At 40.6% G+C, this 144,179-nt stretch overlaps 1 protein-coding gene across 5 annotated transcripts; it reads right to left on the bottom strand.

The window, feature by feature from the left end:
• Nucleotides 1-5,057: 5,057 nt before the first annotated feature.
• BICD2 (BICD cargo adaptor 2) lies at nt 5,058-110,607 on the bottom strand. 5 transcript variants are annotated; one of them, XR_014174091.1, is made up of 8 exons: nt 110,103-110,607; nt 33,907-34,119; nt 20,173-20,325; nt 17,480-17,932; nt 13,786-14,808; nt 12,445-12,596; nt 7,511-10,902; nt 5,058-7,272 (listed from the first exon to the last, which is right to left on the bottom strand). XR_014174091.1 is itself a non-coding variant. In XM_081938378.1 (8 exons), the coding sequence occupies exons 1-8, from the start codon at nt 110,340-110,342 to the stop codon at nt 7,267-7,269; spliced, it is 2,451 nt and encodes an 816-aa protein (XP_081794504.1). In that variant the 5' UTR covers nt 110,343-110,606; the 3' UTR covers nt 5,058-7,266. The 5 variants fall into 5 exon arrangements, 4 of the variants coding, with proteins under 4 accessions (XP_081794504.1, XP_081794506.1, XP_081794505.1 ...); XM_081938378.1 differs by having other exon boundaries at nt 10,692-10,902; nt 110,103-110,606; XM_081938380.1 differs by lacking the exon at nt 110,103-110,607 and adding an exon at nt 58,289-58,423 and having other exon boundaries at nt 10,692-10,902.
• Between the last annotated feature and the right edge of the window lie 33,572 nt (nt 110,608-144,179).

Raw genomic sequence — 144,179 nt, forward strand, 5'->3', positions numbered from 1 at the left:
ATGTTGATAATCTACCCATGAAATACCGATATGTGTAGGTAACTTCATGGCTGCCTCTTCTATGAAAAGTTAAAATGGCAAAATACTTTGCCCTATAAGTAGAATATCCATGCACATAGGCACTGCCCTTGTTCTCCTACAGAAGGACTCTCCTGTCATGCTTTCTTCTACTTCTGATCCTATGCAACATTTCCTCATTATACGAGAAGCTGTTAGTGCTTTTGTGCTGTTTGAAATACAATGCATATATTCAGAGGCAGCCAGGTATCCCAGATATAATTATTTCCCAGGTAAGCTTGCAGTTCTTACAGAAGTACTGTAATCCCAAAACAAGCATTTGCTATGTGGGATGAAAGTGGGTGAGTCAATATATAAATAGCTTAAAATGATAAAAAAGCATTTGCGGTATGTGGGTGCACATGTCTCTGAATTACTTAATTCAGATGGATGGTAATTTATTTTCTTCTGACATAGGAAGAGAGTAAGCCACTATGTGTAGTACAAGCAGTGATCGCAAGTGGGACTGGTTGTCAGGTGAAGCAGTCACTAAATGAAACATCATGATTTTACAATTTTAATTCAGCTTTCTTTTGCTTTCCAGACCTGTGAAGGTCAAAAATACAAGGATTGGTCACAAAGTTAGTTTTTCATCACTGTCATAATTGTAAATGAGGCAGTCACTAAAAGGAGGGTACTGTTTTCTGAAATACATTTTGCAATTTTCACTGAAATGTATTGCTCAATGTTGGTAGTTGGTAAACTGGATTTCTCATTCATGGGAAATAATGTTTTATTTCCTATAGACCTTCTGAATTTGTATGTAATAACAACTCTGCCTAGAATAATACTTTGGCAAAGTAAATTTTCAATGGGGGGGGAGGAAATTGAATTCTTCAAGTGGAAGTTTAGAAAATTTATGTAGGAGTCCTTGACTTAAAATCACAATTTGCGCCAGGATTTCCATTGTACATTAGTGAAGTTGCAACGTGACATGTAACATGAGCGCAATGACTTACAGGGGTAATTCTGGCATTCCCTATTGAAATTAACTAAAGATAGTGAGGGGAGTAACCACTCCAATCCAAGCCATTTTGTGCTTGTCCCTCCCAGCCCCAAGGCACCCTCAGTAAGGTAAGGGACTGCCTCCATTTCCCCCCATCTGCCTATATTTGCAGCCCACCTGCATTTATGAAAAAGGAGCAATTTGTAAGACCTACAGCTCTAATCCTAGAGCCACAAAGCTGATGTAATATTTGTTGCTATTAAACATTCTCTTAAATTTCATGAATAAGATTTCTCATCTTGAGAAAAGTTATTACCAGGTTACTAAAGAAGTGCTCAATTAAATGCCCTATTAAAGAAAAAGAATGAGCTAATTGTTTGAAGAAAACTTTTTTAAAATTGAAAAACACATTTTAAAAATCTATAGGTGAAGAGCCAAATCCTCTTTATAGCATCTAAAAGCTTCTATGTACTGCTATATGATTGTGCTTTGGATAGTGTTATTACAACATTACTGTACATGCTGCACTACCATCTAGTGGTCACTTTAAAGTATTTCAAAATCATATGATGAACAGCTAAGGGAACTAGCTATGTTGACCCTAATGAAGAGAAGGCTCAGGGGAGACACGATACCACTCTTCCAATACTTGAATGGTTGTCTCAGGGAAGAGGGTGTCCATTTATTTTCCATAGCAGCTAAAGGCAGGACAAGAGGGATATTCAATCTGGAAATCTCATTCCTGACAGTGAGAATGATTAATCAATGGGACAGATTGCTTCCAAGAGTTGTGGGTGTTCCATTGCTAGAAGTTTTCAAGCAAATATTGGACAACCATTTGTCCTTCCAGACCTATGATGCTATGAAGCAAATCTGTTCTCCATTCAGATCTTAAATGTGGATTATCATTTTCTTGCAGCAGTACTAGAATTCTGCTTCCTGCATAGTTGCTTTCTATCTTATTTCCTTGGGCTTTCAAGCAATAGCTCAAATTTTAGAGATAATTGCAGATTCTCCTACAAAAACCAAACTAGGCTATCCCAAAGTTTCATCATAAAATATAGCAGTAGGTTGCTCTCTATGATCAACTCTGTTTTCATGTGTGTGGTGTTTCTGAAGTATCCATATATAATTACTATTTTGTATCCTACAGTTAGGATATAGCTATATCAACCAAGAAAACAACAAATGGATCATTGACTAAACCAGCCCAAAATTCTCACCCGAGGCACAAAAAAAAACCAAGCTAAACTATCTTACTTTGGACACATTATACAAACACCTAGCTCTCTTGAGAAGTCTCTAATGCTGGGAAAAACAGAAGGAAAGAGAAGAGGATGATCAGCACCAAAATGGATGAACCCAGTTACAGTATGATGGGTGCAATGTTGGAAGACCTGAAAGAGAAAGTTAAGAGACAGATTCATGTCTGAGTCATGAAGAAAATCTTATCTATGGAACCAATAGAATAGAGTAGAGTAGAGTAGAGTAGAGTAGGAATAGAATAACAGAGTTGGAAGGGACCTTGGAGGTCTTCAAGTCCAATCCCCTGCTCAGACAGGGGATCCTTGTACCATTTCAGACATATAATGGTCCAATCTCTTCCTAAAAACTTCCAGTGTTGGAGCATTTACAATGTCTGGAGGCAATTTGTTCTACTGATTAATTGTTCTATCAGGAAATTTCTCCTTAGTTCTAAGTTGCTTCTCTCCTTGATTAGTTTCCATCCTTTGCTTCTTGTCCTGCCTTCAGGTCTCCCAGAGAATAGATTGACACCCTAATTCGAGTCCTTTTTTTCATTAAACTAGATATACCCACTTCCAGCAACCATTCTTTATATGTTTTAGCTTCCACACTGTAAGGCCACACTTGGAATACTGCATCCAGTTTTGGTCGCCATGATGTAAAAAAGATGTTGAGACTCTGGAGAGAGTGCAGAGAAGAGCAACGAAGATGATTAGGGGACTGGAGGCTAAAACATATAAAGAATGGTTGCTGGAATTGGGTATCTCTAATTTAATGAAAAGAAGGACTCAGGTTAGGGGATCAATCTATTGTCCGGGGCACCTGAAGGCAAGAAGCAATGGATGGAAACTAATCAAAGGACAGACGTAGCCTAGTGTCAGGCCTGCAGTCATATTCCTTTTAGGATCTTTGGCCTGCCACACTATTGTTTTACTATGCTGTTTCATTAGTGGGGTAATTGGGAGGGGGAATAGTAAGGAGTAGAATGTGTTGTTGTCAAAAGAAAACATTCCTTTCTAGAAGCCCAAGGTCATTCTTTGTCTCTGCACCTCTGCACCTGACCGGAAGTGGATGGGTGGAGATGCCAGCGTGGCAATGGAAGATTGGACCATGTGATGGACTTGTGGGTGTGGGGACAAGATCATGAACTTTCAACTGGGTGGAAACCCTAGGAAGTTTTCAGATTCGGGTTTCCACAGATGTGCCAACATGTCTCTCTTAATAAATTGGACGTCTGAGGAAAGTTCTGCCTTGGACTCTGATTTAATTTTGGATGATATTTGGAACGCTGACACCTAGACCATTAAAAACTGACAGTAACTTGATGGCACATAAACTGTCAATGTCTATATACAATATCCAATATATACAGAGAAAATGTTGTTTTCAGGTCATGTTTATGAAGATCCCATGAACCTGTGGCTAATCTTTATAGAAAAAATGTGTTCCTCACTATGTATTTCTATACACATCCACTATAGTGTAGTTCTGGTTTTGGTATAAAGAACCCAACAACTGTGACTTGAAAACCATACTTCAAAGCTTAGGGTTATGCAGGAAAAGGAATCATAGCTTAGTGTGACATGCGGGCCTGACAGAAACAAGATTTAGTCAGACTTTCAGTAGACTCATTTACATTTCATTGATTTACATTTAATTTACACTAAACACAATTAAATATGGATCCACACCAAGTTTCTTATTAAGATAAACTCTCGTTAGCATTTCAGCCATGTTTAGAAACAGGAGGGTCAGAATCTGTTTTTAGAACTTACCTGTTTTGTAAGAACCAAACGTAATATACTTTAAAAATGGAGACACCAAGAAAACAAGTTCTGCTGTATTATCCATCCATCAATCTTTACAGAAGATATTTGAGAAGGTGGAGCCTCTGTGATGCAGCCTGTTTTCTGTTTGTGTTGAATGTATGAAGTTTTTAGATCTTTTCCCTTTGGCTGTCATACCTTATATGATACTCAATTTGTGATTTTATTAGTTTAAGTTTTGTTAATTTCCCTGAATTATGAATTTGATATGTCCATATAAAATATTGTCATAGTTGTTCAGAGAGCAAACAAACATACATAGAAATGTTATAATTGCTTTATATGTTAGTCTTATTTCTCTTATTTAAAAACATAGTAAACACACCTTGTTTCCCTGAAAATAAGACCTCCCAAGATAATAAGGCCAATCGGGCTTTTGAGCGCATGCACTAAAATAAGCCCTCCTCCGAAAATAAGCCCTCCCCCCCAAAAAATATTACAACACAGCAGCACCATGAGGTGACCACGCTCGCTGCCTTCTGCACCTCAAAAATAATAAGACCTCCCTGAAAAGGACAAGTGCTTATTTGGGGGGTCAAAAGTAAATAAGACCCTGTCTTATTTTTGGGGAAACACGGTAGTAGTATTTGTTACTGAATTTTGCAGCTCCCAAAATTCACTTCAAATTTCTATTTAAGCCAATAAACTGTAGTGGTTAAAATATCAGACAGCACTGGGACACTGTTTCAAGAGCCCTTATGACTAAAGAAGACTTTGCACCAGTTATTATTAGATTATAACATCTTCCCTATTTTTCTCTTCTTTAGGCTCTATTTAAAAACACAGAATACAAATTCATTCAAAGATAAACAAACTTCTAATTTTTTCTTGATTTCAGTAAAATATTTCTTTTCAGATCTGTCCATCTGCATCTTTCTTGTAACACATGAAGATTCTTGTAATATATAAAGAATGGAACATACTTTATAAATTAGCATGTTCTTCAACAAAGTGATATAATTAAAAAAAGACACTAGCCAGAATTTCTTCCTTCTCCTTTATTGATATTGCCAATGTGAGTACCTTTACGCAGATAGATTGCTTTCCTATCCAACATGCACTCTTTTTGGGAATTAACATTGCCCTCTAGACCTCCTAAAATTATCAAAATGACACCAGAGTTGTTCCTTAATTTCCACATTTTTCTTTTAAGAATTTCCATTAAGTTCTTTGCTGCAGGTCTGTGTAAAGGTTACTTGGCAAGAGTTCATGCATATGACAATAAAATGGAGACCAATCCACCACTAAGGAAATGCACATAAAAACATAATACAGTACTTTGACATTCAAATAAATACCCACACAGAGATGTAATTTTAAATGTAATCATACCACTTATAAGTCAATACTGTAACCAAAAGGATGAAAACTTAAGTCCCCACCTTCTAGAACATTTTTTCAGCAAACAGAAAGCTTTTTCCCATATGATTATAATTTCAATTCTTTTAAAAATCATTTTATATAAAAAGAAAAATGGATTTCTGCTCCTTGCAAGCTTACCCAATTTAATTATTAAAGTTAGCCTCAACAAATAGCACTGCAGGGACAACTTGTTGATGCACATCTCAGTTTCTGTTTCCTGAAATCACAAATGAATTAGATAAAACATGCAAGAGAAAAATATTAAATGTCTTGCTTTTCTTCTTCACATTTGCAAACAATACTATGGTTAACTGGATCCATCACCACACAAAGCTACCAGAACTCCCAAAACATCCTCCATACTGCAACCACAAATGGATTAATATACCTTGCTTCTTTTTGTCCAATAATATTACTTTTGGTTTGCAAAGTATATTTGTTTTTTGTTTACTTTTTTCTTTTATACCCCTGAATTTGCATGATGAAGTATCATTGACTAACAGAATTTTTTACAATTTGAGCATATGTAGTAGATCTACTCTACAGTAGGTCTACTCATTAATAAATGTGCGAAGGGGAGGTTATATTGCCCTTATTGCTCCACTTGATAACTAGCTTTCAAAACCATGGTTCTTTATTTCTTGGACGGACTAAGCTAGCTTAGGGGTCTCCCTTGAAAATTATGAAAGGCACTACTGGCAATAATAAAATGGGAAAAAAGGCGCTGAAGTTGAAAACCCTAGCAGTCACAACTTCAGACATTATCTTTCTAAAATGTAACACAATTTGGCACAATAAAACAAAGTAGTAACAAAAACAATTCCAATTTGGAATTTAAGTGATATCGTTGTATAAAATTCTGTTAACCAATCATACACCATAAGGTTTTCCTAAAACCCAGACATTCTGGACTTTATAGGTAACACTAATATTTATTTTCAAGTGCCTATAACTGTTTTCACCAGAGCAAAGTCAAGTTTTCTTCTTGTTACATTGAACTATTCCTAAGAATAATAATACAATATGAAAAAACCCCAGAATTTGAATACCCTGGATTTCTCAATTAACATGGCAGTTAAAAAATCAGTAATTGAAAACATATAAAGCTTAATATTTTATATTAAAAAAGAAAAAAAGATGCTGATATACAGCAAGTAGATCGTTTAGCAGAAGTCCTAGTTTGTATTGAAGCTCCTTTCTAAATACAGGGTAGAACAATACAATATAGTATAAAACTCTGCCACAAATGGATGAGGAAAGATCAAGCAGAAGCTCCAAATAGACAGACTATTAACGTAAGTCACTAGATTTTTTTCCCATTAATATAAACTCTTCTACAAAAAAAACAATAAAAAGATATTAAAGTAAATATCAAAAGAGTAAAAGTGCACGTTTAAACAATCAACTGCTTTTTTTTTTAAAAAAAAAGAAAGTTCTATGATGAAATTAAAAAGAAACAACACCATTTGAATATTTCTTATGAGCATAATAAGCTACCATGGCAATTATTACATTATGAAGTATGTTTCTTCAGCATTTGTAAGTTTTCTTCCTGCAGCAGCACTTCAAAGATAAAGCTTTCTTTTTGTTTGTTTCCAGACATAACATGCCAAAATAAAATTAAATTAATAAGGCTAAATGAGAACACAGGTTGCATATTGAAAAGAACATATTTTGCATGGGAGATGGGGGTGGGTGGGAGGGTGGGTAGAGAATTCATTAAGAGTAGTTTCCATTCTTTGTGCAACAGGCAACCATCACTTCTAAGCATAACGACACAGGCTAAGATATGAAGTTGTATTGTTGAAATGGCCTTTTCCAGGAACTACTCTACAGCTGGATGGTGGAAAGTAAAAAAAAGAAAAGAAAGAAAAAAGCAAAAACATTAGAATTTTTTTTAAAAAAATTTCACAGTCTAGTTTAAAAAAGGAAACATATAAAGATATAGACAAGAATGTGCTGCAGGACATCTATAACACATTAATTAGTTGAGATGCATGTGTTAGTCTTTTAAAAGCCAATGTAGCTCATGGGTGCTTTTTCAAACACCGAAGTTAATATTTTAATGTGTCACCTGTTAGCCAAAGCTGTGCAGGAAGAAAAGTTTCTTACAACTCCTGAAGCCAAGTTGCTCAAGCGTAAATAAACAATGGCAAATTCACAAGAGAATTGATCAGTGAAGCTGCTGCCTCTTCACAAGCATGCAGATGAGTCAGTATATCATGCCAGCCAATACAGTGAGCAGTAAAATCACTCAGAAGAGAAGTCCCACTTCCAGAGGTAGGTGATGGCTTAGTAAGTTTTCCACGTTGTGTTCCAACCCAATAAAAGCAAAAGGAAACATTGGATGCATCAAGTTAATTTTGAAAAATTTAAACCAAGTAAGTACAAGTCCCTCTCAAAGCTTAGACATAAGAGCAAATCATAGTGATTTTTCCCCAAAGTCTGTTTTTTAAAATTGAATATAAAAGTAAACAAATATAAGGATGCAGCTGGGCTGCCATTCTCTAAACAGTGCTTCCCAAACTTGGATAAATTACCCAAAGTTGGCTAAGAATATTTTTTCTTTGGGTAGTGACACAAACCCATTACCCAATCACAACAGGGATATTCAAATTAAACTGTATTACCTACACTAGGTCCAAAGGACTTTCTGATAAGCCCTTTTGAGTAATGAAGCTTGGGAAGCACTGCTCTAAGCAGTTACTGTGAGTTATGAAGACGTAGAATGGTTGAAGGGCTCAGAAGATTGAAGATTAACAAAAATAGCAGTGACAACAATGTAAACAATTAGCAAGCCTATTGAAAATTATAAATATGATACACTAAACAATGCAACCAGATGCACAGTTGCAATTCCAGAACCCTTAAATCTTCCAATTTAATGTCAATTTACCTGAATTTTTACCAATGCAATCAATTTCTTAAAATTCCCTCATCCTAAACCCAAGAAAAGGAGATGCTTAAAAACTGTATTTCATAGATCCCTCTTAACCTGGAAGCAAAAAGTTGCTGCTTCTAATGGAGCAAAACAGCTTAGTACTTATTATCAATGCAGGGGTTTTGCAAGAAGGGGGACAGAACTTTAAAAGGCCTTCTGGATTATTGAGCATTAAAGGAGAAAAGCAGGGTGGTCCACTGTTAAAGGCATTCTAAAAATATCAAAACCTGGCAATAGCTACATTAAAGCTCAAATTCAGGAGGATAGAGTGTTTCCTGCAAAAGCAATAATAAAGTGAGGCATGTAAGGACTACCATTCTAACGCTGTATATTTGCCAATTGGTGAATAATTCACAATTAGTTTGAATTCAGCAGAACTAATTTCACCTTCTAATTTATATATTCTTCATTAAAGAATTTTTCTTTACAACCCATGTTGCAAATATGTTCAGTTTTCTTCCCAATTTCAAGAAAGATGTAAGCAATTTTTGTCTTCCTTTTACTAGGAAAGCCCTCTCTTTATTATTTTACAGTAACATTGCTATATCTCCTAACTACTTCATAGGCAGAGCAGTGCTACACAGAAAGGAAGCTGCAGATCATCTAAAAAGAGATAGTAATGTAAGATGAGGCAATACAACACCAAGATTATTATTAGCATGGCTCGAAGGGGGAAGAGGAAGGAAGGAAAGAAATATTTCTACATTAGCAGACACAGCTGCACAGCCCTGCATTACTTCTTTGTAATATTCTAAGCATACAAAGTTATCCGAAAAGAGTATAGTATGAACAGGGCTTTACATTAAAATAATGTTTGAGGCTAGGCACTTCTGAATTATTTTGTTTTTGTTTTAAGTGCGCCTTTTTGTGCTCCTTGAATTTACCATTTTTTAAAAAACCATAATTTTCCCCACTTGTATCATTCCCCCTTCTTTAGGCACCAATTATGAAGTACACTTTTTAAAAAAATCTAGTGTATTGAAATTCAGCGGCTGAAAAGGCCCCTTAAAAGTTTGACAAAGTATTTTTATTCAATGAATACATCTATGCTAATCTACCTCACAATTAGGCATAACCAAGAATAAACTAATCGTTTAGTTTCCAGTGCCTAGAATGTAGAGCCCTGTGAAGTGTGTGGTTGCATAAGAAATACAATTTTGTTTTATTTAAACAAAACTTAGAGCTCATTAATACTATTCTATAAAGCTCTAATACTGACAGTTAAGGAGAAACTGCATTGCAATTTGACAATACTAGAACATACTCCTATTCATTCTATACACATAGATAGTAATAATAATGGACATCCTCTAAGCATTATGTAATCTCTTTGATTGCAGCAGAAAACAATTATGCAATTGTCCCACTAGAATCAAGGAAAATTAAATAAGCTTAATACTAGATAATGTCCAATGTGTAATTCACCATTCCTTCTGGCATATTAATTGCCAGAAACCATATTTTATCGCTGTAGTACAGTATACTCTTCGTACATCACATCTGCTGTGATGTAGCATTCTAGTTTTGCTTTCCTTAACCATTAAATTCTCCTTCCAAACAGGCAATATTACATTGCATATTTTTTTTAATGTGCAATTTTTTAATAGCTTAAGCCCAAGAAGCCAAGCAGGGCTAGAAAATAAAGGGTTGAGAAGTTTGCCTTCTTTCCCATAGTTTGCATTCATATTTTAAATTTAGAGAAAAGATTTTGAATTTTTAGATAATGATAATGACAGCAATTAAGCGCTGCAGCAGATTTAATCATCTTCCCATCATACTTCTGATTTTAGATGCTGGATATCATCACTTCTCAAAACTACTAACCAAGGAGACAGTTTTGCTGTCTCCATCCCTGGAAACAAACTTACAATTCTGGGGAAAGCATCCCATTTGTGCTAGACAAGCTACAGTTAGTAACAGTGTGTAGACTGTACCTGATATGCTCCTTTAGCACTTACCCATAATCCACAAAACCAAAGCCATTCACTGTGGAAACAGTAAATACTCTTCCACCATAAACTTCCTCACAGTCTTTCCCCCACCCATGCTTGTGACTCAGTTACAAGTTAAGACCATTATAATACACCTTGTATTACATGGTTTAACAACATAGTAATATAAATCCACTCATCACTGCAATATTAATTTAGTGGAGATTAATGCTGACATTCAAAAGCACAAACATCAGACGTGTGTTTATGGCATCCTAATTTCTTCTTTAATCACAATAGATCTTATACTTATCACTGCAAAAAACTTGGTTATTAAGCACAGAGCCTTCCGACTTGTCTCCACATGATCGGATGTGACTTACACTGGGGTTACTACTCTTGGCTTTGGATGCAGATTTTGTGCGCACCCTTTTGGACTGCTCATGATCCAACTCAAGATGTTCAAGGCGCTGGGTCAGGGCCAGCTTTTGCTGAATCGCCATGCGAAGCAGGGAGTTGAGGGTCTTCTTTTCATCTTCAGCTGCAGCAAGCTGGCGTTGCATTTCATCCAGCTGAGTGACATATTCATCACACCTGCAACGAAAGTGCACTTTTAAGAATAAAGCCTTCAAATGCTAGCCTACAAGAAATGATTCAGGTATGCCTTTTAAATGCATTTATAACTCCTAAGAATAGTCTATTCACATCTGTAGAGTGTTATAGAGAGGTGCAATGTTGGTGCTCTCAAGCTCCAGAAAACCTCTTGAAAACCAGATTCAATGGCTCTGCTGCTTGAAGGAGAATGAACACGCAAAGGGTTATTAACTAAATGGTGTTACTGTATTGTACTGTATTGTATTAGTGTGGCAAAGACTTGCCATCTAGACAAGGAATCCTGATTTTCCATATAAAAATCAAACTATACCTTTTAATTATTAAATAAGAAATAGATCTTATTTATTACCACACGAAGCCCTTTTAAACAGAAGAACACTGACACTGATATCCCCTAAACTCCACTGAAGATCTAACCTAGCCTGATAATGAAATGTTCGGAAACCAACCCACAAGCTCTGAGAACGAACTTCACCCTCAAATAGGTCTTAGCTAAATTACAACTGTTTTATTTATATATGTATTTTTTTTAAAGCTAGAAGCCAGAAAGAGCCCTTAGAAACGTTGTGAGATGGGCACCAGCCCTTGCAATATTCCAAGGCTGGTTCCACCTTTGGAAACATCACATTATCTAGCTTTCTATAGTAACTGTCTCTCACATAGGCTGGGTGTACTTGTCAGCAGCTGCACAGAAAGTAAGTAGACCTCTGTGTTTGGGCAGGCAGAATGCCCAAACTTACTAGGAGTGGTGGGGCAGAGGGAAGGTTTATGCTAATGGGTGCTGGGCTACCCAGGCCTCTCCCAACCCAAGATACTCCAGTATGGTCACTTAACAATTGCAGTGGAAGAACGGAGCTGGGATTGCAAACATTGAGTGAAGCAAAAACATATGTAAGCTCAATTGTGGTCATAAGTCAAGGACAACCTGTATTTGCTTTAGTATGATGTACAAACACAGGTACTATGCCCGCATGAACTAGGTAAATTTGCTTAGCATGGGCATGAATAACGATTCATATTTAAAAGTTTCTTGACAGTCTCCCTTTCATTCAAGGCTATGATTTTTAGTATTCTATTCTTGTCCTTTCTTGAATAACTACTCAGCCTTTTATTCAAATGCCACCACATTAATATCTTGATCCAGATCACAAGCTGTGAACTATCTCAAGAGAATGCCACTGTTTTATTGAAAACGTTCCAGTAATGGTGAGGAAAACCTAATTCACTCAGCAACTTTTCTCCCATGTGATTTTTTAAAAAATACGTGATTTAGACATATATGACATCAAATGTTATCTAATAACATTCAATATTATTCCAATCATCAGTGTTTGCCCAATCCTTCTTGGCAATAAGCTCCTTCATTATGTCTTCCATCCCAGTAACCATTCATTTCTCACAGCAGTTAGCAAATATTTTTCATAATGATGCTTGTCCTCAGCAATTGTCTACTTTTAAGATGACTGCTATAAATGTACAAAACAATTTTATTTTCTGTAACCGTCTTTTGCTAAATTGTACCTGGTAGCAAACATGGCCCTCAGAGAAGAGAAAGTAGCAGCGTCTTCTTTTAAAGCTTTCAGTTCATTGCGCAGCTTCATCATTGTTTCTCTAACCATTGCCTTTTCATTTTCATATTTGCTTTTCAAGTTTGCAAGGGCAACTTCTGCTGTCTGATTGTTTCCCGAAATGAGCAAAAGAAAAGATTCACAATTATTGTTAAGCTTCTATAAGCCAGTCAGATAAAGAGGTTGTTAATGTATTCATACACCCAGACGAAGACTTGATAATGCAGGCAATTAATCCAATGAACAATTAAAATACAATTCGTTATTTCTGAAGATACTTTTGATATGCAAATCTAAGAAAGAAACAAAAATGTTTCTGATAGGAGTTCATTGGGGAATAGCCTTTTAATAGTAACATTTTACCCAAGCCCTTCTTCCCAATGATGTCTGCAATGGAAGTGTCAAAAAAACACAGCACAAACAAAAAGAGTTCTGTTCTTATGCTTCTCCCACCATCTTACCGCTTTGACTTTCACCAGCCTACTCCTTCCAACATTGCTGCTTCTACCACCTACACTGATGGGATTAAGGAACAAGGAAAGAGAAATGAATCCTGATACTGTGAAGCTTTCTTAATTTCCTACTTTATAAACAATAATAACAAAATGTCTTCAAGAAGCACGCAAACCAATATTCTTTATTTCCTTTCTGACAACTTCTATTCAGTGACATACTTTTCTTATTGTTACTGATAAATCTATCCTTTATGATATGTCTAATTTTGCCTTAAAGCCATCTAAGCAATGATTAAGCTATAGGTTGCCAAAAAAAATGGGGGGATGTTTATTTATAATCACTTTAGCCTCATTATATATAGATTTATATATTTTGGTGTTGCCTTATCCTTAGTAACTTTTTCTTTAATTACTATTTGTCAAAAGAGATTTGCCCTCCTCTGCATCTTTTCTAGTTTGCTACTTTCAATTTAGATGGGTCAATTTAGACATACATAATAATCCAAAAGTAGCTTTGTGATAGATTTATTACAATAAAAAATATGGCTATGCAGAGAGACTGACCCAGAAGTCGTAAGAATTAAGAAGAGTGGATTATAGAAGAACCTTTCTTCCAACAGGGAGAATGATGGACCTTCTGGGAATAGATTTCTATGATACCATATTGAGCCACATTCTGTGTAATGTAATGTCAATTATATTAAGAGATGACAATTATCTGGGGGATAAAATAGCAATTGATTCTTACAAAAAGAGCAATGAGTCAGCTACTGTAATTACATTTCTGTGTATGTGTGTGTTTGTCTTTGAATCTTTTCTCTGTGTAGTTTAAATCTCACCTGTTTGTTGGCCTTTAGTACAGTCCTCAATGTTGCAATCTGTTCTCTCTTGGTGCTTAGCAAAGACTTCAGCTTCAGAATTTCTTCCATAAGTGCCTCTTTATCTTTGTCCACTACTGGCCCAAGTTCCTGGGTAGTCACCCGCTGTCGTGACAGTTCAGTTGTTCTATCTACTGCTGCTTGCAAATGCTTGATCTGATCACGGATTATGGCAATCAGGTTGTAAACATTCATAGGTTCCTTCCGGGATACTTCAGATACTGGTGAAGGGAGGGATGAAACTGGTGATGGACTGCTTTCACCACTCCCGGTTTCTGGTTTTCCTAAGTCTATCGACAATAAACCTTTAGAGAGCAGGATTGGTGATCTGTGGCCTTTGACCTCTGGACTGGTATGTCCTCCTTTGCCCTGTTTGTAGTAATCTAGCATCACTCTGTTGGGGGTTTCATTGTTGCACATACATACATGGTGATACAAGTTGGCTAATTCTTCACTGAAGGTGACCAGTTCATCTTGGGCTACACTAAGGCTGCCCTGGGTTTCCCCAGCAACATCAGTGACTTTCCTGAGTTCCTTCTCCAGTCTGATAACCTGCTCCCTATCTTGTCTACTAGATTTGTCCAAAGAACTGATCTTTTCCGTCAGGGCTTGATTTTCTGTCTCGTACCTGCTTTTATCCTCTTCGTATTTGGATTCACATTCCTCATATTTAGCCTTTAGAGCTTTAAGTTCCTCTTTCAAGTCACTGATTTCTGCCATAGCTACTTTATACTTGCATTCCAGAATCTCTGGGCCATTGATATCGACCTCATAATAATCTCCTTCTTCATGGCTATCTCGTTCTTTCTCATTGTCAAGAGCAGACTGACGTTCCTTGCTGACCTGGAGTTTTTTCATGGCATTGAGGTTTTCGGTGAGCCTGCCAACTTTCTCATGCTGCTCAGAAAGTGCACCCCGGGTGTTCTCTAGTTGTTTTTGTGATTCTTGGAGCGTAGATAACAGATTCATTTTTTCCCTCTCCACCTATAATGAAAAATAACTATTATTTTCTGAACTCATATCTGTTCCTATAAAGGAGCCTCACATAAGTGAAAAATCTAAATTTGGCACCTGGACTTTGCAGCTAAATGTCACAAGGAATATTATTAAAAGATTATTGAATCTAAATTGTTTAAGCTATTATTTCCAGAATTTGGAATCGTTAACTTATAGTCTTACTCTGTACAATTCATTCTCTGCTCTTTGTGTTTTACAATGAAATATGTACCAAATTATAGGCATCTATAGTACCGGGACTGAAAATGCATTCAGATGTTAAGGATAAATATATTACACAACATAGTTTAATTCTCACAGGTAGACATATTTGTTATTCATGATGGATTGCTATAACTCTGCCTCAATAAAGAATACAGCTCAGTGTAAGAATTTAGACTGCATTGACCCTTGATCATTGATCACACAAATAAATTGCAACCTCAAGTTCTTTTGGAGGCTCTAATGATATAACAGTGAAGTTTAGATAACTATGCTAAATGGAAATAATATGTTGTAATACTGAAAATTATGATAATTTATAGAACACCCAATGCTCCTCTATGAAGAGATGGGCAGTTTAGAAATATGAAATATAAACAAATACATAAATATCAATATTTAACAACTTCTTAAATTTTTCTTTATTATACAGAAAATGTAACAGGTAATCTTCGCTTAATGATTTCCCTCTTTAGCAACTGTCTGAAGTTATGACAACATTGAAAATATAACTTTGTAACTGGTAATTGTAAATTGCATTTATGACACTATAATATCCCTGTAGTCACGTGATCACCATTTGTGAGCTGTATAGCCAGTTTCCAAAAAGCAGAGTTAATGAAAACAATAAAGTTGTAGTCATGTGATGTCTCTCTTAATGACCACAGGTGATTTGCTTAATAACAGCATCAAAAGTGAGGATGTAAGTCCATCATGGTTACATGATGTCTTGCTTACGACTGCAACAGTTATCAAAGGAGTTGCTAGTCACAATTATGGCCATTAAGTTATAGTTATAGTTATAGTTTATTTAATTTATAGACCGCCCCCTCTCCCCGTAGGGACTCGGGGCGGTGTACAGACCATTCATAATCAAAACAACAGAAAATAACATAAGACATAGAGCAGAAACAACACACACACACTGTCTGTATATAAAATCCCAAAACCAATTTAAATAATTAAAAAACAATTTTAAAACCCGTTTAAAACCCCAATATAAAATTTAAAAAGCCATCCAGGAAAGTTAGTAATAGATGTTAAATACAGTTACGATTATAATTATAATTAGGCCAGACCAGCTACTCGAAACAGGTGGGTCTTGAGTTTCTTGCGGAAGGAGCGGAGATCAGAGGTGGTTCTAATATCGGGGGGGAGGTCGTTCCAGAGGGTTGGGCCCATCACAGAGAAGGCCCTACTCCTAGGCACCGCCCGCCCGCACTGTTTAGCGGATGGTACCCGGAGGAGGCCCTCTCTGTGAGAGCGGATTGGTCGCAGGGATGTATGGGGTAGAATGCGATCCCGCAAATAACTAGGTCCCGAGCCATGGAGCGCTTTGAAGATGACGATCAACACCTTGAAACGCACCCGAAAGGCCACAGGTAGCCAGTGCAGCTCGCGCAGGAAAGGTGTTACATGGGAGTACCTAGTACTCCCCATAATAACCCGCGCGGCTGCATTCTGGACCAGCTGGAGCCTTCGGGTGCATCTCAAGGGGAGCCCCATGTAGAGAGCGTTACAGTAATCAAGGCGAGAAGTCACTAGGGCATGGGTGGACTGTGTAGTCCAAGTGAGGACTACTTGAATATTATATACTCATTATATAAGTAAAGCTAATCTACATCAGTTTAATTGATGATCAAAGAAAATTCTACTATCCATTATGATAAAGATATATTTTTGTAATGTTCATTCGTATTTTTTCCTGGGACAAATATATATAAAATGAAATAGCTTTCTCTTCCAACAAAATAATCACTTGGAATTTACATGAAATATTTTACTCTTTAAAATGATACTTTAACTAAACTAGAAAAGCTAACTATTGTGAATGGTCATATTTTAATAAACTATTTAACATTGTACAGTTTACAGCAATTTCATGGGCATCCATGTTTTGGATTTTTAATTAATATATTTCTACCTTTAACTCTTTAAAAAATTCCCTCTTTGTTACAAAACTAAAATAAAACTTTAAAACTTGGGTAATTTCTATGAAAAAAAAATGGAATATTTACCCATCTCATGAGATTACAGCTAATACATATAAATTGTTTAAATTAATCTTGATATCACTGTCAAAAATTACAAGTGTGATGCAAGAATTTTACAAAATTAAAAATCAGGGCAGTCCAAGTAAAATCTGTAACCAATGGGACAGATTTCTACTTTATGGTAACTGAAAGCATTGTTTTCCTAAACAGTGTATAAAGGAGTAAGATCTACCATGTTCCAAACTTTTTTGAAATCAGGCTATTCTATTTGCCATTTCAAATAGAGCCTATATCAAAGATATATCAAATTTAAATACCACAGTTCACTTCAGGAACCTCATGTAATGAAACAGAATCTCTCATCAGTACACATTTTTGGAAAAGCTTAATTTTAGGAATTAATATGCACATATTTAAGGAATATATATATAACACAGACTTACTTGCATTAGTTGTTGTTTCAATTTTTGGATTTCAGATATATTTAGCTCACTCAGAAGATCATTCACCAAACTAGGGGCTGGAGGGAAGCTGTCGGATTTTTTGGGTGTTGATGCTTTATTATTGCCATTGTTGATTTTACTCAGGCAATTTGGTTCAAAGCCATTCACAATCTCATCATTATTGGGCTCAGTGGTTTCATCGCTAAACTTCAGTCCGTCCAAAGAGATGTTCAAATGGCTGGTATACATGGAGTCATTGATATTCATATAATGAGATAATTCTTTCCGAAGATTATTCTTCTGTTCACGTTCTGTCTTCAGGGTCTCTAAGGCTTCTTCAAGCTGGCGTTCAGATATCTCTTTTAATCTTATGGCATCTTCTAACTGACTGTTCAGGAATTCTGTAACCTCTTCTAGTCTTTTGATTTCATGCTTCAGCCCTTCAAATTCCACCTGTTACAGAAAAGGTGTCACTAAAATACCTGATAGCAAGCACGAAAGAAGGAATGTTAAAATGTTCCCCTTGAAGTAGTAAAAGCTCTACAAAAAATCAAGGAAGAAATAGAAGGATGGTGTAGAGCTTCAAACTCTTTTTGTAATGCTTCCTCACTTTTACCTTCTTAATACCAACACCAGCAAGTTGTTGTAAATTTGTGCACTTAATTAGAATTTGTTCTCCCTATGTTCTTACCTATGGGTTTTTCTATGAATTATTTTATATAATATAGTTTTATAATATGGTATAAAACATGTCACTTTTGAAAATCAGATAATATGAAATCTCAGGTCAGTTTCTATTCATTTCAATAAATCCTGCAAATTACATAAAGAACAAAACTTATATGAACCTAACACACAATACACATTCTAGAGACTCTTGTAATACATCATTGTGTTTAGTGAATTTAATACTGGGTCACAAAAATATGCCGCAACAAAGTTGTACGTTTTTAGGACACAAATCTGAGAACCCAGTATGTCTAGTTTGATGAAAGCTCATTGTTAGTTTTACTGAAACAGATTGAAACAATGTCTTTTCCACCCAATATGTTACTGTTGCTTGTGCGTTCCTTTTTGTCTCCCTGCCTAATTATTTCTCTCCTCAAGTTTGTGTGTATGCATAGGCGTGTGTGTGTGTGTGTGTGTCTCCTGTTGGCTCTCTTCTGTATACAAGTGGGGAAATAGTCTCTTTCCTAACAATATCTTTAAGATTTGGATTTTCCAATCCAAATCTGCAAGCTATCCACCCCACCCCACCCCACTGCCACCTCTAGAAGGTGCTGATCCTAACCAATTGTGTCCTAAGCCTTTGGGAGCAAGGCATTCCTTTTAATGTGTACTTTCTATTGTGGAAAACTATTTGTCTGAAATGATATAGGGCCGTGATGGCAAACCTATGGCACGCATGCCAGAAGTGGCACGCAGAGCCATCCCTTCTGGGCATGCCAGCCGTAGCCCGTTGCTCTTCCTGGTTCTGGCACACTAGCCATCTGGTCTTTGTGCGCACCAGAAACTGGAAGAGCAGCTCCCTGGCATGAATGTGCACACCGGGAAGCTGAGCTTCCAGTTTCTGGCATGTGCATGTGCACCAGCCAGCTGGTCTTCGCACACGCATGTGCATCAGAAACCGGAAGATTAAGTGACTGGCACACATGTGCATGCTGGAAACCGGAAGTTCAGCTTCCCGGCGTGCACAAACACACCAGGGAACAGCTCTTCTGGCTTCCAGCATTCTGTCATGCACCCGCTCCCATTTTGGCACTTGGTACCGAAAAGGTTCACCAGCACTGATATAGGGTCACTTCCTGCTCAAGCAGGGGGTTGGATTTGAACGCCTTCAATGTCCTTTCCAATTCTTTTATTCTATGTTCTATGTGTTGCAAAAAAGCAATCAAAAGGCAGGTGAAAACATATAAAGCTTTATAGTGTGGGGCAACTTTATTTTAAAGCTGTGACACTTTTGACATTTTGAAAGCTTGTGGTGGCATCACTGATACATGGTTGCCTATTTCCTAAAGAATTACAACTGCAGAAAAATACGGTGAGATAGCCCCCTAGGATGCCTTCTACTACCTAGCCAGCTGCTGCTTTTCCAACTTCTTCTTCACTAAAAGGGCCTGGTGGATACCAAGGGAAATATCTGGCAATGCAATAATATCTCTGCACTGCTATTATTTACCATTTTCCTCACAGCATCAAAGCTAGGAAATTTTGAGGATTAAAATCTGAGGTGCTGGATAAAAGCTACATACTTCCCTCATACACAACCATGCTGTCAACCCTGAAGCGAACCTGGCTGAGGCCATCTTTGTGGCATCAGGGTTGCCACAATCCTGAAGAGGAGACAGGGAGGAGAGAATATAGCTGAGGTTTTGCCGTCAAAGCAAAAAGTTTTCCTGTGGGAACCAAGGTGATTCCAATAGGTGGCTGGAGAGGAGGAGTGGAGTAACCAAGCAATCGGCCAGCACCTCTATTGGACAATGTGACTAATGACTTGGGGGAAGGGGGAGACTTTAACTTTTAATTAGGTGAAAACCACTGGAACTTTCAGAGTTGGTTTTCACCACTTGTGCCAATATGATGTATCCAATAAAACTGTTCTTTGAGGAATCTACCTTCTTTGGAGTTCTGTCTAAATAGGTACATTACTTGGAACTCTGACACAGCCCAGATAATAATTTGACAATACTCACTTGATTCTGTTTCAGAATAGACACTTGTTTCTGAAGGCAGATGTTTTCTTCCTCAAGTTCAGTGTAATCTTGCAGCAAGCGAGATTCCCGGAATTTATATTCTTTGATGTCATCTCGTAAGCGGCCTCTCTGGTTCTCAACATTTTGATTTATCTGAAAAATATGCACCAGCATTAAAGACTTTTTGCCTTCTCTATGAGAGCACATAAAATAAAATAAAGTGGGGAATGGGAAATAAACATTCAATAACGGTTATGTTTTAGGAACCGTATGGTATGATAGGAAAATCCAATTGGCTTTTGGTAACTGTTTCATTCCTCCCTTATTGTTCAGAGATATTTTCTGTACCTAAATAATTATATACCTTCTGGGCAATATTATTTGCAATGTTAATTTTTTTCACATACATATTTACACAAAAATTTGGAAGTGCCTATATGTCAGTCTCCCCAGGTAAATTACACAGGAAATGTTCCCCAGTCAAGCACTCTGCAGCCCAAGTCGAGGGGACTCTGCGGGCACTCAGGAGCAATAGCGATTTAAAGTCTTTCACAACAAGCACACTTACTGACTCGAGAGGCGAATTTTCCTTTCGCAGCAGAGACTTTCGCTCCCTTTAAAAGCCTGCTTGCCCTGAGAGGGCTTAGAGGCACAATCAAAAGCCTGGCCGCTAGGACCTTTGGGCTGATCGGCTGTTGGTAGAGCCAAACTCTCCTTAAACAAATCCACTCAGCAAGCTGTCAACAAACAATTTTACGATACCAATAGTGATCAAAACACTGGAGAAACACGATAACGCGTCCGTCCTCAGCTTTTGGACTGAGTCGAAGCTGGGATCTACCTAGCAACAGGGGCGGAGCTTAAACAACATTACAAGACCCAGTCCTCAATATAATTGGATGAAGGTTAACCCAATCTGGATGCTGCCTCCACCACTAGGGAGAAGAGCTAGTTCTACTTTATTGTAAGGCTACATTAATAGAAACTTGCAAGTCTGAAAGTACAAATCTCTATAGTCTCTTTTACAGCCTGAGAAGCTAGGGAGGGTCTCTTTTGAGCTATTTGCTCTGGCCACTCTCCAGCCGCAGGCTAGGCTCTAACCATGTCCTAGGCAGCATCTCTTCATGCATCTCTCAAGGTCTTTCCCATCACACTGTATACTATTTCATATTTCAGAGAGTTAATATAAAACTATACGTGTGTCACTATTGTACAAGCCTCCCTTCTACAAAGCAGCTTCCCTACCCAATCAATGCTGCAGCTGCATTGACAGGGGATATTCCCAGACTGATCTATATACAGATAGATTTTAATTGCTTCCACTGGGCAGAATGTGACTCAGATTCATGGCTTCTCTGGCAATCCTGGGCCTGACCCAGTTATTTAACACACCAAAAAGGAGACCTTATTTCTGAGGACAACGATGATGTGAACTGGATACTATTAATCCGTTATTGCGGTCAGATAAGTTTTGCTAGCTTGGAGTTCTCTGTAGATTCTCAGCACCTCAGGGAGACAGGACCTACATAATTGATCTAGTTGATTGATTTCAAAGGGAACCTCTGACACTTTGGTGCACAGTTAGATCAAGGCTATATTTGTGATGTGGAATTCAGAAGCAATAATAACCCTGGAACAGTTTATGCTACTTATTTTGCAATTTGTTAGTAAAATAGTCACATAAATTGTATGAATAAGGTAGACAGAGAAGAAAGGAAGAGAGATAGCCTTGAAACCCTTGATTCCCAACTTGAGTCTTGGGAATGTTGGCAAGGACCCTGAGCAATAGATTATTCAACAAGTTTCTCAACCTTAAGCAACTTCAAACTGTGTGCATACTAGGCATGCTGGCTGGGAATTCTGAACAGAATTAAAGAATTAAACAGCTTAAAGTTGCTGAGGATGAGAAACAATGAAGTAGATAATTTAGATCCATCACTCTGATGAGTCTTCACTATACAAGTAAGGGAGGAGTAATAAAAAAGATTGACTACAATAACAATAATTTCCCTGCCTTTTCAAGGTTGCTTAATCACTTGCATTGTCTCTTTTATTTCAAATAAGAAGCAGAAGCAGCTTCATAACTGTAGTTAGTTTTGTTTATTCTAAATTAAGCAACCAAATCCTTCCACAGGTGATAAACACACCCATTTTCCCAAGCTGAAAAGATTTGTAGACATACATAAAATAAAAAAATAATTTTCAGTACAAAGGTATTACTCTCACAATTTCATTGTAGAAAAAATACGAGCCCCATTTATAATGCCAATAAAAACACATTTCTATTTATGTCCATTTAAATATTCATTACAATGAAACCTCCCAAATTTCTCACACATGAGATACAAATAATTCAAGCTGATGTATAATTTAGAATTACAAATGTGGAGACAGGATAACCTTGGCGGTTGTCAGTCCCTTGATATATTTTCTTCAAGAGATTTCCTTTCTTTCTCAATTAATTTGCATATATGTTCTAATAAAATTTGCCTCTGAAGAAATAAAGATCATGCGGTGTAATCTTGTGGTATAAAATTAGATTCATGAATGCACAGGAAAGCCTCCTTCCGCCCTCTTCAAATTACAAATATAAAATCATAATTATGGTGATATCTCTCAGCTACTTCACTCATTCTTTTTTTAATAGAGCATGCATAGGCTATTTCGCCTTGATTCAGATCAAAATGCAAAATGGTAACAGCCATGACTCGAAGATGTATTATGGATGACTTGTGCAATTGGTCCTTTTTACTGTATATAAGCATACCAGAGTAAAAGATAGAGTAATTTCAGAATAAGAGTTAAGTTCTTGCTTTAAAGTTAGTACCTCCTATCTAACTTACAATGTACATATTGTAAGATAGATAGGATGCATTAATTTTAAAATAAGAACTTAACTCTTATTCTGAAATTACTCTTTTCCATCCATATATGACAAAGTATGGAGACTTCTACTGATGAACTGTTAATCAGAGTAAGATCCCTCGACCTGGCCTCAGGAGCCACTTGACATACCCTACACAATGTATTGCACTGAATGGATAAATTCTTTCATTGCATTTGTGCTTGTATGGACAGTATTTAGGGATTCTTGAAAACAGAAACGCCTCGCCCCATCTTTTTTTAATTACTTGATTTTTTTTTTTCCTACTGAAAGCAGAATTCTCGGAGTTTTTACATTTCAATGGCCAGAAACTAGAGAAATGTATTATAATCCTAACATAAACGGAGAGTCACTCTGGTATGTGTTGTTTTCCAATTTTCTAATAACAAGAAAAATCTGTTGTAGTAAGAAGCCTGTTTTCAATTAGTAGCTCCCTCATTTAAAAATAGCCGCCCACTCAAGCTTTTGAAAAAATCAAAGTGCTTTGTAGACAATATGTCAAAAGCTAATGGCTAATGATTTATTCATCGCTCCAGAGCATTTCTAAGTGCAAAACACTAATTAAAAATTAATCATATAATAATAAAAACATTAATTAGGACAAATATTAATGCAACAAACATTAATATAATAATTTCATATAAAAAACAACTACATTCATTGTACACTCCAGGCTCCAATGACCTTCTGAAACAGCCATTCAAATGGGGGGGGGGTCTGCTCTTGTTTCAGGGGCCAAGAAATAAGCAGTTCCAATGGATAACACTTGCTTCCATGACTCTTCCTCTTGATACAGTAGATGTTCCATCAAAATGTTCTTGATAGATAAGAACATTTAGTAGACATTTTCTATAGTTAATGAATAGGGACCATTTTCTTTGACTTTTTTTGTAGATTCTTGCAGTAGTTTTAATATGCACAGCAATTAGGCTAAGTATTTTGACTGTTTCCTTTTCACTTGGACAGAAGAGCAAGATACTACATTTCTTTTTAAATTTCTTTCTCTTTCTCTCTCTCTCTTTTCTTTTTCTTTCTTTTTTCCTCTTTCTCTTTCTTTCTTCCTCTGTCTTTTTCTCTTTCTTTCTCTTTCTCATTTTCTTTCCTTCCTTCTTTCCCCCCTCCCTCCTTTATGAACAAAGGCTGATAATTATGCCAGTGATTTTTTTTAATTCCCTTTTGAGAATGCCAAATTGGGTGGATATTGTTTTTACTTCAGGTTAATCTCCCTGCCCCAAAGAGAGCCTTTGACCTTCTGTCTTGACATTTGTCTGCAGCCATTATTTTGATATATCTCTTCTTTTCCAGGCAGTGCAGTAGGACGTATCCATGGTTACAGTTACTGGGAAGCACACCCAGTTGCAATAATGCTGGCATGCAATCTTTGCTAGCAAGGGGATATTGTATTTATTTCTATCTCATTATTATTTACGAGCTCAAGGTATATGGACGGATTTCCCCCCAATTTGATCTCCATCACAACCATCTTATATGGATGTTGCACCAAAGTGCAATACAGGAATAATACACCTATACTGCTTCCAGGACCTGCAGTAACTAGGGGTGAGCCACTGCTTAGAGTCACTTGTTTCCATTCTCCTTTTAATCAGCTAGAGAGAGAGAGTTCCTGGGATTCCCTAATTGTTCATTTCAGTTCAAGATGAGTTTAAGCAAATATGATCATAGGCATCCACCAAATTGGAGTGTGACAAATTGGGAGGTGAAAAGGCCCTTTTGGGAGGTGAAAAACAAAACAAAACAAATGGATCTGATAAAGGAGAATGGATAGAGGTTGGATCTTATAGACCAAGCAGTCCCTCCCAATGTTATGCATTGAAAAGGAGTTTAAAATTAGGAATAATAGAATACAACTCCTTAAACCAGCAGCCCCCAATATTTTGCATACCAAGGTCTGGTTTCATGGAAAGAGAATTTTCTGTGGACCGAGGAAGCATGGTTTAGCATGACACCTGCATCCCACGGATGGGGCTTTGCTTCTTTGCACGGCCTGGTTTCTGGCATGCCATGGCTCTGTGCCAGCCCATGGACCAGGGGCTGGGGAATCCTCCCTTAAACTCTGGATTTAGTGGGCATGGTTAGAGGGATTTTCCCAGCTCCCCCCCCCCCTCCCAACAGGAGACAGAATGTCTGCAGCTAGCATTATTGCTGGAAGTAGCTCCGCAGCCACATTATTTGACATTCAAGAGCTGGGATGAGGCTGGATTCACCTACACAGTATAATTTAAAATCCAATGCAAAAGCTCTACTGATTCTTATCACCACCGATGGATAAGACATCAGAAGCATTACAATTTGGAGGGCTGGAAGTGAGGAATCACTTGATGAAGGCAATGAAAAGGAGTAGAAATGTCAGTCTGATGCATCTAGGTTAAAGAAGAGCTTTTAGGTTGTGCTAACAGGCAATGGCAACCTTATGCCAACAGGTGGAGAAGAAATATAGCAATTTGTTACTAGGCAGAAAGACTACAAGTTTACACAAAATGTTAAGAGTGCAGAAGTACCAAAGGCACATATTCTGAAGGCCATTGTTTTTCAATTTTATCATATAGCTGCAAAATCTAGATCATCAAAAAGGCTGAAAATAAAGATAAAAACAGATGTCATTGGATTGGTACTGGAATAAATTATTGAGAATGCCTTGAACTGAAAGTACAAACACTTATTTGACACTAAAGAAAACACATGCTACTCATTGCAAACACTAATACTGAGGCTAAGCCAAAGTATTTTGAATGCTTACAAGAAGGCAAGAATCACTGAAAATAAATTGAATTGTAAAAAGCTCTCAAATAACAATTAAATACACTTTTAAAAAATATAGAAAATCCTGGGGAAATAATGGTCACTGAGTTACAAAAATTTGGAAGAAACTAAATAACAAAAGAAATACAGAAATTTGTGGTACTTGTGTTGTTAGGAGCAACTGATCTTCCACAAACTAATATCCCTAATTGGATCACATCATATGGTGACTCACTTAATAACTGCAATAACTTATGACTGTAATTTCAGGCTCAATTACAAAAGTTGAGAGCTACCTACAGTATATAAAATAAATTCTTGATGCCTAGATAATTATCCTGTTCAGATTTAGCTACCATCTTATTCTTTTCCTTCCAAGACTATTTTTTTGGTAGATTCTTTAAAAAAATGGTTTTTTAATTTACTGAAGTCTAGCTGCGTGTGTTAAGAGTTACTTGTATCTGGCACAGCCTTTTCCTTATCATGAAGAAGTAGATCTATGATTTCTAAGTATGTTCCCTAGGTATATGATTCATGGGCATCATATACTTCAATTATATATCATATACTTCATGTGTTGCAATTAAGGCAAGACTTAATTCTGGACTTTTATTCTGAATTGTCAAAGGAAATGAGTAATTCATATCCTTTTGGTCACATTTTCCAAATGGGCAATGTTCTATTAATATTGGAGACAAAATCCTGTCTATAAAAAAACCTTAGAAAATGTTACAAATTACTAGAGTTATTAATAAATCCTCCATTCCACAATATATAAGGTGACCAACCGTCCTCCTTTAGGGAGGACAGTCCTTCTTTTGTAAGTTCTGTCCTCCCTCGAAAAGTGTCCTCCTACATGTCCTCCTTTTTGATATTTGAAGGCTAATCTGTTGCGCGTTATGTGACGTATTTTATGAAACAGTTTTTAATGGTGTTTTTTTACTTCATCGCAAGTATATTGAACAGATATTGAATCTTGTGTTGAATTTTTATCTAAAGAAATGCTAGACATTAAAATAGATGACAATTGTCTCTTTGAAGAAATTAGAAGACTGAATGTATATTTAAATTCTGAAAAATTAATACAATGGGAAAATCAACATGTTGAAATTGATAATTGATAAAAGATGGGTGGATATTTTCAGCCATTTCAAAAATGAACATATTCCATGTGAACATTTATTTATACTTGTTCAATTTACGTTGTGCTGCCCTGGAACTAATGCAGCAGTTGAAAGAGTTTTTTTTCAATTGCCAATGATTTTTCGACAAGTGAGAAATCGAGATTGAATGTTGATACTCTAGCTGCAGCATTTGCCGTAAAATTCAATATGAAGGATATTTCTTGTTCAGATATTTCCAATATATTGTTAGAAGATGATACATTGACAAAAAATATTAATTCAATGGAAAAGTACTCATTCAAATAATAATTAACAGGCATGTAAGCATAATTACAATATAAAATGTTGCAAATGTTTTTATTATGCATATATCATATTTTAGTGTATTATTGTTGCAATGAATAAAATATTTCTTTTATTTACGATATATTTTTTCCAATTTATTTGTCCTCCTTTTCATTGTAAAAAAGTTGGTCACCTTAGCATTTTGGACAATAGAACGTGTTTTGTCCTCCTTTTCATCGTAAAAAAGTTGGTCACCTTACAATATAGTTTCTTTTTCATTCAGAGCACAAAAATTAATTCATCTAAATTATTGCCTGCCACATTCTCAGTATTAGCGACATTGAAAGAAGCTTGTTGCTTCGTCTCATCTTTTACAATATCAATTATTTAATTATCCTTAAATAACTGTAACGGTATACTCTCAGAACATGCTGCTTTTAGCGTAGGTTTTCCAATTGCAAATTAAGATTCACATTTTCTCCCTCTCTCTCCCTCCCTCCCTCTCTCTCTGTAGTGTATGTATATTTGGTTTTTTGTTCTCTGTTGGCTGAACACTTTCTGAGAGAGAGAGCACAAACAAGAAATTAATGAAACATTAAAGGACTCAAGCATTTTAGTTATACATCCTATTGGAACCCTAAGTGAGACTGCAACTTTAGGAATTTTATCTCCTTAGTAATGAAGCTCAGGCAGGTGCTTATGAGAACTTGGAGACCTGGAACAATCAGGCTACTGTGTATATAGAGAAAAGCCCCAGACAGCCAATGTAGGCAGATGGGGGTCTAACAAGAAGCTTAGCTGGCTACTATGGTGACAGCACTGGAACCTAAAAATAAACAATTGCTGGAAATAATATTGGTTGAATTGGGAGGGCGGGGAATAGAAGCTGTATACAGTCCATCACCATCTTCCTAAACAGAATCTACATTTCTCCCACAACCTTTCTTCCTTTCGTAGCTGTAGATTTTTGGGGGAATTATTTTTATGTATAAACCAAATAAATGCAGAGAGATTAATTGAGAAGAAATCACAGCCTAGAGCCGTGATGGTGAATCTATGGCACACAGAACCTCTTCACATGAAGACCAGCTGGCCTGCGTACCGGCGTGTGCCAGAACCCAGAAAAGAGCAGCAGTCCGGTGCGCATGGACGCCAGGCCAGTTTTCCGGCACAATGCGTGCGAAGGAACCCGGAATAGCAGGTGGCTGCTGCATGCATGCTTTCTTCCGGGTTCCGGAGTGCACATGCATGCTCCAGTTTTGGCACTCGGTGCCGAAAAGGTTAACCATCACTGGCCTAAAACATTGGTATCCAATCTTTTGGCTTACCTGAGTGAAGAAGAATTGTCTTGGACTACATATAAACTATATATAGTTTTTATAATATAGAACCACATAATAATGTGATGTAATAATAGAACCCATAATCTTATGGGACCACATTACTAGCTGTACAGGGCCATATGAGGCTCATGGGCTGAGGGCTGGACACTCTTGGACTATAGTCTTACAGGACTTTGTGGGACAGAGGCAAAAATCTTTAATTCATTTTATACAGAAGCAGAATTTCCTTTTATCTATTTAGAGATTCTGATTATAAACTGAGTGAAGAATGGGCAGGGAACAAAGCCTGAAAATTTAGTGCATGCCCATCTTAATACCCTCACTCACTTACAAAGGATGAAGAAAATCCAGATGTGCTTCTGGAAATGGTGATGGCGAACTTACTGCATTTGTGTTATAATCTCTTGTTTCTGACATAATAAACACGTGAGAGGGAAGAACACAAATTTATGAAAGGAGGAACCAATGAAAGAATTTACAAGCACTAGCTCAACTATGCCAATCTAGATTGCTGAAAACAAGAGTAATGCCCAAAACTTCCTATGTCTTCAGCTGGCCATACCCTCCTCTAAAAGTCTGACAGCAAAAACCTTTACAATAATTTTGTGTTCCTAAATGGTATAGAACTATCATATTTTTCAGGGTAATCTAAAATGAAAAAGCTATTCTTTCTGGAAACAATCCACATATCTGTTTTATGGAGCAGCAACCATATTAGCCTAAGTTTCTGCAATTCACTCTTACTTAAATGAAACAGAAATATATATATATAAAACTTTTGTCTTAAATCAAATCAGATTATTGGTCCATTCTACCTCAGTCAACAGTGACCAGCAGCAATGCTTCGGGCTTTTACACACTTTTTACACAACTGGACCCAGAGATACTGGGAACTGCACCTGGAACTACTTACATGCAAATTATGTACTTTCCTCACTGAATTACAGCCTGCTCTGAGTAATGAAACATAAAATGACATGCATTTTTTAGAATGATCACAGGAGATAGAATTTGTTGAGCCAGCAAATATGAAGAGCTACATTCATATTTAGAAACCACCCTATCAGCATGTCTGAACAGGAACAAATGAAAATGAAACAGCTGTGATTTAAAAGTAATCTTTTGTATCATACCTATTTAAAAAATATATTATTCTAGAAAATAGGCCAATTTTTTTAATGCACTCATACCTATACACAATACAAGAAAAAACATCTTCAAAGGGGAGTTGCAGTTCTATATGTTAAGAAAACATAGGTGTAGCAGAAAAGTAGATGCTCAATTAATTTAACCAGTTGCAGTTCACAATCTTCTTCATAGATGACAACAAATAAGGAGAAAGTTGCAGGTAGAGAGGTGATCCCAAACCCCCAGCTTTCTTTCTTTTTTTAAAAAAAAGAGTTTATTTCTAAAATAAAATAGAATTTTGGATTTTCCCAGTAAGGTGGTCAGGGGAATCCTGAGGCGGCCGCCAATAAACGGGAGGCCCTGGCCACAAAAATGTGGCTGGCAGCTCTAATAGCGGCAGGAAGAACAAGAACCAGCGCTCCAAATGAGCTCTGAGCTGGCAGGGTGACGAGCGGTAGATGTGCACAGGTATAAACTCTGAGTCCTTTGCAGATACCAGCTCAGTCTAAAAGATTTGGTTGATGGAGAGTCCAAGAATGTTGCAAGTCCTACAGCCAAAAATATATATGTCTCTCTCAGGCAAGACTGAGTCGAAACTGGAGCCAGACAGAGAAACCTGGAGGCATGGCTACAATTTGAAGACTCTGGGCAGAAAGGAAAAGTTAACACATTCTTGGACTCTCCCACAACCACACTGGAGAACATCTTATGCTGTAAAATCTATTTTTAAAAATCCTAAAACACGATGCTATTAAAAATATTGAAACCCTAAACACTCAAACAAAAAAATCCCAAACACGCCCATCTTAAATTTAAAAAAACCCACATAAACACACACATATGCACACATAAACACAACAAATGGTTCAGGTTTAAGGATTTTTAAAAGGCAAAATATTATTATTAACTTTTATTTTTAGCCCTCTTCCTGATGAAGGCATCCAATAATGTGTATAAGGGAGTAAAACAGTTTTAAGCAAATGAAATAATCAACCATGATTGCCCATCAGACAAGACAATATATTTATAAAAGACCATCTAAAATGTAGGTTGGTTCTAAAACAGAAATGTCTTTAATTAAAATTTAAAAGAAGGAAGCAGCTACATTTCCCTCAGAGATTAGCTCATAATCGAGATGCTACTTCTGGTCATTGAATTGTGAGTCCAAGAGACCTGGAAGTCATCTATAGCTGATCTTAGTGCCTTGCCATCAAGTGGAATGGAAGTTTTAACACCCATTTTGCTCCTAACGTTCACCCAAAATGGGAAAATTACAGCATCTATAATCTGAGGCTTTACTGAAGGCTTTATTCAATAAGAGGCAGCTTTTATTATTTTCAGCACTTCTGCAATACTTTTTTCTCCAATGGAGAGCTTCAAATAAATCAGCTGGGCCTATTCAGTAATGCTCCTTTCCAACTTCCGTTAACTAAAAGTGTTGAAATTTAATTACTAAAAATGAGGTTGAAGTACAAACTCTTCTAGCAACAGCAATAGCACTTAGACTTACCGTGTTTCCTCGAAAATAAGACAGGGTCTTATTTTCTTTTTACCCACAAAATATGGCTTGGGCCTTATTATGAGAGGAGGTTTTATTGTTTTGGGGTTGCTGGGCAGCTGCTCTCTTCCGAGCGGGCTCCCCAAAAGCCGGACACAGCCTCATGGGCAAATGGCTGTGTTGTGCTGTCGCAGCAGCACAACACAGCAACCACGAAGCGACCACGCTCACGAGCAGCCATCCGACAAACCCCTTTCCAGCCGGGCACAGCGCCATTCATTGACCTAGGAGCATCGCCAAGCTGTGTGAGCCACATTTTATGACCTTTCCTGGCCTTTCTATGGCCTGTTCGCTGCCGCCCGGCTCCCACGGCTTGGCGCCTTCGAAATGCCAGTGAATGGCGCTCTGCATGGCTGGAGGGGGGGTTACACGAGCGGCTGTTCGGCTCTCGTTCACGCGCCTCCCAGCCTCGCGACGCCCTGGCCCAGCTCTCCCCGCAGAGCCCAATACCCCTAGGTCAGTGAATGGCGCTGTGCCCGGCTGGAAAGGGGGTTTTCCGGGTGGCTGCTCGTGAGCGTGGTTGCTTCATGGTTGCGGTGTTGTGCTGCTGCGACAGCACAACACAGCCATTCGCCCATGAGGCTGTGCCCGGCTCTTTGGGAGTCCATTCGCAAGAGAGCAGCAACCCGGCAACCCCCCTCTTCAGCTGGGCACAGAGCCGCTCACCAACTTAGCATTATCCCAAAGGCGGCAAGCAACGTGATCACCTTTGCCTCCCCCCCGGTTCCTGCGGCTTGGCACCTTCGGGATACCGCTAGGCCGGTGAGCGGTGCTCTGCCAGGCCAGAGGGGGGTGTCCAGGGGGCTTATTTTGGAGGGGTGCTTATATTTTTGCCCACCCAAAAAATGTGGCAAGGCTTTAGTTTTAGGACATGTTGTATTTTCGGGGAAACACGGTATATACCGCCTTACGGTGCTTTACAGTCCTCTCTAAGTGGTTTACAGAGTCAACATATTGCCCCCAACAAGCTGGGTCTTCATTTTACCGACCTTGGAAAGATTGAAGGCTGAGTCAACCTCGAGCCAGTCAGGTTCAAACTCCTGGCAGTGAGCAGTGAGCTAGCCTGCAATACTGCATTCTTATCACTGTGCCACCATGGCTCAGTTCTAAAATACTGTATCTAACTTTCAGACTGATGAAAGGGGTTTTTTTATACAAAGTTTTATTTCAGTCTGTTAAACTATTTCATGTACCATGTTCCAAAGAACACTGAGATGCAAAAAGAAACAGCCAAATTCATAACCACTATTTTGGAGTTGTTTTAATGTTAACGCTTCAACGTGTTATATGCCAACAGAAAAACCAACAATAATTGCAGGAAAGCCAAAAGGCCAAGCTATGTTTACAGGACACATTTGTTTGGAAATAAAATAAAAGCAAACACCAAATGAGAAGGTACAGCGGTTAACAAATTCCTACAATTTCTACCAAATACAATTAAGTGTTAAATTGCCACTTCCTTATAAAGGAAGGTGGCCAAAAAGCGAAGGGAGTATTTTGGGGGATGGAGGATAAGGAATAAAATAAAAGATAATTGAGCCCAGGACAGAGGGAAAAGGAAAAGAAATGAGGATAGCTAGAAAACATAAAAGAGAGAAAGTGACAACTATGAGGCGATTAAGCACTCAGCATTCTTGTGACAACTATGAGGCGATTAAGCACTCAGCAGGAGCTTAACTAATGGAGCTATAAACAGAAACAATATCAAAATTAATAATAATTTATTAAACTTACATGCCTCTTGGCTATCATTGACTGGGCGGCTCACAAACAAGCAAAGAAATTGTAATCAAATCAATAAAACATTAAAATAAAAGTAAAAGATGGCAAGTGCAATGATGCAAGGACCTTATTCTCCCTCACTGAATTTTGGGGCATCTGCCTTGGGGGGAGGGTGGCATTGTGGCACGAAAACAACTAAACTCACAAAGTTTCAAGTCTTCAAGTTGAACACTGACCTACAAACATTCTCATCTATCGGATAAAATCTGTTCATACACCCTATACTTCTGAGTGTAGGTAATCCTTGTTTAGTGATCGTTCACAATTATGATGGTGATGCAACCAATCCTGATATTAATGACCTTTGCCAAGTCTGTCAAGCAAAAGAAAGCTGAAATAAGATTGTAAGCACGGGTGCAGTTTCATTTAGCAACTACCTGGCTTAATTGCTATTGTGGTTGCTAAATGAGAACTATCTGTATAATTAAATAAGACTTAACATTTAACACATCCATAACATTTAGGATATACACAAGTGTAAAATCTCAGTCCTGTATGTATACAGAATGAGGCAAGTGCACATTTGTCCTTCAATCCATTCACTTGACCCACCATCCCTTTCAATCTTATGTCTCAGACTCTTTTCTTTTCGTTTTTTTTTCTTTGCACAGAAAAGCAATGAAAAAGTATGTTGTATTGGTCAGCCTTAAGCCCAGAAAGGATACCTATTAACAGTCTTAGGCTTATATTTGTATAACAACTATTTTCAGTGCTGCTACAGGACAGAACGGCAAATCATAAAACTGAGAAATGGTTCCAAATACTTCTAATTTCGGAATACCCTGCCACATAACTACTTCTTCCAAGGGAATGCAACTGTTCAGGTTCAAAGGCTTTTCCACTCAACCATTCCTGCTTACAAATGCTCACCTCTCTTAGCTCCTGGGCAACTGAATTTAGGCGTTCGTTTTCAGACTGGGTATTGGCAAGGACATTCCTCAACTGCTTGAGTTCCGTCTGCAGTTCCATAACCTTTTTCATGTAGTATTCTTCTTTTGTGGCAGATTCCTGTATCAGAGTCTCCTCCCTGCTCTCTCCATCTGCTGCTACTTTCTTATGGTTGGTATGAGCCTGACCAAAAGCCTGGAACAGAAATCAAAGCAGGTTGTTGTTGTTGTCGTCATTGTCATAATCAAAAATTAAATAACATTTTGCAGAATGCATGTTTATTGTACCTTAGGAAAAGATTTAAGCAGGCCAATGTCTTTATCCGTGAAACTGCAACAATATATTTTAGGAAGACAGATATACAGATAAAAATGTCCTTTTCAAGAGAGATTAGCTAAGAGAAAATGGCATATATAAAAGCAATATCTGAGCTGATTAAAAAAAAGCTTGCATTCTCAGATTTGTGGCATCTTAAAAAGAAGCAAATCTTATACATTTTTATAACTACTTTCAATAGTTCTATTATAAATTCACAATAGGCTGTTCATTTAAATCAGTTTGATTTTCATTTATGGATATAGTACTGAGATAAGAGTCAAACATTAACAGCAATAAATAGAATCCACAAGGTCCCATTTGAAGCATATATTCACCATATAAGCATACAAGTCACGCCAGAGGCAGTCAAGCCAAAATTTCTCTTTAGATGTACCAAACAGATCGATTTTGTTGATTTTTGATGACTAACTCAAATTTTTTGTCTTTTAAATAGCAATTATGGCTATATTGGCAAATTAATGTAACTCTTTTGATAAATATACCTGCCAATATGTACAATTAAGGCAAGGAGAGTTATATGTATAAAACAAATGAATGAAATCTTTCTCCATATAACTTAGAGCAGGAGTTTTAAAAACTGGGGAAGACAGGCACAATTGAAGGAGGTTGCAAATTTTGGCCAAACACATTCCTACTTTCCCTGAACAAACAGCAAATAAATGTACACCTTTGGTCAGAATATTAACAGTTGCTTCAGCCAGGTAGGTGACAAATCATCTTTAAGAAGGTCTGAGAGGTCCTTGTGCTCTCTGATTTTGGTTATTTTCTTGTAGACATTTAATTACGCAAACTAGGTAACATCAACAGTGCTATCCCAAAGATGCTTTTTTTTTCAGGTAACTGGGCTTTCTGGGTTTTTTTTTAAAGACGTTTCACTTCTCATCCAAGAAAATTCTTCAGCTTGACCTTCCATGACCTGGATGACTGAGAACCTCCATAGACATCATCAGTTCTAGCACTAATTATTTTTACCCAGTTTGCATAATCAAATGTCTGCAAAAAAAAACCCAACCAAGCTCAGAGAGCACCAAGGACCCCTCATTTCAACTCTGAACTACAAATATTTTATTTCATTGAAGAAGGTTTATTTCTGTGGTCACTAAGTCAACACCACTAGAATATAATTAAATATTCCATCAATCAAAATCCTGTTTTCCCAGTCTTACACATATTATCACTTTGTTTTTGCTGACAAAGTATTCTCTTCCATACTATTTTAGTACTTCTACAACAGTCTCCCATTTCCTATATTTATCTATTATTTTTATAGATGGCCTCCTTCATGGATCATTTCCTTCAACTGGCAGCTTGGGCAGCCAAATTATGCTATGAACTATATCACTGAGAGTTCACTCTCCCACGATGAGCTTCTCATAGATGAGAAGAAATATTAAATATGTTTCATGGGAGGAGAAAAAAGGCAATAATAAAAATGTATGTTGCTCAAGGATGTACTACTGAATTCCTGATGTCTCTGAGTTTGCTTTTCTTTTTGCAGACATTGCATTACCATGGCACATAATATTATCAATTCATCAGAACCCAATAAAGAAATGGCAACTAATTTTTATATTCTGTCCCAAAAATTAAATTCACCTTTACAAGCAGGACAAGGTCAACTGATACTGGAAGATGAGCTACTCTCATTCTCATCAGAACAATTCAACAATTAATTAATTAATCAATTAATTTAATTAATTTATTTTATGACTTTTATCTTGTTATTATTAAAAAACAAATCGTAAGGGGAAATCCAATCCTTTTTGGATCCACTGGTGCTGTCAGTTCCATGCTATACAAGCATTTTCCATGTATACTTTGTTGTTTATTTTGTGAGACACAATTGTGAATTGCAATTGAAAAACTACTCTCAACCCATTATTTTATATAGAGTCATATATGCATATAGACATCTCTCATGCATATGTAATGATTCTTAGTAATTGTGGTAACAAGGAATGGGTGTTCCACCTTTCACAATAACTGGAGTAAAACATTAATTAACTGAATATTTTTTTTTGTTATTATAAGGAACAATGAGCAAATTCAATTATATTTTTCATTCTGGGAGATTTTAATAGCAAATGAATTTAAATTTCAAATCAGTTTATGATTTCTTAATAAGCAGGTATGAATATAAAATATATACAAATTGTATGGAATTTTTTCTTTTTTTAAGGAATGTATGTCTTATGTATTACTAAGGGCAAGTTATAGCTGCCTCTAATATGTTCCTCACCAGATGCTTTTTATTACAATTCTGGCAAAATATTTTTGAGAAAAAATCTCAATAACATGGTAATAAACTCTGCAATCATATAATTTTTATTTTAGCCATCTAAATAGATATAGCATTATAAATTTATTCAACTACCAATGTTAAACATAAGGTTTGCCATCGCAAAATAGTTTTGAAGCCTAAAGTATCTTTATCTGGAACAATTGTATTTAATATTTTGGGGAATGTATTTAGCTAAAAATTAACAGAACAAAATATTTTGAAGAGCCCTGTAATTTATTCAGATCAGCTTACCATTTTCCTTTTTTTAAATTGTGTTCATATACCATGCGAAACATGGATTCCTGATATGTCTGCATATATACTACAGTAATATGTTATTAATCTTCTTCTAATTCTTGTGATGTTTTGTTCATTCAGTCAAAAATGTAATGCAGTTTTAAAATATTTTAAATGCTACAGGAAGTTTTCAGCAAGTTAATTGATATAAAAGAAAATACAACTCTAAGGTTACTTCTCAACCTCTTATTATTAACCAAAGAATCAATCAGTTACATACTTATAATAAGCTTAACAGATCAATGAAACATCATTTTAAATCTTTCAATAGGTTTTGTTGAATGACTGAGCTATTAAAAACTGGTTGTTAGCTTATAAGAACTTGTAAGAACTGGTTGTTCTTACTAGCTTATTTTAATGAGATTGCAAGCGAATCTATTAACTACTGATTAGAATTACTTTAGGCATTCTGCTATGAACTTGTAGAACTCAGGTGCAACTCTCAATATGTAAATATCTTTCTCCTTTATGTTATGTGTCATGGAAACAACTCATTTGAGTTTACATTCAGTCTTAGCACACTAAGTTGCTGATAAATATTAATATTAAATAATTTAAATATTAAATATACTTCTTTCCATTCTCAATACTTCGATCTTTTCCCACCCTTCATTTAAAACCTAGTGGTATCCAAGCATTAAGCATGAATAGAAACTGCATTTATACATTAAAAGAAGAGAAATATGCATTATATCACAAGATACTAAGATAGCAATTATACAAGCATTGTATAAGACCCACATAAAGAACAAACACATAAACAAAAAGTGGAAACAGATAAGCAAATAGAAACAAATGTGGTTAGGTTCGGAACAGTACTCAGTTTTGATGTATCTGTATCATCTCTAGTTTGCTTGTCCCCATTATTTAATAGTTTATTTTGTGTTGATATTGCCAAGTTGTGGTTAATTAGGATAGAAATATTTGCAGCCTGCTTCTTGCCCAAGGAGGATATATACAAACATAGGGAGAGTCAAAGATTATTCTCACAGAGCTTAATTGTGATATACAATCTGAATTCAGCCATGGGCTTTAATGTAATTTTTTAAGGACACTACAAAAGAGGCAGCATAATATGAGAAATATAATTCCCATTGTAGCAGAAACTTTATTACATTGCTCTCATCTCCTGAGGTTCAGATATTAAATTATTCAGTTAGCTTAGCATTGTAATGTCAGTGAAACTCAGCTTTCCATTAACCCAACTCTCTCCAAATGGTTGGGACTGACAATCAAGTAGTTGGCTGGGAATTTTGAAAGCTACAGAACAACAAATCTAAAGCACACTACTGAGGAAGTGAAATACCTGTACTGTACTTACAGAAAGACATGGTATAAATGGGATGGGAAGTAACAACAATAACTGTGATGTGATGTCAGCTCAGCATTCTTTAGAGAAAAAACATTCTAAGATAAAATCTAGCCTCTCATTTAGAGAGTAGCCTTTTGGTTCAGATATACTAGGCGCTGTAGTTCAAACTGTAGACTGTAATTCTTCTGTAGTTTAGAGTTTGTAATCCTTGGGTTGTTCATTATTCTGTTAATTGTAGTGCTGCTCAGAGTTAATCTTTCTGAGATGAGGTCTATACAAATTTGATAAATACATAAAAAGCTTAATACAAATAAAAGGCTTAATGGGATTAAGTTAACTAAAACCGGAATAACCTAGAACAGGATTTTTTCTGTTGCTGTTCATATTTCAGCATAGCTATAGAACATAGTTACAGCTGTTTGCACACAATAACATCTAGGATGGGTCCAAATTACCTGAGGAGCTGTCTCACCCCAATGGGACTGACCTGCCCCACCCATGCCAGCAGAGGAGGCATACTGCGGACCCCATCAATCAAGGAATTTTGGCTGGCAGAGTCCAGGAGAAGAGCCATCTCTGCCATGGTTCCTGCCCTTTGGGACATCTTGCCTTGGGGTAAGACATGCTCCCACCCTCCTGGTCTTCCGCAAGAGCCTGAAGACCTGGCTCTGCCAGTTGGTTTGGGGCAGGAGTATCACGCTGGAGGTGGCTGATGAACCAACAGGAGATCCCACCTCCCTCCCTTCACATCCTGGTCCCTCGCTCCCAATCTTTAATTTTAATTTTTAATATTATTAGAAATATCTATTTTATGGTTTTATTGCTTTTAATGCTGCCAGCCACCCAGAGTCACCTGTAATGAGATGGCTGGCAAATAAATTTAATAAATAAAATAAATTTTGCATGTGGATGCAGGTTCAAATCAGTACTGCTGTATTTCTTTTTTAAGTACCTTTTTAAACATTTCAAAAGGAAAAGCCCTGGCTCTAAACAACAAAGCCACAGTAAGAGGGAAATGGAATTACACTATTAATTTGTCTTAAAGTCCATCATCTTAGCTAGTGTATCGCTTAATATGTGTAGGGTGAGAATTAAATGGAGACATCAAAGTTTGAACCTGGATTCTTCTGCATGAAGAATATGTGCTCCAAATACATCATTTAGAGGGGGAAATCAGAGATGAATATAATTTTAAAGCATAATTATAATCACTTTCTCATAGCAAACATGGGATAAGGTTGGGAGAGAGCTGATCTGAAGTGATGAAAGCCAAACTTGATTTTGACATGCTTCTAAGGGATTGAAGATTTAAAGAAAAAAATCCAGATCATCTAATTGTACAACTTGGTTCAATATCATTCAGTCACTTGGGCTTCCTGTATTTTTTTGGCTGTGATCCCCAGACCCCAGATGGTCAAAGTGCTGTTAAATTTAATCCCTTGAGTTGTGTCTGGACATCTGTCCATAAGTAACTTCCCTCAAGCCATTTATTTCACTCGTATAAGCCACAAGCCATCCATCAACTTGTAATTGCTTTGGGTCTCTGCTGGCCAAAATCAAACTGATCTGGAAAGAATTTACCAATCCATCTTCCGACTGTGTCCTGTCCTGCTTACTAGTGCAATAATTAAATACTTTTTTTATTGCACAAAGATCACAAGCTTAGGTGTTTCTGTTTTTAAAAATAGATGTATGTACTTGTCATGCTTAGCTATGTTTATTGATTAAACCTTAATGACTGAACTTACGTATCAGGCTAAGCTGCAAACAGTCTACAACAATCTGTGTGAGACCCAGCTTTGCAGAGTAATATCGTTGTATTTTATTATAAGTAGCAAAAAGTACTTCAACATCTCAATGAAGACAGTGAGCCAATTAATATAGGATACACATATTCAACTAACTGAAGCAAGAGCTATAGCAATTCTTTCTTATTCTGTAATTCTGATATATGGGCAGCCAGGGAGAAACAGACTTATTGCCTGTATTACTCCCCATCTCCATGTAAGTAAAATTACATGGAGTTTTAACATGATTTTGTACGGGTTTTTTTTTTTTAGTATTTGATAGTGAGCCACCCAGAGTTGGTCAGAAGATAGGTGGGCTACATAAATATTTTAAGTAAATAAATAATATGCTGGACTATAGCATGAGACTTTGCATTTGTGAGTGTTATCTTACAGAATATAACAAGAGTCTACTTTAATATACAAGACACTTTTCTTCGCATTGACCTGCATGGTCTGGAGAACTAAGATACTAGTCTTTCCTAAAATGTGTAAAACAGAAATATAAAATCAATATAAGCCTATTATAACACCCCCCACACACACACACACACACACCTCTGCCTCTCACATCCATGCCAGAGTTAGGGAATCATTTGGCTTCGGCTTCAAATGGAACATGAAATTTAAGAACTCACTTTTTTATTTAAAAATTACCACAGTGCATTTCTCCTCAATATTGTTTTTAGATCACTATTTTTATATTTAAAGGGCATTTCGGTCTATTGTGGGCCTAGAAACCAGGAGACTGAGAGTTCTAGTCCAGCCGCAGATATGAAATCAAGCTGGGTGACTTGGCAGGTTGAGCATTCTCTCTCAGCCCAATACTTATCACATGGTTCTTGTTGTGGAGAAAGGAATATTAGCTATGTTCACTGCCTTGAATTACTTATAATAGATAATATCAGCAGAATATAAATTAAACCTCAGCATTTGGCAGTAGCCTGGATTTTATTATGTCTCTGAAAAATGATAAGTAGCTATTAACTAAGAAGTTTCCTTTGTTTGGTAGTAAAGCTGAAAAAAGAGGAAATGTTTGGTTGTTATTATGTCAGCTGATCATAATACAATATGAAAGCTTTCTAAATTTCTTGCTATAAATACTTCTAATATTTTCTTGTTTCCCTTTGCCCTATGGCAACAATGATTTCTTAATGACTAAACAATAGCCATGAACCAAAGTCAAGCAGTGCTCTGAGCACCTCCGAAGCTAGAGGCTTGATTTGTCATCACAGACCAAGAGAGAGCATGTGATGTGCCCTGCCCTCCAAACAAATCTGCCAACACAGGGCTGGGCTATCATGCATAATGCATTACGGCAACCACCACATGATTTGTGAAGGTGAAACCAGACATTGCGGTGCTTCACAGCAGAAACTTCCAAATGGTTCAAATTTAGTAGCTGCAGTAATTAAAACAAAGCTTTATCTATATAGGTGACGGGGAACCTTTTTCTTACAGCGTGCCAAAATTTCACGTATGTGTGCTGTCGCGCGCGCATGTCCACTCAATCTCCCCACCCACATGCGCATGCGTGCACATCCCCCACACATCTCTGCACCACCGCTCCCCAGGCTCTTTCCTGAAGCCTGGGGAGGGCAAAACAGCCTCCCCCGGAGGCTCTCCAGATGTCAGAAGCTGGAAACGGGTCCCTTGGATGGATTTTTCGCCCTCAGGCTTCAGGAAAGCTTCCAGACCCTGGGGAGGGCAAAAAACGGCCCCAATGACCCAACCATAAGTTCGGAAATGATCCTGAACTTCCAGTTGGGCCATTGGGGCCGTTTTTCGCCCTTCCCCTCCTCCAGAGGCTATCCTGAAGCCTGGGGAGGGCGAGAATGGCCTCCCCTGGCCCTCCGGAAGGGTTAGGGTTAGGGTATAGGAAGTTATTATTTTGTAATATTTATATTGCTGCCCAACTTATGTTCTATAACTCAGAACATCCCCCCAAAACAATCAAAAATTAATACTTGATGTATAAACAATTGTAAATCTTAATTTTTATTTTCAAGAAGTATGTAACTACTGTGCATCCTTACTTATCATCTTTTGCAAAAGCAGATAAAACTACCCATGTTTCCCTGAAAGTAAACCCTACGCCAAAACAAGCCCTAATCTGATTTTTTTGGGGTGGGCTTAATATAAGCCCTACCCCAAAAATAAGGCCGGGGACTGGGTGTGGCCTGCTGGCCCCTTGGCACAGCACAGATACCTGTAAGTCCGAGCATGGAAGCAGAGGCAAGAGGGGAGGAAGACGAACACGACACCCCACATGGGTGCCTTCCCGGCGTCGCCATGGACAAGCCAAGAGACAGTGGGCAGCATGTTGGGATCGCCTGCCTCCCCACCCCCCCGTGCCTCTGCCTCCACCTGGCTCTACCACACACTTTTCACCCAGAGGGAGACAAAGCTTTGTCTGCTTGCAAATGGGATGCCGCATTTCAAAGTGTCCCATTTGCAAGCAGATAAAGCTTCAAATCTCCCTCATTTCTCCGTCCGGGTGAAAAGTATTTGGGAACAGTGTTTTCCCTGGCTGCGTCGCTCAGCCTCCTGCTCCGATACCAGAAAAAGTGAACCAGCAGCTACGTGGGCTCCTGCTACACATGGCTGCCAGTGCTGCCAATGCAAGAAGGTTGTCTGGGCATGGAGCCACATGGGCCCTGAGGTAAACCGATGCGTGAATCGGGCAGTTCACCCCCTCACCTTGCAGTGGTGGCACTAAAAAAAAAAAGACACTCCCCAAAATAAGCCCCAGTTCTTATTTCGAGCCCCCCCCAAAAATAGGAATGGGTCTTATTTTCAGAGAAACACAGTATATTAAATCAAATCAACCCTTTGGGAAAATCTAATTGAGATTTTATTTTGTTTTACTCAAGGCTAAGATCTACCACACAAGTAGGTTATTTCCTGAAACCTGGCTCAACAAATTTCAATCATATGGAGTTTTTCTTTCCCTGCAGGTTTATTTTATTTTTACTTGGTGTACATTATGGTATGGATTACAGCTTTGGGAATGTTCAAGATGGTTATCTGTACAGAGGTTATGAGTGATCAATCTTTTAGCATGCTCTCCCACAGAATTATCTACGCAATCCAGATCACGTTTCTTCAAGGGAGAAACTTGGAAATAATTTTCCGTACTCAGAGAACTTAAAAAAAAAGCCAGTTCAATGTTCATTGGCACAATCAGTAAACTGAACTGCACCACATAAAAATTCCCATGACTGCATGTGGTAGCATTTTGCAGCATGTGAAGTTTTTTTTTAATGATCTGCCCCCTCCCCCAATTATGGCCTCTCATGAAACCCCAGAAAGGGAGGATGCTCCAGATCCTTGGAACAATTTCCAAGAAGGAAGATACATTAGTTTATTGTATTTTAATAAATTTCAAAAGCTAATATGGCATAAACCAAAAATAGGAACCTGTGGAACTCTAGGTTAGGATTTTTCTTCATGGAAACCTAGGCTTTGTTAAGAACTTGATGGGACTTGGTAAGACATTAAAACAGTGGTGGGTTTCAAATTTTTTTAGAACCTCTTCTGTAGGTGTGGCCTGCTTTGTGGGAGTGGCATGCCAGCCATGTGACTGAGTGGGAGTGGCTTGGCAGTCATGTGACTGGGTAGGCGTGGCCAACGTGTAAAATGTGGTGAAACTCACTTAACAACGCTCTTGCTTAGCAATCAAAATGTTGGCCTCAGAAACTCTGGCATTTGAAGCACGCAAGTCTTAAAGCTGTCAAGTTACAAGACCCTTTAGAAAAAAAGCCTAGGGATGTTCAAACTTGACAGCTTTAAGACTTTAAGGTTTAGATAGGAATCTTAGAGGTGGGCAGGGCGATTGGTGAGCCAGCCAATCAGTGAGCGGCGGGCGGGGCAAGAGTAGTGCGGACGGGCGGGGGGAGGGAGCTGGAACCGGTTCTAAATGGCACCGTAGATTTGTAGAACCTCTTCTATAGAAGAGGTTAGAACTGGCAGGAACCCACCCCTGCACTAAAAGCAAACAAAAAAAATCACTTTGAAGAGCCTTGCTCACGGTTGCAGAACTGCAACTGCCAGCAGCCCCACCTATACAATGATAAATAATGTTACAGTTGATGTTCACTTGAAAGCAATATCTACAGTGCCACACTTTCCTTTATACTTTTAATAATATATATTATCCTGGGATGCATACCTTTGATTAAGTATGGAAGGAATCAGAACAGTATATTTTGAGGTAGTAAAATACAAAAAGATATAATTACGCTTCTTGATGGTGGCCACTCTTAGCGGACTGTTAAAAGAGAAGCAGCTGACCAAACATTTATATCTGCAGATAATGGAGGGTAAATGACCAACTGGCTCCAATATCATTGCATGAACTAATAGTAACATTGCATTTTCTTATTCTCTTCTTCCAAGTGCTTCTCAGAAGTTAAAGTACTTAGAGCAGGCATGTCCAAAGTCCGGCCCGTGGGCCATTTGCGGCCCGGGCGGTGGTTTAATGCGGCCCTCTAACAGCCCTCCCTGCTCTGTGTAAATGCGGCCCTCCCACGGCCCTCCCTTCTGATTGAGGGCGGCAAGCAGAAGACTGTCTGCCACAGGAGGGAGGGCGGTGAGAGGGCCCCATCGGAAGCTGGCTGGGGAATTCTGGGGCTTGAAGTTCACAGGACTTAAAGTCGCCAAGGTTGAGAAACTCTGTCCTACAGCAAAGGTACCTGTCATCCACAGGCCAGCCTAAAAACAGGCAAGGCGACTTGCTTGTAAACTGGTCGGGCCACATTCATACCAAAGAAAAGGGGGAAACTTCTGTCTCCCTTGGGGGGGGGGGGAGAGAAAGGGTGCCTTTTGAGGAAACGAGAGACCAAGCCTCACAGGTATCGCCAAAGAACGCGCGCCGTAGCCTTCGCAACACAGGCTGCAAAATGGGCAAACTACCAGGTGGCGCAGGTGCAGTACATGAAGCACGGGGCCAAGGGATACTTGTAGCTTCTCCGCCGGGCTCGGAGAGGTCTGGCAGGCGAAAAGCAAGGAACCTTCCCCCAAGGTGGGTTGGTTTTTTGTTTTTGTTTTTTTTAAGAAAGGAAGGAGGAAATATTCAGCCACGCATTAACTTCTCTGCTTAAAGAGACCAAAGAAAAAAGAAAAAAGAGGGGATGGCCCATTAAAGCTCACATGAGCTGCTATAAACAAATATTGGAAGGTTTTTAAAGGGTATCAATAAACGTACGTGTGTGTGCGCTCGCATATTTGCCGCGTCTAAATTTTGGGGAAGTTTATTAACATCTTAGCGATGTAGAGAATGAAAGAGAGGTGCGGGTGAGAAGGAATTGAAGGGGGTAACTCAAGTTCCCGGTTTCTTTCCTTGGGCACAACAACAAAACTCACATATTTTGCTTCCGCTTTAACAAAATAATGATTCATTGGGAAAATGGGGCATAAATCTTCATTTTGGATGCAATTAAAGTGTTGATTTGCCTTTGTACCAGACCGAGCCTATTTGCTGCAGTACAGATCTCTGTTTCACCCTTCACATTAGTGCAGGTAAGTTTTTTTTTAATTTATTTAAAATACATTGTGAAAACTCAGCTGTCAGTTGATCTTAATGTTATGAAATGAAAAGTATGCCATTTGCAATTAACTTGGCATAAAATAATTCATTTGCATTTAATTGTAATTGTTCAAAGAATGTTCGGAAAAATGTTCGGCCCTCCAGCATGTTCACTTCATCCAATCTGGCCCTCTTTGAAAAAAGTTTGGACACCCCTGACTTAGAGGTTTATCTTATAGGCTAGGCTGCAAGCCATCTCTTTTCCCTACATGTGCAGAAAAATAAAATATTCAAACCATGTCACTCACACATGCATGTACAATGGCAAACAAAAGATCATTTCAGTCAGTGGTCACCAACCAGTGGTCCATGGTGGTCCATGAGAAAATGTTGGTGGTCCGCAGAAAAATTATTTGCATTTTTTATATTGCCCTAAATACTATTTATCTTTTTAAAAAATTCATATTAGTGGTCCACGGGATTTAAAATTGTGAATTTAGTGGTTCCCGAGGTCTCTGATTTAGGTTATGACTTATCAAAAGTCTGCAAAGGAAGCCATGCAAACTACTATAAATGTTCAATATGTGAGTCTTACAAGGATGTGTAAAGAAAAAAACAGGCAAGGATTCAGGATCAACTCATGTAAAAAGCAATAGGATACCTGCTGTGGTGTTACCTGCAGCAACCCAGAATATTTTGTAAAATCACCTGAAGTCAGAATTTAAAATCTCTTGAGGAAGACATGCCTATCCTGCAAAAGTAATAGATAATCTCACATGGTCTTTAGGAGAAGCCAATTTATCAAGAGAGAAGAGGCATTAGTTAGAGCCAAAGATTACCAACTGATATTGGGCTAGGTAGTCTGATGTAGGTTTTTTAAGTTATTTCATTAGTTAATGGTCAACATTTTGATCTGCTCATAAGAAAAAAAAAAACACAGTAGATGAGCTGACTTGACACGGCCAGGATATCTGTATCTGCAGAATCACAGCAAACAACTGAACATCCAGATACAAATTTTATTTTCTTTCCCCATAATGCAGATCCAAAATGACTTTTGAGTTTGTTTCAGATCCTCAATGTGTCATTATATATGCTAAAGTTACAGACTTATATACATCACCCGTAAAAGAAGCAGGGTAAGGATCTTCCATCTTTTTCCCTGGCAGGATGAAGCAGTTATGGAATGATCATCAGCAAAATGACATGTATCTATATAAAGTAGAGACTATTAATATCTCTAATTATTAATTTCAAAATATATTTTTAGATTTAGACAGTCTTTAGAAAGACTGTCAGAATGCATTAAAATTTTAAGGCTATTTAAAATTTCATCTGTTGTATGAAAATTAATTAATGCATAAAGCAGTTAATGATGGAATCCCATAGACAGCCCTGCTGCATCCAGTAAGATTTTTTTTTCTTTTCAAACAAATATATGATTTCACAAAATTGGCATGAAAAAAATGAAATGATGAAAACGAATTTTGTCTAACTGCTGCTACAGGTCTTATAAAAATTTTAAAAAATAAAATAAAAAAGTTTGAGTAAATAATATATTCAAAAGTTTTATATACTACTTTTCCCCTAAGAGCTCAGGATGGCACACACAGCACCCTCTTATCTGATGTTATTTGGAATAAAACTGGACTGAAGACATTCAGTGATCTTCCACCAACAAAGGTGAGTGTGTACCCCATTTGGACCCCGTTAACTACAGTACTGAGTGTTATATCCAGGTTACTACTCTGCTATGAAATCTTGGTCAATCTGGCTAGTTGCTTATTGTTCATGTTTCCTGTCTTTGGCAGAAATAAGAATGATAGGAAAAAGCCTGGGGGGAGAAAAAATATAAAAAAATAAATTGCACGTGCATATAAGGAAACTATCTATCCCAAAGCATTCACTAGAACCTCTACAGATTATACATTACTTAAAGCCTATTGTCTTCTGGCGCAGACAGAAGAGGGCTTGCTTTTTGTTTTGTGTTCCTCAGGGCTGTTCCAGTGTAAAGGAAATGCAATAATGCTCAATCAGTTCCTACTAGCTTATTATGTCAAATACAAAATATATGTCCATTAAGTTTAAAATTTCTTTTAAAGAGTCTCTTAAAAAGGAGGCATGATCAAGCTGCTTTTGAAGAAAATTAACTGTAACTCTGGAGTAGAAATTAAGTATACTTTGATGGTTAGCATCACCTCCTGGACAAAGTATTCAAACAAATGAAGAACTCTATGCATTCCTACATTAAACTGATTCTCCATTTAGCATAGAAGAACACAAACTTACAGGTAGTCCTAGACTTACAAACACAGTTGAGGCCAAAATTTCTGTTGCTAAATAAGACATTTGTTTTGCTACATTTCGTGACTTTTCCTGCTACACTTGTTAAGTGAATCACTGAAGGTGTTAAGTTAGCAACATGGTTGTTAAGTGAACCTGGGTCCTCCATCGACTTTGCTTATCCGAAGCTTGCAAAAGGTGATCACATGACCAACCGTCATAAATATGAATCAGTTGTCAAGTGTCTGAATTTTGATCACCTGACCATGGGGATACTGAAACTGTCATTTGTGAAAAATGGTTGTACTTTTTTTCAGTGCTGTTGTAACTTTGAATGGTGGCTAAATGAACTGCTGTAAGTAGAGGGCTACTTGTACATCCCTGACATTCAGCCATTTTGCTGTTAAATTTTAATGGTGTGATCTCAGATGCTGTTAAGCCACAAATTCCATTAGTCAGACTATACTATTATTTGCAAGAAATTGCTAGTTTATTTAGAAATTCTAAAGCTCCTTGATTTAATATTGTTATTGTACACATAATCCGGAACAAGCAAGTGCACAATTAGCTGATCTTGCTATTTGGGATCAGCTATATAAACCAGGATGAATCTATCTGTGATTGGTATAACAAACCAACATTCCTTGCTTATTTCCTCTAATAAGTCAGAATCATAAACTAAACCCTAATCATTATGATTTGACATAAGATAACAAAGGTGGGATTCTAATTCAGCTGCATCTTAGCACAAAAAATGAACCAAATTGTCTAGGTTGTATATCTACTTCCAGTACCAGAAGGAATCAAATGATAGCAGCAGAATAGTGGCATCAGCACACTTGATAATTCTAGCTACTGCATCCAAATGTAGCCAAATTAGAAGATTATTGACAGGAAAGGCTAGAAAACCCCAGCATCACTTAGGCTGTTATTACACAGAAAAGCCACACAACCAATTATAGTACATCCTCCTTCCTTGTGTGCTTAGGGAGAAGGCTTCACTGACCATTTTAAGCACAATGGGTTTTTTTAAGGGATATGCACTATGCACTTTTTCAGAAATTGTTATAAAAACATTAAGAGCTCCCCATGTGAACAGAGACTATAGGAGAAGTGATGCAACCCTGACACTCTCTGTGTGTCTTGGACTCAGAGCTCCCCTCCGAGAAGGCACCAATTAAATTGCTCTGATGGAGGTATGAGACAAGGAGACCTCGATGAATGCTGGCACTCAGCCCAGAGGCCAAGAAGGAGGGGAGGAGAATCTTCCTGGCAGATTATTCCTAGAAAGAGCTCTGTGTGTGACGAATGATGGACTGGGGAACAGAAGAATTCATGTTTGCTGTATTCGCCCCTCCCATCTTCTATTAACCATCCTCTCTAAAGCAAAACTACATTTGCTTCTACGTCTCCACAACACCATCAGCGTTAATCCAGCCCACAAGTGCCATAGCCTCACGCCATCCTACTGACCCCAGGCACCCAGTGACAAGGGCCTCTGAAATGTCAGGCAAAACAAGGCAGCCTTTAATAAACGCCACACTGTCTTTTTCTCTGAACTGAAAGGCTGATAGATGGAAGCTAATTGTACTCAACAGATGAGCCAACTTGAGGCATTAACTGTTGCTTTCACTCATTCAGAGATGGGGGAGAAGCCAGCTCCTTCAACTGTCCCATTAACATTACCATGTATAGCATCTCAGTTCACAATAAGACTGTCTTTGGAAGCTAACAGATGTGTACACGTGATTCTTTCCTCTCTCCCACCTTCACTAAAATGGAAAGTTTTGTCATTCAGTTCAAATCACTGCTCCAGCGAGTATGGGGAGGTTGGTCAGAAAATAAGAAAAATAAAATATATTCCTAATGACTCATTAAAATAATTTATTCTATAAAGCAAAAAGAAAATGCTGTCTGGCTAAATTGAATTTTTTTAATTATGTGTTTGGAATACTTGCACAATCATAGAAACAACAACAATAACAACAACAAAAACCCCAGGCCTTTAATTTCCCCTATTCTCATGACTTCTTCATATGCACAGCTTTTTTACCACTGTTTGTACATTCTATCTGACCACAAAATAAAAACAAAACATGAAGAAGTTACAGAAAGCATTATGAAATCAGCCATCAATGTTATAAGTCTTTTTTGTTTAAGTTTGAAAATAAACAAACATACATTTGATGCTTCTGGAGAAAAGATTAATAGCTGATTTAAATGTTAGCCTGAAAGAAGCATTAAATTATTCCATATGGGCATTGATGCCATCTAACTGATTCATTTACAAAGCCTCAGTGCACGGCTATACAATTTCCTCTTCCTCAAAGCAGAAATCAACCAAGCTGCAAAGATGTAAAGCAGGTGTAGGTAATACAATATCCACAGGCATTGCGGGCTGCTATCACACTGGCATCTACTCAGACTCCCTGTCACACCAGATTTTAATTCATTAAGAAACTTTAAATTTGAGCAACTCGACGGAAAACTGGCATGTTGGAAAACAAGATGCCAGGCTTTAGACTAATCTTGATTTACAAGAAGATCTCTGGATTCAAAACAGCCCGTAAGTAATTCTTTTAAGTGCAAAAATAGAGGATAATTGCAGATTAGAGCCTTATTTTAAATGTGCCCAGAAAGAAGTCTAGGCTAAGGTGGTAGAGAACATTTTAAGGGACACTAGAAGGAGAAACTTAATCCATTTTTATTTTGGTAAACATAATTTGTGATTGCTCATGCTAGCTCTGGTAATCAGCTTCCAAACCTCTCTTCCAAACCCACAAATTGCTCTCTCAAAATTCCAAATCCTTGGCACAAAAAAGCCCACCTCAATCCCACGAGTTTTGCAGACAACAAATGACACGTCAGTTGTAACTGCCATCATATGAAATCATTTAGAGTAGTTTCCATATGGTCATGTCTGTAATTCAGAGGCCAGTTTTGAGTTCCATCATGAAATCATTTAGAACGCAAATCCCATCCTCTTTCTTCTACAACTGGATTTGTTAAATACATTTCTGTATTCTGTATTTGAATAAAATAAATAAATATCAAGAGCATCCAAATATGCTCTGTGGAAAGCTCCTCCACTACTACCACATCATAGAAAACCAAAGATAAATAATATTTCTTAGTTACGGCATCTCTCTTAGTGGTGAACTCCAGGACAGCAAAGTTTTCCAGTCATCCTTTGTGCTTCCTGTTTTCTAGCAGGGATTTTAAAATAGTTTCTCTTTCTTTTTTGCTATTTAATTTCCAATTTATGAAAATTTAAAATTAAACATTATGTTCTGGGGAAAAGAAATCCTGTAAAAATATCCATCAAACCATGATTTTAAAAATACAACTAAACATTTTAAACATTTTTATTCAGAAAAATGAATAGAAGGAATCCAAGTTAAGTTTAAATAATTCAAATGTACTATATGCTTTAGGAAACAAGTATTCTAGATATATTTACAACTTTAGGAATAATGAATTTTTAATAGGTACGTAAGTTATTACCATACTTGCATCCCAGCATTGACACATATATTCCAAAGAGGCCCATTGGGTTGAGAAATTTCGTCCTTTATAAATCGACACACATACACACACACACACACACACACACACACACACACAACACACACAGAGTTATATATAACTTAGATCTGGCACAGAAAAACATTTTTACTTAAACATTATTTAGTTAAAATTAGTGGAATTTTATACCAGTATCATTTACTTTTACCCTCTAAATGCTTTTGGATACTGATATAATTCGAGTGCCTTTGCTGCTATTATGAACAAGTCCTAGGACGGTGTCTGAAGAAGCCAAATAAAAAATATATTGGGAAATTGTGATTGGAAGAAAGGATTCCCCCCACTGAAGATGTGCATGAATGAATGGGTATCTTACATTCTTCGTGAATGGGTATCTTACATTCATTGATAAGAATAGAGAAACTATTGAAAACAAAGCAAAAAGCAATAAATGTAAGATGTAAATCAGAGTTTCTCCATTGTAACAACTTTAAGATGCGTGGACTGATTCAGACATACAAATCTAACTGGGTTATTATGAAGATAAAAATGAGGGTACAGCCCATATATGTCACATATGCTCCTCAGAGAATGCAAAAATAATCAATTAACCATGTTTGCAAAAATCAGGCCAAATGATATAGAGGAAAAGAGATAGCATTTGTGCAAAACCAAATTCATTTGCTTTGATTTAAAAACTGAATTGAAGAAACAAAAAACACGATCCATGTAAGGGCTTGCAAAAAACTTGATATGCTCAGACCTGTTGCACAGAATTGGAAACAAAGTCAGTGAAAAGCTAGAAGCTGGCATACCTCCTATGTTCAACATTTTTGATAACTGCAATATTAACCACATTCTGTAAGGAAACAGATGATTGTATGATTAGCTACAAAGCATCAACAGCCAACAGTCACTGAGGGGCCCCTCACTGTCAACCTTGTCTTTTCTTCCAACTTTAAGTAAATGTGAATTCTTGGCCACAAAGCAGAAAATTAAGACACCTTGGCCCGATTCATAGGTGCCGTGGCTTTGCTTCAAACAGTAAAAACGCTGCAATGGTTATTCATAGCTTTGGAAACAAAAATGCTCTTGACATGAGTGCCGGGTGAATTCTTCATGCCCTAATCCATTTGAAAATTAAACAAGAAATATTGACTCCTCTTTTTTAGGTGGAAAAGATGCCTCCTCATGCTCCATATTTTGGGAAAGGAAACAGGGCTGAATAAGAGGGGGGGGGGGCAATCTAATTGAAGGTCCTATGGCAAAATGTGACTACCATCCCGCAATCACATTCATCATGGAGGAAAAAAAGCTATCCTGCTGAGCAGAAAGATTGCCTGGGAGCAAACTGGGAGACAACAGCTGGTTGAGATGTATTTAAGTGGCTTAAACCTGGCAGCCATCCAGAGAACTTCAGAGAAAATAGGAAATGAGATGCAGGAGAAGAAGAAAAAATTAGAGGCTCCTCAAATAATTTTGCTGAGTATAATTACAGTATTTGTATGCATATAAAAGAGAATGAAAAAGCAGAGAAAGAGGGAAAACCCACTAAGTAGTAATTCTGAAGGCTTCTGAATTGTGTGTCAAGGTTAAAAAAGAAAAAAACTTCCCTCCCATAACCCAATGTTTCGAATCATTATGTGTTGGGTAGGACTACCAGATTTGGGCTGCAAAAATATTGATGACACTAGATGGCAACAACACTTACATCTTTTGGATATATTGTTTTGCTGCTATCTAGGGTTGTCTGAAGTTTTGCAGTCCAAATTTAACAACCGTAGCCAGTTTATTCATACTTGCAGCCTGCCAAAAACAGGCATTTCTTATTTGGCCCTTCATGGTTCAAGGGAAATAATCAGGAAGCTCTAGTAATGAAAGTCAAGGGAACACAGGAAAAATGGGACTAATATTAAACATAAAGGAAACCAAACTAATGACAACAGATACAATAACAAGCTTTTAAACAGGCAATGAAGATACTGAAGAAGTAGACAGCCTTTTAGAATAAACAGTAAAGCAAGGATAGCTAGAGAGAGCTTGGAAAAGATTCTTAAATGCTGTGATATATTTACCATGATTGGACTCATGCAAGCAAAATTGGGGTTTAAAGAGGCAGAATACAGAAAGAACATGGATGTTTTTGAATTCTGACATTGGAGAAGACTTCCAGGAATATCATGTATAGCCAAGAGTGGCCATATTTTTATAAAGAAATCCATATGTTGAAACTGGTAAGCAAATAGTGCGAGCTATAAGTTCTCCACCTGTGAGGTTTCACTGGTGCTCGGGGTCCTTACCATCTGCAAGGACCGGGGGGAGGCTTGCTTCTCCGGGGACCCTCGCAAGGGTGCATGCCATAGCATGGGGGCACCTGGCTCAAAAACAACTCGACACCATGAAGTCCTCAAGGTGGGGTGCACCACAGATTGCTCCGTCCTACCCCCTTTTATTAGCAAGCTTAGACAAAGAAGTAACATTCTATTGGTCAAAGAGCCAAGCATATGCATAGATAACTACTGCCACATATACAGAAACATGATACTGCACCTAGCTTCTTCATGGTCACCTGATTTACAGGAAATCTTGTAAATATTCAGGAATGGGAAAGCGAAACTTATCTTGTACTTGGGCCTAGCTTCAATCCAGGCCAGTGATCGCTACATATCCTCTGTTTTTATTTTCTTAAAGCAATTCAAAACCAGGGGCTTTCGATGCCTCCAGAGTGCAGGTCTGAGGTAGCAGGCTGAGACCCTTCGGTTCCAACCTACCGCTCTCACCAAACACCTCTTTGGCATCCAGTTCCCCCTCTAAGTCGCTCTCATTATCAAGGAAATTTAAAAGCGGTTGTTTGACATCATCACCTGAATGTTTAACCACATGACTAAGAAATTGAACCGTTTTACGTGTTTCAGCAACATTGTCATCCAAATTTTGTAAGCGATTCTTTAAAAATTTAAGCAATCTTCCCAGCACACATGGTCCTATTGTACAAACAAAAAGGAGAAATATTACGGGGCCTATGATGGCAGAAAGTAAAGTAGTCAACCAAGGGGAAAGAGTAAACAGACCTTGATACCAACTATGTGTTGCTTGCCTTTCCCTTTCTCGTTCTTTAAGGCGTTTGCTCAATTCTGCCATGGAGTCAAGTACAATACCTGAGCTGTCTGTATAAAAGCAACACTCTTCTTTTAGGGCAACACATAATCCCCCGCTTTTCAAAAACAAAAGATCTAACCCACGTCTGTTTTGCAAGACAACTTCAGAAAGAGAGGTCAAAGAGTCTTGGAGGGCCACAATGGATGTTTCTATGCGCTGGAGGTCAGCATCAACGTCAGTGCTAAGGCGGCGAATTTGCTGATCGTTAACCACGAGACCAGCAATTCCAGTGGCAGCTCCTGCTGCCCCCAGGCCCAAAAGGACCGACAAAGTGAGTGCTGTAACGATCTCTTGTTTGGCTTTCAAAAAATAGTGAGAGGGGGCCATGACATCAATAAATTGAGAGTTAGAAAAAACAGATATCTTAGGCAACAAGTGGACCTGAATATAAAAGAAACGTTGTTGTTGAAGAATGTCTCCTTGGACACAGGCAGTGGCTCCTGTAGAGCAAGCCCAAATGGAGCCATTGGTGGGAATAAAAAAGTGTCCTTGAAAATAATCAGAAAAATCAGCAGTGGGGTTGGAAGAAAACAAAGTCACCCAACCCCCATGAATACCAGATGACTGGACAGAAGAAGACATCCGAGATTTAGGCAAATAAATCATACATTGATGATATAAATCTGTAGAAGCATTAATGCAATATTGTAAATAATTAGAGGGAACATAGCCTATGCAACAACCCTGACCAATAATAGAAGAAACAGTGATAGAAGAATTACTCCAACGACATGTGGTATCTGAAGTAGCATTTACAAAGGGGAAGGGTGAGCCAACGGCCTCATAAAATGGTGGTTGGGAAGAAAGGCACATCCAACACTCCGGATCAGCATTAGGAAAGGCATGACTGTTATTAAGAGCAAAATAGGAGGAGGAAATAAGAGACAATAAAGCTTATTACTTAAAAATATACAGTTAACTACTTTAGCACATGTTACATTTTCAGGAACTGCTACTATCAATATATTACAAAACAATTGCATCAGGGGGAGGATCATAAGCAATTAATCCTCAATGAAAGATAGTCTTATAATTCGAACCAATAAAATGTTGAATTACTGCAGACAAAATTCAAACAGGATCCAAACATGTAGAAAACAAATGTTTCATGTACAGTTCAAGTCAGTGTGTGTAATGTTAGTTGCACCCATAGATTTTTATTGCAGTCACTGTTCAAATGAGTTTTTTGGTGAGATGACAAAACAAGTAAACATAAACAAATGATGACTAATGATGACTAAGAACTTGGCAAAAATGGCAGCACATAAGTTGTTGTGTCGTTGTTTCAACACTGCTTTGGTGGTTTTTGGTTTTTCATATCACTGGACAGCTGTTTTGGCAAGATCGTACTGGCCACTGTGCTGTCTGTAAAGTCATCTTGGTCATCTCTGGAACTGGATTTGGGAACTGGTACGACAATATTCTTGTCTAGACAAACATCACGTACTAGAATCCATAAAAATCTGTAAAAACAAGCACAGCATATCCTCGTCCCCCTTGCGGGGGAGGCAAACAAACTTTTTAAATCTATTATGTTACCTATGCCAAATTAGCCAAATTGGGGTACACCAAATTGTTAGGTACCCAAAATCCCTCCTTTTTTATTTGTTTGAGAAAACAGTCCTTAAAGGACCAATTAACACGTTCCACAATGGCTTAACCTGTGGAATTATAAGGAAAAAAAAACCCAAAAATTTAAAACAATGTTTCAATTAATACAAAATTACAAAAAGGCCAATGAAAAATAGGCCAGGCCATTGTCAGTCTTTAAAAAATTTTTTGGCAAAGGCAGTAAAGGCTGAAAAAAGATGAGAAAATGTGGCCAAAAATTAAAAATAAATAATACAATAATAATACAATAGTAGAGTTGGAAGGGACCTTGGAGGTCTTTTAGTCCAACCCCCTAACTAAAAAAAATGAATTTACTTTTAAGGAGCCAAAAAAAAAAGGAAACATAGGTGACATCCATTTGCCATAGTGATTAAAGGCCAAATCAAAAAAATTAACTTCCTTGTCCCCAGAGGGGGATGCCCCAAAACACTGGGGGCAAAATAAAACAATTTGTTTGGCCTGGTTGAGTGGCATATGGCAAAATTGTGCTAGTCCCCAGGCATTTTGATAAAAAATTATCAAAAAAATAAATCTGAAGAAAAAACATAGTTTTTTTTAAAAAAAATACCTTATAAAATTAAAAATAAATTGACACACATAATGAAAGTCAGAAATATAGTTAAAAAGCTTGTTAAAAAAAATGTGAAAAGTTAAAATAACAACAGACAATTTTTAGTGTTGCAAGAACAGTATTGCAAGGTAGGAAACTTTCATGAGAGTCCTTATGCCCCCCAAAAAAACAGTCTTATAAAAGCAAAAATCAAAAACAATAGACAAGCAAGAAAGTCATTAAAACGGAGCCTTTTTATCTTTAAAAAAAAACATCAAAAGAATTAACTAACAAATTACGCAAACCACGAATGGAATGCTCAAAATCTCATTAATCTTTTCAACTGTGGCAAGGGCACGAAAAAGAGAAAAAATAAATCAAATAAAAAACTTTAGATAGCGGCAAACAAAGACGGACAAATCCAAACAAAAATTCCCCAATAGCTGCCATAAATTAATTAGCAAAATAACTCCGTGTTCATTTAAACAAAGAAAAATTTGGAGCAAAAAAAATTTATAACATTTCATGCAGTTATGCTTTACTGGAACAATCTGCAATTCATACAATACAATACAATAACAGAGTTGGAAGGGACCCTAGAGGTCCACCAGTTCAATTCCCCTGCCCAGGCAGGAAACCCTATACCATTTCAGACAAATAACCATCCAACATCCTCTCAAAGACCTTCAATGTTGGGGCATTCACAACCCCTGGAAACAAGCCGTTCCACTGACCAACTGCTCTAACTGTTAGGAAATCTTTCCCTAGCTCCAAGCCATCTCTCTCCTTCACCAATAAACTAAACATACCCAGTTCCTGCAACAATTCCTCACATGCTCTAGTCTCCAGTCTCTCAACCACCTTCGTTACCCTTCTCTGCACTCCTTTCAATAAAAAATCACTTCTTTATTTTTTTAAAAGCCAATTAGGTTATAATCATATCTACCATATCAAAATCATTCTCAAAACCAATAATTACTCTCTAGCATTTAAACATAACATTTGCCTTTGCTAATTTCACCAACAATTGCATTTGAGCCTCAAAATTATCTCTTTGTTGTTTTCCTACAATATATTAAACCGATACAGGCTCTTTTAAAGAAAAAGGGAGGAGGTGTGTGTGGGGGGAGGAAACATTTCAAAAGAAAAAAATGTGGGGGGGGGGAAACAACAAGCAAAAGCCAACACAAAGTCTTTCTAAAGAGGGAAAAGTGTGTGAGTGTGTGTGTGTGTGAAACAACAGACATCCCGAAGAGGGGGAGGTGGGGGGAGAGGGAACAGAAACCAGCAGAAACTTTTTTTAAAAGAAAAGAAAGGGGGGTAAAAGACAAACACACAAACTTTTCTTGGGAACAGGGAAAGGAAAAATAAAAAAAAGCAATCCTTTAAACTAATTATTTCATAATCTTGTGGAATAAATTTAGGTGGAGAGGCAGAAAACATGTTTATTCCCCTCCTCTTTTGCTAATCGTTTCTCTAACCATGGAGGAGCTGAAAAATTAACATCTCCATGAGGAGTTAAAAGGCCAATTAAAGATCATTTTGGAGAAAGAATTTTTTTTAAGGAAGTTTTGGAAAGGGGGTAGATAGTAGTGCCGTTGACTTTTTGCAAGCAATTTGCCTTCTCCACCAAGGTAAGAAGCTCGCCCCTATGCACTGACGAAGCCTTGGAAAGTGAAGTCCCCATACTTACGATGATCAATCCTTTGCCAGGTGCGTAAGACGGGGGGGTGGAGGCGACGCAGACCTAGACAGGAATCACGTCGGGGTCACCAATTGTGAGGTTTCACTGGTGCTCGGGGTCCTTACCATCTGCAAGGACCGGGGGGGAGGCTTGCTTCTCCGGGGACCCTCGCAAGGGTGCATGCCATAGCATGGGGGCACCTGGCTCAAAAACAACTCGACACCATGAAGTCCTCAAGGTGAGGTGCACCACAGATTGCTCCGTCCTACCCCCTTTTATTAGCAAGCTTAGACAAAGAAGTAACATTCTATTGGTCAAAGAGCCAAGCATATGCATAGATAACTACTGCCACATATACAGAAACATGATACTGCACATAGCTTCTTCATGGTCACCTGATTTACAGGAAATCTTGTAAATATTCAGGAATGGGAAAGCGAAACTTATCTTGTACTTGGGCCTAGCTTCAATCCAGGCCAGTGATCGCTACATCCACCCCTGTCTTAAACTTGTGGTAAAAAGCTCTACTTCAAGTGTTTATACCTGACAAAATAAATAGTCACCCAGAAGTCTTTTATGTACTGGTTTCTCAGTTATAGAACATTCTTTTCATTCTACTTTTTGCTTTTTTTCTCCAAACTGAAGATAGACACTTAGTGCCTTCCCATCCCCTTCTTTACTTTTTTTCTGGATTTGTCATTTCTCTTTACTTTCTGCTTCTGTTATGAAAAATCCAGACTATTCATCTCTTTTGGAGAGCCTTCAAGGTAACTCTCAAAGCAACCCAGCAGCCACTGCTGATCTCAGATATAGTCTCTAAAATCCATGGATATTTGATCCACAATTAGAAAAAATATAATATTAAACAATTCAAATGAATACTACTGTGATCTAACTGCATGAAACAACATGTAGCTTGCTCTACACATGGCTTGTTGGTGATGTCATTGGTCAGCTATGACTCAAGCCCGTTCTGAACAAAGAAGCCAACGATGCTAAGTGGAAAATTCTCTCTACAGATATATTTGGACAAAGGTCTTGAAGGAATAAACAGTGCCAACAATTACTTACAGGGAAAAACAGGAAGGAATTGCTTTCTTTATGTCATACTTATTTTATCAAATAGCAACTTAGAAATAAAACACAAGCAACTAAAAGGAAATGGCAGGGTTATAAGACTTTACTTAATATGATACTGCTATTTTTGAACTTGAAAGTCAGAAATGGTTATGTGGTGAGGAAGAAAAAAAAGAATTATCAATAAAAACAGAGTGCCAATCTCTATTCTCTGTTTATTAAAGTAATTTGAGTATCCTAACTCAGTTTTTACACAGTATTTATTCTCCTCATGCTCATTTTCATAGATGGCTTCACTATAAACAGAAGGAAGCTCCTACCTAAAGTAACAATTAAGATTTAATTGGACATTTTACCAGTTTTGTTTCTATTCTACAACTACAACAAATTCACTTTCCCAAATACATCCCTTTCAGAGGTGTGGAAATAAACATTTGAGGGTGATAAATATGGGGAAACTGAAGCATAATGTAAACTAAGATAAGAAAAAAGAAGAAGAAATTTGCAACCAGCTAACAAGGTATTGTAGTCCAACAATCCTAATTCATGTTTGGGAAGACACCTCTATTTTAACACTCTCTACTCTAACATAACATCATGCATATAATACTTCCATATCATTGGAAACCTCAGCCATCTCAGTCTACCAGTGTAATAATTTGAGAACCTTTCTACTGTATACTGATACCTGTCCAAAACCAGAATTTAGCCTATACCATGATCATAGCAGATGCTGATTTGCAGCAAAATGCCACCATACCCCATGACTTAAATTGAAGGAAGAAGATTTTGAATAAGGATCAAATTAAAGTTTAAAAACAAAAAAAGCACATAATTATTAAAATCAATGCTAATTATATTTTAATCAACATACACTGTCCAAAAGATTTCTCATTAGTCTGGCATGCAATTTTAAAAGTTCCTCATCACAGTTCCTCATTAAGTGTTTACCAACTTGGGAAAGACACACAATTCTGATTGTTTGAGAACTGGGAGTCTTAGCACAAGGATATTTTTTACATACTATAGCATAATGTAAAATATGCTACAATATTTTACCTTTACAAAATCCAATGTTTATATCAAATGATTTCTTTCTACAGAAGGGCACTTTATTCTAAAATCAGTGTTTTGAGTTCTTACTTATGTCATTTATTTATTCATCTAATTTACAGAACTGCCCAACACACAAGCAAGTGATACCGGGCAACATAGAACAAAATACAAACAATAAATATTTAAAATCATTATCATTTTCTAATATTAAAAAAATTATAAAGAAGGTTTAACAGGAATAATCCAATAATGTTCCTTCAGATTTATTTTATGATACTAGTTTCAATTTAATGTCTTTAAAGCAGGAGTCCCCAACCCCCGGTCCATGGACCGGCACCAGTTCACAGCATGCCAGCAACCGGGTTGCGCAAACAAACAAAACCCGATCGCCAGGATGCAGGCAGGACACAAAACCACACCCCTTCTGGTCCACAGCAAAACCTTTTCCCATGGAACTGGTCCAAAAGGTTGGGGGCCACTGCTTTAGAGGACATCAGACTGGGAAATGCTATCCTATATGAATACAGAAACCACTGATGTCGGGGGGGGGGGGGCATGTAAAATCATCAACTTATTTTCAAACTAGTGTTTCCTATTAAAATGATATCTTGGTGTTACTTAAAAAAAACCACCAGTTACAAAGACCACATGTGTAACCACCCAATGCTACATAATTCTTTAGTTATACTTAAACACTATCCATGCTTGGTGATCCAATACTATCCTTGTCAACCAACATAATTAAAGTACAATTTTGTAAGTTTTTACAAAATAAACACTTCCTCTAACCAAGATAATATAAAAATGGTAAACCCGAAACTCAACCATGATCATTCTGTCAGATATTTTCCCCAAGAAAGATTTACAGTAACTGGTAGTCCTCAACTTATAACCAGAAGGGAGTCCAAAATTTCCATTGCTAAGCAAGGCAGTTGTTGAGTGAGTTTTGCCCTGTTTCATGAACTTTTTGGCTTAGTTGTTAAGTAAATTACTGCGGTAATTAAGCAAATCTGGCTTCCACCATTGACTTTGCTTGTCAAAAGTCAGAAGAAATCAGTGGAAAGGTTACAAATCATGATCATATGGCCCCTGGGAGAGTGCAACTGTCATAGATACATGCCTGTTGCCAAGTGCCCAAATTTTGATCACATGACTATGAGGATTCTACAACGGTCGAAAGTGTGAAAACCAATCGTCACTTTTTTCAATGCTGTTGTAACTTTAAACGGTCACTAAATGAATGGTTGTAAGTCAAGGACTACCTGTATTTATGTATTATGTTGCTTTATTATTGATAAATTTTAAATTGCTGATTGCGAGCTGGCCAGAGTTTGATATAAGATGGGCAGCCAAATAAATGTTTGAAATATTTAAATATTTTAAATAAATAAATCACTGCTGTGCCATGCCTTTTCTGGCTGCAAACCAAACAAGCTGATGGCCAGGTTTACCTGAGCATTCGTCGTTTAAGACCTGCAAAATACCATCTTGCAGTTGCTTATCATCAAAAGCCTCCTCATTCATTCTAAAATACCATCCCTCCTGTAACAAGTGCCACTGATGAAGTCATTCAACAGGTGTGGAAAAATACTTAATTTTGTTTTCATCCAAACCTCTCCTTACATATGCGTTTTCAGTTTGGCTTCTTTTAACTATCTTTCATTTTTTTAAAAATTGAATATATAACCATCTATATTGTACTGTTCATTCTACAGAACTGGTATGGTGATTGACAGCAAAAATGCTTTAAGATTGATGAGAAAGGGAAAGAGACCATAACTATATTAAATAAATAATAAAAAGCATCCTGCTCTACTACCACTGAAAGCTCCATTCGATGTATAGCTTTCCGTTGCTCTTCTGAAAGATTGTTGATGTATACAAGTTCCACCAATTCGTTGTTTTTTTTCCATAGGCAGCAGATACCAATTGAAAACTGCCGATAATTAAATTTAACCAAGACCCCCAACACTTAGCTCAAGACCTCATTGATTGATAGAGTGCACAACTAATAAAAAGTCCAGAACAATTGTATTTTAATTAGCCATGGGCATTCTGAAGAGATTAAAATGGCACAGCCAGCCTGAGGTTTATTAGTTCAAGCCTTCCTGACAGTGTGCCAGAACAAAATAATACTATTTTCCAAGTGGAACAGTAACTCTAATAATTGCTTGTGGCAAAGACTAGATTGTTATTTTATCATATCTGACGGCTCCATTTTTATTCACAATCTGGATTTTAAAAAAGGAGTCATAATTAAATTTAGTACTGTCATTTTATTTATAAATGGATCAGTCATTCCATAACAAATACATTCACACACAATGTGCAATTAGAAAAGCAAATCCCTAACTCATATAAAAGCATCAGAAAACTGAAGACAAAACAAACAATACCGTGAATCTAAAAATGTGCACAGAAATAAAAATGCAATTGATGCGGTGACTCAGTGGCTAAGATGCTGAGCTTGTTGATCAGAAAGGGCAGCAGTTTGGCAGTTTGGATTCCTAGCGCTGCGTAACGGAGTGGGCTCCCATTACTTGTCCCAGCTTCTGCCAACCTAGCACTTCGAAAGCATGTAAAAATGCTAGAAAAATAGGAACCATTTTTGGTGGGAAGGTAACAGCGCCTTCGGTGTTTAGTCACGCTGGTCACACGACCACAGAGACAGCGCTGGCTTCGGACAGCGCTGGCTCTTCGGCTTTGAAACAGAGATGACCACTTCCCCCTAGAGTCAGGAATGACTATCACATATGTGCGGGGGGAACCTTTACCTTTATTTTAAAAATGCAATTAAGTTTCAGGAATGAAAAGATCTAAGAAAAAACGGGTTACTTTGTACCAAGAAAAAATAATTCTCAAGAATACCTCTCTGCAAACTATATTCCAAAACTGGATGTTCAGCATACACGGGTACTCCAACTAAATTTAGTTACTTGGGTACAACTATATAAAAAGAATGTGCCTTTGTATACTTCCAAACATGTGGAAGAAATGATTCAAATCTCTCTGAAGTGGAGCTCTTCAGTACATTTCATTAAGTAGCTGCCACTTCCCTGACTTAGAAAATCCACATATTAATAACAAATCTTGCTCTCAAACTAATAGTGCCCCCTTTTAAAGGTTTTTAAAAAGTTAGGCTACTTTAACGACTAACAGAGATTTGCTAAGCTTGTTTGAGCTCCAAAGCTCTCCTTCCAAATCATCTCTGAAGGTTGCACACAGGGTTATTCAAAGGCTGCTGCCTGCTTTCATCATTTGGATGAAATAGACCATTGGCTTACCTGAAGGGTCCTTTTCTGTGCACCGCGGGAGAGTCCAAGCAATGGGTTGTTTCAGTCTGGTTGCCCTGGGACTGAGAAACTTTTTTTTTCTTGACCACGCCTCCTGGTGTGGCTACTCCTCCAGAAAATTTTGAAGATCTGGAACCGCGAGGATGTAGCGGAAGCATCCAAGAACACATTTCCATTGACATGTCGGTTGTGAATCCCTGGATGGGACTCCAGAGCGGGTTGGACTCGCCCGTGGTGCACAGAAAAGGACCCTTCAGGTAAGCCAATGGTCTTTTTCCTGTGCACCACTTGGAGAGTCCAAGCAATGGGACATACCCAAGTTACTGTCCATCTGGGTGGGCAGAAGTATCGTCCCGGGATTCGGTCGAAGACACAACCACCTGGAGCACCCTCCTGCCGAAGGAGGCCTCAGCCAATGCAAACACGTCCAGCTTGTAGTTTTTGACGAAAGGAGACGGTGAGGACCACATAGCCACTCTGCAGATATCTAAATCGAGGCCTGGGTGGCCCAGGCTGCAGACATGGCCGTACTCCTTGTGGAGTGGGCTGTGATGCGACTAGGCACCGACCTGGATTGACTTTCATAGGCAGAAGCGATGCAGGCCCGAATCCACCTGCCTACCGTCGAGGAAGAGACCTTCTTGCCCAAGGAGCCTGGCTGGAATGAAATGAACAGGGCCTCCGACCTACAGAACTCGGAGGTCCGTGTGACGTAGACCTTCAGTGCCCTTCTGACGTCCAGCTTGTGCCAGGTGCGCTCGCTCGGGTGCGAGGGACGCGGGCAAAAATCCAGCAGAATGACTTCCTGCGCCCTGTGGAACCACGTATTGATCTTAGGGACAAAGGCCGGATCCAGTCGCAGGACCACCCTGTCGGGGTGTATAATGCACAGGTCCTGACGTATGGACAGGGCTGCCAGTTCTGAGATGCGCCTGGCGGATGTTATGGCAATGAGGAAGGCCGTCTTCAGGGTAAGATGGCGAAGAGAAGCAGTACGCAGGGGCTCAAAAGGTGGAGAAGTGAGGGCTTGTAGTACCACTGACAGTTGCCATGTGGGATATCGGTGGACCGTGGGGTGATGCAGGTTGGAGGCGCCCTTGAGAAACCAGCGTACCCTAGGCATTCTGCTGAGAGGCAGATCTGGATCGCCCGACCAGACCGTTGAGAGAGCCGCCACCTGGCGGCGGAGCGTGTTTGGGATAAGGCCCTTGTCGAGGGCTTCTTGCAGAAAATCCAGCACACGGGGCACGGGGGCCGTGACCGAGTCAAGTCGTGAAATCTCACACCACTTGGCGAACGTAGGCCACGAGGAGTCATAAATCCTGGTCGTTGAGGGGCGCCTGGCGGCTTGAATGGTGCACACCACCTGCTCCGACAATCCTTCACCCCTTAACAGGTCCCCTTCAAGTGCTAGGCGGCCAGTTGAAGCCACTGGGGCTCTGGGTGGACAACGGCCCCCTGGCTGAGGGAGAGCTGATCCAGGGGAATCCACCACGTGGGGGGGGAGACCGAAGGCTGACGAGGTCTGCGAACCACGATCTCCGGGGCCAATGAGGGGCCACAAGGATTACTTCCACCCTTTCCGCGATGATCTTGTTGAGGACCTGCGGGAGGAGAGGAAGAGGAGGGAACGCATACAGCAGACCCCAGGGCCAGCTGCAGCGAAGAGCATCCGTCCCCTCTGCCCCTGGTGTATGGAAGCGGGAGAAGAAACGTTGGAGCTGAGCGTTGTCCTTGGAGGCAAAGAGGTCGACTGATGGAGCGCCAAACCTGCGGGACAACTGGCGGAACAATGCAGGACCCAACTTCCACTCCGCAGGGTCTATGGTGGTCCTGCTTAGCCAGTCCGGCTGGGTGTTATCCACTCCGGAGATGTGGTCGGACCGGAGAGACGCCAGATGATGCTCCGCCCAGCGGCCCAGGGTCTCTGCTTCCCTCATCAATTGTTTGGATCTGGTGCCGCCCTGGCGGTTGATATGCATCTTGGTGGCCACATTGTTTGTTATCAACAGAACATGACGTTGTGTATGGACTGGCGGAAGTGACGTAGGGCTAGCCTTGTGGCCCGCAGTTCCAAGAGATTGATGTTGTAGTTTGTCTCTGTAGGGAACCACTTGCCTTGAACCAAGAGATGACCCATGTGCATCCCTCAGCCGGCGAGGTTTGCGTCCGTGGTGATGACCAGCCAGTCGGGCTCCTTGAAGAGATGGCCCTTGCGGAGCGCTGATGATGTCCACCATTGGAGGGACCTCTTCAACAAACGAGGTGGCCGTAGGGAACTGGGAAGCTCGCCGCTCTGCGCCACGCCTGTTAAAGGCAAGCTGCAGGCCTCCGAAGCCGGCTCAAAAGGCACGGCTGAGGAGCGCCCCCCCCACCAGCAGGCTTACCTCCAGGTCTCTTAAGGAGACAAAGCAGCCGACAAACAGTATCGCAGCAAGATAAGCCAAATAAGGAAAAGGAAGTAAAGGAGTAATGGAAGAAAAATTAGAAGAAATTTAAAGGAGAGTCCAAGCCAAAAGGTTAATTCACCTGGAGCTCACAAAAGTTAATCCGAATGGGCAGACTGAGAAATTTTTTGGAGGAGTAGCCACACCAGGAGGCGTGGTCAGGAAGAAAAAAAGTTTCTCAGTCCCAGGGCAACCAGACTGAAACAACCCATTGCTTGGACTCTCCAAGCGGTGCACAAGAAAATTATATTGTCCAGTTACCCCACCAGCTCCGTTCCTTTTGGACAGATGGCTAATGTCACGATGCAGATATAAAAGGGGAGGAGCTTTCAGCACAACAGCGCAACACTGCTTTTCTACAACCGACCCATGTGATCCACAGCACTTAAAACAAAAAAAGTACAGTATCTTTTCAATATGGCTCTTTAAAGCACCAATCACTAAAAAATAAAAGGATCCTTCAAGTCAAGTTTGACTGCTGGTGAAATTTTGACATATCCGTGCTGGTTTTTGGCAACCATATGAACACTGATATCCAATGCCTCCTTCTGGATGACTTTTCAACTTCTCAGTCTAAGTAACTAACACCACTGTAACCAATATCCTTACAGCTAAAGCAATGTAAGACTAACTCTTTTTAAAGCTTGATTTGCAACTCATCCAAGAGTCTACCTTGGCCATTTGTCGTCTTGCCATTTTTCTAGATATGTTCAAAAAACCTGCTCTCTGCCCTCCCCACCATCAACCAGGCTGTCCCTTTGGATTGGGAACCATCTTCACACACTTCAATATGTTCCACACAAAAGAAATCCTGGAGAGACGCCCCACAATCTGTTCTCTGGCAGAGAGTCACAAAATCAAGAGGGGCTTGGCATGCAGTCGCATCTAATTTGCTCCAAATTCACAAGTTCTTCTTGATAAAAAAAATTACAATTTCTTCAATAATCATGCAGTATCATAATAACAGTACCACAATCAGATTGTTTGCATGGCCATGCCACAAAGCAAATCTGGAGGAAAAGCTGTTTCCTTGGTCAGCAAAACTGCTGACACTTTTATTACTATTATACTGTGCTCCTCCTTTTTTAATACAATTGTTTTTCTCAACTGTTAGAAAGTTTCTTGAAAAGTATGCTTCTATCCCATTATCACAGTAGTTTCATTTGAACATTCTTATCACACTTAATAAATGATCAGTTTAATTGGATTAATTTTCTTATTCAGTAACACAATTTTAGAGACTTGTTAAGTGTTTAATAGGAATATTCTGTTGAAATATGGTGTCCTTTTCTTAATCTGAAATTATATTTTATTGTTTAATCATTCTGATTGTAGGGCATCACTGCATGCAAACATTTTAAAATACTATCAACAGTACAAATAATACAATCAAACCTTTCATAATTACTGAATTATTATTTGCCCAGTTATTAATGGAATAAGTGTACCAATAACATGGTGTAATCGTGTAGCAGAGAAGAATATTCAGATCAGTGAAATGTCCAGGAGGAATTCATGGGTAGTATTCAGTAGATCAAGAAAATAGAATGTTTAAAATTAAATCAATTTTTTTTCTCCAGAATAGTGCTGTGCTCACACAAGACCTAAAACCTAAAATAGTTGTTACATTGTGCAAAAGCCTTATTATCTAATCCCATCCACCAGTGTCCTTTAAAGAATGTGTACCATGATGGCCAAGAATTCTGGATGCTAAGTGGAACAAACATGCCATTCAAAAGCAAAAGGCTGCTTTCAGTTGCGTGGGTTTTTCAGGAAGTTTGAAGTATTTGACTTGCACAGCACATGTAGGAGATGACTAGGCTGAACCTAAGGGAAGGATTAAGCAAGTGATCAGTTTGGAGTCCTTTTGCACCCACAATAGTTCTAAATCCAGCCCTCCTTGAATTCCGTTGATTCTAATCTATTTGCCTTGACCATTAGTACTTCCGATTCTTGTAGAGAGCTAGAATGGAATAAACTTTTACTCATTTGTTCCTGGTTTTTAGTGCCTGACAGCAATAGCAACAGAACTTAGACTTATATACCACTTCACAGTGCTTTACAGCCCTCTCTAAGTGGTTTAAAGAGTCAGCACATTGTCCCCAGCAATCTGGGTCCTCATTTTATCAACCTCAGAAGGATGGGTCAACCTTGAACCAGTGAGACTCGAACTGGCAAACTGCAGGCAGCCAGCAGTCAGCAGAAGTAGCCTGCAGTACTGCATTCTAACTACTGCGCCACCACAGCTCCAGCAGTTTATGTGACGTAATGTTTAGTTGTATTGAAACTGCAGCATCAGTTTTGATCAGATTGCATCAGGAAAAATTGCATAATCAGCAATGTGAGGTAGAAATGTCATATCCCACATCACAACCCTCAGTCCCCAATGTTGATCACCCTGCTTTAGCATAAATAAAGCCCAGCTACCACCTTTCACAAAAATTAAACCAGATAAGCAAAACCTGAGTGATTAAATATAAAATACTGAGATATCACCACATTCACATTCACATTCACAATTCATAAATTCACATTTATTTGAAGCACTAAAACCACAATGAATGACCACAACATTTTGGTTGTTCAAGAATGAAGCTGAAAGCATTTCCAAAAATTTGTCATAAAACAAGGAGAACAAATCCTCCTTTTCAACATGGGTGCCAGCCTACCAGCCAACCTTCCTAGTCCTGTATTTCCTAGCCACAACCTTGAATTCAAGAATAGCGGCAGTGTTGGTTAAAGGAAGATGGGGGGGGGGGATTATAAAGTTCTGAAAAAGATGGCCAGGTCAGCTATATATATGAAAGGTAGTAGTGGACTGCCCTTCCTCCCCTAATGTTCCCAATACCCACCTATTTGTACTTCCCTTTAGTTACAGCTGCCCTGGAATTCAAATGCAGCATATCCAATTGCCCTGCCCACTCACCCACCCACCCATATTCTCAGTGCCTTTCCTTCCCAGTTTCCTCTTAGCAACCGCTGCCATTTTTCCTGCTCTCTTTCTCTTTCCTCCAAAACACTTTTCTGCATGGATCAAACTCATATTTTGGCTCCATGCCTAGACACAGCATGCATTCTGAGCCCATACCCAAGCAAGACATGCATGTTTTGATGGCGACGTAGACCATCTAATATTGCTTGTTCTAGACAGACAGCAGCAGTTCATGCAGAGAGGTCTGCACTTCTCTAGTTAAAATAACCCGCCCAGAGTCACCTTGTAGGGGAGATGGGCAGCATAAAAATTTAATAAATAAACAAACAAACAATAAACTCTTGTTGTGCAAATCTTCCTTCCTCTAAGCTTGCAAAAACAGAAGTTTGTCAACAATCCCAGTGAAAAATCTAGTAAGGACACAGATTTTTGCACTAGAAGAGTCTTTAGATAGCCTTACTTAGAAAAGTAATCTACGCGTATAGTAATTTGCTGAAGACCACCCTTGTACTACTGGATTAGTCAACCTACAGCAAAAGGTTCTTTTTAGAAAATTAGGAATTCATGGTCCTATGTGGCATGAGGAATTTAAGATTAATTTAGCACTATTAAAAAAAAAAGATTACTTCTTAATTGCATCAGAAACTGCAGACCAGGCAGGAACGTGGAGCTATTGTGCAGAGTATATTTCTCAGTTATCAAATATTACAGTTGAAAGACAAATCAAGTGGACTACTTAAAAAACGGCTACAGTATCAGCATGAGACCCTTCTCCCTCTCCCATCCTCTGCAAGGCAAAGAACACACATCACAAGGAGAAAAATAAACTTGCATTCTTTAGGAACAACTGCTGGCTGTTTTGCATATACATCACCATCTCCCTTCAGGCACAAACTCTTCATTCATCAGCATGCAAATCAAGTGAAGGCAAGACAAGAGAAGTTGTCAAACCCTATTGGGAACAATTCTGGATTCCTGAAGCCAAGAGATGTAAAGGGAAGGCCTTTTTTTAACAGGAGAGAAGGTAAAAACAAATGAAGTGCTTTATTGCAACTAAAAACTGAAAGGTTTTGTTCCTCCCCAAAACAAGCAAGAGATAGCAAGTTTTCCATAGGCTTCACGGGAAAGGATGTTATGCCACCTAACTACAGTATATAAATACTTGCTTTAAACCCAATCAATTAATAAATCCTCAATAGTAGCTGTCTTTATGTTGTACAGAGGAAGGCATTATTTCTGGGATGTTTGGGACAATGTTTTGGTCTCAGAAGCAAAAGACCACTTCCAAAAGAGCAAAATGTTCACTGCAAAATAAGTGAAAAGCATTATTAAGATGAACTTCATGAGTTGCTAGAGACCGAAAGATTGAATCCAGAAACTAAGGCTGTCAGTAGAAACTAGAAAATGCACTCAAACCACATTCCCAAGGCAAAAGTCTTCTGGCAATTCCTTGAAATAAGAAGGCTGATATACTCTCATTAGCTTATTTCATTTCTTAAATTAATATGCCGCACATCTCATTCGGCAAGTGACTCTGGGCAACTATGGTATAAAAGAAGAAAAAGAATGGTATAAAGAAGAGAAGAAGTAAAAAACACAAATGGCCAGGATTATAACTTATAGCACATTAAAGCACAGAAAGAAAGTCTAGCATTTCCAATCAAGCCATTCTTGCAGCAAGGCTGACAAAGATATTTTGCCTGTGGAAACACAGAAAGTTACAACTCTTGTCATGGCAAGGTTGGCTGACACAATGCAAGTTGTAGTTGAACAAATGCAGTGAGGTAGGTCAGCACCGACCTTTTCTAGAAGAGGCAATACAGGTAATCCTTGATTTACAACAGTGCATTAAAGACTGTTCAAAGTTACAATGGCACTGAAAAAAGTGACTTATAATCATTTTTAACACTTATGACCACTGCAGCATCCCTATGGTCATCTGATCAAAATCTGGACGCATGGCAACCAGTTGATATTTATGAAGGTTGTGGTGTTCCGGGGTTATGTGATCATCTTTTGCAACCTTCTGACAAATGAACCCAATGGGAAAACCAGATTCCCTTAACATCGGTGTTACTAATTGAACAATTGCAATGATTTGCCTTAAAGCGTGGCAAGAAAAGTCCTAAAATGTGGTAAAACCCATTTAACAAATGTTTCACTTAGCAACATAAATTTTGGGCTCAATTGTAATTGTAAGTTGAGGACTATTGTATTAAGAAAGTTTGGGGTGGTTGGTACATAACGTATACTCATCAGAATGAGCAATTTAAAAAACCCTTCAAAATAATAATTATAAAATTCTGTTTGAAATTGTTTTGCAAAGCCAACAAATACATATTAGCACATTTCATTTCAAGATCAACACTCCTTCTTAGTCAGTGTGCCATCTGGGTGAAACAAGTGAGGGGAAATCATTTTCAAAACTATTCCAAGGTTTTTGAAGATCAACATAAAGATTCTAACTCACATATTTTTCTCAGTTATCAGGAGGAGCAAATCACGTGTTCAAATGCAGTTTTGTAAACAAATGTATACTAATCCACTCTGCTAAGGTTGAAGATACTAAGTCACAAAAAAAGAACAGAACACAGCTGATAGAAATGCAAGAGCAGGATTGGAAAAAGAATCTGTTATGTGGAAAGACTGGTCTGTGCACATGCATTGAGAGATGAAATCTGATAAAGCCCTGAAAGTCTTTCAAGAAGTTATCGCTACAATCACAGAAAGAATGAGAGCCGTGCTTTCTGCACACCACACAAGATAAGACACCTCATTAAAGGAAGGTGGCAGGAAAAGAGAAACTTCCCATTCACCACACTCAAGAATCTACTTCACTTCGCAGGCAAAACTATTTTCTTCTGTAGGTTTTGCCACAGGTCATCCAAATAGTTCATCACCATGAAGAATACAGAAGCACATTGATGATGCATTTCTATTTGATTGATTTAAAACATCCATATAGCCTCCCATCTTCCAACCGAGTGCTCCCAATTAAAAGTAAAAGAATAAAATAAAATCACATTAAAATGATAAAATTAAACAGATTAAAACATTGTACAGGTACAATCTACAGCGTGCAGGCAATCCTCAACTCATGACCACAATTGGGAACAGAATTTCTGTTGCTAAGCAAGGCAGTTATTAACTAAATCATGGCTGATTTTATGACTTTTTCTACCATGGCTGTTCAGCAAATCACAAGCTTAACAAGCGAGCAGATGTTAAGTGAATTATTGGTTGCTAAGCAAATCTGGGTTCCTCCATTGACTTTGCTTGTAAGGAAGCCAGCGGGGAAAGTTGCAAATGCTGAACATCAAACCCTAGAACAGTGATGGTGAACCTATGGCCCGCGTGCCACAGGTGGCATGCGTAGCCATTTGTCAGGGCACGCGAGGCACTGCCCTGTTAGCTGGCCAGCATGCATGCGCGCGCTGGCCAGCTGAGTTCACCCTTTTTTAAAGTCATGTTTCGCCCTCCCCAGGCTCCAGAGGCTTTATAGGAGCCTGGGGAGGGCGAAAAGAGCCTCCCCCGCCCCCCGGGAGGCCCTCCGAAGGCTTCATGAGCTTTCCTGAAGCCTCGGGAGCCTCCTACGGGCAAACCGTAAGTTTGGGAACAGACTTCCTGTTTGCTCGGAGGGTTGCTTTGATTGCTCCGGAAGCTTCAGGGAAGCCTCCTGAAGGTCCCTGAAGCCTTTGGAGTGCTTAAAAATAACGTTGGTCTTACCTGAACGTGTCTTTTCATTGTAGTAGGGGGAGTGGTCACGTGTGGGTATTCTCATAGCCTGATTGGTCCAAAGACTGAGAGCAAACGCTTAAATACTCCTGGCTTTCTTTTCCTTCCCAGTTCCTCGAAGGCGAACAGCAGAACTGAAACAATAAACACAAACAACACAACCTCCCCCCCAGGGGGACCCCGGGTTCCCCTTGGCCCCAACATCAAATAGGGCGGGTCGTGACCACTCCCCCTACTACAATGAAAAGACACGTTCAGGTAAGACCAACGTTCTTTTTCCATTGTAGGAGGGGGAGTGGTCGCGTGTGGGACATACCAAAGCCCAGTCCCAAGGGAGGAATAACTTAACCAATAACTATGGCCCAAGGGGAGAATCAGCTACCACCCTTTGTAACACTCTTCTCCCAAAGGCAGCATCCGCCGAAGCGAACAAATCCAGACGATAATGTCTGATAAACGGTGTCGGGGATGCCCAAGTGGCGGCCCGACAGATGTCCTCAAGGGGGGCTCTAGTGGCCCAGGCCGCTGTAGTCGCGGCACTTCTAGTGGAGTGGGCCGTTATCCTTGAGGGGACGGGACGCCCTGCTGCCGCATACGCCTCTTGGATGGCTTGACGCAGCCAACGGCCAATAGTGGCCGAAGACACCCTAGCGCCCAAGGTCCTGGGTTGAAAGGACACAAATAAGACCTCCGACCTGTGGAACTCCGCCATCCGCCGGAGGTAAATGCGCAAGGCTCGACGAACATCAAGACGGTGCCAGAGCCGTTCCCTATCCGAAGACGGACCCGGGCAAAAGTCCGGCAGAACAATCTCCTGAGCCCTGTGAAACGGAGTGTTTACCTTCGGAAGAAAGGTAGGGTCAAGCCGAAGCACCACCCTATCCGAATGAAAATGGCAGAGGTCATCTTTGGATGATAATGCGCCCAGCTCCGAGATATGCCGGGCGGATGTAATCGCCACAAGAAAAACTACCTTAAGGGACAAGAACCTGAGATGAACCGACCTAAGCGGCTCGAACAGGGCCCCCATTAAGGCTCTGAGGACCAGGGGCAGGTCCCACGTGGGGAACCTGTGGACAGGGGGAGGCCGGAGATTAGCCGCCCCCTTGAGAAACCTCTTGATCAGGGGAAGATGAGCTAGCGAAGAGGAGCACACGCCCCCCAGAACTGATGATAGAGCAGCCACTTGGCGCCGCAAGGTGTTGTGAGACAGACCGTTCTCTAAGCCCTTCTGCAAGAAATCTAAGACATTAGGAATGGTGGCTCTAGTCGGAGAGACCTGATTGTGGGAGCACCACCTCACGAACGCGTCCCAAGTCGAGTTGTAGATACGATTTGTGGACGGACGCCTGGAAGCCTCGATGGTGCGGATGACCCCCGAGGACAGCTGAGCCGCCCTCAGCAATCACCGTTCAACAACCATGCGGTTAGATGAAGCCACTGGGGCTCCGGATGGATCAGGACCCCCTGGCGCAAGATCACCTCCTCCCGTGGAATCCTCCACGGAGGGGCCACCGATAGCTGGGTGAGATCCGCAAACCAAGGTCACCTGGGCCAAAAGGGGGCCACCACTATGACCAGAGCCTTCTCCGTCACCACCTTCCTGATAACCCCTGGGATGAGCGGAATTGGGGGAAAGGCGTACAGGAGACCCGCCGGCCACCTGCTCCTGAGAGCGTCCGTCCCCTCCGCCCCCCGGGACTGAAAGCGAGTGAAGAACCGGGGCAGATGTGCGTTCGTTGGAGACGCGAAGAGATCCACCAGGGGCGCGCCAAACCGCTGGCAAATCCTCCGGAAGAGGTCCGGATGGATCTGCCACTCGCCATTGTCCAGAGTGGCTCGACTCAGCCAATCCGCCTGATGGTTGGAAAGGCCGGAGATGTGCTCCGAGACCAAGGACAAGAGGTGCTTCTCTCCCCAGGCGCCCAGCCTCAGAGCCTCCAGCCAGAGTGCTCGAGACCGCGTCCCCCCCTGACGGTTGATGTGAGCCTTGGTGGCCACATTGTCCGTCAGAAGGAGCACGTGCTGGCCCTTCACCGAGGACCGGAAGTGTTGGAGGGCGAGCCTGGCCGCCTTCAGTTCTAACCAATTTATGTTGTGGCGGAGGTCTGTCTGGGTCCACCTGCCCTGAGCCACGCGGGAACCCACTAGAGCTCCCCACCCGAACAAGCTCGCGTCCGTGGTGACTGTCACTCTGTCCGGCTCCCAGAAGGAACAGCCCATCTGGATGGCCGGTGACGTCCACCACCGAAGGGAAGTGTGCACCCCCGCCGGGAGGGTGCGAGTTGCTCATCCGGTCCCTCTGGAACGGAATGAGCTCCCACTGCAGAGGGCGGAGGTGGAGCCTGGCCCACGGAACTATCCCAAAGCACGACACCATCTTGCCCAGCAACTGTGATAACGTGAGGACAGAAATGGACCGACTTACACGGACCTTTTCCGCCAGCTGGCGCAACTCGTCCTGACGGTCCTGAGACAGACGCACCACCCCCTCCTCCGAGTCTATCACCATCCCCAGATGAAGGATGCGAGTGGAGGGAGACAGATGGCTCTTGGGGAAGTTTACTGAGAACCCCAGGGACTGAAGAGTCCGGATGGTGAGCTGGAGATCTGAGATCGCCCGCGGAAGGGACCCCGCCTGGACCAAGACATCGTCCAGGTAACATTGTAGTCTCACTGGGACAGCCCGAAGGTGCGCTGCCAGTGCCGCCAGCACCTTCGTAAAGGTGCGGGGGGCCGAGGCCAGGCCAAACGGAAGAGCCCTGTACTGATAATGTTGGTTCCCGTGCGAGAACCGTAAGAACCTGCGGTGAGACAGGAAGATTGGGATGTGAAGATAGGCCTCTGTGAGGTCTACCGATGCCAGGAAATCCCCTTTCCTGATGCCCTGAAGAATAGACTTGAGTGATGACATTTTGAAACGTCTGTACACTAGGAAACGGTTCAGACGTTTGAGGTCCAGAATTGCTCGCCAACCCCCCGAACTCTTCGGAACCACGAACAGGTTGGAGTAGTGGCCCAGCCCCCTTTCCAAACGGGGGACTAACTCCACCGCCTGAATGTCCAGGAGATGTTTGATTGCCTGCTCCATCAGGCGGCGGCACTCCAGGCTCCGAGACGGAGGGAACGACCTGAAGGAGTTCGGGGGTGTGGAGAGAAATTCTAATCTGAGTCCTTGGCGAACTGTGGACCTCACCCATGTGTCTGACGTGATGTCGTCCCAACGATCCGCGTAGAGGGACAGGCCTATGGGACGACTCGGGTTCGAGTCACTTCCCCCTACGGTATGGGCGACCGCCGTCCCCCCGAAAGGGCCGCCGGGATTGATGCTGGAACCTATTTCTGTCCTGATAGGGCTGTCGCGAAAACTGCCTGTCCGACCTGAAGGAAGAAAAGCGTTGTTGGTGATCAAACTCAGATGCTCTATAAGACTGCCTGCGGTAAGGATGAGCCCTATTCTCTGACTTTTTGGTAGAAGATGGGAGGACCTTCTTCTTGTCCTTATTTTCGACAAGAATCGGGTCGAGAGCCTCCCCAAAGAGGGTGGGGCCCTTGAACGGGGCGGCCGCCAGATCCCATTTAGCCTTATTATCTATCTGCCAATTACGCAGCCACAGGAGACAGCGAGAAGTCACCGAAGTGGCCAGGGCGCTGGACGCGAACTTCACTGTGTCCAAAGTCGCGTCAGCGGAAAATTCGGCAGCCGCAATGATCTTGAACAGATCTTGGTGCAACCGTTCGTCCTGGATCGGGATGCGATCCTGGAGCTGGTGTAGCCACATGACCGTAGCCCTGTTGAAATAAGACGCAGCAGCTGCCGCCTTAATGGCCCACGCTGTGGCGTTAAAGTTCTTTCGCAAGGTAAGTTCCGCCCATTTGTCTTCGGGCTTCAACTTATCAGCCGCGTCCCCAGACACCACTGGGGAGGAAGACACTAGGGCGGCCACCGGGGCGTCAATGGAAGGTAGCTGAATGGCCTTCGCAAAGGTCTGCTCCACATTATAGAAGCGACGGTCATTGCTCCCGGGGTTAGGGAAATTGGAAGGGCAAGACCACTGATTGGTCAGAACCTCCATGAACAAAGGGGGTGCCGGAATCTCAGCCTTGTTAGTGGCCGTGTTAGAAAACATGGCCATATCTGGGTCCCTTGGAGGAGGAACCGTAGGATCACCTGTGCCCACCTTGGTGGTCTTTCTAGCCTTGCTCAGAAGGATCTCGAACATGGCCGGGTGAAAAAGACCCTTGGGCGGAGGACTCTCGGGCCTAGCAGTCTCCTCATCCTCAGAGAACCCCATACCTTGGGGATTCTCCTCTCCCAGGGCTGAGGCCTCGCTTACCATAGACGGAGACGATGCCCTGTACTGAGACCTAGCAGAGAAGGAGCCCCTGTCTCTCTGTGCAATGCCCCTAGTAATAGCAGTCGAAATAAGCCTCTTAATGTTTTCTGGGAGGTGCTCCAAATCCTCCCCCCCTCCATAAGAAGAGCTAGGTCCTTGGGGGGCCAGCCTACATGAGGAAACAGGTCCCCTGGAAGTTCCCTCCAAGGGGTCCTCCTCATCCCCTCTTGCCAACCTTGGTGAGATAGAGTGGGAAGGAGAGGGAGACCCCCTCTGCCTGGAATATCTGCGGGACCTGGGTGGAGACACAGAGGGAGATGAGGGGCTGAATCCTCTAGGAGAGGATTGGAACGAGCTAGGCCTGATGGGCGAACGAGACCTGCTGGTTGAGGCCCGCCCTGCAGACCTGGCCTGCCTTTCGGCCCTGGCAAAGGTCTTTTCCAATGCCCTATGCCTCCTTGCCTCCTCCCTGGTGGAGGCCCTGGATGGTCTCTGGGCCGTCCCTGGAGCACCCGAGGGATCCCTGGCCTCCTGTCTTTGCCCCCCTCCTGCCGGGCCCTCGGCCTGGCACTGGGGAAGAATTGCGCCCTTTTCCATCACCTTACTCACGTGTCCAGGAGACTGGAAATCGCGATCAGAAGGCCGCTGTAGGCCCTTTCGGAGCCTGGACCCTTGTTGCAGCAAGGCCTCTAACAGGTCGCCCACCTGTGCCTAGGCCTCAATGCTCCCCAAGCCCAATGGGAGCAGCGCGCACGTGGCGCGATTCAAAATGGCCGCCGGAAACAAATGCGGAAACCGGCCGAAAACTCTTGATTCAGCTCTCCGGCCTCCAGCTGCAACAATAAATGCTCGGCGGCACCCAGGGGCCTCGCGGCAGGCCCGCATGCACTCCCCCCACTCACCTGCACACCTCAGAATCCAAAAACGCCTCCCCGAGCGAAAAACCGCTCATTCCGGCGAGCAGCGGCTTCTCTAGCCGCTGCTGAGTCCACGTGGCGCCGAAAGCTCCGTTTTTAAAAAGAAAAGCCTCGGCGCGGCTGCAGCTGCCTAGAGCCGGCACCCCCACAGTCCCGGGAGTCGGGCTAGGCTCCGCGCCCTCAGCAGGGAGGCAGGAGCCCCAAGAGGTCCCCCCCAAACGTTTAGGGGCAGACACTGTCCCTTTGGGCCACAGCTGCAAATTTAAAATTGTTGGGAAACAATTTAAAATGCCCAATTAGCCAAAACAGACCAAATTAAATTAAATAACTCAATAATTTCCTACCTACACACAGATTCTCAAGTGATTGGACCAAAAAGACTGAGAGGAACTGGGAAGGAAAGGAAAGCCAGGAGTATTTAAGCGTTTGCTCTCAGTCTTTGGACCAATCAGGCTATGAGAATACCCACACGTGACCACTCCCCCTCCTACAATGGAAAACGACCCACCGAGCAAACCGGATGTAACTTCCGGTTTGCTCGGAGGGTTGTTTTGACTGCTCCCGAGGCTTCAGGGAAGCCTCCTGAAGGTCCCTGAAGCCTTTGGGGAAGTTTCAGGGAAGCCTCCTGAAGGTCCCTGAAGCCTTCGGAGCGCTCAAAATGACCCTCCGAGCAAACCAGAAGTCACTTCCGGTTTGCTCGGAGGGTCGTTTTGAATGCTTCGGAGGCTTCAGGGAAGCCTCCTGAAGGTCACTGAAGCCTCCGCAGGGCCTCCTGGGGGGCGGGGAAGGCTGTTTTTGCCCTCCCCATGCTTCTATAAAGCCTCTGGAGCCTGGGGAAAGCAAAAAAAGCATGCAAAAATGGGGGGGGGTCACGCGTATAGTGCACACATGCCCACTGGGGGGTCGTGCATTGCATTATGGGTGGTGCACACCTGCACATGACCCCCCTGCGCTCCCCCCACTTATGGCACACGAGCCCAAAAAGGTTCGCCATCGCTGCCCTAGAACATTGCAACCATTGTAAATATATGCCAGCTTCCAAGTCCTCAAATTGCGATCACTGTGGGGATGTTGCAACGGTCATAAGTGCGAGGATTGATTTAAGTCACTTTTTTCAGTGCTGTTGTGACTTCAAACTGTAGCTAAATGAATGGTTGTAAGTTGAGAGCTACCTGTACTCCCTCAGCTGACAATAACAAACCACATACAATTAATTAGCTGACAATTACTATCTCAAATATTTTTCAAGACATCTCATGCTGATACAGATGGACAAAACAATAATAAAACACCAAGGAACTTCGGAATTTTGACTAACACACACTCCTTATTTTCAGCAGTGAAGAAGAGCTGTCAGAGATGCTAGTCCAGGCAAATATCAACAGCTAAGAATTCTTTTTCAACTGTCCAATAATGGGGGAAAAACAGCTATACATGCTAGATGCTTCCAGGAGTTCTAAAGAATGGATCATTTCAACGTTTATTGAAGTGCGAGGCACATACTTAGGAAACAAAAGCTGACCTTATGTACTGAGCCACAAAACTATGGCAAAATGAAGACAGCATGGCTCCACTCAGTGAGTCTTGAAGCCTTAAGGCAAAAAGGATGAGAAAAGAGCCCCACCATGGGCTGTCTGCAATAGAAAACAAAAGGTAACCGAAAAAGAAGGACATTGTTTGAGTGGGTGCTCTTAAAATGCAATGTGAATTTTAACTGTAACTCACTCTTTCCTGGGAAAGAAAATTAGTATGACCGGGATAATGAGACACAAGAGCCCTGTGCAAAATAAGCAGACTGGATTATATGGTTTAGTAAATGCTCTCTGTCCCTCCCACACTGTCAGTAAGTCTAAGTTCAATTAAAGTACAGCGATGAAATTGTGAGATGTATTGGGACCATGAGACTACAAGATACAAATACCAACTGCAGCTCAGCCAGAGGTGGGTTGCTAATTTTTTTTACTATCAGTTCAGGCGTGCGCAACGCTTCTGCACATGCACAGAAGCATCCAGATGGGTGGCCGGAGCCTCCCACCGCCGCTACTACCGGATCGATTGATCCGGGCCCAATTGGCAGCAACCCAACTCTGAGCTCAGTAAGCTTATAGAAGGGGGAAAAAATGAAAGCCTTACGATGCTCCTTGCAAATTACAACAAAAAGAAAATCAGAAGGAATATCTAACCATTTTTTATACTGACTGACTCATCAGAATGAACAAGGGGAAAAAACCCACACTGACTCAGATCCACCTTAATCCACTGATATTCATACAATATACATCATTCATCAATAGAAGAGAATATTTGTAGAGTTGAACTGTGGATCCCTTGGTGCTCTCTGAGCTTGGTTGTTTTTTTGCAAACATTTTGGTACCCAAGTAGGTAGCATCATCAATGCTACAAAGGAGTGGGATTTGCTCTCTTGTTTATATATAATGAGTTATCCTGTCAATGTTGGTGAGAGTGTATGTTTTTTCTTGACAGGCGGTTGTTTCCTTGCTTGATTGTTTGTCTGGTGTTACTCCTGGTGTTAATCCCTACTTATCTGGGTGTTGATTGTGGGCAAATAGGATTTCTCATCTTTGTTTCCTTTACAGTTTTTTATTATCTGTTTTGAATAGACAAAGTGTGTATACAAAGTACAGTGTGTGCAAACATGGTTTATCTCTATCTGCCTGTTGATGCTTGATCTGCCTGAATGCCAAGCTTCTAGGAATTCCCTAGTGTGTTTTGATTTAGTTTGGTCTAGGATGCTCAATTTCCCATTTGAAATTATAATTTAGTTTGTCTACGTGTTGTGCAATTAACGAGTTTTCCTTGTGTCTTTTAAAAACTAGTTGCTATTCATGGATATATTCTGTTAGTCTTCTGCCTCTGTCTATTCTACGTAATGATTGTTTCAGTCTTACACTATATGTTGTAAAACAGGGGTTGCCAATCACTGGTCTGTGGACCGGCACCTGGTGAAAGCATGGTGCCGGTCCACAGCTGCATGGGATGCAGGCAGCATGCAAAACCACACGCCCTCCACAAAAAACCTCTCTCCTTAGAACTGGTCCCTGGTGCCCAAAAGGTTGTGTGCCGCTGTTGTAGAAAACTCTTGTTTTTCTTGTTGGGCTACTGGGTCTTTTGATTTACTTAAGATGTTTGGGGACGCATTAGTTGGTTTGTGTGTTAAAGTGATGGCATATGGTTGAAATAGCCTGTTGGCTGTTTCTCAGATGTTATTGATGTATGGTAGTGTTACCTTTTCATAACGTGGTTTGGTTGTCCTGTCATGGGGTTGACTGGTCAGGCACTTATTAATAACTTTTTGTTGGAAGATACTATATAGGTGGTCTGTTTCCTTTTTCTGGTGTTCTGGATTGCTACCATGCACTTGTGCTCATCTGATACAACTCCTCCCATGGAGGCTGTTATTGGTAGGGACTTGGTTAGTGTGTTTCTAATTTGCTGCCCTTTCCTTTGTTCATTAAGACATCCTTATAAGGATGTCTAGGAAAGGTTGTATGTTGTTTTCTTCTTCCCTTGTGAATTTTATTCCTTTGAAGATCGTTTTTGATTGTTTCACATGTCTTCTCTAGTTGTTCCTTTTTTATTATGATAAAGATGATGTCCACATATGGGATCCCTACTTTTAGTTGTATGCATGAGTGCACTGTATTTTTTTCTAGTTGCTGCATTACAATCTCTGCTATGAGTCTTGAGAATGATGATCCTCTCCTTGTTGGTATGTTTGTTCATCAAACAGTGAGTCAGAGAATGCTGTGGTCCTGATTCTGGATATTTCATTAACTTTTTGCTTTTGTGAGGAAATTCGACATATAAATGCACTTTATGCCTTATAACCTTTTACTATTGTATATTTGTAGTCTTGACATACATTTTGTATACTTCATATGTTATATATGACAACAATATTGTCAGATTATTTACTTGCATTTTTATGTTTCCCCCCAGCAATTTGGATAAAACAATTATTACCTATATACTGTTTTATACCTTCCCAAAAGAAAGTTTATCCATTCATGTGCCACCAAAAATGAATTTATAGACTTATTAAAAATTATATTATATTTTGTCTGGGTGTAAATGAGATTAATTTTAAATTCAAAAAGAAAAATCTTAAATACAAATGTATGTTTTGCATTATAACTCCCATTTAAATATACATTATATAAAAAGACAAAAGAAAATTCAATCCGAATCTGTATCCAAAATGAAATTTCATAGCAGGAACATTGCCAAAACATGAAAAACAAACTCCATAGAAATAAGTTAAATCCTTAGTTGCAACGTTTCCAACAGTTTAAATAATCCGGCATTCTACAGATTTTAAAATGACACTTTTTTCCATTTGTGTGTCACATAGATGGATGCTTTTAAAGTGATTAGTTTTCATATTATGTTCAAAGAGAATGCTTAATATAGTTCACTTCAAGGTCATATTTAATTAGCTAAGCTTACTCATCCAGAGTTTAATTGCCTTCACTCTGTAGCAGATGTTGGGGATGGGGACTCCCCACATATATAAAACAGAGCTGATTTAATAGAATTTGGTTTAGGGAATCACTTCACAGAAGTTTTGTTCTAAAATGTCTGGCTTTATAACTGCCAATGCAGTTGCATATCTCCCAAGTGCAATCAACTTAAATATTATAATTCCTCAACCCTGGTGTAAGAATGAGCAGAGGTCTAGCTTCATACACCAGTTCTGCACCCAGAAGCATCAACTACATTCCACAATTTACACAATTACAAATGTAATATGAAGGGTTTTTTGCAGACACTGAAATATGTATACAGTATTCAACTCTAATATAAATAACTTTGTTTGACCATGTGGAAAATAAGAATCTAATCCTCTGTGGTCAGAACTCAGGCCACATGTTTTTCTTCACTTAAAAGTCCATTTGCTAATACAATAATCTTAAGGAAGGTACCATATTAATCCAATTTGGTGACACAGTTTTGACTAGAAGTGTTCTGGAATAAAGGATACTTACCCATACCAAATTAAGATTATAATTCAGTTTGAGCCATTGGTAGAGTTGAATACAGTGGCTGAGAATGTGAGATCTGAAATAGGCAGGTAACCATTCACATTTAATTCCAGTTGGGAACTTCACCAGTAAATGCACATTAACATTCTTACAAAATACATGGCTATTTGAATATAATTACCGTATTTTTCGGACTATAGGACACACCGGTGTATAAGATGCACCAAGATTTCGAAGAGGTAAGAAAAAAAAGTTTTTGTCCTCCCTGGGTTCCCGGAGGAAAGGCAAAAACACCCCCGTTTTTGTGAAAAACACCCAAAACGGGGGCATTTTCCCTTCCCCCAGCCCTGCTGAAGCTTGCAGAGTGCTTCTGGGGAATGGGGGAAGGCAAAAACGTCCCCATTTTTCACAAAAAATGGGGTTCGGGGGCAGGGCTTCGGGAGGCCAAAAATGGCTGTATTCGGTACATAAGACTCACCAACATTTCTATGCTCTTTTAGAGGAGGGAAAGGTGTGTCTTATACTCCGAAAAATATGATACATGATACAAATCCAAGAACAACAATTGTAAACTGTTCTGATGCCAATTCATATTGTTGAATTGGAAGAGATCTTAAAAAACATATAGTCCAGCATTGTAATCTCTTATAAATGACCACCCAACTTTTGCGAGAAACAAAAGGAAAAATCAACTAGTCACGTGACAATTTGTTCCACTTCACACCCAATCGGGAAGTTTCTTTTGACATCTAGCTTGAACCTGCTTGCTCATAGTTTTACCCACTATTCTTTTGCGGCAATGAAGATTAAATCTATTCTCTCTGTCTGACAGCCCTTGGGATATCTGAAGACAGCTATTGTATTGTCTTTTATGTCAATCAACTTTTTAATAGGTTAAATGTATAAACATTCCTTGTAGGGGCTTGTTATCTAGTCTCCTCACCATCTTAGTAGCCCTCTTCTGAACTTGCTCCAATTTGTCACTGTCAGTTTTGAACAGTGCTATCCAGAACTGACTATTCAAAAGCTACCCTGTGCTTAAGCCTGTCGCTCTATTTTTGAATCCTCTTTAAATTATTAGCCACCTTTCCGAGATGTGTGTTGTCTGCAAAATTTTAAGTTTCCCCTCTACTCCCTCATCCAAGTCATTTATAAAAATGTTGAACAGGTCAGGGCCTAGGATAAATCTTAAAACTATTCATCTTCAGAGCATTAAGAAACCTATTTTTAATGCAGTCATTCAGCCAACATTATGAACCCATTAAGCAATGGTGTCATCAGTCCTACATTTTACCATTTTACAGACAGGCACTCAGGCTCAAGCCTTGCTAATATGAGTAAAATACCCCATTTCCAGTATCCAAAGAAGAAATGGCCAGTTCTGCTTCAAGATCTCACTTAGATTCCACAGCAGATACAACAGGGAGGCAGTAGATTCATTTTGTTTGGAAATAAACAATTGAGTCCATTTTTATTTGTCCATTTTTTGTTTAATAGTCCTAATAAGAACGCTTCTGGTTTCAGTTCTATTTTTTGCTCAGTAATTTCTTTTAAACATTTCTGAATTTTGCACCAGTACAATTTGAAACAATTTCAATACATACTACTACACATACTCACTGCAGTTAGGATTGTTTTCCCACAAAACTGGAAAAAAATCAATACACCCACAGACGAAACAATAATTAGAAAAGTACTTGAATGTGCAGAAATGGACAAAATGACCATAGGACTAAAAGAAAGAGAAGAATTGGATTTCTATAAAATATGGAATAGAATTTATAAGTGGCTAGAAAACAGAAGCCAAAACAGAAAATAGAGAATGTAAATATAATGGTAATATGAACAATTAATATTATTATGTTAGTACTACTGTTATTATATTATTGGACAAAAATCAATAGGAAGGCAATGCAGAAGGGAGAAGTATAAAGGCTAAACATGAAAGCTGATACAGAAGTCTGTATAATTACTTTATATTGTTATGTATGTTTTATTTTTTGCTTTTTTTGTTGTGTTTTTCCTCCTGCTTTAAAGATTAAAATGTTTAATAAAAACTATTTTTTAAAAAAAGAACAATTGTGTCCAAAGTTTCCAGTGCTCAGCAAGGCAGTTGTTAAGTGAGTTTTGCTATATTTACAACCTTTTTGACACAGTTGTTAAGCAAATCACTATTGTTAAATGAATCATGCGGTCATTAAATGAATCTAGCTTTCCCCCATTGACTTGCTTGTCAGAAGCTGGCTGGGATGGCTGCAAATGGTGATCATATGACCCATAAATACATGCCAGTTGTCAAGTACCTAAATTTTGATCATGTGACTGTAGGGATGCTGCAACACTCATAAATGTGAAAACCAGACATAAGTCACTTTTTTTCAAGGCCATTGTAACTTCAAACGGTCACTAAACGGATGGTTGCAAGTCAAGGACTACCTGTATCTGTTCAGGGAAGTGGTGTAGTGGATCCCTGCACTGAGTAGTGTATTGGGCAAGACGGCCTCTAAGGTCCCTTCCAACACTGGGATTCTATGATGAAAGTAATGCATTGGGAGTAAAAAATCTGGAAAACTCTTAAGTAGTTCTTCACCACCCTATAATATCAAAATACAGCTCCTTGTAGGAATTTCTCTTCTGTATAGATGAACATAAGGTAGTATTTATCAACATGTATTATTTATTTGTTTGCTTGTTTGTTTATTTCCTGCCTTTTTCATTTTACAAATTGCTCAAGGCAGTGAACATATCCAACACACCTTCCTATTCCTATTTTCCTCACAACAACTTGTGAGGTGGGTTGGCCTGAGAGAGAGTGACTGGGCCAAGATTGCTTTCATGGCTAAGGTGGACTAGAACTCATGGTCTCCCACTTTCTAACCTGGTACATTAACCACTAGATATCTCTCCCTCACTCTCTCCCTCACTCCCCACCTCTCTCTCTTTCCCTCCCTCTTTCCCTCCCCCCATTCTTTGTCTCTCTTCCCCTCTCTCTCTCTTTCCCCCTCTCTCCCTCCCAACCTCCTTCCTTCCCTCTCCCTCCTCTTTTTGCAATTTAGAGTTGCAAATAAAAACAAAAACCCTACCTTCAGAACTCTTTTTCCTAAATAAGTAAATGAAATACTGAGAACAAAATCCCCTGAATTTTACTTTGACATATTGCCTTTTACCAACTTCTTAGGTTCAAAGACAATGCCCTAGTCTTTCTGTGCCTATAACATATCCAATGAATCATTCCCTTGATTTTTTTCCACTAGAACCTCTTAAAATAGTGATAGCAAATGATCCAATAATAATTTTAAAAGGTATGCATCTGCTAGAAACAAGATCCTTGTGCACATTTAGCATGAGAAAAAGAAGAAAATGTACTTTTCTATTTTACCCAAATCTACAGTATATCCTGGAGTGAACTTATATTGTTGTATTTTCTCAAGAGTCCAATTCTCATGAATAGGACTTTGGGCTAAATCTTTGGTGTGGATAGGAGTTACAATACATACAGTGTGGTTTCACCTCCTGCTGAATTCAAATTGCCTTTGTTGCTTAGGTTTTTCTAAAAAGAATAAAAAAGCATTGTGCTCCAATTACGCACAAAATTAGAAACTTAATGGGAGACCAAGTCTGAAACCTAATGACTTGGAAGGCAGAAGGATCCATTTATCTTAAATTTTGGCAAACAGCACTGATCCCCCCCCCCCCCGCCCCGTATGTTGAAACACATCTCTGTATGCAAAAGACAAGCTTAAAAAGTCTCTGTGCCTCGGTTGTTCTCAGCAAATCACTATTTTACTTTGCTTTTCAAATAAATTAACAATATTTTGTGGTCCTAAAATAGGATCTCCTGGTCCATACTCAAAACTAATGTAAATTCATTTCCTATTCAGATTATATCTACAAGATTTTGTCCTACAGAAAATCATTACACAGTTCAATGCATCACTTATTTAAAAAAACTGAGATCTGTTTAATAGGTAAAATAACCGTGCTTTCAATTCTTCAAAAATTGCAGTTGTTTCCAAATTAAAAACCAAGATTTAAAGGGATTAAAATGTATAATATAAAGGAGATTTGGACAGCATGTGGAATATGTTTTTTTGAATAATTTCCGGCCTCTTAATAATCCTTCTGCCTGGAGTCACATGGCTTAGGCAGCAAGTTTTTTCTTTCTTTCTAGATTTCTGTCCCCAGCCCTAAGCCAAGTCTGGCTGTCTGGCACGTTTTCAACCTTGATCTTTCTGGCTCCTCCCTAACATTAAATTTGGTCCTCGTCCATTCTGTTTTCAGAGATGTCTTGTTCCCATGCACAAAATCTCAAGGCCTTTAATCTGGAAATAAAAAGCAGTCCTTCAATAAAACCAAAGGGGTGTATCAAAAGGTAGAGAATAGTAGGGAGGATTTTATTAAGCACAGTCTCGAGAGAATAGTGAGAAACCCAAAGCGCTTGTGAATTCTGATATTCTGTGTATTCAACTATTGTGAAAATGTTAACTGTATTATGGAACGAGATCCAAGAAACAAAAGCAACTGTAGTGGCCAGGGACAAAATAACTTGTTCTCTAATATAGTCTAAAACTAGAAATTCATCAGATTGGATTACTGATTGAAAATATTCATTATCCTTAAAGCTATTGCCAAAAAGAATTTTATTTATTTACTTCATTGTTACATCATCACATTTCTAATGAATTCTGGGTGGTGCTCGGCATTGAAATATATAGTAAAACCCAAGAAAAAAAACCCATACAGCAGTATCTGACATTATGGAATTATATCAATACAAGTATCATTAGATTAGATATTATCGCCCAATGATAAGATCTTACATTAAAAACACTTGAAAACTTGATTTTCAACATTTTCAAAAATATCAGGAGGGAGAACACTGTAAATTCAAGAAGGTAGGAGCTACCATGTTAAAGCATAAAAATATTGTTAAATGTTAAAAGCATTATTTAAAAAAACCACAGTAACCCCACTTTGGGGAATTGTTCTGCTTCTGTCCCTATGAACCCATTTCCCCTTTGGGAGATGACCAAACTAAAGTTGGAGTTGAAGAGCTCTGTCCTCCCCATACCGTCTGTTATTATCCTACAATCTTCCCTTAGTGACTCCCCCTCCACTCCTCCTGGTCTTCTTTTTCTTCATTATACTACTGACACAGTTGGGGGGGGGGGGAGTCTTTTTGGCTATTTTTAGATTACTTTGCAAGCCAAAGTTACTTTTGTGCTTTAATTTAACTCAAACCCTTTCAAACTTTCTTGACACCAACATCAACTAATACTGACCTTTCCGCTTCCTGGAGATGATTTTTTCTACATTAAGTCCAATTTCTCTAGCATCCAATAATAGTTTTCTAAATGCTCCCTATTTTTCTCCTCGTTCAAGGGGCCCATAATTGTATTTCTTAGTTGTCAACTCTTCTTTGGTCTCTTTAATCTGAAAATATCTGTCCACTGTCTCTTCCCTAATATTTCTTAGTTTATTGAAACTAGTTCCCTTGAAACCCATTCTGTAATATTGTGCTCTTATTCATCTTTCTGAAGTATCTTGATCCCTAAGATCAGATTGACCCTTCTTCTCATGGTTCCCACTCAGTGGTGGGTTTCCAATTTTTTTACTACCAGTTTGTTTGTGTGTGCGCGCGCGTGCCACTTCTGCGCAGCAGCATCTGGGTGGGTGGGTGGAGCCTTCTGCCACCGCTACTACCGGTTCACCCAATCCAAGCCAAACCAGGAGCACCCCATCTCTGTTCCCACTGCTTCCATTTCTTCAGCCAGCATTTCCCTTTTGGTGCTTGATCTTCTTGACTCTTCTTCAACCTTCTAGAAAATGATTAATAAGACCACTGAGGAATTTTGGACACCCTGCAGTTTAGTCGATTTAATTTTCCAACAGATGCCCAAGCATTTAAGAGTCTTGCACTGTTACTACATCTCACTCCCTTTAGTAAGCCTCTTACATTTCTACATCCCAAGTCTATAATCTTATTTAAACATCATGCCAAGCTATGGTTTACTGAATAAATTACAGCTGGGTGGGTTTACACTGAGCCAAACCAAACTAATTTATTTTAGTGTAGTGCAAAGTATGATTTCAGCTAATGTCTAATACTGGAATCAATAATACTAATGACATTCTGTAGATAGGCAGGCAGACAGACAGATAATATACAGTAATTCTAGAAAGTGATTCATTTATTATTTTTCAACAGCCATTTGTTGCTTTGCTTATGTACAGGGCTTTTAACCTAATCCAAACCCAAAGGACTCCAGGCAGTGCACAACAGCAACAAAAAGAAAGCAAAACCCAGAATAATAAGTAAACCAGAACCATGTCAAAAACAAAAAGTAAGAAAAGGTGAAGTTGTATCTCACAAGATCAATTTTATTACAGTCTTTTGCTAGCAAATTTTTTTTTAAAAATCATCTGCTGTAATTCATTTGAAACCCAATTATGGAACCCCTGACAAAGTCTTGGTGCTGGATAACGAAGTTTGCCATTCTATAGGTTGTACCAAAACCTTATTTGTGAACAGAAAAAGTTAAAAAGTGGTAGGGGGAGAAAATCCACAAATACAGAAATGTCACAAAGTGTTTGAAAAACCTGTTTAGATACTAAATGTTAAGAATTGTATGTATCACTACTTTGATTGTCAAGGTTTCCATAAATTATATTTCAGAACCAATTACATTTGTCTATAGTTCAGCTGCCAACACTGGGAAAGAAAGCATCTCTAGATTCCACCAAAAGTAGAGAGAGAAAACAGAAATGAATACTTGGAAAATGACTCATTTCTTTGAAGTAGCCTTCTGCCCCCTCACTGTCACTGATTAGTCAGTGCCTCACATATGGTAGAATGGAAAAGAAGAACTATTCACTTGAGGCCACCCACTTTATTTTTCCTCACCCCAATTGTTAGAAGTCCATTTTCAAATCACATTGTATTAGCAAATGTGATTTTTAAAGACAATGTATTAGACTATATTGTGGCAAAATTATGTTATCATGATTCAGAACCCCTTCCTAAAGCTTTAGGCATATTGTATTTTTTTCTGCTGTCCATCTTTAGCTATCTGTGGGCCATTTAAAAATAAAAATGATGAGGACAAGTTATATAAATATCACTAGGAAGATATAAATACAGATAGTCCTTGACTTACCACAGTTTGTTTAGTGACCATTACGGCGGCACTGAAAAAAATGACTTCTGACCATTTCTCACATGGTTGTTGCATTTATCCCCACGGTCATGTGATCAAAATGTAGATGCTTAGCAACTGATTTATATTTACAATGGTTGCAGTGTCCTGGGGTCAGGTGATCACTTTTTATGACCTTCTGACAAGCAAAGTCAACGGGGAAGCCAGATTCACTTAACAAATGTTAACTTAACAAATACTAACCGTTATCTTAACATCTGCAGTGATTCACTTAGCGACTGTGGCAAGCAAGATCATAAAATGGGGCAAAACTCACTTAACAATGGCTCACTTAGCAACAGAAATTTTGGGCACAATTGTGGTCGTAAGTCAAAGCCTACCGGTATAGAGGATTGGCTAAGGTGTTTTAAAATAAAAGAAACTGCAGTCTTAAGCCTCAGTCTCAGTTAAATGGGTGCATTCTAAGATACAGTTACAGTGGGGCAAAAAAGTATTTAGTCAGCGACCAATTGTGCAAGTTCTCCCACTTAAAAAGATGAGAGAGGCCTGTAATTGGCATCATAGGTAGACCTCAACCATGAGAGACAAAATGTAAAAAAAAAAAAAAAACTATCACATTGGCTGATTTGGAAATAATTTATTTGTAAATTATGGTGGAAAATAAGTATTTGGTCAATATCAAAAGTTCATCTCAATATTTCGTTATATATCCTTTGTTGGCAATGACAGAGGTCAAACGTTTTCTGTAAGTCTTCACAAGGTTGGCACACACTGTTGCTGGTATGTTGGCCCATTCCTCCATGCAGATCTCCTCTAGAGCAGTGATGTTTTGGGGCTGTCGCTGGGCAACACGGACTTTCAACTCCCTCCAAAGGTTTTCTATGGGGTTGAGATCTGGAGACTGGCTAGGCCACTCCAGGACCTTGAAATGCTTCTTACGAAGCCACTCCTTCGTTGCCCGGGCGGTATGTTTGGAATCATTGTCATGTTGAAAGACCCAGCCACGTTTCATCTTCAATGCCCTTGCTGATGGAAGGAGGTTTGCACTCAAAATCTCATGATACATGGCCCCATTCATTCTGTCCTGTACACGGATCAGTCGTCCTGGTCCCTTTGCAGAGAAACAGCCCCAGAGCATGATGTTGCCACTCCCATGCTTCACAGTAGGTATGGTGTTCTTTGGATGCAACTCAGCATTCTCTCTCCTCCAAACACGACGAGTTGTGTTTCTACCAAACAGTTCTATTTTAGTTTCATCTGATCATATGACATTTTCCCAATCCTCTTCTGGATCATCCAAATGCTCTCTAGCAAACTTCAGATGGGCCTGGACATAGACTGGCTTAAGCAGGGGGACACGTCTGGCACTGCAGGATCTGAGTCCCTGGCGGCGTAGTGTGTTACTGATGGTAGCCTTTGTTACATTGGTCCCAGCTCTCTGCAGGTCATTCACTAGGTCCCCCCATGTGATCCTGGGATTTTTGCTCACCGTTCTTGGGATCATTTTGACCCCACGGGGTGAGATCTTGCGTGGAGCCCCAGATCGAGGGAGATTATCAGTGGTCTTGTATGTCTTCCATTTTCTAATTATTGCTCCCACAGTTGATTTGTTCACACCAAGCTGCTTGCCTATTGCAGATTCAGTCTTCCCAGCCTGGTGCAGGTCTACAATTTTGTTTCTGGTGTCCTTTGACAGCTCTTTGGTCTTCACCATAGTGGAGTTTGGAGTGTGACTGTTTGAGGTTGTGGACAGGTGTCTTTTATACTGATAACAAGTTCAAACAGTTGCCATTGATACAGGTAATGAGTGCAGGACAGAGGAGCCTCCTAAAGAAGAAGGTACAGGTCTGTGAGAGCCAGAAATCTTGCTTGTTTGTAGGTGACCAAATACTTATTTTCCACCATAATTTACAAATAAATTCTTTCCAAATCAGCCAATGTGATTGTTTGGTCTTTTTTTATATATTTTGTCTCATATAGTTGAGGTCTACCTATGATGCCAATTACAGGCCTCTCTCATCTTTTTAAGTGGGAGAACTTGCACAATTAGTAGTTGACTAAATACTTTTTTGCCCCACTGTATCCACGCACAAACAAACTAATAATTTTATAATATGTAGCAAAAACTATTTCAATGTTCATTTACCAATAATGAGGACACTGTGGTTTCATATTAATTATTGATTTGTTTGATAAAGTGTATTGTATTTCAAGTACTTTTAATGTGGCTTACATTTAACAATAGATAGCAATCATCAGAGTTAAAATACACAATTTAAACTAAAATTCCAGAAAATAAAATGCTTTTAAAAAAAAAAAAAAAACCAATAGCCGTCACATCATATAAGATCAAAGTTCACAGCATCAATGCAACTGCCTATTGCATTGGATCACATTTTTTTTTTCTCCTAGCCGTAAAACCCCAAGAGCAGAATGCTTCTACCGCTGGCCTTGGAAAAGGTTTAACCAATGCTTCCGCCAGCCAATCCAAAATGTTCTGTGGGAAACTAAGTTCTCTATCCAAGTGATCAAAAACACATTGAACAAAACATTGTCCTGATATCTAAAACTCAAAGATAATTGTAGGCAAATGTAGCTTTTGGACAGTAACCCAAGACTGGTATTACTATTTTCTTCAGATCCCATCTCCCTCATATTTAACAGTGGAGGTAACCCAAACTAGAATTTCAATTAAAGTAGAATTTTCATCTTCTTGGAATTCCAGCTCCCAGAGCTGCCATTTAGCCAGAGGTAGGTTGGTTGGTTGGTTGGTTGGTTGGTTGGTTGGTTGGTTGGTTGGTTGGTTTCTTTCTTTCTTTCTTTCTTTCTTTCTTTCTTTCTTTCTTTCTATTTATTTATTTTTAAAAAGCATATTCAAAGAAAGTCCAGTCTAAGAAAGATTCCTGCTACATGAACTTAAAGTTTTGAATCAATTAAATAGTTAATGCAAATGATTAATAGCAAGCAAAGACATTTTTCCTAAAAGTCAATATAATTCATGTAGGTAGAAAAGATCAATTATAAATATGATTTAAACAGATAGAGTTTACAGTACTTGAAACATTAAACATTAACAGTTTCTGAAACTGGAGCCCAGTACTACAGTTTATTTTGCACATTTAAAAAAAAAAACCAATCCATCATACAACTCTGTATGATCTAAAGAATTTAATCATAAAAATTGCACCAATTGGCCTCCGAGCTAATCCAAAAGGAATTCAGGGTAGCAGATTCATTTCAAGTTTGCGGGGAGCTGTACTGACATCACAATACACATCAAAGAACCATGCAAAACAGATAACCTCTTTTGAAGTAGAGATTTTAAGGCCTGATTTTTTTTCCTATGACAGAAAGTTATTAGCTTCTGCAAACCACCACTGTCTTCAAATTAAAGTTGACTTTGCAAAACCTCAACTATCCCTGATTTACAATAGTAGTGTTATCTTAAACAGCACTATTTACGGAAGGCTAACGGCAGGGTTATGCATATCTTTCCAAAGACTGCTTTCCTGAACATCCGTATTTCCTCCTTAAATCAAAAATAAAAAGCAGGACAAAATTAAGAGAGGGGAAGATGAAATAAGAAAATAATGGCTAGAGTCGCTTAGATTGGTTGCAAATTCCTTTGCCATTGCTGACTACAATTCCCTCACACAGAAGCATTCTCCTTTTCGTCTCGATATCTATACTTTCTTTGTCCTGACCAAGTAAGAACACAAACATAAATAAAGGATTATACTATATCACTATTCTTGCCAATGGTTAACTTGTATAGCCGGTTTGCCTATTCCTGACAGCCAAAATTCTTCCGTTTAAAATGTTTCAAATATCTGGAAGATTTTTAGGTACTTGGATAGAATAAAAAGGGAAAAAACAAAAAACTCTGGTAGCCCAATCAAGGTCTTCTGTACGTTCATGGGCTTCTAGGGTGACAGAATGTTAAAGATGGGGGGGGGGAGGAGAGAAGAGGTGAAAGAGGACCAGATACAACACTCTAGAGCAGTGGCTCCTAACCTTTTCGGCACAAGGGACCATGGAATGAGTATTTTTTGCGGAACGGAGAGGGGAGGGAGAGAGACACACATATGGTTTCGCATGCTGCCTGCATCCTGTGGATGGGGCTTCACTTGTTTGCACAGCCCACTTTCTGGCATGCCGCGGACCTGTGCTAGTCCATGGACCAGGGGTTGGGGACCCCTGCTCTAGAGATAAGATGATCACTACCATAATAGTAAGAATGCTCCTTTTCCAGTGATATATATACAACAGCCTTTCTGCTAGAATCATCCACATCTTCTGAACTGTATCATTCTATCAACTGCACCAAAAGCAGAGTCAGGGGTCAGGAGCAAAAGGAGATGTTGACCAAATATATAAAGAAGATAATGTCATCAGGGTTGCAGAAAATTTGCTTCACAAAATTTCAGAAAAAAAAGCCCTATCCCCAATGCTGAGCAGAAAAGTACAGTAAATGATACAAAAGAATTGCGTTATCCTTTCAGGAAACACATCTCTCACTTCAGTATCAGAAACCGAGATTGCTGCTGTTCTGTGACAGGCACGTTCTGAAAGATTTTGTTACAGATCTTCAGTGGACATAACATTTCACAACTTATCCAAACCACAAGATATGGCACAGAAGTTGATAATCAGTTAGCTTTAAGAGATCACACATTTCTCCATAGAAACAAATTCATCATTTTCAAGCCCACTCTAAAATACTTTCTATGTAATCCAAATTTTTCATTTTCACTAATGACTGATTAGGATAGGCAAAGGATTCCAGAAACTATGGAGGGCAGCTTTGAAGCTATCTAAATCAGATAGCACCTCAAATATTGAGTCATGCTTCATGGCCCTTCTTAAAATGTGGAAGGACAGACATGGATAGACTAGAACAGGCCCAAAGGAAAGCAATCAAGATAATAAAAGATCTAAAAGGAAAAATTCGGACAAGCACTGAAGATTCATGATGTGTTCAGCCTGGAGGGGAAAAAATATCACAGGGAAACTTAATAGTTGTTTCCTTGTATCTTAAAGACTCTATAATTAAGAAGATGGATTTAAATTGCTAGAGTTGTATCAATCAGTTTAAATTACAAGGAAGTAGGTTTTGGTCAGACATCAAAATACACTTCTGAATAGTAAGAGCTATTCAACAATAACATAGATTTTCTTGGGAGGCAGGGAATTCTTATTTGCTAAAGGTGTCAGGCAGAAGGAATCAGAATGGCAGACTAGGGTGAACAGAGTTACTTCTTTATTATTGCTAGCCTATTTACAAGAATCTCTTCAGACTGACTGCATTTCTTGGGAACAGCTAGATAAGGCCTTAAGGAGTTGGGTGGGGGGAGAGATATCAGATCCTCATTGCTTCCTGTCCCACAAGGGCTCTAAGCTTGCTTTTTCTCTTCACTCCTCCCCCAGCTGTATAGATTCCTCAACCGGATACTACAGTAATTCCTACTTGGGCAAGTAATTGAACTAGATGATCTCTAAGGGACCTTTGAACCCTTACAAGGAAGATAACAGTATACTATACTACATAAGATGCAGGGAACTTTGCACATATGAGAGGGAAATTTAATTTAATTTTTTTCTAATGTAAAGACTAAAGCTTCCTGAAATTACAGAGATCTATAAAATGCCAACAAACTCTCAGATGCCTTCAGAAGAATCATCTTTAGAGTTTCTCTATAAAAATAATTACCTGAATCCTGAGATTGTCTTTCATTGTAGGAGGCACCAAATATGTTCTCACAAACCAGAGTCTGGAAAGAAAATTAGGCTGTCCAAAGGATAGAAAAGGAAACAGGGCACAAGGGTATTAGGGAACCATAACTGCAGTGATAAGAAATCCACACATGGTTCTGAACAAAATACTAGGGGCTGAGATGTTTATATTAGAAAGAACGTTGGTCTTACCTGAACGTTTTTTTCGGGAGAGTGGAGGGAGGGGTCACTGAAGGGTTATTACAGCCTGATTGGTCCATTTGACTGAGAGAAAACTTCTTAGCCTTCGGCTTCTCCCGTTGGCTCCCAGTTTCCGCGATGTCAGGTCAGCGTCTGCATGATGTAAGAAGACAAGGGAAAGCCGCCCCGGGCCACCCGATCCTACCCCTCCCAGACCCTGTCTATCTAACTAGGGTGGGAGAGTGACCCCTCCCTCCACTCTCCCGAAAAAAACGTTCAGGTAAGACCAACGTTCTTTTTCCAGTAGAGTGGAGGGAGGGGTCACTGAAGGGACATACCCACGCTACGTCCCAGGGAGGGAAGACTGGGTCTCAGGGGGAGGATCGGCCACCACCCGCTGGAGAACCCTCCGCCCAAAGGATGCCTCGGCCGAGGCATAAGCGTCTAAACGGTAGTGTCTTATGAAAGGAGTAGGGGAGGCCCAGGTGGCCGCGCGACAGATGTCCTCGAAGGGCGCCCTTGTGGCCCAGGCCGCTGAGGAGGCCGCACTACGTGTGGAGTGAGCCGTAATCCCCGACGGGGGAGATTTACCTGAGGCTCCATAGGCCTCAACGATGGCCAACCTGATCCACCTCCCAATAGTTGAAGACGAGACCTTTTTGCCTAGGGAACCTGGGTGAAACGAGACAAACAACGCCTCGGTCTTACGAATGCCCTCCGTCCGCTTCAGATAAATACGGAGGGCCCTGCGTACATCCAACCGATGCCACGCCTGTTCTCTCTCCCTTGTTGGATTGGGGCAAAAATTTGGTAGGACAATTTCCTGGGCCCTATGAAACAGAGTATTGACCTTCGGTATGAACGAAGGATCTAAACACAATACCACCCTGTCCTGGTGAATCATGCAAAGGTCGCTTCTAACAGAAAGGGCCCCCAGCTCAGAGATACGCCTGGCCGATGTAATGGCCACTAAGAATACTACCTTCAGTGATAGGAGGCGCATGTGGACCGACCTGAGCGGTTCAAAGGGAGACCCCGTCAGTGCCTTCAAGACGATGGTAAGATCCCATGTAGGGAACCTATGGACCGGAGGCGGACGGATGTTGGCCGCCCCTTTAAGGAACCTCTTCACCAACGGAGAGCGAGAGAGGGTAGAGGGACCCTCCCCTCCCAATATAGTGGCTAGGGCCGCTACCTGTCGCCTGAGGGTATTATGGGACAACCCATCCTCTAATCCTTTTTGAAGAAATTCTAGAACGTCTGGAACCGTGGCCTTGGCTGGATCCACCCCCCTGGGGCTACCCCACTTCGCGAAGGCCGACCAGGTGGCGTTATAGATCCTCACTGTGGACGGTTTCCTAGCTGCCTCTAAGGTGGCTATGACCCCCGATGACAGCTTCCTCCGTTTCAGCAATCCCCTCTCAAGAGCCACGCGGTCAGATGCAGCCACTGCGGCTCTGGGTGAACTAAGACTCCCTGATACAAGACTACCTCTTCCGGTGGGATTCTCCAGGGACCTACGACCGAGAGCTGGACCAGGTCCGCAAACCATGGTCTCCTCGGCCAATATGGGGCCAACAGAATGACGGAAGCCCTCTCTGTGACTACCTTCCGAATGGTTCTGGGAATGAGGGGAAGGGGAGGGAAGGCGTAGAGGAGACCCAGGGGCCACCGGGTCCTGAGAGCATCCGCTCCTTCTGCAGCTGGGGTCTTGAATCTGGTGAAAAATCTCGGCAGCTGCGTGTTGCTGGGGGAGGCAAACAGGTCCACAAGGGGGTTGCCGAACCTGAGGCATATCTTTCGAAACAACTCTGGATCTAGCTGCCACTCGCCGTTGTCCAGAGTCGCCCGGCTCAACCAGTCTGCCTGGTGATTGGACGTCCCCGCAACATGTTCTGCCGCAATGGAGGCCAAGTGTCTCTCCGCCCATAGGCCTAATGTCTGTGCCTCCCGCCAGAGGGCTCGGGAATGAGTCCCGCCTTGCCGGTTGACATGAGCTTTCGTCGCTACATTGTCCGTAAGTAGTAGGACATGTCGCCCCTGTAGCTGGCGGTTGAAAGTCCGGAGGGCCAGTCTCGCGGCCTTGAGTTCGAGCCAATTTATATTGTGTCTGAGGTCCGAGGCAGTCCAACGTCCCTGGGCCATGTCGGACCCCATCACGGCCCCCCAGCCGTAAAGGCTCGCGTCCGTCGTGACCTGTACTCTCTCCGGCTCCCAAATAGAGGCCCCCTGTCGCAATGCTCGGGACATCCACCACTTGAGCGAGCGTCTCACTTCCGACGTTAAGCGAAGCGGTCGTAGAGAGTTGCTCAACATTCTCCTTTGGGCTGGTATTAAGGCCCACTGAAGGGGACGCAGATGCAGGCGGGCCCAGGGAACTATCCCTATGCAGGATACCATCTTCCCCAGGAGCCGTGATAATGTCAGAGTGGAAACGGACCTTTTTGTCCTGATTGACCTGATCAACTGCGTCAGACTGTCTAAGCGGTCTGGGGACAGGCGGACCCACCCCGACTGGGAATCTATCACTGTCCCTAGATGCAGAATCTGTCTGGATGGGGATAGATGGCTCTTGGGGAAATTCACTGAGAAGCCTAGTGTCTGGAGCCATTGGATGGTCAGCTGGAGGTCTGCCTTGGCCCTGGGAAGAGACCCTGCTTGCACTAAGACGTCGTCCAGGTAACACTGGAGCCTGACTGGGATGGATCTCAGGTAAGCGGCCAGAGCCGCCAGGACTTTGGTGAACGTCCGAGGGGCCGAGGCCAGGCCGAATGGCAGGGCCCGGTACTGATAGTGTCTGCCTTTGTGGGAAAATCTCAGAAATTGACGGTGAGACCGAAGGATGGGGATGTGTAGGTAGGCCTCCGTCAGGTCTACCGAGGCCATGTAATCCCCCTTTCGAATGCCCTGCAAGATTGATTTTAGGGAGGCCATCTTGAAGCGCCTGTAAACTAGATACTGATTCAGGCGCTTCAGGTCGAGAATCGCCCTCCAACCCCCCGAGGCCTTCGGGACTACAAATAGATTTGAATAGTAGCCCCGCCCCCTCTCCGTTTCCGGAACGACCTCCACCGCTCTGATTTCCAGAAGGTGTGAAACGGCGAGGTCCATGAGATGACGGCGTTCCGGATCCCGGGATGGGGAAAAAACCTTGAAGCGCCTCGGGGGATAGGAGAGGAACTCTAACCTTAGGCCGTGGCGAATGGTCGCCCGGACCCAACCGTCTGTTGTAATCTGGTCCCACTTGTCCGCGTATAACGCCAGGCGGCCGCCTATGGGATGACTCGGATTTGAGTCATTTCCCTCTGCGGAAGGGGCGGCCGCCCCCCCCCCCCCCCGCGAAAGGGCCGCTTGGACTGAGACTGGTATCTGGAACGGTCTTGGAAGCCTTGTCTATTGAATGGCCTATCCTGCCTGTACTGTTGGAAACGGGACTCCTGGTCCCTGTCATAGTTTCTGAAAGGAGGCCTGCGATATGGGTGACTGCGTGTCTCGGACTTCTTAGTGGAGGTAGGCATTACCTTTTTCTTGTCCTTATTCTCCACTAGAATTGGGTCTAAGGCAGACCCAAACAAATTTGGACCCGTGAAGGGGGCAGCTATCAAATCCCATTTGGCTTTATTATCGATCTGCCAATTTCTAAGCCAAAGGAGCCGGCGTGAGGCCACAGAGGTGGCCAAGGCGCTGGAGCCAAAACGCATGGCATCCAAGGTCGCGTCGGCCGAATACTGGCAGGCCGCCATAATTTTAGTCAGGTCTTGATGTATTCGATCATCCTGGATCGGGATACGATCCTGGAGTTGGCGGAGCCACATCACTGTTGTGCGATTAAAATACGAGGCGGCAGCCGCCGCCCGCATTGCCCAAGCGGAAGCCTTATAATTTTTCCGCAGGGTAAGCTCCGCCCTCTTATCCTCCGGCTTAAGTTTGTCCGCAGCATCCCCGGAGACCACCGGGGAGGACGAGACCAGGGCAGCTATGGGTTGATCTATAGCCGGAAGCTGGATTGCCTGTAAGAAAGCCTTCTCCATATTATAAGCCCGCCTATCGTTGCTGCCAGGAGGGGAAAAATTCGAAGGTCGGGCCCACTGACTGGTGGCCACCTCCAAGAACAAAGGAGGAGCAGGGATCTCCTCTTTGTTGGTGGCCGTGTTTGAGAACATCACCATGTCTGGATCCCTGGGCGGGGGAACTGTGGGATCCCCTGTGCCCACCTTGGTGGTCCTCCTAGCCTTCTTCAGTAAGGGCTTAAACATGGCCTGGATGAACAAGTTGGAAGAAGTGGGCTGATCAGAGGCCGCATCCTCTTCCTCAGAGAAACCCCAGTCGTCTTGACGACCGGCCTCCCCCCTAGAGGAGACCTCGCTCATGAGGGAGGGGGAGGAATTCCTAGACCTGGCCCTGCTGAACGGAGTAATCCTATGCCGGGAAGGTCTGTCCCTTTGAGCTATTCCCCTGGAAATGGCTGCAGAAATTAATCTCTTTAGATTTTCAGGGAGGTGTTCTAGATCCTCCTCGTCATAATCAGAATCGTAGTCATGGGGAATGGAATCCCTGTGGGACCTCCTACCCCGGGAGGGACCTGCAGAGGGGCCCTCTAAAGGATCATTCCCATCCAAGCCCCCTGTCCCAGGGGAAGTTGGGGGTGGGGGAGAGGCCCCCCGTCCTTCACTCCTAGCAGATCTGGATGAAGAGGAAGAGGGAGAAGAAGGGCTGAATCCCCTGTTGACAGAAGGGGAATGACTAGGAGCCTCAGGTCTGGGGGATCTAGACCTAGGATTGGGATCCCTGACCTTCTTTCTTTCTGCCCTCTCAATCGCTTTCTCGATTGCCCTGGAACGCCTAAGCTCATCCCTTTGTAGGGCTCTAGAGGGGCGATCATCCGCAGTAGGCCTGGGAACTCGAGGCCTGGCTGGGGCAGTGGGGCCTGACTTGTCCTCTTGGGTCTGGGCTGTTGTCGTTTGAGCTCCCTCAGAACGCGCTGCCATCGCCCCACTCACGTGTCAGAGGCTTCAGATGTAGATTGAGCTCCTTGCAGTTGCTAGGCCCCGCACTGATGAGAACGTGCAGACTGGGCCTGCGAGCGTCGGTGGCTTGAGTGAGGCCTGTAACTGCCGCCTCGTGTTCAAAATGGCCGCCGCTCACTTTAATGTCCTGCGTCTCTTCAGGCGGCCGCTAAAATGGCGCGCGTGCCGCCGCTTGTCTCCCCTCGCAATTTGCAAGCCAGCCGACCCAAATTCAGAGCTCTTTGTGTAGGGGGGGAAGATTCGTGCCGGTCTTCACGCCCGGCAAGAGCCACTGGCGCTCCGGTCTTCGCTCGCGCCGCCGCCGAGAGCTCCGCTGACCCGGGGGAGGCGGCGCAGCCGAATTTTAAGAATTGCCGGTCTTCACGCACGGCAAATAGGCCGCCGGCGCTGCGGCTTGATAGAAGGGTCGGCGAGGGAGAGTCTGCGACCTGCGATCCACCCGGCACGCCCGAGGCCCCAGGAATCAGCCGGGGAAGGAGAAAGCCCAGCAGGGAGGGAATTCAAGTAAAGGAGGACGCTCCTCGTTGCTCTCCCTGCCTATCTGAGACAGCGAAGGGCTGTTTGTTGGGCACAGCTCTGCTTCTCTTCTCTATCAATAATTTTTAAGAATTTGGAATTGCCAATTTGATCACCTCAATTACTCACAGTCGTACTGGGAACCAAAAATACGTCGTTGGACCTTCTTGACTGAGAGGAAACTGGGAGCCAACGGGAGAAGCCGAAGGCTAAGAAGTTTTCTCTCAGTCAAATGGACCAATCAGGCTGTAATAACCCTTCAGTGACCCCTCCCTCCACTCTACTGGAAAATATTCTGGTTGTTGTGTTGTTGTTCTTGTTTCACATTCAGCAAGATATATCAAATGCTCATTCCCTGAAGAGGAGACATTGGTAGAACTGGATATCATTCAGTTATTGTTTCAGTAGCTAACTGTTATACTGACATGAAGATAAAACAGACATGGAATATTTGTCTGTCTGCTTCAGTTAAGAATGTTAACAAGGACCAACAATGTTAAAAGAAGGCAAATCTGATAACTATGCAAGCTGCAGCTATATTGTTATTAGAGGAAATAAATTACACATTTCTCTGGGTTGCCTGATAAACCATAGAAATGAATTTTGTTTTACAGATTCAATTTCCACTAACTGAGCAAATAATCCCAAAATTAAAGCAGAGAAAGCATAAGGAAACCTAAGAGAAAGTCATAAGTGTTGCTAATTTCAAAGACTAGTAATGCAAAGACTACAAATATATCAGTAGAAAACTTGATGAGAACTATTTTATTTTTAATCTGCTTGCCTAGACTAGAGCAACAGAACAAAGAGCATGCTTACACAATCAAGACACTGCTATCCTTTGTCAATCCAGCCTCCCAACACATCATGCTCTCCAGTCAATCTGGGTTTCTATTCCAACTCTCCCCAGCCATGGGCCACCAGCTGTGGAAGCCTGCTCTAAACAGAACTGCTGAGATGTAGTAGCATGTAATAGCTGGGTTTCTACAGTTCTTTCTCATTCATTCAGTTGGAAGCAATCTTTCACCAACTAAAACAAGGAAAAGGTTATTTAAGAAAATAGCATAACATCAGTCATTAAAAGTGAGCTGGACCAATAAGGTCAGTAACAAGTCACATTGCCTCTGCTTTACTTCCTGCACTGGAGTACCTTTGATTTGGGAACATGGTGATGACTTTTGGGAAGAGAGTGATCTCTTCAACTTGGGGAATGTTTCAAATGTACATCTAACCAGGTAGTTGGCCTTGGTGGCCTGATTTATCATTCATTTTATGATCAGCATGGCTACATTCATTTTCTCAACTTTGGCCTCTTTTTAAAATACATCCACCCAATCTTCTGGTGACCATGTTGCAAATCAAATTGCAATTCTGTGAGGCTGCTTGGACTATGGTTCTCAGTTCAATTTAATATCTACTGTCTAAGTTAACGGATACAGTTCCCCTTTTTATCCAATATTATCAGTTTCTTCTCTGCTTTTTATATTTATGGATTTACTTATGGAGATACGTTGCATCTGCAGTTTTTCACAAGGTTATAGGTTATTGTAAGGAAGGCTTAGATCCAGAGTTGCTTTCATTGGGCTAGCGGCTAATCTTGACATGTTATTTTTTCCCCCAAACTCATTCCATTCTACTTGAATTTTATTAATTATGGCCGTGAGAACTATATTCTATAGTTCAAAGGGTATTTGTATATTGTTTCCAACAGCACTTTTTCCTCTGTTAATTTTGCTAACTTCTAGAATTTACTTTATATATATATTTAAAAATACTCTTGTGCATCTGATTTTTTTTATTCTTCCAGTAAAATCCATAATTACCCAAGTGGGAATCCATAACTACCCAAGTGGGAAGCACAAGCTTCCAATAGCCTCTTTGGTCCACAACTCTGGTTCATTTGAAACAAGAATCACTTTTCTTGTGGATGTACAATACTAAGCACACTTATTAGCACATCTAAAATGGATCATAGCTACTGCCATAGAAAAGAATTAGATTAGGAATTAAAACTAGAAAACTAGAAACCTTCACCATGGAAGCTCACACTGGGCCAGTCAATCTCTCTTAGTCCAGGCCAGTGATGGGTTTCCACATTTTTTACCAGTGGTTCGCTCTTGCACATGTGACGCTTCTGCGCATTCACAGAAGTGTTTGCACAAGTGGGCGGAGCCTCCCACCGCTGCTACTCCTGGTTCGCCCAATCTGGGCCGAACCAGAAGCAACCCACCTCTGGTCCAGGCTAACACATTTTGGATAGGCTAATGTTTGAGTCCCTGTTAGGGTTCATCTCACTTAATTAAGGGACCCTGACGGATGAGTCATGCCAATTTATGGTTATTTTTGTCTGTTACTATTTATAATAAGGGAACATAAATATAATCCTGCGGAGAACACAAAACTTTGACATACATTTTGCTATCGTTTTTATCCAGTATAGTATTAATAATGTGACATCTTCATTTGTGCTTATGTATATCTTTTGGGGTGCATTAATGTTCAACATTTATATGCAGCATTTAACATGTGATATTTAATTCCTAATCTGACATTTCTAGCCAAAATCATGAGATAAACAACTGGGAAACTTACTTAGATTAGTTCATGCAGAAGTCGGTACATCCAAGGAACATCAAACTGGGGAAACCATATTGTAGAATAGGATATGGATAAAAGCAAATTGGAACTGTTGTCTGCTTTTCATTGTAATGTACTGAGCTATCAAGAAAATGTTGTCAGTTATGTCTAAGTTTGAAGAATTTGTTTTAATTCCCTCATTTCAATGTTAAAATAAGTTGAAATCTTCACTTCTTCAAGATTAGCTGTGTCTACAGAAGATGCAAATTTGTTATTCGACTGTCCTGTTCAAATTTAAATTTCAATGTGGACAGATCCCACAAAAATATCCAATTCCATAGGTACCCATTTTCAATTAAATTCATTACTGTACACAGAGCTCAACTCTTACCATATAACCTCATGAGACCTAGTGAATTATTATTTGCTCTTTGTATCATGTAACAGTATATGCCATGTTATGAAGAATCTAAACACCAATTCCAAGACAACTCAAATAATAAAACTAAAAATAAAACATTTTAAAACCATGACCTAAATAACTCTAGTTGTAGAATATCAGTTTATAATGTTCATATTCTTCTAGTACAAACTAAAAATACAGCACAAAGTTACAAGCCACAGCTCACATGGTTTCAAGATGTCTTTTACATTACTGTATAAGCATATACTACATAAATAAAATCAGATGAACTACTTCTAACTAAACATGCAGAGGGGGACTGAAAATGTTCCCAGAAAGTTTACAAAACAAAATCTGTTTTTTTTAAAGCTACCACATCATAAATCCAATTTTTTTCTGCTGATTGCTCAGCATACATCTGTTAAAGATTAGGCCAAGACTCCACAATTTCATAAAAATCCCAGAACCGTAATTTTCCATAGCCTAGCCTTTATCCACTCCTTTCAATGAATATCAACTTAAAATTCCACGCAAACAGAATTTTGTTACTTATACAAACTGTAGATTTTATTTAGGCTTTATATCCCACACCCAGAGATTTATAAGAGCACAACATAATAAAAGCTATCTTAAATCGCCAGCAAAATGTGTACACATTACACACAAAATTTAAAATGTTTGTTTAAAAAGGAATAAAAAGCAAAGTAAATGGCAATCTAAAATACAGGTTGACCCTACTATCATGCAAATTGCTGGTGAACACCCATATACCCTTTACAACTGTTGTCTCCAAGAAGCAAGCAAGGGGATCAGCCAAGAAAATTTTCTAACTGGGAAGTTGCCACTAAGAAGCTTTGCCAAACTTGTACTACGCTATCAGTTGAATCTTCCCGGCTGATCTTAAAGAGAAGGCTAGATGGTATTGAGAGAAACACCATTTTAAGCAAAGAATGTATCCTAAGCTGCTTAGGGTTCTATAAACTAAATACCTTAAACTGGTTCTGGCAGCTCACAAGCAAACCGTGTTACATGGTTCTTTTTAGTCAACCTACTTAAAGATCAAAAAGCTGAGTCTTATGCTATGGTGGTTGCTGCTTCTGAAGTCTTCAAGGTATAGCCCCACATAAAGAATGTGACCAAGAGATTATTAGGAAGTGGATCCATTCAGCTGAAATCCTACTTGTCACACTAGCCAAAGTTTCTTGCTGCTGGAATAACCTATGCTTCTGGGAACTAATTACAATCCCAAACTACTGTACATGGCTGTTATTTCAGAGGAAATGCTCCTTATCCAATATATGCCATTTTCCTAAATCCCAGCCTTCAGAAATATTTATCCAAATATTGCACCAACTTTTATGGAGTCCATATCAATGTCTTCAGTCCATCATTACTTTCTGGGAAGTGGACTAATGATATCAGTCTTGCAGGTATGAGTGAAACAATTTCATTGATCTTTCAATACTCAATTTAAGAAGATGTTCTAGCAACATGCTATGATCAGTAGTATCAACGCTTGATGATAAATCCCAGAAAATCTAAAACACCTGAGATCTCAATTGGGGCAAGCAAGGCTGATTCTATGCTACATTCAGACATGACATCCCAGTGAAATGAAGCTAGGTAACTGATTTATTCCAAATGTGCTGAATGGCTGTCATCCTCTCCAGTACAGGTAGTCCTCGACTTACAACCATAATTGAGCCTAAAATTTCTGGTGTTAAGTGAGACATTTGTTAAGTGAGTTTTGCCCCATTTTCAACCATTCTTACCTCAGCTGTTAAGTGAACCACTGCAATTGATAAGTTAGTAACTTGGTTGTTAAGTCAATCTGTCAATTCCCCATTGACCTAGCTTGTCAGAAGGTCACAAAAGGAAACCCCAATGACCTTGGGACATAGAATCAGTCATAAATATGAACCAGTTGCCAAGCATCTGAATTTTGATCACGTGATCACCGGGATGCTGCAAAGAGCATAACTGTGAAAAACAGTCAAGTCACTTTTTCAGTGCTGTTGCAACTTTGAACAGCCAGTAAATGAACTGGTGGAAATTGGAGACTATTTGTACCCAGTTTAAGAAAAAAAAATATTTACCATTGGAAAGCAGTTGTCCAGATCCTCAGGGACTAAGAAAGAGTTATTCAAAGGAGACAAACCTTCTTTAAGGCAATGAGCGTCTAAAGATTTATTAACTATCTAAATCCAACTAATAAGACCTTCCTTTCTAAATTCAAAAGTTACAATGGACAAATATCTAGAAGTCCAGGTAGGTAGATCAATGACAAAACCGGGCAGTGAAGATGCCCTCTTTCCTTGTCATGTGCTCCTTTGTTACTCCCTTTACAGAAATTTATTCTTGAATGACCTTCACCTTCCCCACCCTGAGGAAATGCCCAGGCAAAGAGCACAACTTTTATTTGTTGCTCCTCTTGTCTGATAAGAACCCAATTAATCCTCTCTTTGTGCCTCTATTTAATCTATTCACTTTACTGATAGCTAAAAGCTATTATACACCTGATCTATTTACTTATATTTTATGTTATTAGGGCACTCTTTCTCTTGTATTATTATATTTTTGTTCTTTGCTATTTGTTTCATTTCTTGGGAAACATTATTTACTTGAGTGCATTGTTTCATTTTGTGGGTGTTATTACCTTGCTATTCTCTAGTCTTCTGGCTATGATAAATGATTTGATCTGATGCTCCATTGATAACCTGCAATATAGTGAGATTTGCACTACTTGCACTTTAGCCGTTTACAGTTTGGCTCCCTTGCTTAGATCAGCTCAGAAAAGCAAGGGGATTTCTGGGCCCATCCTAAAAGGAGATGGGTCTCTGTAGCAAATAGCCGCAACAGTATTTGTTAATTCCCTGGTCGCTCATGATATTACCGCCTCAAAAAGAAATGACCAGTAATTATATCTTGAGGGCCCTCACCAAGCATTTAAGAATCTATTAGCGTCTGTTCTCTGAGGAAGCTCTCTCTGGTTTTCCACCTGGGCTCACTCACACCCAGCTCAAATCCTACTGCAGTTCTGCTTACACTGTTCCTCACACCCCACCCCACCCGTAACGTATTTCAATTCTGATAGATGTTACAGGAAGGAGCCACAAGTTCTGGGAGGGAAATTAAACCCTCACCCTCTCCACTGATAGTGATAATCCTACCTCCTTCTCAGAAAGGTTTTGCACTTCTGCTGACAGTGCAGATGTTTAACATTAAAACATGGCGTAGACATGAGGGGAAATAAGAGAAAGCCATTAGTGATACTGTACTGGCAACCACATGCCCTCCAGGAATTTCTCCCACTACCTTACAACAGTATTTCTGGACATATCAATGCACACATACATAATAAGTACTGGGGGAAAACCACTTTGCTTTAGTTAATAGTGCCCTGCTGAAAAAATGTTTAAAAGTAAGTAATATTAAATACTTTATTCTAAAAAAAGAAGTCATTATTAAATTGTGCCAGTACAGAGTCTTTTGCTATTTAATTACATTAAATTAACTTTTACTGTTCCCTTTTAATTTGGGCCTATGCTAATGCCCCTGTTGCTGGCAAATTATTAGTTGTTCTGCAACAATAAAGGTAGGATTCACCTCCCTCCAATGTTCCCTCTAAGCATTTATGGTAATTACCATTTTTCACACCACAACAAAGCTCTCATTTCTAATCCATAATTCACTACAACTGATATCTAAAAGGAAGGAGCCAGCATTTATGCATCCTGCTATGTTACGCTCTCACTGCCTTCTGCTACAGTTCTTTTCCTTCTCCTACCTACCTGGGGCTGGATAAGGCAGAACCACACAAAGAATTTTTTATTCTTTTCCCCCATTTAACTATACTGTCCCCAAAAGGCATGAGGGGAAAACTACATGTCAGGGCTCCAAAGTCAAAACTGATGCTGTAGGATAGAAAATCCCAAAAAAACAACAACAACCCAGAATTAAATCAATATACAATACTGTGTATATACAATATACAGAAAATTACCTAAACAAAGAATGACAAATGTAAATTTCTGGTCTATCATTTCTGTAGGGTTATGAAAATATAGAATTCAAAAAAACTGAAAAAGGATTTTTCACCATTCAACAAATGGTGAAACCAAAGAATCTTTTGCAATGTGAATTCAAACCTTTGTTAAGGTTTTCACAAAAATTGAATTCTTTGGAAATACCCTTGCACAATGCTGAATATTCCAATTGTACATATTAAAGACAAGGTTTGAACTACAAAGACAGTAACATTTCTAAAAGGTGAATAATTTTCAGATCAATGAGCTTTGTTTTTTCATTGTCCAAACAATTACCAATTCCGAACAAGAGAACATTTCTCTAATGAACCCTTAAAACTAATCTGTTTCAAAATTGAGATTTGTGTGTGTGTGTGCGCACGCGCACTTAAGAGGCGGGAAATGTGGGCCAGAAAAATCTAAGTTCCCCAAATTGTCCAGTGAAGAACATGTCAAACATCAAAACAAACAGAAGGCCCATACATCTCTGGCAATTCTAGAGAAGCCAGATTGAGAAAAAAATCCTGTGGGGTTTGTGCTCCTTAAATAGCAACGGAAATGCCAACAGGCCTGAGCACTCTGCGGCAGAGGGAAGAAAGAGAAGGACGGACCTTTGCTGGTGGGCAGATGGATCACTCAAGCTCAACCTTCAAGGATCCTTTAGCAGCCCATTTCCCAGTTCTGGAAGGAGATCCGGCAGATGTCACAGAAGAGGGACATTAAGGGGACGCGCAGCTGCCCTTTTAAGGGGACTACATGGCAGGACGCCAGAGCAAAGGAGCTAAAGGGGGATCAAGGATCCAGCACCTAGTGGCTCCTGTGACACTGCATGGAGGGTGGGTGTGGTGGGGAGGAGGGAATATACCTGGGATCTGCCTGATATACCAAAGGACAACGAAGCCAGCAGCTGCAGGGTCTCCAACCTTGGCAACTTAAAGCCTGGAGAACTTCAATTCCCAGAATCCCTCAGCCCGCTTTGCTGGCTGGGGAATTCTGGGAGTTGAAGTCCTCCAGGCTTAAAGTTGCCAAGGTTGGAGACCCCTGAAGGGGCATCTTAAGCAGGGGGGGGGGGTGCATTTACAATCCTCACTATATACCCACCCCGCTAGCCAGACAGCTCATCTGACCGTAGTCCCTATCCTCACGGCTCTTCCTCTGCCAAAGGGTCAAAAAAAACCTCAATAAATCTCTGCGCGAAGCCAAAGCCTGGCCGCCCCAAAAAGCGTGCGATCGGCCAAAAGCTTGGCTGGCCAAATTCTCCAAGCGCTTCCTGCCTGTGTCCACCCACCCCATCCCGCTCCCCAATCGGCCTTCCTATGCCTGCCGCCCCTGCTGCAGAAGGAGCCGCTTCGGCAGCCAGACAGACAGACAGCCCAGCTGCCGCCGACGCAAACCGTGCCCCCCTCACCTCCTTCAGCTGCTCCATCTCGGTGCGGATGGTTTCGTACTCCAGCTCCAGCTCCTCGTACTGCTGCTTGAGCTGCTGCTTCTCTTCCAAGACGACCAGCCCGTACTCGGCAGCCTGGATCTTCTCCCGGGTGGTTTCGCTCAGCTCCTGGAAGAGCCGCTTGATCTCGGCGCGCAGCCACTCGGGCTCCGACTCCATCACCAGTTTGGTATATTCTTCCTCTTCCACGGCGAGAGACATCTTCGCAGCAGGCGGCGGCGGCCCAGAGGGTGGGGTGGGGGGGGGTTTCCAGACCGGCAAAAAGGAAGGAAATGCGGCAGGGAAAGCAAAGCAGGAGGAGGACGGACCCCGCAGTACCCTCCGCCCCTTCAGCACCTTCGGCACCCCGCCAGCCCCTCGGCCACCACCATGGTCCTCCCCTCTCCAGCGCCGCTTGCCCGGCGTGCCATTAACCGGGGACGATCGCCCGGTGCTTACACCATGATTCCTGCCTCTCCCCCCCACCCGAGTCTCTGACTGCGGCTGCGAAACTCCCTGGGAATGTAAACCGCAGTGAAATCATTCAAAAGGAACGGCCAACCGATGCACCCGAGGCATTGTAGGACTTGTAGTCTCGGCTCCTTTGCAGCCGAGCTCAGATGGGGCCTGTGAAGACTACGATTCCCACAATGCATAGGGAGGCAAGCCCAGATGGATGGCAAGCTCCGGCCTCTTTAAGGAATTTTCTTGCACAGGAAGAATCAATCTGGCAGCACGGCGCTGTTATTATATCCTCGGTGCAAGTGTGGTTGTGTCAAAGCGCCGTCTGTTTGAATACTGACCCCTAGCGGCCCTTCCTAGTTGAGTTCGCTGTAGAGACGTGGGGACGAGGAATGGGATGTACTGCAGAATACCTTTTGAATTGTTCATTCTTGCACTGATAGCTGGCACAGCCTGTGATAAGATTTAAGCTAAAATTCTGCAGATGTTTAAATGGCTGCACCAGTGGTGGGATTCTAAATTTTTTACTTCCAGTTCTGTGGTGGGCATGGTAGGGGAAGGATACTGCAAAATCTCCATTCCCTCCCCACTCCAGGGGAAAGATACTGCAAAATCCCCATTGTACAGCACCTTCTTCATTCATTAGGCACCAGAAAAAATTTCACTAAATTGGACATGGCGCAGGCATACCAACAACTGCCTGTAGATGGCGCTATGGTGGAGGCCCAAGCCACTGTGATGCACAAAGGTGCATTCAAATGTCACCCCCTGCAATTCGGCGTTAGTATCACCAGTGGATTGTTCCAAAGCGTCATGGAACGGCTTTTGCAGGGGATTCCAGGAGTCGTCCCCTATTTCGATGACACCTTGGTATCGGCTGCAAACGAGGCGCAACTTTTAAAACATGTACGAACAGTTTTGGCTCGAATTAGAGACAAAGGCATCCGGCTCAAAAAAGAGAAATGCCAAATTAACGTGCCAAGGGTTGAATTCTTAGGGTACCTAATCGATGGTTCTGGGATTCACCCGATCACACAAAAAAATCAAAGCAATTTAGGATGCCCCCACACCTCGCAATCAAACCAAGCTGCAGGTGTTCCTCGGACTCCTTAATTTCTACAGCGTCTTTCTTAAACAGAAAGCCACCGTTGCTGAGCCCTTAGCCCTCCTGGCTAAGAACGCGAAGTGGTCCTGGGGAAAAGCCGAGGCAGCCGCATTTGCCATGGTAAAACAACTCCTGTCAGCGGATTCCTTCCTAGTACAGTACAGCCAGACCCTGCTGTTGGTGCTGACCTGCGACACTTCCCGGTTCAGCGTTGGCACCGTCCTCAGTCACCGCATGCCCAACGGAACCGAAGCCCCTATTGCATTTGACTCCAGGACCTTGTCTGCCGCAGAGCGGAACTACAGCCAGCTGAACCATGAGGCTTTGGCTCCAGTGGCCGGAGTAAAGAGGTTCCATGAGTATCTATATGGCCGGGACTTCGAACTGGTTATGGACCACAAGCCGTTGTTGGGCTTACTGGCTGGGGACCGACCTACACCAGTGTCATTATCACCCCACATGACCAGATGGACCATCTTCCTAGCTGCCTATTCCTACCGTCTTATCCACCGACCAGGCTCCACTTTGGGGCACGCTGACTCTCTCAGCCACTGCCCACTGCCTGAACTTCTTGCTGACCCTACCCCCGAGACGCCAGTCCTCCTCACTGACTGCCTTGAGACTGGGCCTGTCTCGTCCAGTGACGTTGCCTGTCACTCTGCAAAGGACTCCACCATCAAGTAAATTTTGAACTGGGTGTGGAGGGGGTTGCCCAAGGGGCCTGTTGGGGCTGATTTCAAAATGTATATTGCCAAACCCGATGAGTTATTAGTTATAAATGGCTGTTTACTGTGGGGGGACCAGGTTGTTGTTCCACCCAAACTGTGCATTGCAGTATTAGAGGCTTTACACGTAGGGCATCCTGGAATTGTCAGGATGAAGTCTTTGGCTAGGAGTTACGTGTGGTGGCCTAACATGGACAGGGAGATCGAAGAATGGGTAGCTACCTGCACACCATGCCAGGAGTCCAGACCAGCTCCCCCAGAGGCGCCCGCTAAGGAGTGGGAGCGACCTCAAGCACCATGGTCTAGGGCACATTGACTTTGCTGGCCCAGTTCATGGCCAGACATTTCTCGTAGTTGTGGATGCCTACTCGAAATGGTTAGAGGTAGTCCTGATGACCTCCACTAAGGCAGAAGCGGTCATCAACGTGCTACGGAGACTTTTTTCCACGCACGGCCTGCCTGATGTCTTGGTCTCTGACAATGGGCCCCAATACATGGCATGCAATTTGAGACCTTCCTAGCAGCACAGGGAATCAGGCATGCCCTGGTCGCACCATTCCATCTGGCCTCCAATGATCAGGCAGAGAGAATGGTGAGATCTGCAAAAGAGGCCCTCTCTAGGATGGGCCCGGGAGATTGGCAAACATCGGTTGACCACAATTTGCTAATTCAGCACATCATACCCAGTGCCACTACTCTGCCTCATCGCCTTCAGACTCCACAAGCAAGATTCGGACATTTAGCGTAAGGGGATTCAGTATATGCCCACAACTACACCGGAGGAACTCTGTGGATTCCTGCCACAGTGGTAGGCATCACCGGCCCTCGCTCTTACCTCCTAGAGCTTGAGGACGGTAGGAATTGGAGAAGGCATATTGACCAACTCTGTGGCCGCCTCTCTAACTCCACTCTTAGACAACCAGAGGTAACTCCTGCACGAGTTAGCCAAAGCCCTACCCAAACGGAGCAAACACTCACTCCTTCCATGGCCAGCTCAAGCCCGAGGGTACTGGGAAACTTATCTGGTTATGTTGCAGGCCTGCAGCGAGCTCCGAGCAAACCGGCTCTAGAAGCTCCAGCCGTGACCTTTGAAAGATTCCAGGAGCTTCCACCAAGCAGAGCTGCGGAGCAAACAGGTCCATCCGACCTGTCCAAGGAAACCCCTCCTACTGAACTGCGCAGGTCAGGCAGAGCTACCCAAAAGCCCGCCTACCTGCATGACTACGTAACAAGTAGGATTGTTCCATCTAAGAGGGGAGGGGTGTTAGATACTTGTTCTAACTACAGTGGTTTCCACCAAGGTTCTCTGTTCCGGCGGGAACAGAGGTTTAATCCTATTGGTCGAAGGGTCTGACAGCTCCTTATAAAAGGACTGCTGTCAGACTCAACCTTCGCTGGATTGTTCTATCTTGTTGTACTTAATAAAGAGCTGTTGTTACCATTAAGCCTGTATGTGCTTATCCAATCTAACACTAGCAACACTGAGCTCTCCACTATTAAGTAAAAGCACAAGGGTGACTGCATCTGACAAACTCAAAATGCTTGTGAAATTACCAATGGTTTTGCTTAACCGAATCATTATTTACTGAATCCAATTTTCTAGGTTCACGTGACATATTCGGATCATAAAATAATCACGCAACATACTAAACCATATCAGCCATATGTTAGCCAAGCTGGGGAAAAAATGATGGTGCTGCCCTCGTGAAAAATCAACATCTGGCATTTTTTAGTTACAGAAAGGAAATTATTGATCAATCAGAATAGAGCTGGAAGGGACCTCGGAGGTCTTCTAGTCCATCCCTCTGGTCAAGCAGGAGATCCTATATCATTTTAGACAAGTGACTGTCCAGTCTCTTCTTAAACCCCTCCAGTGATGAAGAACCCACAACTTCTGAAGGCAAGCTATTTCAATGGTTACATCAAATTATGCATGGCATGGGAGAAAAATTAAGAAGTTTTTGTCTTATTTCATGAAAACAGTAAAATCTAGAGACACCAAACAAAAGTAAACGGTGGGATATGTCAATACAAATAAAAGGAATGTCTTCCTCACCTAGTACAAAATTCAGCAAAGAGCTTGCTTCAGCAGGAGTTTGTAAATATGGCAGTTTTAAAGGAATATAAATACTTTGCCAAAGATAACACTATAAATTCAACAAACCTGTTGTTTGCTTAAAATAGGATATCAACTCCATTTTATATGGGGAGAAAAAAAAGGCTAAGCATCATATTGCATTGATGTGAACTTCCTTTTGGACTTGGACATACCTGTGGACTTCCCAGGAAAGCTTTCTCAAAGGTATTCTTAGGAGGACAGAAAGCTGAATATTGCTTTATGTACATTTCCTGACAAAATATATTGGAAAATCCCATTGGGAGGAAATTCCACTTGGAGCTAAGGTTAGGTCTCCATGTATTCATGGAGCAAAATGAATATTGCTAATATATTTGTAGATGAGAGAAATGCTTAGGAGGACAATGGCCTCTTGAACCTCCCTTATCTACATTTACTGATAAAATACATGGGTAAATCCCATTGGGGGGGGGGGGACCCACTTAGGGTTAGGCCGCCACAAATTCGAAGAGCAAAATGGACATCGCCAATGCATTCGTAACTCAGAAAATGCTTAGGAGGAGGATGACCTTTCGAGCCTGCCTTATCTCTGTTTCCTGGTAAAATGCATGGAAAAATCCCATTAGAGCAAAAACCCACTTAGACTTACAGTTAGGTCTCCAGGAATGCATAGAGCTAAAAAGACATTGTGAACAGATTCATAAGGCAACAGTATGTGCAGAGGGCAGTGACCTTTCAAGTCTGATTTTCCTGATAAAATACATGGGAAAACCCCATTGAAAGGAAAACCTACTTAGGTATAGGATTGGGTCTTCATTAATTTGGAGAACAAAATGGATTCATAGCTCAGAAAATGCTTAGGCCGTTGATAACCTTTCAAGCCTGCCTTTATATGTTTCCTGGTAAATACATAGGAAAATCCCACAGGAGGGGGTGGATTTAGGATTAGGTCTCCATGAATTCAGAGAACAAAATGGATATTGCCATCAAATTCATAGCCAATAGGCATGTTTAGTAGGGGCTCTGTTTTTCAAGACTGTCTTAGTTACCTTTCCTCGTAAAGTATATGGGATAATCTCATTGTGGGGAAATTCACTTAGAGTTAGGTTTCCATGAATTTGTAGAGTAAAATGGACATTGCCAATTATTTTTAAGAAGAGATTGGATAACAATTTGTCTGAAGGGTTTCCTGCCTAAGCAGTGGGTTGGACTAGAAGACCTCCAAGGTCCCTTCCAACTCTCCTATTCTATTCTATTTCTATTTTGTTCTATTTCTATTCTAATTGATTCAAGCACATTGGTAGGAGCGTGGTGAGTTTTCAAGCCTGCTTAAATTACATGTCCTGATAAAATACAAAGTAAAATCCCATTGGGGGCAAATCCATTTAGGATTAGAGTTAGGTCTTCATGAATTCAGTGAGTAAAATGGACAGTAACAACGGATTCATAGGACATCGGTATGTTTAGCAGGTTGCTGACTTTTCAATCCTGCCTTCCTTGTGAAATACATGGGAAAATCCAATTTGGGGTCAAATCTACTGAAGGTTTAGGCTTTGGTCCCAATGAAGTTGAGGACAAGATGGATATTGCCATGAAGAGGCAGAATGTGGACCTGGAATCAGTCTTTTTATCTGATAATCCTTCTTTTATACTCAGAAGTGGCACGAAACTGAGAAGATGGGTGCCTATTAAATCAAAACAAGCACACCTGAAGATTACATTAGGTGACATTTGTTGTGACCTGCCCAAGATTAAAACACTTTAATCTTCTTCCTTTCAATCATTTTGATCCAAACTGATCTAAATATTTAAAACATTTCTTTTAATAATGTGGTCTACAAGTTGTAGCTTCAGAGCCAGGAGCTGTTCTGATTTACTAATTCCTGGATTTTTTTAGCCTATGATTAGATTTATCATGTGAATGTATAACACTCTCATTGTTTGTTATTAAACTCGCCTGAAACCAAAATATTAAGAAGTTTGATTTAATCCACCCCTATGTATTTAATTAACAATGTTTTCTGATCTTTTCTGAGTATACCCGTGGAGTTTGTTCACATGTCCTTTAACATCTTAACAGGTATTTAGTTAATTTCTCATTTATGCATTCAGGGCCATCTGCCTAGATTTAATTCAAGATTTGGGGATGTTTCAATATCTTATATAAACTTTCTATGGGACCTCCATTAATGGGAATTGAAAATAAGCAGGTGGAAGGTAAACCTCATAGATAAAAGTTGAGAGCCCAACAAAAGCCATTCAGAAATTTCTTAAGGTAAATTTTAGCATCTGCTTTTGAGTCCAGATTTCAATTAGTTCTTTTTTTAAATACATATTTAAATTAAATATATGATTGAAATACAAAACTGGGGGGGGGGACCCCATATATCCAAAAAAGAAAAAATGACCCAATTATCAAATAAAGTTTAATTTTAAACATATGGAATCCACCCAGGTTGGATGTTTGAAAAAAAAAACCACAGATAAATTCTCCTCCCCTTTACATAACAGGTCTACAAATAGTTATAAATGTTCCCATCCCTATTTAACAAGAATACTATATTAAATAAATATTTATCTATATTATGATGGGTCAATTTTCAAATAGAAACCCCTTCACCTGGAATATTTGTTTATTTAATTCAGTATTTAACCAACTATTTCTACCTTTTCTAAGAGTCCAGAAATGTATTAGCAAGCAAAGGATTTCCATTTCAACCAAAAGGCTGCATTTGCAAGTTAGCATCTTGTTTTCCACGTCCTAAGCTTGAATTCACATGGTGTACTGAATCCCCAAAGTGTGACCAGCAAATTCAGGAAATTCTAGAGTTCAAGGGCAAGTGTATTGTGCAAACACAGCTTCTTTGTGATGCTATTCTTTGAAGAAAGATTAATTAATCTGAACTGGACAAGGTCTTGCCAACAACCTGTTCCTTTTGTTATAATCTCTTTAATCAACAGTCTACACCAGTCTAGTTTTGGTTACTTCAGGGACAAAGTCCTACCATTTTCTTAGAAACATCTTTAGAAGTAGCTTGCTAGTATCTTCTTCCTCAGTGAAGGAACTTATTAGTATATTTTATCACTTTTAAATATATTATATGATTGACTACTGAGACTCGCCCAGCATTTTACAGGAATATGGCTTCCAGTTAAAGGCTGATCTTTGTTGGTTTAGCATTACCTTAATGTAGAATGAAGACAAGATAACTCAGATGTCATTGTTCTAGTTTAAATTCCAGGGAGGAAACAAAGATTAACTCTTTTTTTTTGTCAGGCCCTAAAATAACATAACTTTTTGTGTTTTCTGCACTCCTTATGTGATGGAAGGAGATGGCAGGGTTGCTGCTTTAACTCCAGCAGAAAAATTCTTTTGGCTCTACTGAAAAGCAACATATCGGTATAAAAGCTTTACCTAGGGTATTTTGGGGGATGATTGTTCCAGAACAACAACAATTTTTCCAGTACTTTTTTAAAAATATGAACATTGTTTTAATGTTAATCATTTTATTGTCTTTTAGCACTGGTTATTTGTTGATGATTTTCATTGTTCTGTACACTGGCACCCATTAGAGGGGAAAGTAGCATGAAAATCAAATTGTTGTGATCAGTGCTGTTTTTTATAGGCCTCCTTTGCAATCATGTTTGCCAAGTAGAAGCAATATCAGGCATTTGGGGGAGGGGGTTTTCTGACTACAAGGTAGGTAGATTGACATGTCTTGTTAAATCACAACATTGTTCTGTTTTGGTGTTGCACAATATCTGAGATGGGCTAAACCTGACACATATAGAAGCATCCTAACTGAAAGCCTTTGTAAGGGAGCTGCAATGCCACAGCCACAGGATTGGAAGAAATCTTAGGTTTTGGTCATGCTCTAATTTTCTAAGCAAGTTCCCGATCTTTCCCTTTTGTGACTCATTTCATTTTTATTCCATTTTGAAGTTGCCGTTTGTTCCCTCAACTCACAGTGCAGTAAATAGGGCAAGCTGAGTAACTTAAGGCGAGAAGGCATGAAGCAAAACCTATAGGCATCTCTGCTGACTGGATCAGGTTTTTTTCCATACAAAAAGCATACTGCATCTCAAACCATCAGGGAAATTAGAGGGGAAAGGCTTAGTATTCAGCAGGCACAATATCTTTGGAACTATGGAAAAATGCAGTAAGCTTGCTCATTCCTGGCAAAGGTGATTTATAACTCAGAAGCAAATACTCTGTGATTAACCCCTGCAGTTGATTAAAAATCTGCATTCTCACAACATGTATCTCTATGTCTAATTGAAAAGCAGTTTATTCGACTGACCTGAACTATAAACTAAATGCATGTTATGCTAGGCTACAATGAAACTAACTCATTTTGATCCGCTGTTCCATAGAAATGCAGCAAACATTTGTGTTATTTTATAACTAAGACAGCTGCTATTTATCCCATTGTTAGTACAAGTCTGATCCCTTCTCCAAAAGCTATACATATAGAGTAAACCTCACAGTATTAAGTTTTAAAGAGCATCTGTTTTAACAAATACCCTTAATGTTAAGCAGTTTCCTTTACCTTGTTCCTTATCTTTGCATCTTCAGCATCCAGCTTCCCGATAGAGCAGTTCAATGACTTCACAGTTTTCCCTTATCAGCCACTGTACATGAAACTTAGCAGGTGCATGAATTTATAAGCCCTCCCTGTACAGGTAGCCATGACAGTGCTGTCATAGTGCAAGTCCTTCTCGCTTTTCTGTGAATATGATGTCACAATATATGCACAAAGAGGTGGAGCTTTGCTGCTTTTATCATTGTCCACTTTCATTATCTCCACTCTCCAGACACCAAAGCTTCCCCATAAGGTACAAGATATTTCATATTGTCCAGAGAAACTGATCATTGTACCGTTATTTTGGCTTAGTGTCCAACCATCCCCTTACGCAGTGTGGAAAGACAGCCTCTAGAAGTTGAGCTTGTAGAATAGGTAGTAAGTTACTTAATTTATCCAAAGTTTGATTCTCAAGAAGAGGCTGTCTTGGAATATATTTTTTTTACAGTCGGGCGCCAAAAATCACTGGCCATGCTATGCACCATAAAGGCTGGTTCTGCCTTAGGCACAGTCACATTGGGCTAATCCTGTGCGGTGCAGACAAGAGCTTCTACTATGGTTCCCTGGCTACACAGTAGTTAAAAAAGTAGAACAGGAAGAATAACTTCCAAAGGCTTCCTTTCTCCCTAAGATTTCTTTCCCTGGACTCATGCTTGAAATAAAGCCAAATTACGTGTTTCCTGCCAGGGCTGTCATTTCAAAACCACCACATTGATTCATTCCTGCTTTGTTCTCTTGCACGATCAGAAAGAGGTCATTTCAGCCTATTATAAGGCCTGTTCCGTGTCTTGTCTTCCTTTCCCAATATAAATCAGTTATCATTCTTATCTGATGACCCAGTTGTAATTTGGTAAGCCAAACTCACCAAGCACATTGCTTCCCCTATTGCACTGACTATACTAAAAGACCAAGAATGCAAAATTATCAAGAATTGATACTTTCAGGTATGATAAATCATCTGAATGATTATTTTTTTCATTAGTAAGTGGGGTACAGAAAAGACAGCTGCAACATTATACCCTAAAGTTACTTTTATTGTGGTAGATGTTTATATATCAATGCAATGCTTTTGTACCCAGAGGTGGTTACATCTGCATGGTTTGCTTAGTGGATATGATTCTTAATTTAGTGCCTCAGATCACAATAGATTAACTATATATATAAAAAATTGTAGAAAGCTCGTGTATTGCGGAACATCTAAGGCAGAGTTTAAAAGATCAAATTTTTGCATTATAGCCTTTTGTAAAATAATAATAATAATAATAATAATAATAATAATAATAATAATAATAATAATAATGCCATCAAAGATTTTATTAAAACAGAAAAAAATATGATTCTAGAAAGAATAATCCAGATCCTCATATAGAATTTTCAAATTATATTAAATATGAAAAGCACTTCTGTTGCATGATCTGAAGTCAATGGTTAATTTTAAAGAGAGGTTAAGATTCAAGGTAATTAAAAGCCACATTGCTGTTTTCAGTGCAAGCTTTCCACATGGACTCTTTACCATTAACTAGAAAAATAGCCATAGTGTTTTGATCATGTGAGAGAGAAAAGAGAGGGTGAGGTACCACTTAGTTCCGTGTTTGCATATTATGATACGTCTTGCCTTGATGGGATCATCATGAAAATATAATCAGGCTTCTCACCTCCCATTATCTACAAATTCTGCTTTATTATTTTTTTCTTTAGGAGTTAAAAGAAATGTGTCCTAAATATTTGGGAAGTGCATTGTATAGCTTGGGAGACAGATGAGGAAGTCATTTCCTCCATACCAAACGGCTAAAATTCTGATAGCAAAAGCATCTTCAAAAATAAATAAATCTAGTGGTCTAAGTAATGAGGCAGTTCATACTGGGAGAAGAGATCTCTCCGATAAATATGTTCTAAGGCAGGGTTGTCAAACTCAAGCCCCAGGGAGGCAGATCTGGCCGATGTGGTACTTAGATCTGGCCCCTTGGGGCTGCCCTGGAAACAGCGAAAGACTGGGCCACGGTGCCTCTGCAAGCAAAAACAGAGGGCCGTGAGATCCATTTTCACTGGCAGAGGGTTGCAGGAGGCCATCACAGCCAAAAACTGCAGTCCTCCTGAGCTCCGTTTTTCACTGGCAGAGAGTTACAGAATGCTGCTGGGAGCCCGTTTTCTGTGGCAGAGCACTCGTGCCATCACAACTGCCCTGACATGAGTGATGTCAAACTGGCCATGCCCACCCTGGGCCCTTGGGGTCAAACAGAACCCTGATGCAGCCCTCAATTAAATTGAGTTTGACATCCCTGTTCTAAGGTATCTCTGGATTTTAAAGTTTAACAGCAATGCCCAGAAGACAATTGGTAGCTGCCAAAAGAGCCAACACAGTTCTAGGCTGCATCAACAGAGGGATAGAATCAAGATCACGTGAAGTGTTAATACCACTTTATAATGCCTTGGTAAGGCCACACTTGGAATACTGCATTCAGTTCTGGTCGCCACGATGTAAAAAAGATGTGGAGACTCTAGAAAGAGTGCAGACAAGAGCAACAAAGATGATTAGGGGACTGGAGACTAAAACATATGAAGAACGGTTGCAGGAACTGGGTATGTTTAGCTTAAGAGAAAGAAGGACTAGGGGAGGCATGATAGCATTATTCCAATATCTCAGAGGTTGCCACAAAGAAGAGGGAGTCAAACTATTCTCCAAAGCACCTGAGGGTAGAACAAGAAGCAATGGGTGGAAACTAATCAAGGAGAGAAGCAACTTAGAACTGAGGAGAAATTTCCTGACAGTGAGAACAATTAATCAGTGGAACAGATTGCCTCCAGAAGTTGTGAATGCCCCAACACTGGAAGTCTTTAAGAAGATGTTGGATAGCTATTTGTCTGAAACGGTATAGGGTTTCCTGCCTAGGCAGGGGGTTGGACTAGAAGACCTCCAAGGTCCCTTCCAACTCTACTATTGTATTGTATTGTATTGTATTGTATTGTATAGGTTTTGTCATTTTTCAGTACAGGCATTGTGTGATTCCCCTTTCCCTTGTTCTGGTTAGTGACTTGGCCAGTGTGTTTTGTGTCAGCTTGAAATCTTAACCTCTTTTGAGTTTAGTTCCTTGGTGACAGAATCTGAGACCTGTTTTGTTACTTATATATGTATATTGGCACTCAAAGTATAGTAGTTCCAATAAGACACAAAATAGAGCTCGATGGTATTAAAATATTTGTAGTAGCTATTCTTCTAAGACTTGTTATACACACATGTTTCCATGTTGCATTGGCACAGCAGCACATATGCTATTCTGAATTCTTACCTATCCATTCATGAAGCAGCATGTTGTATCACAAGTCTCTACTTGGGCTTCATCCAAATAAAAGTTCTGAAAGAGTTACCACCTTTTGAAGTTTAAACTTCCAGCAAAGATCTAAATATTATCAGTTCTACGATAGATGCAATGGGCAGTATTAAAGTTGGGGGTTTTGTTGCCCCTCCCCTCTCTCTCTTATTTTAGCTGAGACTAATTTATCCAATTAAGCCTAAATGAGAAAGTTCAAGAAGCTGTTCAACCTGAAAACATCACAGAGAAAATGTTGCATACGCAACATAAAAGCACACAAGTAATCTAAAATGTTATCAGAAGTTAAAAACCAGATAATGAAGAAGCTCTCCAGTTCTACAGATGATTTATGTTTTATTGCCAAAGAAGCAGATATAAATATCCTGGTAATGTTATTCTAAAGAAAACCCTTTGAAAGAAGTTAGTAGTTTTAGCAATGGGTTGGGAAGAACCACTCAATTCTTATTCTATTTGTTATTAAAATAGAAGATCAAAAACCTCCAGGAAGTATACACTTTTTGTGTGGATAAATAATAATGAGATAAAACAGGAAAAAAAATCTTAATCAAATATTTAAAATTAGCTTCAATGAACCAAAATATAACTCAGCCTTAATCCTGGGCCTCCAATCGTGCAGATACTTGCCCTCCCATCAAATAGCACTTATTCCAATCTATAAAACAATTTCATGAGTGCAGCTTTATTCTTATTCACTATATTCCACATTATGCAAACCGTCTCATTAAGCAAGATCTTCAGTTGATTTCCTGTGCATGAAGATGTACGTCAGGATACAAAACGTTCAGCTACCTCACACATTGCTCTGTGCAAGGTAAGCCGAATGCTGAGATCATTGTTTAGTTGTTCTTAAATTTAGGAACTTACAATGCATAATATAATCTACATTTTAAAAATATATTTCAAGAAGCAAAATTCTTTTTAAATGCAGTACATTCAGGGTTTAAAATTCTGCGGGCAGCAGCCTGAAAACTAATTTCCCATCATAGATGTACATTAGCATGTAAATATATGTATGCACTTTTAAAAAGCAGTACAAGAATCCAAAGTGACCAAGAACCGGCGCTTCCATAGCTGAGCAAGCTGAAGGTTGGCACGTATTGTTATGATATTGCATTTTCACATGTGCCTCTTTACTTTCCTAATCTATTTTTATAGCATACTTGCCAAAAATATGAAGGCCAGTCATCAGCAGGCAGCAACTGCTATTCTACAGGAACATCTGGTGGGGTTATATAAAATTGGCAAATTGCCCAGGACAGAATTCTTGTGAGAGGAAAAGGACTGTGATTAGCATAATAAAAGCTTGTAATTACTTATGTCCAGCCTGGCAGGAGTCCAAAATTACCACACCTGCATCAAGCCATAATTATCCAACATTTCTCTTGGGATTTCTATCTCAGCAAGGCAGGAAGTGGTGAGTCTGTTCAATCCTCCCTCTTTTGCCTTCTAACCTTTCTGTTAGCAGAATGTTAACGATAACATGAGCCATCATAATGCTGAGCATTTATAACACGCGTTCTGAATACTCGGAGGCAGCACACATGATTTCAGCAGCTCTTACAAGCTTTTATACGGGCGTTTTTAATGCCCCTTAATGCTTGCTTTTAATTCAAATATTTATGTTTGCAATGGCATTGCACAGTTTTAAGTTCATCATCCGGAGATCACCTTTAAGGAAGGAGTGGGATTAAAAAAAGTTTAAAAGAAATGAATAGCATAGGACCGCGATGGCGAACTTATGGCCTGTGTGCCACAGGTGGCACGTGGAGCCCTCTGTGTGGCCACGCGAGCCATCGCCCAGCGCAGCTCCACCAAACATGCGCTCGCTCCTCCTGCAGGAAAGCTGATTTTCGAGTTTGCTGTGCACATGGGAGACATGCTTGCATGTGCAGGTGGATAGGGGGAGCGCAGGGGGCAGCGTGCCCCCCCACGCTCCATTTTTGGTACCAGGAGGTTTCAGGGAGGGCCTCCAGAGCCCGGGGGAGGCCATTTTTGCCCTCCCAGAGGCTCAAAGAAAGCCTCCAGAGTCTAGGGAGGGTGAAAAACAGGACTTCCGGAAGATCAGAAGTTCAGGTGTGTTTCTGGCTTCCAGAGTGCCTCCGGAGCCCGGGGGAAGCTGTTTTCAATAGGAAAGCCTCTAGAAGTCCCATTTTTTGTCCTCCCCAGGCTCTGGAGGCTTTCCTCAAGACTTGGGAGGTCAAAAATGTTCTTCCCGTGGGCTCTGGAGACCCTCCAGAGGCTGGAAACAGCCTGTTTCAGAACTTCTGGAACTTCCAGAAGTCCCATTTTTTGCCCTCCCCAGGCTTCAGAAGCTTTCCTTGAGCCTCTGGGAGGGCAAAAATGGCCTTCTCCTGGCTCCAGAGGCCCTCTCTGAAGCCTCCTGGTGCCAAAAATTGAGCATGTTCCTGGTCTCTAGAGGGCCACCGGAGCCCAGGGAAAGACGTTTTCACCCTCCCAGAGGCTCCAGGAAAGTCTCTGGAGTCTGGGGAGGGTGAAAACTCCCCTCTGTGAGCAGGCGGGGTTCCACGCGCATGCGAAGGTGGATGGCACATTGCATTGTGGGTGTGGGGCATACACAGGTATACCAGCACTAGTATAAGACTATTTTTGATTCACAGAGCGAGTGTTAGGAGCAATTGAAAACAAATAAATGTGAGTTGAATGATTGCATTTGATTGATTGATAAGTTAGATTTAAAGGAATAAAGACAGCTTCAGTTCATGTTGATTCCTGATGGACACAATAATGGACTTTTTGAAGTGATTGACTATTACAGTCTTCTAGGATGTGTTCAGCCCCCCCAAAAATCACTTATAGGATCTCATCCCCATTTTCTAAGAGGCTCAACATTGCTTAGCTTCTAAGGTAAGACAGGATTAGCCAAAGTGCTAACAAATTTCAACTATTGATTAAAGTGTGTTTAACGCCTGCTCATATTTGTATATTTATTGTTAATTCAAAATTTTTATTGTTTTAAGAATTGTTGTTAGTCATCTTAGAATATAGAACATAGAGAAATAGAATTGGAAGGGACCTCAGAGGTCTTCTAGTTCAAACCCTTGTTGAACTCCATAGTTTGAGGTTGCATCTCAACTTGGTTGGTTTCCAACCATTGCTACTTGTCTTGCCTATTGGGGCTTTGGAAAATAGTTTGATCCCTATTGCTTTTGAAGGAGCCCCTCAAATATTGGAACAGTGCTATCATGTCCCCACATTTAAGTGATTGGCCACTAGGACTCCACCATCCCTCTCACAGTTCCTGGCATTAAGCCAAGTTTCACCTGTGCAGTTGGTTTTTCTTACTTAACAGAATAACCTTATTTTTACCTATGTTAACTTTCATTTTGTTAGATAGGGCTCAGTGTTCAAGTCTGTTAAGATCTTTTTGGATTGTGAGCTTGTCTTCTGGGATGTTGGCTCTTCTTGCCAGCTTAGGGTCATCTGCAAAGTTGATGAGTTCTCCTTCAATTCCCTCATCAAAATCATTTACTTTGTCAATTTAGACTGAGTGATGAGTTTCTTGTTACTGTTCTTTACTTTTATTTAATAGATATAGTGATGCAGCCCAGTTTCCATTACGTTTTCTGCACCATGAGCCACTTCTATTTAGACATAGCAAAGAGAGAAGCTAGACTTGCTTTTGCAGGTGTGACTGTCTGACATGCCAAGACAGTAATCATAGCTTTCTAGAAATGCACAGAGGTGCCCACTTGTCCACATCAAGAAGTTCCATGGCTTCTATCCTTTACTTGTTCAGACCTGGAGCTACATTTGGAAAATATACTATGCACTCACAATGCACCTATTAACTCTGGCATTCTTTTTCTGTCTTTGCAGCATTCACAAAGCATCAAAGTGAAAACACGATCTAGCTCAGAATGAAGTCTGCTCCATTCTCTCTCTACTTTCTAATAATGAGGTTGTGTTTGTAACTAGAAACTGAGAGAGCATCATGCCCAAATCTGTTATTTTAGCCCCAGATCTGGGCAGGCTGGTTTTATTGAATTTCAGGAAAGTAGAACGAAACAGGGAGTAGAAAAGGGCCTGCCTCTCTCTTCTGTCACAGCAGGATCTTGGCTCAATGCCTGGAGGGAATGATTGGGGAGCCCATATTCCAGTATGTCTGGCATGCCATCTGTTAGTGCATATTGCAAAGTGGATTTGGTGTGCATGCTCAACACGAACTGCAGGGCCCTGCCAGGACTAGGGTGAAATGGTTGCATAGAGGAGATAGGGAGGACAATTAATCTTCAGCTGTTCACCTTGTGTTGCAAACAGCCTTTCTGCATAAGCCAGCTAAATAAGGTACCGCTCAAGAACTGGTAACTATATCACCTTTCAACCCCCATGCTGAATCTCTAAGCATATATTTGCTTGCTGTGTATTTATTCTCATTGTCTCTGAGCATGCTGAGATGATAAATTAGATGACAATACTTTTTTGGCAAATTCCAGCTAGTTAAGAAGAATCCAAATTCAAATGGTGTGAATATTCCACATCATAAACAACTTTCTGGTTAGCTAGTATTTGAAGTATGTGAAATTCTGATGGTTCTTCTGGGTATCCAGGATTTCTCAGATCCTGTAACATCCCTGGTGGGATTTTGTGTGTGTGAAGATGAAACTGTCACAACTGTTCTAGTAAATATGTATCTCATCATCTGATTGCTTTTTGACATGACTCAGAAACCTGGCATAGATTAAATATCTATCAATAGTTTAGCCAAGCTCTTGTAACATGCATTTGTTCTGAGGCAGAAGCTCTGCACCATAAATTAACTCCCTGTTAAATGTTCCCCAGCCTCTATGAACCTGGTAACTACTTTGAAGAGTTGTGAAATGGATCCTTCTTGCAATTTATATTTTGCATATTTAAAGGTAAATATTATCTTACAGCTAGCTTTCTTGATCATATTAAGAAAAAACATTTGGAATGTATGAACATGTGACGGAATATAAAATATTTTATTAATTAAGCCAGCAGTCCTTCTTACCTAGGATTAGCAGCTATAGCATGCACAGGATTATATGGGATTATCTATACAGCCCCTTATAAAGTATAATTTCCCCACTCTAGCGAACAAAGAGTTGGGAGGGCTGATTTCTAGTCCTGCTTTAGACCCAAATTAAGCTCTGTGACTTTGGGCCAATTGCTTTCTCTCAGCCTTAGAAATAAGACAATTGCAAACCATTTACAAAGAAATAGGAGGTCCTTTGATCACCCGGTTGTGGCCACCATTATAGTTAGGAGATGGGTTCCTACCAGTTCAGCCTGATTCGGCTGAACCAGTAGTAGCTTGGGGGCCTATGTCGCTGGACCGGCAGCAATCCAGGCTTGCCACGCCCCTGAACTGGTTCTCGCGGTGGCACCATAGTTGCTGCCATTTTGTTTTTTGCTGCTGTGCATGCGCAGAGCAATTTTAGTTGTAATGCACATGCATGCGCAGCACACATCAAGCACATGTGTGCGAAGTGCGTGCACACACACAGTGCATCCCTGAGCGAACCAGTAGTAGCGGCTGCCAGAACCCACCTCTGTTTCACCCCCTTTCCTTGGAAATCCCTGACAAAATCTGGTTTTTTTTATCCAGAGATTCCCAATTAAAAAATTGATTAAAACTAGAGAGCACAAGAGAAGAAGGAAAGGCTCAGTAAAGGGCAAAGTAACATGTTAGTTTTTAAAAATAAATAATACATAAAGTTATTTCTTAGAAGCCCTGATCTGGAAGTATTATTTGCAGCTAAAATCTCATAGCTTTAAAGACATCTGACAGGAGAAGTTAACAAAAGGAGGATGCATTTTCATTTGAAAATTGTACTCCCGACAGCTGATTGACACCTTTTCCATAGTAATTTTTATGGCATTAGTAGCTCAAAGCACAGCAGCTTAGTTCATTTTGTAGCTTTCAGGAGCTCCATTCTAGTAAAAAAAAATGTTCTTGAAAACACTTTGATTGGCAGTACATAAAATTAGAGAAGAGAAATGAAAGGGGAGAGAATGTTAACAGTGGAGTTCAATCTAATTTTTCACCTTCTTATCTCAGTGTGCATATATAATGAATACACACTTTCATCTTTCTTGATGACTTCTTTTGCCCTCAGTATCACACTCTTCCTAGTGATGAACTTCAAAATGGCCGTTTCAAGGTTTTCTGTGTATATCCTCTCCAATCTCAGTGAAAAAGATGTCATATGGACAGTGGCTGTCTCAATTTTAGTGGGTAGAGTACGTGAGTAGGAAGAATTATAACAGTCATGTCCTCCTGTGGTCTTCTTAGAGATATCTGGTGTCCCACTATGGAAATAAGATGGCGAGCCATCTGGCTTTAGATCTGATGAAACAGAAGGCTTCTGATTCTTATTTTTAGTCATAAAAACTGACTCCCTTTAGTCACCTGATGTAGCAAGCTTTGCTATCTTCTTTGTGAGCTCATGGCATCCCTGGAACAGATGGGGCTGCACTTTTGGCCAAGGGGGTGGGGGGAACTTAGCCACTCAGCACCTATTTTGCTGTGCTGTTTTGCTAATGGATTAACATGGGTCTCATCTTAAGACAACACATGAAGTGAGTGCAGTTCACAACAATGGATGCCTTTTTGGTAAAATGTGTTAGTTGGAAAAGGTGCTACTAGACTTCTCCTGATTTTTTTTGCTTACTTTTTAAACAATTGTATTGCTGGAGAGAGTAGAGTAGAGTAGAGTAGAATAGAATAGAATAGAATAGAATAGAATAGAATAGAATAGAATAGAATGAGAGATAAATTGTTCCTCTTTTTCCAATTACCAGATCTGGATTGCAAAAATGGATTACCACTTTTTTATATATATATATATAATTTTTACCATTTGGACCACCAGATCTGGATTTTAAAAAACTGGAGATTTGGATTGCAAAAATCCAGATCTCCAGTGGAGACAACGAGAATTCTCTATCTTTGCTGTCGTCTTGTGACCATCTGGATTTAGCAGCCCCAATCGCCTCCCCCTTCCTCCATTTCTCCCACCCTCCCAAGCATGCTGCTTCCTCAATAAACCTTATTCACCCTTTCAGACCGTAAGCATCTGTCTCTACATACTCTTAATGGATTTGATCTACTCCCTTATACGCATGGCTGAATTTGAACCCAGTGTTTGAAAGATGCCAACCAGGTTGTCTCATTTCTGCCTCCCTCTCAAACACAAAATAATGCAGATTTTTTTTTAATGGGTACCAGGCAAGGCAAGATTTCCGACAAAGTAAGAGTTTCAATGGAAAAATTATGATAGGAACCCAACATTTCCAAAAAGAAAATGATGAGTTGCAAATCTATTGTGGAGATATAAATGCATGCATTTATATACAGAAGCAGACAGCAAATGTTTATAGATAAGTCTCATACCCAATACAACTGATTTTTTTCCCCTCACAGAAGGTAAGTAGAACTTATCAAAAGCACCAAGAACAGAGGTAAGAGATGTGTTTCAACAAAGCCATAAATAAATAAATGAAATTATTCTGCAGCTTATTCGGTCTGTGTGTGATATCATCAGAATGTTCTTCAAATAAGAGGATAAAGTTTACACCCCAGTTGTTTTTGTTAGGTATAGTTTCAGAATGTACTGTCATAGAGACTAACCTGATCTTGAACCTAACGACGGCAGCAAGATTGTTGGTGGCGCAATACTGGAAGAAGGAAGACTTGCCTACTATCCAAGAATGGACGTTAAAAGTAGCAAACTTAGCAGAGATGGCCAAAATTTCAGCTTATTTGAAAGATCGTTCAGATGAGAAGTACAAGCTGGATTGGACAAGATGGATTGACTATATTCAAAACAAATATCGGACTAAAAAATTTCAGTTAGCTTATGAATGAAGGCATAAGGAATGCTACAATTTATTTAAAGCTAGTTTAATAAAGGAGTTAAAGCATAAGAATAGTAACATGTTAAAATTAGTTAGCTTATGTTAGCATATGGTTGTTAAATGTCTATACCCTGTATTTTGCTCTGGGAGGTTGGGGGGAGGGAGGGCGGGAAGAGGGAAGGGTAAGGGGGGTGATAATTGTAAAATTTATTTAAAAAATTTAATTAAAAAAAAGAATGTTCTTCAAATATATGACATTCTGGGAAAGGAATATTAAAAGTTTTTTTGACTGAAGGGGCTCAGATGCATTTGTGCTATTGATTGAAAACTGTATGGAAATTTTGACCCATTATTGTCACAGAAAAAAAGCTTGAAGTGATACTAAGTATAAATACTGAATTGATGGAAATAGGATAGTGATACCAGCATGTGCCCTCTTTGCTTTGAGACACAAAACAAAAACATCTTTGCGTGCCTGGATTTATTCTGGGGCAGGACAGTTTTAAGTTATATTTTTACAATTGAAATCCAAGCTTATATATGCAATGTGGTCACACAGAGTCACAGATGGACTGAACACTGCTTCTATTGATTTATTATTGGAGTGCAATTATGGTACTAGAACTGGCTCAAGATTCATCCCTAGGCAATCTAAACAAAAGACAGCTATTTTAGGCACTGGGCTGTCACACACACACACCCAAATATAAATGGCTTCTGCAATATTTTGTGGGATCTACAATATTGTGCTGGTGGGATATACAACCTCTGGTGCCAAAATAATGTAGTTAATCTGTTTAATAGCTCTATCTCAGCTAATTTTCAAATTTTCACGTTTCAAATTTAGGTAGCCTCAACCTTCCAATTTCTAAGTGATGGGAACATTTTCCTGAATGTTAACATTAACTTTAATAGAAGTTCAGCATATATTATGATCAAATGCTTTCTAAAAATCAATCTGACTTTCAACTCCCCTTGGGGTATTAAATATTAGCAGCACTATCATGCTTGAAGCCAGTAAGCAATATGGTTGGGCTGCATAGAACTAAGGCCTTTTCTTGCATTGTCTGAACACAAAACTTACCTTTATACATGATGGCTGGAAATACAGAGATAAAGGTAAAGGTTCCCCTCACACATATGTGTTAGTAGTTCCCAACACTAGGGGGCGGTGCTCATCTCCGTTTCAAAGCCGAAGAGCTAGCGATGTCCGAAGACTTCTCCGTGGTCATGTGGCCAGCATGACTAAATGCCGAAGGCACACAGAACGCTGTTACCTTCCCACCAAAGGTGGTTCCTATTTTTCTACTTGCATTTTACATGCTTTTGAACTGCTAGGTTGGCAGAAGCTGGGACAAGTAACAGGAGCTCACTCCATTATGCGGCACTAGGGATTCAAACCGCCAAACTGCTGACCTTTCTGATCGACAAGCTCAGCATTTAGCCACTGAGCCACTGTGTCCCTAAATACAGAGATACACTGAGTATATTTGAAACCAAGGAGAAACCTTATATGAAGTTAAATCATTGACCCACCTGATTTATAATAATAGTAAAAATTAATCTCCAAAGTCCCTACGGAAAACATGGCTCCCAATAACAGAAAAAAAGAGAGTGGCATTTCCACGTGACACTGTTTCTACTGCTCAATTTCTTCATTTCTTCACACCCCAGAATACTGAGAGAATGCAGAGATTATGAGCTAATCAGGATTTCCTCCAGCTATAAAAGTGATCGTTAAGTTATTAAACTAGAGTCCTTCCCCAATGTAAAAAATGCTGCTTTCCTTTCTCTCCTGCATTCACATCACTGTGATAGGAGCGTATGCATTGGGTAGTGTTTAGTAAAATGGAAATACTCAGCAGTTCATTTAGTGACCATTCAAAGTTACAACGGCATTGAAAAAGTGACTTATGACTGTTTTTCACAGTTACGACCTTTGCAACATCCCCATGATCAGGTGATCAAAATTCAGATGCTTGGCAACTGGTTCATATTTACAGCTGTTGCTATGTCCCAAGGTCATGTAATCACCTTTTGCAACTGTCTGACAAGCAAAATCAATGGGGAAGCCAAATTTACTAACAACTAGGTTCCTACGTTATCAACTGCAATTATTCACTTCATACCCTAGGCAAGAAAAGTCATAAAACAGGGCAAAACTCAATTAACACATTCGCGCTTAACAACAGAAATCTTGGGCTCAATTGTGGTCATAACTTAAGGACTACCTATATTTGAAGTTGAGAGCAGAGCTTACTCACTTCAGAGCTGAGTACTTAGCCAAATACCTCTATCTACTTTATGTTTGCAGGTAGTTGAAGTAAGAGAGAGGAATGCATACTATGGGGGTAAGGCAGACTTTTCTGCCAATGAGAACACAAACTGCCCACAAGCTCTTTTTATCCAAGGAGTACATGAAATTTTAGCTCTGTTTTCAAAGAAGCAGGCATAGAGCCAAAGCCAATTTACTTCTCCAAACAAGCCAAAGTGGTACAAGCAGGTAGTGATACAGAACAGAGCAGTTTCAAAATGTCCCAAAGGCAGTTGGTGGGAAAGTTACAGATAAAAACAGAGAAGACACACCTACCAAGAAAAGTACAAGTACAATTTTAAATTATCAATAAATATGTTGCTTTAGAAGGCTTCATCTGCCACCTAACAATTCAATATATTGTGAGCACCGGTAACTTACCCTATGTGCTATTAACGCGGGGGGCTATTGGTATATTTATTGTGTTGCAGGAAACTCTAGTGGGAACACAGAAACAAAAAACCCCTACTTGTATAAGTTTCAGCAGTAATGTGTAGCCCTTACTGGACACAACCAGTCCAGTAATATTTTTGCATGCATATTTTTTTTAAGAAATATGTCTGTGGTGGCATATAATAGGACTCCTATTGGACAACCATTTAAATATGAACCAGAAGTGTGTTGCACCTGCAAAAAAAAAAAAAACCCAACGTAGTCCTAAACGGCATCAGTTCTGATCACCCTGATGCAATTTAGGACTATGTTGGCTTTTTGATTCAAAAAAAGACGTTGAGACTCTAGAAAAAGTGCATCAGAAAGCAACAAAAATGATAGGGGTTCTGGAGGCTAAACCATACAATGAATGGATGCAGGAACTGGATACATCTAGTCTAACAAAGAGAAGGACTAGTGAGTGATATGGCAGCAGTCTTCCAATATCTAAGGGGCTGCCACAAAGAAGAGGGGGTTAACCTGTTGTCTAAAGTACCTTGAAGACAGCGCATGAAGGAATGGATGGAAACTTATCAAGGAGAAATCCAACGTAGAACTGATGAGAAATTTCCTGAGAGTGAGAAAATTTGATCAGTGGCATGGCGTGTCTCTAGAAGTTGTGGGTGCTGCAACACTATGGTTTTTTTTAAAAAAGAAAGAGATTGGACAACCATTTGTCCGAAATGATATAGGATCTCCTTCTTGAGCCAGGGGTTGGACTAGAACGGCCCCAATCTTTTGGGCACCAGGGACCAAGTCCATGGAGATAAGTTTTTCCGCAGACTGGAAGGAGCATGGTTTTGCATATTGCCTCATGCCACGGATGACGCTTCTCTTGTTTGCATGGCCTGGTTGCTGGCATGCCGCAGACCGGGGATTGGGGACCCCTGGACTAGAAGTCTTCCAATGTTGTTACTCTGTTATTCTGTTGCTAACTACCATACAATTAAGTCTAAAATTCTGCCAGAGCTTTGAAGCAAGGGCTTTCTTCAAAGTAATGTCTTTTTTAAAAATTCATGATTCTTTAAAAAGTCCAATGGAAAATGAGTAATCTCTTCAGTTTCTTAATTCTACTATAAACATTATTTTTGCTTCATGTTAATCCAAATAATCCAAATAATATGCCTTAAATAATATGTATACGTACTAATCTGATGAGCTTTGATTTTACTGATTCATTAATGATAATGAAAAATTTAGCAAAAGCAGGTAGGAACATGCTAGCCATGTGAAATAATCTTGGCAATTTTACAGAAGTATAAAAACATGATTATAATATGGAATTCTACCATCCTCCACATCAGGATTTCCAGCAGCCAATTTTCTATCACTAGAGCTTTGCTTCTTGATCAAGGATTCTGGGATTTTTTAAAAAAACAACAACTAATAGGCTCTGTGACCTGACCTACATGATAGGAATTCTGTAAATGATTCACAAGAATAAATGAAATGTTCCACAAAGGGCTTAAAACTGAGAAGAGAATAAAATTGAGTTATATTTTGTGTCCTTGGTTGTTTAAAGTATTATGGATAAATGTGTAAGGAATGCTCCTTGTGGCATTAGAAGTGTATTGGTTAGGGATGTAAACATATGTGAATTGTTATATACAGATGCTGTAGTGTTATTGACTAAGAACTGAATGATTGAGCAGAGGGTTGGACTAGAAGACTTCCAAGGTCCCTTCCCACCATATTATTCTATGTTCTACATACTGAATGCTATTATTTATTTATTTATAAATAAAAATAATAATAAATAAAATACTAGATAGATGGTATGACAGAACAAGAAATATGGCTCTAAAAAGGAAGACTAAATTTCTTACAAAAACAGCGGAGGAAGCTAAAATAATCAAATGGATAAACTATTCATTAAACATGGTGGAGAAATTTAAGGCGACCAAATTAACAAGGTAGTCTGCGATGTGGTCTATTTATTAGAATAAAAATACATGTGCTTAAGAGTGTGCTTTGCCCTCTTTGTTAACAGGTCAGTGAGAATTGGCTTTGTCAGGAGGAACTTCAAAGGAAATTGGGACAGCATTAAGAATGAATGGGTGCTGCTTGAATGAACACCACACCGCCCAATCTCATCGGAGCAAAGCTAGCATTTCTCTTGAAATGTTGTATTCTGTGGAAACGGTGACCATCCAGTTCCATCACCACCAAGAATTCCTGCCTCCTGGCACTCAGGCTCTCCTGTTTGTGGTGACTTTCTGCATTTTGGAAATATATGTTTTCTCCTTTTGCCGATTCTTCTGATTGCAAAACTATGCTTACGCTAGTGAAAGGAGGAGTTAGGAGTTAGAAAGTAAGTTAGCTTGGATATTTCCTTTTAATTTTTTTAACAAACATCCATGATAACATGGATGAAGGATGGGCAGTAGTTAGAGTAACTTCCTTTTTTTTTTGTTGCATAGGGTAGGAGTGAGACTTCAGCAGCTGCAGAACCTAGGAATACAACAGACAGCTGACCATCATTCACGCTCCTCCTGTTTAGCTGGCGGGAGTTTGATTGACTCATGTTATTCTTTGTGTGTCTTCAGTGTTTTAAGATCAATAAACCTTAAAGGCAATCATAAGTAGGCTTCAGATGGTGATGTGAAGGATGACGGTAAAACAATGCAACAGAGTGTCAGGGTACCAAGTAATACCCCCAAGAGAATCCAAACTCTGAGGCAGGGATTTTCCTCGAAGTATAAATTTATAAGGGATGTCATATTGGCACATCTGGGGAAAACCCGGTTCTGAAAGCCCTGCATTTTCCCCACCCAGATTAAAGTCAAAGTTCTTTCCTGCCCAATCCACATGTCCATCACATGGTCCAATCCAGTCACTGTCCCAATTCTAGTTGGTCTCTGTCTGTGTCTCCCCAGGTGCTGGCGAGACACCCTTGGTTCCCAGGGGAAAGAATTTTATTATGGTTACAAAACCCTCATTATCTCTACCTCCCCCCTCCCATTCCCACAGCTTGCCCACCCATCACTGTGGCAGCTCTGGAGACGCCAAAGAAATAGGGCTCCCGGGCTGACACAGAGAAGAGCCAAATTTTCTGTGGCAGCCAGGCCCTTAATATTTCCACCAGAATGAGTTGGAACAAAATGGTTCCTTTCACCTGTAAGTCACTCCAGATGCTAGATGCTCTTTTGCAGCCATCTTTAGTGGTGTTATGCTCAGTCATCAGGAGAAACAGTGCCCTGATCTCGGAGACAATGCTTCTGAATGCCACAGGCAAACATTCCCTGTTGTTTACTCAAAAAAACCCCACCATTATACACATTACTGTGTGATTGCGCGGCTGGCTGCCACGCGGTAACGACCTCGTCTGCTTTAGGGGCCCTTGCTAGGGTGCACCTGAGCTAGGCTTTGGGACCCCCGAAGGGGTGAGAACCCTCGTTAGGGTGAGCCTAAGCTAGGTGGGTCTGGCTCTGCCAAGGAAGCACGAACACCAAGGTGTGTAAAAACGCACCAACCAGCTCAGCAGGATGCCAAAAGAACTCCGACTGGCTGATTGAGACGGTATTTATTAAGGCATACAAGAAGGGTTTTCGTAATACAACACACGATTACATGATTGGTTAAAAGCTTGTTGCAGGGCAAAACTTAAGCAGGTTAGAAGCTTTCCATAGGATGTGGTTTTCTCTCATGCCCGGAGTTCTCCGGACAGGCTTTGTGGTTTAGCGTTTCTGCATAAACAGCAGGTGCTTTAGCTCGACAAAGGATGTGGTATTTTTATGTCGTTAGGCATGTTAGCTACATCTCCTCTGTTTTTACTTTATTAAAGCTGAAAACATGGAGCTTTTACGTCCATGGAGGTGAGTGCTATCTCAGGTCGCGAGTTGCCCTCCGACCCCAAGCTTCCTGTGTCTGCACCTACCATACTCTCAGCGTCATCTTCCGAATCGTTATCCGAGGAGGAATGTAGCAAGGGTTGCTTACTTTCATCTGTTGGCACCAACATAAAAATAGGTAATAAGCAGGGTAATAATATACATCCCATAGCAATCATTGCAACAAATATAAAAACAGCTCTTAAACCTGGGAATTTGGGTAAAATACCATCAAACATACCTCCAAAATCAAATCCAGTCCATGTCTGTACAGGAACATGGGCAATTTTCATCATTCTGTCAGTGATTTCCTTAATTACATGACCACTATCATCAATTTCAATACAACAATTACTTAGATTAAATTTTCATACAGTTCATGGTTATGTGGTTGGAACAGGATATGCAGAAATATACACAGTGCAGCTACATTTTCCACATTGCAAGCTGTTACTTCCTCAGTTTGAAAGTCCCTGTTAAGATGGTTTCGATATTACTTTAGCTTTGCAAGCACAGCTTTCTAATTTGGGACCTCCCAGTGGGCATCCATCTCAACCCGCATTTACTACTCAATTTATTCCAGTCCCAAATTCCATATATGTGTTCCAATCAGGAACAGTTAACAATGACAAACTATTTGAGATAGTATGAACAAAGATTGGCAAAACACAGGGTAATATTATGCAGCCTAAAGCAATCATTCCAATAAGCGCAACTACAGTTTGCAAACCAGGCAATTTTGACCACCATCCACTAAAGGCATCAGAGAGGTCCACCCCCTTCCATGTTTGCACAGGATTGTTGGAGACCATGGTTTCTCAGGGCAGGTGCCAGGCAGTGGAAGGATTTTTGTGCAGGGTCTGTAATGCTGGAGAGCTTCCTTGTGGCAGAATTATTCCATTTGATGCACAATTCCGCAGGAAATGAGATAAAAAGTGTCACTGAGTAAGTGTTGTTCACAGTGTGATGGTTTGTAAAGTCATCTTCTTACAAAGGGCTAGAAAAGGAGCTATTATCAGGAGAGGGATGTCCCTGCAGTTGTCTATACAAGGCATAAACCTGACCCTGGGGCAACGTGAGATGTGGTTTTGGAATTAAACATGTAGAAAGCAAATTCTCCTTATATACACTTCAGACAAACAAAAGGCATCAGTTTGTGTGATGTATGCAAGCTGTACATATAAGTCTTGTTTCATGTGTTGTTCAAGTGAATGTCTGGGTGATATGACAGCTCAAAATACAGTTATTATCAATTAAACACAAAAATTGCAGCACACAAATTCTCGGGTGTGCTTTGGTGGTTAAATTCTTCACATCTCCCCATGTCACTGGATGACTGGCATGACAGGGTCGGGTTGGTGTAGAGTCACCGTTGGCATCTCTGGGATAGGAGTCAGGGGTTGGTGGCACAACATCTTTGGCTGGATCCTGTAGATGTAAACACAGCAGCCTAGCCCCACCCCCAAGTAAAGTAATCGGTCCTAACCATGTTTTGTCTGGTAATTGGTGTAAATATACCAGTTGAAGAGGCAAACTTGTTTTTTGTTGAAAATGCCTCTGATAAGTGGTCAAATTAGAAATTGAAAAATTCAATTGATTCAAAGTAAATAAACAAGGATTGAGTTTGTTTTGCAGGGCTGGGAGGCCGAGGCATTTTTCCTCTTTTGATTTATTTCAGGGCATATTTGTGAGTCTAATTAGCTCGCTCTGCAATTCCCTGGCCATGAGAACTGCAGGGCAAGCCAACTGTGTGTGTGTTGGACAATTGGGCATCCCAACATTGCAAAGGTACGAATGCAGTGGTTATCATATGTTTGGTGGCCTAACCCCTTTGCGAAGTGGCCATTATGAAACCAGAATAAATGTCAATGGAAACATGTAGATATTTCCACGGGGCAAATGAAGCATATTGGGTGACATGCATTTGCCAGATCTGTCAGGATTCAGTGCCCCTGGGATTTACTCCCATAGGCACTGAATGTGCTTGATGACTGCATGTGGGGCATTGTTGAATGATTGCAGCCGCTTCTGTTGAAGAAAGATCAAATTGTTTCATAAGTGCCTTTTTATTTTGATGAAAATAAGAATGACTTTCCCAAGGAAGGGAAGAGGCAGGTTGTAAAGTCAAACCTGTAAAAGCAGTTGACGCCGCAGCATCAGCTACGTCATTTCCTTCCTGGATAGGCCCAGGAAAAGGCTGATGGCTTCTAATGTGAGAAACATGAAATGAGTGTCATCTTTTTGAAATAAGAATTTGTAGAGAAAGAAAAAAGGGATAACAAGGTAGGTTCAATAGAAGGAGAAAGGTAAGCTTCATAGATAGAAGAAATAATTTGAGAGACATACAGACTATCCAAAATGAGATTAAAAGGCTGATCAGAAAATTGTTGAAATGCTAGCAAAGAGGGGTACAGTTTTTGGTTTGGAGCTTCTTTGTAGATTGTTCCTGTTTGCACCGCCCCCAAGGGCGCGGCACTAAGCCTTGAAATGACCAGGTTTCCCACAATTAAAACAATTTCTGGTAGGGCGGGGAGAAGCAGATGAAGAAGAAGCAGGAAACGCACCATTTTGTTGCAACGCAGCAGCAAGAGCCCCCATCTTGTGGTCAGTTGTACCCACGATGCAACAAGCCTAAAGGAAATCAGCTAAAGTAACCCTGGGACGATTTGCTATAGGTTGAAGAACCTTTTGACAATCCCTATTAGTATTTTCATAAGCCAATTTCAGAGAAAGTTCCTCATTATCAATTTGTCTTTCTAGATTTCCTTGTAAACTGAGCTGGATTCAAACAAAAATGTTATTCACTCTCTCTGACTACATATTGTAATTTCTAAGTCATTTCTGTAAGAATTCCTAATAGGGCAGCAACTAGCGCTGCCGACAGACAAACAAACAAACAATCAACAGATCAATAAACAAATAAACAAACAAACGTGCCATCTGTTAAGTATGCAAAGTACACGCAAACATAAAAACATAAAAGAGAGAAAAAAACAGCTTCAAAAATAAAACAAACAATCTAGATAAGGTAATTTGAGTCAATATTCTGAAATATAATTGGTTATGAGAATAACAAAATTTCCAGAAGGCAAAGTTGTATTCCTGAGCCAAAATAGTAAACCTGCAAATGCAGGCATCTAATATCACCCTTTACCCCGCCTTTCGCAGGCTGAGACGTCAGGGAGAGAAAAGAAAAAAAAATGGTGAAAAGAACACAGCCCCCCTCCTCCTGCCTTCTCACCAGGGGCAAAGAGGGGGGTGAGAGGAAAGGAAAAAATTGTTTTTAAAACGACAGGCTCCCTTTTCGGGGAAACACCTCTTTTAGCAAAACAACACACTCTGCTTTTTAACCTTACATTTCAAGCATCCAATACTGACTACATACACACCCATTCACACCTATAGTTACATTTCTTTTGCAATAAATCAGTCACATTAATTTTACACACTATCATTATAAATACTAAGAACGGTAAGTCAAAGGAAATTGAATGCACAGCGGGGGAGGATGCAAAAGCAAAAGTCAGGAAAGGGAAAGCGAGAGTTGTATTTTTTCCGAGGACACATAAATCATTTTTGTACTAGGGTTTTGATCCCTGATGAAAGAAAGGGCAAGATGTTACAGACATGCCCCTCCTTGGATTTTTACACTCCCTTTTAAAATAAGACTTTCCTTGAGGTTTGCTGCCTTGTAATAAAGCAGCTACTAACAAATTAGTTTTATAAGAAGATGTTCTTATGTCCTGACACACTTTAATCATATCTACCAAATATATTTTAAAAGGTAAATCAAATTCTTTTTTGATATCACTGGCAGGACTTTCCTGTTATTTTAAAATCAGCCAATTGTTTTTGTTTATTGGTAAGGGTTTACCATGATTAAGACAGAAGGTCAATTAATTCCTTTTTTATTTTTTCTTCAAACGAGGGAGAGATTTCCCTCCATTTGAGGCAATTTTAGTCTTTGTTCTTATACAGTGGTGCCGTTGAGTTTCTGCAGACTATTGGCTTCTTGATTAAAAGGGAAAGTCCATGCCTATGAAAGGCATGAGACTTTGAGAGTGAGGAGCTCATACTTACGAAGCGCTTGCCCGCCAGGTGCGTGAGATGAGAATCAAGGCGCCGAACACGTGGACACGGGACTCGGCGTGAGACAGCCGAAGGCAATTCGGCACGTCGGGATCACCAGTTGTGATTGCGCGGCTGGCTGCCACGCGGTAACGACCTCGTCTGCTTTAGGGACCCTTGCTAGGGTGCACCTGAGCTAGGCTTTGGGACCCCCGAAGGGGTGAGAACCCTCGTTAGGGTGAGCCTAAGCTAGGTGGGTCTGGCTCTGCCAAGGAAGCACGAACACCAAGGTGTGTAAAAACGCACCAACCAGCTCAGCAGGATGCCAAAAGAACCCCGACTGGCTGATTGAGACGGTATTTATTAAGGCATACAAGAAGGGTTTTCGTAATACAACATACAGTTACATGATTGGTTAAAAACCTGTTGCCGGGCAAAACTTAAGCAGGCTAGAAGCTTTCCATAGGATGTGGTTTTCTCTCATGCCCGGAGTTCTCCGGACAGGCTTTGTGGTTTAGCGTTTCTGCATAAACAGCAGGTGCTTTAGCTCGACAAAGGATGTGGTATTTTTATGTCGTTAGGCATGTTAGCTACATTACTGTGCTTTTTTCTAAAGCTTCCCTTTTCTTCCAGTTTTCTCTGCTTCCAATCAGCCCACTGCATTCATCCCTTCCGTTTAATTCTGTACACTATACTGCAGAGTGCAATTTTCTTCCTTGGGGGGAAAACAGTCTCAAAAGCACAAGGAACATTTGCAGCTGAATGAATAGAGAGCTTTTATTTTTTCACTCTCTGACCCAAATCGCAGCACACTGGAAGAAGCAAAAGGCAGCTTTCTCCTCCCTACCTAGCAACCTGTTAAACAGAATCTTCCCCCTGATGAAGAAGCCCAGCAGGAATTTATAAGTCTGTCCCATTTTTATTGAATTTAAAGGCGGAATCTCTTTCATGCAGCAGCTCCAAAACATATTCTTCTCATTAAATAAACTTGACTCCAAAATCTACAGAATAGGAGACCGCAGGATAATGGCTTTGACTGGAAGATCTGGTAGGAGAATGGAAATTGAAGATATTGTGGCTTGGGGGGGGGGGGGAGTAACACTGAATCAATTCCCAGGAGATTGGCTTGACCTGCAAGTGCTCTCATGCATAGAACATGGGTCATTGTTCTTATATTAAGGTTTGTATGCTATCTAAACAAACTGCAGAGGTTCAACCATTGCTTAAGCTAAGATGATTAGCACAAATTGAATGGTTTCATGTGAGTGATGCATGGGGAGGATTAAACGGATTAAACATATGTGTTCTTCTTTCTACCCCTGACTAGCTGGGATGTGTCAGTAAAGTCACTAAATAATAGACAAAGGAACCTTTTTTGGCCAAGAGGGTTTTTCTTTTTACACCCCCCCCCAAGATGTTTCTATAGTAAATAAGTTTTAAATCAGCTCTTATCATCCTTGACCCTCGCTCAAATTCCCAGAGGTCGCCTCCTAAATCATTTTTGCTAATAGATAATCCAGGTTTTTGGCATCAGCTCATATAAATACTCTGCTGTGTTCTTTCAGGCTTAACATTTTTATTGAGTTATAAGATAAAATAAGATGCAAAATACAAAAGTAAATAGGAAAACGGTGGGGAGGAAGAGGGGGAAGAGAAGTGATGAAAGACAAAATTAGTGGACCAGAGGAATGCCGTTGATGTAGTTTACTTGGACTTCAGTAAGGCTTTTGATAAGGTAGACCATAACCTACTACTAGATAAAGTAGAAGAATGTGGGTTAGACAGCATCACCACCAGATGGATTGGTAACTGGCTGACCAACCGCACTCAACGTGTAGTTCTCAATGGAACTGCATCTACATGGAGGGAAGTATGCAGTGGAGTACCCCAAGGCTCTGTTTTAGGCCCAGTACTCTTCAACATCTTCATCAATGATTTGGATGAGGGAATAAATGGGGAACTCATCAAATTTGCAGATGATACCAAGCTGGCAGGAATAGCCAACACTCCAGAAGATAGGCTTAAGATACAGAAGGATCTTGACAAACTTGAACATTGGGCACTATCTAATAAAATGAAATTCAATGGTGAAAAGAGTAAGGTTCTACATTTAGGCAACAAAAACGGAATGCACAGGTACAGTATAGGTGATACCATACTCAGTAGTAGTAACTGTGAAAGGGATCTTGGAGTCCTAGTGGACAACCATTTAAATATGAGCCAGCAGTGTGCAGCAGCTGCCAAAAAAGCCAACACAGTTCTAGGCTGCATCAACAGAGGGATAGAATCAAGATCACGTGAAGTGTTAATACCACTTTATAATGCCTTGGTAAGGCCACACTTGGAATACTGCATTCAGTTCTGGTCGCCACGATGTAAAAAAGATGTGGAGACTCTAGAAAGAGTGCAGAGAAGAGCAACAAAGATGATTAGGGGACTGGAGACTAAAACATATGAAGAACGGTTGCAGGAACTGGGTATGTTTAGCTTAAGAGAAAGAAGGACTAGGGGAGACATGATAGCATTATTCCAATATCTCAGAGGTTGCCACAAAGAAGAGGGAGTCAAACTATTCTCCAAAGCACCTGAGGGTAGAACAAGAAGCAATGGGTGGAAATTAATCAAGGAGAGAAGCAATTTAGAACTGAGGAGGAATTTCCTGACAGTGAGAACAATTAATCAGTGGAACAGCTTGCCTCCAGAAGTTGTGAATGCCCCAACACTGGAAGTCTTTAAGAAGATGTTGGATAGCTATTTGTCTGAAACGGTATAGGGTTTCCTGCCTAGGCAGGGGGTTGGACTAGAAGACCTCCAAGGTCCCTTCCAACTCTACTATTGTATTGTATTGTATTGTATTATAAGGAAAATAACCCATTGACTTCCAACTCTCTCTGTTGCAGTAAAATAAGGCATTAACATCAAATCACAACTTTTTGTTTGTTCATATTAATATGGACAAGCCACTTGTATAAAACTCTTTCAATCTAATCAGTAAAATCAGGGGTGGGCTGGTTCAAAAATTTCAGCAATGGGTTCTCTGCCCGGTTGCTGGGTGGGCGTGGCAATGGTGGGCATGGCCTAGTAAGCCTCGTGCACACCACAGCAGGGGGGACTGTTTTCTCCTTTCCCAGGCTCCAGAGGCTTTCCTCGAGGCTCTGGGAGAGCAAAAACTGCCTCCCTGGGCTTCGGAGATCCTTCGGGCCTGTTTTCATTCTTCTGGAACTTCCAGGAGGCCCATTTCCCCGAGCCTCCATGCGGGCCCTGCACTTACCTTGCATCCAAAACAGGC

This window comes from Natrix helvetica (assembly GCF_964273705.1).
Source record: "Natrix helvetica genome assembly, chromosome: 1".
Taxonomy (NCBI): Eukaryota; Metazoa; Chordata; class Lepidosauria; order Squamata; family Natricidae; genus Natrix; species Natrix helvetica.

What these genes read in the sequence shown, in the direction of transcription:
- BICD2 (XM_081938377.1), bottom strand. Translation starts at nt 110,342, where the DNA reads ATGTCTCTCGCCGTGGAAGAGGAAGAATATACCAAACTGGTGATGGAG. An exon ending in AGATGGAGCAGCTGAAGGAG is followed by an intron (nt 34,120 to 110,102) that starts GTGAGGGGGGCA and finishes TTTCTGTTCCAG; the next exon opens with GCTTTTGGTCAGGCTCATAC. An exon ending in TTGCCCAGGAGCTAAGAGAG is followed by an intron (nt 20,326 to 33,906) that starts GTGAGCATTTGT and finishes CATATTTTTCAG; the next exon opens with ATAAATCAAAATGTTGAGAA.